This window comes from Mauremys reevesii, linkage group 15, assembly GCF_016161935.1.
Source record: "Mauremys reevesii isolate NIE-2019 linkage group 15, ASM1616193v1, whole genome shotgun sequence".
Lineage (NCBI taxonomy): Eukaryota > Metazoa > Chordata > Testudines > Geoemydidae > Mauremys > Mauremys reevesii.
Genome location: NC_052637.1, coordinates 1,440,579 through 1,552,989, shown reverse-complemented (window position 1 = coordinate 1,552,989; position 112,411 = coordinate 1,440,579). Strand labels below are relative to the sequence as shown.

General features: G+C 48.7%; 8 protein-coding genes across 18 annotated transcripts; 3 read left to right on the top strand and 5 right to left on the bottom strand.

Moving 5' to 3' along the window:
• Positions 1-6,476: 6,476 nt before the first annotated feature.
• Positions 6,477-28,272, bottom strand: LOC120382898 (butyrophilin subfamily 1 member A1-like). Of its 5 annotated transcripts, none has more exons than XM_039500363.1 (9): positions 28,185-28,272; positions 26,122-26,587; positions 22,739-22,849; positions 20,012-20,359; positions 17,247-17,528; positions 13,465-13,569; positions 12,392-12,412; positions 9,879-9,905; positions 6,477-7,092 (listed from the first exon to the last, which is right to left on the bottom strand). In XM_039500363.1, the coding sequence occupies exons 3-9, from the start codon at positions 22,836-22,838 to the stop codon at positions 6,572-6,574; spliced, it is 1,404 nt and encodes a 467-aa protein (XP_039356297.1). In that variant the 5' UTR covers positions 22,839-22,849; positions 26,122-26,587; positions 28,185-28,272; the 3' UTR covers positions 6,477-6,571. The 5 variants fall into 5 exon arrangements, with proteins under 5 accessions (XP_039356297.1, XP_039356296.1, XP_039356299.1 ...); XM_039500362.1 differs by lacking the exon at positions 28,185-28,272 and adding an exon at positions 26,823-26,934; XM_039500365.1 differs by lacking the exons at positions 22,739-22,849; positions 28,185-28,272 and adding an exon at positions 26,823-26,934.
• Positions 28,273-31,294: 3,022 nt separating this feature from the next.
• On the bottom strand, positions 31,295-39,008 carry LOC120382917 (butyrophilin subfamily 1 member A1-like). 2 transcript variants are annotated; one of them, XR_005588269.1, is made up of 5 exons: positions 38,709-39,008; positions 36,085-36,150; positions 35,270-35,373; positions 31,952-32,578; positions 31,296-31,710 (listed from the first exon to the last, which is right to left on the bottom strand). XR_005588269.1 is itself a non-coding variant. In XM_039500399.1 (4 exons), exons 3-4 carry the CDS (start codon positions 35,343-35,345, stop codon positions 32,061-32,063), a joined length of 594 nt encoding a protein of 197 aa, XP_039356333.1. In that variant the 5' UTR covers positions 35,346-35,373; positions 36,085-36,150; positions 38,709-39,008; the 3' UTR covers positions 31,295-32,060. The 2 variants fall into 2 exon arrangements, 1 of the variants encoding a protein (XP_039356333.1); XM_039500399.1 differs by having other exon boundaries at positions 31,295-32,578.
• Positions 39,009-43,821: 4,813 nt separating this feature from the next.
• On the bottom strand, positions 43,822-64,673 carry LOC120382891 (zinc finger protein RFP-like). Its single transcript, XM_039500351.1, has 8 exons — positions 64,626-64,673; positions 61,198-61,798; positions 55,289-55,384; positions 53,714-53,944; positions 52,426-52,448; positions 50,676-50,791; positions 48,356-48,388; positions 43,822-44,402 (listed from the first exon to the last, which is right to left on the bottom strand). The coding sequence occupies exons 2-8, from the start codon at positions 61,615-61,617 to the stop codon at positions 43,888-43,890; spliced, it is 1,434 nt and encodes a 477-aa protein (XP_039356285.1). The 5' UTR covers positions 61,618-61,798; positions 64,626-64,673; the 3' UTR covers positions 43,822-43,887.
• A 1,779-nt stretch (positions 64,674-66,452) lies between these two features.
• On the bottom strand, positions 66,453-67,195 carry LOC120382920 (histone H1-like). The gene has a single exon (XM_039500404.1). It carries the CDS (start codon positions 67,047-67,049, stop codon positions 66,513-66,515), a length of 537 nt encoding a protein of 178 aa, XP_039356338.1. The 5' UTR covers positions 67,050-67,195; the 3' UTR covers positions 66,453-66,512.
• Positions 67,196-73,915: 6,720 nt separating this feature from the next.
• Positions 73,916-74,497, top strand: LOC120383478 (histone H1-like). The gene has a single exon (XM_039501636.1). It carries the CDS (start codon positions 73,916-73,918, stop codon positions 74,495-74,497), a length of 582 nt encoding a protein of 193 aa, XP_039357570.1.
• Positions 74,498-76,189: 1,692 nt separating this feature from the next.
• On the bottom strand, positions 76,190-76,713 carry LOC120382926 (histone H2B 7-like). The gene has a single exon (XM_039500411.1). The coding sequence runs from the start codon at positions 76,692-76,694 to the stop codon at positions 76,329-76,331; it is 366 nt and encodes a 121-aa protein (XP_039356345.1). The 5' UTR covers positions 76,695-76,713; the 3' UTR covers positions 76,190-76,328.
• On the top strand, positions 76,663-90,371 carry LOC120382915 (thaicobrin-like). 5 transcript variants are annotated; one of them, XM_039500396.1, is made up of 5 exons: positions 76,685-76,995; positions 77,411-77,467; positions 79,067-79,117; positions 88,455-88,557; positions 89,560-90,371. In XM_039500396.1, the coding sequence occupies exons 3-5, from the start codon at positions 79,088-79,090 to the stop codon at positions 90,063-90,065; spliced, it is 639 nt and encodes a 212-aa protein (XP_039356330.1). In that variant the 5' UTR covers positions 76,685-76,995; positions 77,411-77,467; positions 79,067-79,087; the 3' UTR covers positions 90,066-90,371. The 5 variants fall into 5 exon arrangements, with proteins under 5 accessions (XP_039356331.1, XP_039356330.1, XP_039356329.1 ...); XM_039500395.1 differs by having other exon boundaries at positions 76,686-76,995; positions 77,391-77,467; positions 89,560-90,370; XM_039500394.1 differs by having other exon boundaries at positions 76,686-76,995; positions 77,387-77,467; positions 89,560-90,370.
• Positions 90,372-96,463: 6,092 nt separating this feature from the next.
• On the top strand, positions 96,464-111,318 carry LOC120382888 (zinc finger protein RFP-like). 2 transcript variants are annotated; one of them, XM_039500344.1, is made up of 7 exons: positions 96,475-96,929; positions 99,475-99,570; positions 101,241-101,471; positions 105,251-105,273; positions 107,055-107,176; positions 110,120-110,152; positions 110,764-111,318. In XM_039500344.1, the coding sequence occupies exons 1-7, from the start codon at positions 96,510-96,512 to the stop codon at positions 111,291-111,293; spliced, it is 1,455 nt and encodes a 484-aa protein (XP_039356278.1). In that variant the 5' UTR covers positions 96,475-96,509; the 3' UTR covers positions 111,294-111,318. The 2 variants fall into 2 exon arrangements, with proteins under 2 accessions (XP_039356279.1, XP_039356278.1); XM_039500345.1 differs by lacking the exon at positions 110,120-110,152 and having other exon boundaries at positions 96,464-96,929.
• The last annotated feature ends 1,093 nt before the right edge of the window (positions 111,319-112,411 follow it).

The following is a 112,411-nucleotide window of genomic DNA, read 5'->3' as shown; positions in this document are numbered from 1 at the left end:
ATCTCCAAGTTTTCCTGAAGTATTTCCTACTATCCAGTATAGTGAGTATTAGAAAGGCGGATTAGTCTTATAATTAATTTCTGCATTTGCAATTGTGTGTTGCTGGAGAAATATCTTTATTTCTGTTTGCTGTTACTTTGATGATTCTGAGAAAGGAGCGGGGGGGAAGCCTCTCCAGGTTTATAAGCTAAACCCTGTATATTTTTCATCCTGGTGATATAGCGATAGTGTACTTTCTTTCTTTCAATAAAATCCTTTTCTTTTTTAGAACCTGATTGATTTCTTTCCTTGTTTGGATTTTCAGGGGAAGGGGAGGGGGGAAAAGTGAATCCCTCTTTGTTTGATTCAAGGAGTTTGAATCAAGGTCTCTCCCCCAAGGACTAGGGTGGGGGGAATGGATTATTTCCCTTTGTGTTAAGATCCAAGGAAGTTGGGATCTGTGTGCCCCAGGGAAAGTTTGGGGGAACAGGGAGTGTGCTAGACACTGGAATTTCTAGCTGGTGGTAGTGTACCAGATCTAAACTAGGATTTAAGTTTAGAGGAGCCCATGCAGGTCCCCATCTTGTGGATGCTAAAGTTCAAAGTGGGGAATAAACCTATGACAGCTACCATCCTCCAGAAATACTGGAAAAAGAGAAGCTCCTAAAGCTAAACAATTTTAAATCAGCAGCTTTACACCCAAGAGTTTTAAAAGAGCTGGCTGAGGCACTCACTGGACTGTTAATGTTGATTTTCAATAAGTCTTGGAGCAGTGAGGAGGTTCCAGAAGACTAGATGACAGCTAATATTGTGCCAGTTTTTAAAAAGGGTAAATGACCTGGGTAATTATAGGCCTGTTGAGCTCCTGTCAGTTCTGATTGGCTGCTGCTGTTGCCATTCCAGGCTGTAAGCCAATGAAGGGCAGTGCTCTGCATGTCAGCCATTCCCCAGCACACCCAGCCTGTCCCATAGTTGTCCTGGTGCCCAGGCTGCTGGCTGGTCACAGCCCCCCCGGGGTTATTGTAGGGTTGGCGCTGAGATCCACAGACAGTGTTGCCAGGGGTGCCGAACAGGGAGGGCAGGGGGCTGCGGGCCCATCATTTTTAAAAGTAGGGCTATTACCTTCTGCTTTTTACCAGCCATAAGGTTGAGCAATGGGGAGGTACAGCGGGCAGAGAGCGAGCAGAGAACAGGGCCCCTGGGGGAAGAGATGGCGAGGGGGCAGGACCTCAGGGCAAGGGGTGGTGTGAGGGCAGGGTCTTGAGGGAAGAGGTGGCACCAAATTGGGACCTCGGGGGGGAATGGGTTGTGTGGGGGTGGGAACGTGTGGGGAGGGGGTGGGGGCATGGTTTGGGTCCCAGTGCCCTACCCCCCCCCCACACACACACTTTTAGGGACCTTTCATTGCTCCTGGGTGTTGCCTTTGGGAAAGGACCTGGGTTTCCCCCTCCTCTCAGTTTCAGAGCCTGCTACAGTGTCTCACACACGGTCCCCTCCTCCTCTTCGTGCCTGTAAACCGAGTCACTTGGCTATTTTGTTACCTTCCCGTTTGGGCTGAAGCTTCCCTGGGGAAAGGTTGCTCTGCTTGGAGAGCAGGGACGTTGGCAGCCGCTCCCCCCTCAGAACTGGGAGATACAGGCCCAGCAGACACTGCCCCCAGTGGACAGTCAATGGACGTTTAAGCCATTTCACTCAGGTGGAACATACAGCGGCCTCTTGACCTCATTTTACAGGGTTCTTTGCAGCCATGGCCCCTTCTGGAAAGTGGCACAGACTTAGTTTGTTTAGAATTACTCCCACCTGCTGCAGAAAGTGGGTGTTGCCCTACCTGGAGCTGACCTTGTTGCTGGCCTGGCATGACCCTATTAAGTTTATAACCTGTGAAGGCTCTAGTGCAAATTGTAACCCTACCTGTCCAAGGAGTGACCCTAAATTCACAGGCAAAGATTGAATTCTTCTGGAGTTAACAATGTAAATCTAACCTAACAAAGAGCCCTGCGTAAGTTCAAAAGCTCATCTCTCTCCCCAACAGAAGGTGGCCCAATAAAAGATATTACCTCCCCCAGCTTGTCTCTCTAATGTAAATATCGGTTATTTCCAGGCAATTATGCAGGAGAATGCTGCCATTTTCTAAAACAGAATGATTCCTGCATGGGTAAGGAGAAAAAAAAAACCCACAGACAATACAAAGTCTGGAAATTAGCCTGTGAGCCTCAGAAACCACACGCTTGGCTGATTGCCCCGGTTTGGTGAAGAATGATAAATAGAGAATCTTGGATCAATTTTTAAGAGTATTTTTCTAGCTTCTTTCTTTGCAAAGAGTGCCCGGAAAATGAAAGCTGTGGCCTCCCAGTACAGCTTGATAAGAGAGCATTAACCAGGAAGAAATATTGTCCAGCAAAGGCAGACTGATCACTTTTAAAGTTCCACGGAGCCAATTTACGGAGGGTGGTGGCTGTGACTGCACAACAGTGGGCAAAAAATCTTGATAACCAGTCAGAGTGGGGAAGAAATCTGGGTATGGCTGATCTGGTCTGGGTTTTCTCACAGGGGGTGGGATCTGATGCATCTCGTTCCCTTCAATTGAGTCATATCTGGTCTCCTCTCAGTGCCAGCCAGAGCTTGACCTGGACGACCGTAGGCTGCTCGAACCTCTACTGGTCACGATAAAGTTCTACCAGCATTCACCAGATCTCTGTGCAGACTGGCTGCCTTATTGTAACTCCCTGGTCTCCGCTGCTTCCCTCAGCTAACACTTGTTATCTTCCATGGCTTGGCCTTTTCCGGTACTAAGGTGGCTCATGAGAGTCTAAGGGGTGACCATCTAGACGCAAACGAGGAAGTTGAACTGTGGAGGGAGAAGAACACTGACTGGAGACAGTTGCCTGGATGCAGCTAGTCATATGGGCTGCTCTTGGAGCAGGATGCAGCCTTTGACCCAGTTGCCATGCTGTAACATACACTAGATACATTGCTGAAAATTAGCTTCCTCTGTCGCTGGAGGTTGTTGGCTGAAGGTTTTCTTTAAGGGAAGGATCTCACTGCTGCATTTCATCCTAGCTCATGTACGGCTTGTGATTTGTAGTCATCACTCAGCCACATTTATCCTTCTGCTGCTGCTCCCCATACCTTGGGCCCATCTTCTGGGCTCTGGCTCTTGATTCTCCAAAAAGCCCCCCATGGACACAGCCCTGCACCCACATGGAGCCTCTGGCAGGCTTGGGGGTCTCAAACCCTTTATTAAAGGTTGCTTTCCACACGGTGATCAGTGCTGTCAACTCCCACTGACTATGTATTTCCCCACCCAAAGCTTAAAAATAGTTTAAGCGTTTTTAAACACTGTGGTAACTTAAGTATTTTTATCAATAGAGCTGCTTTCAGTAAAGCTACTGGGGAAAAAATGCTACTGAGACAAACAATTTTAATTTAATATACCCTCATCCTTACCCGTGCTTGCACCAATTTAACCAAATCTGTGTTTTATACTTAGTTAAAGCAAGGCAAAAAAATGTGTCGGCCTTAATAAGTGTCTAAACTAATCTAGTTAAACTGGCTGACCTCCCTTGTGTGAACACTCTTATTTTGGATTAAGAGTGCCTTAATGGTATTTTGTTTTAGTCAGCAAGGGTGAGATTCACAAAGGTTCTTAAGTACTGAAACCCCCATATAGGCAACTAAGTCTCAGTTTTAGGCTCCCATGTAATCCACAGCATTCCAGCTGAACCCTTTATGCACCTACACTCAATTGGTGCCTAAATTGTTACCGCTGGGCTCCCATTCTCCTGCCTCAATCTAGGTGTCTGGACACATCTCTCCCGCTTAAGAACCAGTGCGATCCCCAGACTGGAGGAAGACAGGTATTCACTTGCCTAGCTTGCATGCAAAGCCTGACCCACTAGCTATGCTCAGAGGTCACCTCCAGATCAGGTCCCATTCAAAATCTGGCTGGATGGGGAGGAGAAAATTGAGGTGCCTGCCTTAAAACATCCAGCTAAATGCTTTAACCACTGAGCTAAAAGGTGACGTCAATTTTCCCCTCTCCTCGAGGGGGAAGCAAGGGTATGAACTGTAGTCTCATGACAGTTCTCTAACCCCTAGGCTATGGGAGTATTCTGATGTGGCTCCTCTTTCTCTCTCTCCATGGTGGATAAATGCTTAAATAGACAGTGGTCCAGAGCAAGAGCAAATTACTCCACAACCTGGTGATTAGGGCTTCCCCCCCGGAGGTAGGAAAGGCCTTAGGAGCTGGGAAGCCCTAAGCCAGCAACCTGGCATCCTGTCCCCCTGCTCCATTGACTTGAGTGATTTATAAACAGCAGAATAGCTTCAACAGGAGAGAGTCCTGCATTAGGCAATCCCCTAGCTCAGCAGTTAGAACATGCAGCTGAGAGCCCTTGGTACCCATGTGGGAGAAGGGGGACTAGAACCGGGGTTGCCTCCATCCCAAGTGAGCGCACTAGCGCCTGGGATAAAAGTTATACTGTGGGCACCTCCTTTTCCATGTGGAGCGAGGCAGGCACCTAGCTCAAACTCACAAGAAACAATTTAGGTGCCTGTAGCACAGTGCACACTCACCCCTGCGGCACCTCCTGCTGGTCATCCTCAGGAATTAGCTCTTTGACCCAGGAGCGCCCTCTGCAGGCCAGTGATCCACTTGCTGTTTGCCCCTGTGTCCCTCCCAGGACCTTGGCGCACTTATCCCAGGGCTCTGCCTCCTGCAGTACTCCCCAGTCTTACTGGGTTTCCCCACCCCAGGGAAACCCCCACCCCCTATCCCCACATCACCTCAGTCATGGCTACTGCCAGTCTCTGTTTAGCCCCCACACCCTGGGGCGGACTGCAGTGTATCAGCCAGTCATCACAGGCAACAAGGGGTTTGGACTGGCTGCCTTTACCCACCCTCCAGTTGCCCCTCTGCAAACCCAATACCTAGGAGGCCTAGAACTAAGCCCTGCAGCCTGGGGAATTGCTGGCTTAGGGCTTCCCAGCTCCTAAGGCCCTTTCCCAGCCCTGCCTCCCTCTAGGTCCCCTGAGTGAGTTCCCCAGCAGCCAGGCCTGTCTCCCTCTCCAGCCAGAGAGAGACTCCTCCCACGGGCTTCCCTGGCCTTCTTATAAGGCCCTGTTGCTTAGTTTGGGGCATGGCTCCAGCTGCAGCCACTTCCCCCAATCAGCCAGGGTTTTATCATGCCCAGCCCCAGCCCTCTGCAGGGCTTTTCCAACCCCTCCAGGGCTGGAGCGGGTGCTCACCCTGCTACAGTGCCTAAACCATGTGACTGCAGGAGAGGGGTTCCCACTCACGGATCACTAGCGGAGCACCAAAACTCTGTGAGAAGGGTGAGGGTTTGGCCACCCCCGCCCCCCTCCTTGTTGGAACTTCCCACTGGCTGGCTAGGGTGGCTTCTGTGGATCCCGTTCTAAAACCCCTCTCTCTTGGGTCACGGAGAGGTTCTGGTGATTTTCTAACAGCTAGGCCATTGCAATACCCAATGTCATAATTAGGGCCCTACCAAATTCACTGTCCATTCTGATCAATTTTACGGCCACAGGATTTGAAAATTAGTCAATTTCACATTTTCAGGTATTTACAGCTGACATTTCACAGTGTTGTAAACCCACATTCTTTTGTATAGGACAGACCTGCTTAATCACTCTTACCTAGGGTAGGCTGCCTGGTCTTAAACATTGGTCTTAACCATAACATGATACAGATGGCATTCATAACTTCATATATAATGTTAACACAGGCATTTGACAATGATATTGATGACCAATGTGCTATCAGTTTTCAAATGATACCTTACAAGGAACTTTTGGACAAAAGTCATTACAACAGGGTGTGAATACAGGGGTGCTTAAGGGTCACAAGCGCGCACTGACATGACCACAACCTGAGCAAAGCTTTTTTTCCTGGCGAAATCATAAGTCCCAGAGTACAGAAGCAAATGCATCACTTTGTAATGCTGACAGACCCATCCGATTCACATGCAGGCTTTCCCTAGAGGCATTTTGATCAGTGAGGGCTCAAATCCCTTGATGCTACCTGTTCCCTCCCCCCAAAAAAAATCACAGGAATAAACAACTCATGAAAACGAGAGAATCACCAAGCAGACAGGGACGCTCTATTTATCAAAAATTGTTGTTTACTGTAAATATGAGGCCATCATGTAACGCGGAAGGGATTATTTAATAATGAGAAAAGAAAATATGACCAAAATTTGTGCAAAGCATTTTTAAGGCCCCCGTTTTCATGAACTAAAGCAGCAAGCTGATGAAGGGGGTCACAGTCACTTTCAATAGGATTTACCAGTTTCACTGTCACCCTCCTTTTTCTCTTTCCTTTTCACTTCTCTTCACTTTCATTTCCCCCTTCCCTGGGTTCCCATCTGTCAGTCGCTGGGCCTGGCTACAGTCCTCCTGGATCATACAGAACAGAGTCAAATACACTGAACAATCACTGGGACAAGGAGCTTGGCGTCTTCATCTTGATGACATCCTGCTTGCTATGGTGTTTACAGACCAGAGACCCCCACGGAGCCTCCGAGCTCATAAACACGAGGGATTCTGAGTTCAGTCGGATATTTCCCCCCATGCCTCAGTGACGCAGGCTGAGCTGGGATCCCCCCCTGACCCAGAGCCAGGGGTGGATTCTCTCTCCAGTGAAAGAGGCCGGCGGGAAAGTGAAGATCGGGGCCTGGTTATCAGCATCAAAAAATGCCAGCTGCCCCCGTTCATAGTCCAGACAAACCCGGATCCTGCTGGGGCTGCGCCTCAGGGTCAGGGGAATCTTTGGGGAGGTGAGAACCTGGTGCTGACCCCCATACAGCCTCACAGCCCAGATCCCCACCTCAGGGTTTAGGTTAGACATGAACTCTCCCTTCCTGCTCACAGACGCTCTGGCCACCCCCACGGCCCAGTACTTCCCATCCCCTGCCTCCACCTCCCAGTAATGGCTACCCGAGGTGAATCCCTCACAGCCCAGCACACAGCACTCATAATCAAATCTCTCAGGGTTGTCAGGCACATCCTGCTGGATGTCTCCCTGCCTCACACTTTTCCGATCCTCAGAAACGATGAGTCGGGGATGAGCCGTGCCCGGATCCAGAGTCACATTCACTGGGGGAAGAGAGACATTCAGAGCATTAGGGGCAGAGCTCAGCCCTGGTGTCAGGTTTGATCATGTGGGTGACAGAATCTTCCCCATCTGGGGAGCGAATCAGGGAATCTCCTTCCTCCAGGATTTACCCATCAGCTCTGAGACCTTAGCAAAGTGCAGAGGACATTCACTTCCCTGAGAGAGATGGGTGAGTGGCAGAGTGAAAGGATCAATGGAGCCAGACCTGAGGCTCAGAAACTTTCATATCTTTTCTCCCTGCAGAGGTCCTGAGGACCCTCTTATGTAGGGAATCTGTGTTCACTTCTTTCCAGCGCTCATTGACGTGAATGACTCTGCAGTAACCCCTGTCTTTCTTGGATCTCACTGCATCCCAGCCACCCCTTTGCTGGAACGTATTACTGTGTGGCTCCACCTAAACTTGCTTGCTTGAAAAATGCCACGTCTCAAGTGCTTCGGTCTTAGACAGCAACAGAACTCATGGGACCAGGATTTGTGATGTCCCAGATTTCACTGCTCAGGAGCAGGCATAAATTCCATAGTCTAAGGATCATCACAGAGATATGATGGCTCAGACCTTATCCCTTTGGTAGGGAGGATGTGAGGAAGGTTCAAAAGAGTACCTGAAAGGAATGATGAGAAGAAAAAATGTGTGGGTGCATGCACACATGGGGGTGGGAAATGAACATAATATAAGAACAGCCATACGGGGGTCATATCAAAAGGTCCAACACCAGGTGCCCCAAAAGGAATGAACAGAACAGGGAATCATCAAGTGATCCATTCCCTGTCGCTCATTTCCAGCTTCTGGCAAACAGAGGCTACGGCCACCATCCCTGCCCATCCTGGCTAACAGCCACTGATAGACTTATCCTCCATGAATTTATCTAGTTCTTTATCAACCCTGTTATAGTCTCGGCCTTCACAACATCCTCTGGCAAAGAGTTCTGCAGGTTGGCTGTGCATTGTGGGAAGAAATACTTCCTTTTGTTTGTTTTAAACCTGCTGCCTGTTCATTTCATTGGGTGACCTCTAGTTCTTGGGTTAGGAGGAGTAAATAACACTTCCTGATTTACTTTCTCCACACCAGTCATGATTTTATAGACTTATATCACATCCCACCCTTAGTCGCCTCTTTTCCAGGCTGAAAAGTCCCAGTCTTATTAATCTCTCCTCATATGGAAGCTGTTTCATAGCCTTAATCATTTTTGTTGCCCTTTTCTGAACCTTTTCCAAATTCCAGTATATCCTTTTTGAGATGGAGCGACCAGATCTGCACGCAGTATTTGACATGTGAGCGTACCATGGATTTATATAGAGGTGATATGCTATTTTCAGTTTTATCATCTATCCCTTTCTTAATGATTCCCAACATTTTGTTTGCTTTTTTGACTGTTGCTGTTTATTGAGTGGATGTTTGCAGAGAACTATCCACAATGACCCCAAGATCCCTTTGAGTAGGAACAGCTAATTTAGACCCCATCATTTTTTTATATATGTCTCCCTCTATCTCCCCAGAACCTCTTTCCTCTGTTTCTAACCTATCAAGTTTAGTATTCCAACAGGGGAAGATATCTGGGAACTAGCCCATTGTTCAGTGCAACTCCCCCGCCACAGACCACGGCTTCGTTCCAAATGAGCCCTCTCTCAGGCAGGGAGGAAGGAAGAGTCTGGAAAAGCCATGAATAGCTGCAACAACAGAACCAACCTTGGTCCTGTAGTATTGCCTGGGGAGAGACGCACTCCACTGGCTACACAGATAGATTGGGGAGGACTCAGAGATAGCACTGAAGCTGGTAGTAGAGCCCTGCCCAGGACTATTTTTTTAATCCCATCCCTCCCCGGGATACCCACTCCCACCTGCTCCCGCATTGTTATCCCCCTCCCACTCCAAAAAACCTTAGATCCTGCAAGTCCCTCAAGAGAAACAGATTCCCCTGTGCTACTAAAAAAAAAACCCCCAAAACACCAGTCAGTTAGTATATTATATACACTGGACCCTCACTAGAAAGCAGGATTTGGGATCCTTGCGTGGTACCGTGTTAACGCGGGGACCGCGTTAAAATAAATTGCAACTAAAGTAATGAAATTTGAGATCCATGGCTGCAACCACGTTATATGAGAATTCGTGCTATATAGACACATGTTCTAGCGAGGGTCCTGTGTGTGTGTGTGTGTGTGTGTGTGTGTGTGTGTGTGTGTGTAAAAATGGACTTCAGACAATTTTTACCACTAAAAGAATAAAACAAATCTTGTTCAAACCATGTAAAAAACATTTGAACTCTGGCTATAATAGACATCAATCTCTTTCTATGCCTTGTTTAAAATTTAAGTATTAAAATCTTTATCTGGAGAAAAAAAAAAGAAAAGAAAAGAAAAACTTGCTTTCCATTTCTGAAATTCTGTTGAGGAGAAACTGGTGAGAGATTTAGCATTTTCCCGCACATTATCACAGGCTGAGGTTTTTTTGCCCATCCAACCCTGCCCGCAACAAAGACCATTTTACCCACTCCTGTAATTATGGCAGCGGGTCCGGCGGGATCCCGGTCCTGCTGCAGGGCTGTAACTGGTGGTGCGCATGCAAGAACGCAGCAGAAAGAAGAGCAGTTGTGATGTCTAGATATACTGTGTTCTGATTGGACTCAGCTACAAAACCTGTCTGTCCTCATGGGGTCCTGTGAAATATAGTGTGTCCTGTCCTGCTCCATTCACACATACAAGGAAAAGGAGCAACATTTTCTCCTGAATGATGGGATTTGAACGATGGTAACATATTCACTTTACTTACCTGGGTGTGTGAGGACTCTTCTCCATCCTGAAACCAACCACATAATCAGAGATGAGAAACTGACTGAACAGATACTATACCAATAGGATTAAATATTGCAGAAAATGACACACTGGAAGGAAAATGAGTGCTCCTGAACATTTACCGTAATATAAATAGTAGAGCTGGTTTTAAAATGGAATTTCCATCCTACGGGAAGTTCCAACTTGTTGGCCCCAACTCAGGACAAAAACAAAGTTGAAATATTGGAATATCAAAACTTTTTTGCAGAACAGACCATCCTGACATTCCTGAACCAAAACAAAGCATTTTCACCTGAGATGAAACATTTTGTGTCGGGTGGGTTTGATATTGATCTATGGCTGATTGGGCTACTGCAGTGGCTCATGGGAGTTGTAGTTCAGGTGCCTCACGTCCCCAGGATCAGCTAGAGGAAAGACCACAGTGCATCAGGGCAGATGTAGCGCATGGGGGAGAATGTGGACATTAGGCTCCTGAACTAAAAATCCCACAGAGTACTGCAGTGGCACAGCTTAATGTAGACCCAGACCCAACCCAAAACAAAATGGTTCATTTTGATTTTCCAGTGGGAAAATCTAGAAGTTTTGGCAGGATCAACAGCACCCTATAGGAAATGTCAGTTTTCTTGAACCCATAATTTTCCACATTTAAGCAGACTGGTTTCATTATCAGAATTCCCATAAACTATATAAATAATTATTATAAATTACACCTCTACCCCGATATAACACTAATTGGGATATAACACGGTAAAGCAGTGCTGCAGGGGGGGCAGGGCTGCGCACTCCAGTGGATCAAACCAAGTTCGATTAACGCGGTTTCACCTATAATGCGGTAAGATTTTTTGGCTCCCGAGGACAGCGTTATATCGAGGTAGAGGTGTATTTGCTGACTGATGCACTAAAATTGCATTAGAAATAGCTTGAAGACAGTCTAGTTAGTCAATGGAAGTAGCATTAGATCCTTAATTGTTGTTTTAAAAGATTTACAGCAGTACTGAAAAATAAAATTACTAATGTTCCTATCTGAATAAATTTCTCATGCATTATTTCTTTGGGGTTGGGATTTTCAAATGCACCTAAGCCAGGGGCGGGCAAAATTTTTGGCCTAGGGTCGCATCCAGTTTCCAAAATTGTATGGAGGGCCGGTTAGGGGCGGCTGTGCCTCCCCAAACAGCCAGGCGTGGCCTTGCCCCTACCCCCCCCCATCCAACCCCCTGCTTCTTGCCCCCTGACAGCACCCCCAGGACTCCTGCCCCATCCAACCCCCCCATTCCCTGTCCCCTGACAGCTCCCAGACCCCCTGCCACCCCATCCAAACCCCCCGCCCCTTCCTGACTGCCCCCCTGGAACCCCTGCCCCATCTAACCACCCCTTCTTCCTGTCCCCAGACTGCCCCTGGAACCCCTGCCCCTGACTGCCCTCCGTCACCCCATCCAGCCCCCGATCCTTCCTGACTGCGCCCCCGGGACCTCTTCCCCCATTCAAACCCCCTGTTCCCCACCCTCTGACCGCCCCGACTCCTATCCACACCCCCGCCCCCTGACCACCACCCTGAACTCTCCTGCCCTCTATCCAAACCCCCCTGCTCCCTGCCCCCTTACCGCACTGCCTGGAGCACCAGTGGCTGGCAGCACTACAGCCGCGCCACCCGGCTGGAGCCAGCCCACACCGTGCAGCACAGACGGAGTCAGGCTGCGGCTCTGGAGCTGCGCTGCCCCAGGAGCTCACAGCCTCACCGCCCAGAGCACTGTGCCAGCAGTGGGGTGAGCTGAGGCTGCGGGGGGAGGGGCCGGGGGCTAGCTTCCCGCACCAGGAGCTCCAGGGCCAGGCAGGAGGGTCCCGCGGGCCGCATCTGGCCTGCGGGCCGTAAATGCCCATTTCTGACCTAAGTGAATTAGGAGCAGAAACCCCATTGAAAATCGTGGGAACTTGTATTCCTTATTCATAGATTTTAGGGCCAGAAAAAAACCAACATGATCAGCTAGTCTGACCTGCATTACACAGGCCAGATAATTTCACCTAGTTATTCCTGTGTCAAGCCCATAGAATCCATATGAGCTAAAACACATCTTTTAGAGAGATACCCAGTCTGGATTTAAATACTTAAGCACATGTGAAAAACCCACTATTGAGCCACAGAAACAACCATGTGTCTTCATGTCCTTACTACAAAGTTGAAGGGGTTCAGCTGTTCCTTCTTTCTTACATGTTTGATCTGATACCTTTATTACATGACATTGTCAGTACTCACATTGAGGCTAACGTGTCACTTTTATCCAAAGACGACATGAATTTTTAAAGTTACTTCTGGTGTGAATTTTCTCATGCTTCATATTATCCCACATTAAACAAAACAACAGCAGCAAAAATCCTAAATAACCCCCCCTCCCCCGCCCACACACACACACAAAGCCAACAAACAAAGACCATTATACGGAGCCACATTTGCACAAAAGATATTAATTGGTGGAGAGGGAGAATGTGACTTACTAAGTTCTGCTACAAGTTTCTCTGAAAAGGAAACCAAAAGAGATATACATTATTGATCCTTGTGAATTACTTTTCCTTCTCTACAGTTAAAGGAGTGTGTTTTTCATTGGCAAAACGTATCCATGCCTCTCCACACTGTTAAAGCCACACACAGGAACGAGGAATTCCCTTAAAACACTGTATGAACAGAGTTTGGGATTGTAAGGGAATTCCATGTTCCTCCTCGGCCCCTAACACCATCACATATATCCACCAAGAAGAAACACACTTTCATATGCCCCCTCTCCAGAGCCCAATGGCTCAGCCTGGGCTGCCAGCAGCAGGTGGGAAATGAGGTCTTGCTTTGGGAGGGATGCACACAGGAGCAGCTCAAGGGCAGGGGAGAAGCATTAGCACGTCTCTGCTTTCTCCATCAAATGAGCCTCCTCCGGTTTCCAGCAGGAAACTTCCTCTCTGATGAGCCCACAGGCAGTAGGTCAGTGGAGAAGGAAGGAGTGTTCGTACTTCTCCTGGCTTCTCCCTCTGCAACCTAATCATCCCCTGGACCTTCCTTCTCCTCTTAGCCCCTTGCTTGAGCCCCATGTAGGGGATCCCAGGGAGAAAAGACCACCTACCTCATGAGTCTTTGGATAATTCCCCACTGGATTGAATAGGCTTCTCAGGGATCTCTCCCCCGGCCTAAACCAGCTCTTGAACCCCAGATGAAGCAGTAGAGGTTCCTCAGCCTCCCGACAACAGTCTCATCAGGGATGAAAAGACCCTAACGAGTGTCCTGGGGCTTCAGGGATTTAAAATGGAAACTGAGCTCCCTCTTAACTATGGGAGTGAATGCTATCCATGGTACTCACATGCCTCTCCCCATTTCCCCAGGATCTCACCACACCCAAATGTAAGGTACAAATATGTCCAGTTTACAGATGGGGGAAGCTGTGCTTCATATAACATGAAGCCTGGCACCTGAATTACTGCCCCAAGGAGGCTGTGGTGAAATGAGAATTGAATCCAAGCCCTCTAAGATCACTCAATGTTGTCTTCTTTCCCATTACCCTGTATTTCATTGGATAATGCTTTACCTTTAATTTTACAGAGATAGAGGCTCAGGCCAATGGAAACAAACAAAACCACCAGGCTTACGCACAGAAAGACCATCCACAGGGAGACTTTGGGGAAAAAAGAATCTGAAAGATAGAAAGCCAGGAATTTCCTTACTTGGGAAGCCAAGGCAAAAGTCACTTGATTTAATTACATCCACAGCAGAGTCTGTGTGAGAGGAGCTTGCATATATGTCTCTGGCTGATTGCACAGAAAATCAGAAACTGGTTTTCAAAATGGTTCCAATCAACAGAGATCTAAGAGAGGTAAATGTCTGAGTAAATGGGCCTGGCTTGATCCACTGCTGTGTATTGAGTGATATTATTCAATGTTCAGGAGCATTAAAATATTATATATATATATATATATATACACACATATACATACACACACAAATATATATATCGACCAGTCATTAAGAAAACATATTTGCAAGGCCAGTATTACTGCCACGGCTTGAATGAATCACCAGTCATCTGCACATTTGGAGATGAAGTATATTATTCATTAATTGCTGTTTAATAATTTTAGTTGTCATGCGGCCAACGTGGGGGTAAAGAATGAATAGCAGTGAAGAGGTTTTTTAACTTTTCAAATCATCCCATAGCCAAATTAATCCCCGCCCAGAAATCTTGGTCACACAATATATAAACATTCCCTTTATAAATGATTTAAACAAGGCAAATCTCCTGAGTTTCTAACTTTAAAAAAATAACATTTGTGTTCGTATGATGGGATTTTCAAAGGGGCCTAACTGATTTAGCCATCCAGCTGCCATTGAAAAGCAACAATAAATGACCTTTTAATAAGACTCTTGAGTATCCCAGCCTTTAAACAGGAACCAATTTCTCTGAAGCGGTTTGCTTCATGGTTTTTTCCCCCTCTCTTAATTCTGCTAAAGAGGATCCCTGTTCCAGTGAATCTGCCCCTTAAAATATCCTTGTTAGGCTTTAACATTAACACCTCCATGTTTAGAGGTAGTATTCTAGCATGATGCCTACAAAAGAGGAGACTAAGGGGGGGACATGATAGAGGTATATAAAATCATGAGTGGTGTTGAGAAAGTGGATAAGGAAAAGTTATTTACTTATTCCCATAATACAAAACTAGGGGTCACCAAATGAAATTAATAGGCAGCAGGATTAAAACAAATAAAAGGAAGTTCTTCTTCATGCAGCGCACAGTCAACTTGTGGAACTCCTTACCTGAGGAGGTTGTGAAGGCTAGGACTATAACAGGGTTTAAAAGAGAACTGGATAAATTCACGGTGGTTAAGTCCATAAATGGCTATTAGCCAGGATGGGTAAGGAATGGTGTCCCCAGCCTCTGTTTCTCAGAAGGTGGAGATGGATGGCAGGAGAGAGATCACTTGATCATTGACTGTTAGGTTCACTCCCTCTGGGGCACCTGGCATTGGCCACTGTCAGTAGACAGATACTGGGCTAGATGGACCTTTGGTCTGACCCGGTACGGCCGTTCTTATGTTCTTAAAAACCTTGACAATGTTAGGACAGTGGAACGTGAGAGAGACTGGGGATCTGCCTGGGGCAAACTAAACCCTTTTTTGTTTGGTGAATGACACTTTGCAACTTTCACAGAACCTTTACTTTTTGTACTGTAACCTCCATATGGGTTGAGATACCCCAGGTGGTTTTCAACCTGTGGCCCGCAGAGCCCTGGGGGTCCGCAGACTAAGTCTAAGATTTCCAAAGGGGTCCACACCTCCATTAGAAAATTTTTCGGGGCCCACAAATAAGAAAAGTTTGAAACCTCCTGTTCTGGACACTAGCTGAGGGACACCAATGACTTGAGATAGCCCTCAAGCATCATGAGCTCCGATTGCCTTTCAATCAAGGGGGTGATTATCCCTTGAACAATGGATCGGCTGCAAAGAGGAGCCTGGCCGAAGGGAAAGTGGTTTTCCAGGGGCTAGATCTGAAGTTCTGCAGCTGCTCACACGATGAGGGGAAACATTATTTTAGAACAGGATCTGCTCTAACCACAGCCTCTCTCTTTCACTCTTGCAACAGCTGAATATCGCCAAACAGCAGCAAGGCTGCAGGAAGCAGTGGGCAGATGGGACCTATCTGCCTCACACAGGCCTAGAACTCACAGATAGGGGTGAGCAGAGACTTCGGCAACGGAATATAGGCCTTTTGTTGTTTTTCCTAAAGATCGGTAACTCTTTTATCCTTTGAGAGTAAAAGCCACTGTGGTTAAACTTCTGTGCAAAACCTGTGTTCCTTGCTTCCCTTGCCACATGGTTCCTAATGGGTGGTTAGACTATAAACCAGAGTGCCCGCAGCGAGGTGGAACTCTAGGGGAAGGCGTGAAAGTGACTGAAGAGGCCTCAGTTGGTTTGGAGGCCTCAGGTTCTGAGATTGTTGAGTCCCAAGGATGGGTGTCAGGCAAAATGGCTACACCTAGGGATGTGACTTGAATCCCAGCTAGAACGAGTACCTGGACTCTACCCGGACCCAGATGGCTTGGAAGCACGTGGGATCCAAAGTTGGGGTCCATTTATAACTGACTGGTGACTCTGCCCCAGTGAGGTCTGTAACAGAGCGAGCTAATGACAGTACTGCTGAAAAATGGCAAAAGTAACTTTAGAGACATTTTCAAAATGTTAAAGTTATTTCCATTTCCCAGAGTTGAAAATGCAACTTTTTCTGTTATAGCTCCCAAATTTTTCACAAAATATTTTTTCTGAAAATTCCAGTTTTCTTTCACCACCTCTTTTTCTCCAACTTTTTGCCACTGGGTACAATAAAATGTCCAAGGATTTCCCCCCCTCCCAGTTTTCTTTTTTCCATGCTAGCTTTTCAAAACATCTCAACTTTTGGAAAAAATTACAGAGTGGGAAAGTTATAGGACAATTTTCCCTTGTGCCACTCTAACTTCCCTTCCAGCTACATACTTTTAGGATACATATTAGTGAACATTTAAGTGTTCAGCGTTGCTGTTTGTTTAGTTTATTAATGTAGTTTTATTTGGTATAGAGACTCAATATTCACTTTGTGTTTACATTACATAGGTGCCTAGAGACGCCATTGTGCTAGTCACTGTAAACACAGTAAAAGACAGCCCACAAAAAGTTCAGTCCAAACAAGTAAAACAGACAGGGTGGGGAAAAGGGAGGCTGATTATCCCTAATTTACAGATGGGGATTAAAATACAGAAGAATTACAGGGTTTAACCAAGACATTACTAACAAAAATGGAATTTGAACCCAGATTGTTTAAATCAGTGGTTCTCAACCAGGGGTATGTGTACCCCTGGGAGTACGCAGAGGTTTTCCAGGGGGTACATCAACTCATCTGGATAGTTGCCTAGTTTTACAATGGGCTACATGAAAAGCACTAGTGAACTCAGTACAAACTAAAATTTCAGACAGACAATGACTTGTTTATACTGCTCATTGTCCTTACACTTCAGTGTGTAGTACACAATTTGTATTCCAATCAATTTGTTTCATAATTATACGGTAAAAATGAGAAAGGAAGCTATTTTTCAATATTAGTGGCTGTGACAGTTTAGTATTTTTATATCTGATTTTGTAAGCAAGTTGTTTTTAAGTGAGGTGAAACTTGGGGTACACAAGACAAATCAGCATCCTGGAAGGGGTGCAATAGCTTTGAAAGGCTGAGAGCCACTGGTTTATGTCTTAGGTTAGTTTTTTAGCCACCTACCTAACCTACCCTTTTTAGTTAACCAGTTGTGTATGTACATTGATGGTTAGCACGTGGCTTTGATTACAACTGACCTGCTACATAAATTGTTGATTCTCTCTCTTGGTTGAGGAATGTGTTCCGGATACAACACGACAAGTTCTGGTTTGAACGTTCTGTGATCAGGAAAGCTGTTTGCGTTTCAAACAGGCCGTTATCCCTTTGGGATGTTGTTTCAGAGACTGAAGGCAAACGTCGCCCGCCCAGATCTCGCCACAGCACTTCAGGCTTTGGGTACCACCCGGCCGATTGGCACACCACTCGGATCCCTCCATCCTGGTAACTCTCAACAGAGAGGTGGGGATCAGAGCCCAAACCTGGAGGAGAATGGGATACATCTCTTATTTCAGCATGCTAATTTAGATACATATTCCGCCTAAAAGATACAATTTTAAGTCATCAGTGGATTCCCAGTGATCACAGTAAATCATGTAAACATATTAAAAAGAAAAACTGATTGGGACTTACTACCTTCATTATAGTGTAATGGATTGCCATTAGGGTCCTAAAAGATACAGTGAGAGTAAACTCAGCCCCCTTTGTCCTGTCATCAGAGTACAGCTAAAGCTGCAGGGACTGAGGTCTTCTGGGAGTTAAACAGTCATTGCCAGCTCTGTCACTTGTGTCTTTTTCTGGGGAGAAGCAGTGGTAAGAGGGGCTGATACAAGGCAAAGATACCTGGCGGAGGCACCTGTGGTGGTGAATTGCCTGCCTGATCTCTGACAATTCCTGCTTCTGATTACAAACCAGGAGGTTTTTTTGCAAATAGATGAGTTACACTGAGAACAGACTCGACTTGGTGTCACCGATTTCTGCTCCATCCCAGCAACCATCCTGAAAATCTGATCTCACTTGGCAAAAGGCAACAATCGTCTCGACTAAGCTCTACCCACAAAATTATGTGTTTCATTATTACATGAGTGAAAGAGGGACGTTCTTGAACAGGGAGTTTTGGAAAAGAGTAAGAGAAAAAGTTTTATTTTGTTTTTCCCAATCCATCTTCCAGTGTGAAGTCCGCTTGTTGCCTGATCTCTAGGCCGATCCTTGATCCTGTATGGCTTGACATGCGTGTGCTTTCGAGACCATCCTTTTCTTTGTGGTTTACAGCTGAGAACAGAGAGCTCTTGACCTTTCGGTCCTTCGATGCATCTTTTTGTAGGGAAAGTGTTTTTAAGGGGCAAAACCCAGTTCAGGAATTTTCTTCCAGATGCCTGACTGGACCAGAACATGCATTCAGAGAATGGAGCAAGGCATAGTTTCCTCCTCAGAGGTTGTTTTGTGAGTGTGTGTGTTTAGTGAGGGGTGAACACTTGTGCAAGATCTTCATGTTGGTGTTGCTCAATGGTCAGTGTATGTTATGCATCCCCCTCTGTGTGTGAGCCAGAGAAGAGGTGAGTCTCTTACATAGCTGTAGCATTCACTCCTCCTGCTTTACTGTACACGTACCAGTACTGAGGATGATTGCAAGACATCACTGATTCCTGTGGCACTAGCTTGCTTTTGACATTCACCTGTATAACTTCCCGCCCCCCTCCCCCTCCACACACACACACCGAATGACGATGTGGCTGTCTCTCTTTCTCACTTTCTGATAGTGGTTGGAACTTGGACAGTGGACTGACTGGCTGAGTGAAGGAAAGGCTGACATGGGGCTGGTTGATCCGGGAGAAAGATTAGGAATTACAGGCAAGAGTTGTGCCTGTATCTTAAGTCAGAGATGCGGGTCCCGCCTTTCCAATAGGACACATAGTCCCTGGTAGTTTCTTTTTTGGTCGAGCTCTCAACCCTGACCAGGACTACAGCAGAGCTCTCGGCCTTGGCCAGCTGGAGCTCCAAGCCGGGAGCCCTTCTACCATTCTGCCTCTTCTGTCCACTGCCCCGCCCCATTCCATCCCTTCCCCCATAGCCCCGCCCCCATTCCACCCCACTCTGCCTTCCCCCCCACACCCCCCAAGGCCCTATCCCCACTTGCTCCTTCCCACACACCCCCCATCTCCGTTGCAGCTCCAAGACTGGAAAAGCTCTGTGCTCCTGGTGTGACCAGCCCCAGGGCCATGGCAGGGGGAGATTTTTCCAGGGGCCCCAAATTGTCCGGGGCTGCTGGGCACAGGTCCCATGGACCCGTGCAATAATCTGCCACTGCCTCCCCGGCCCCGTGCCACGAGGTTTGGGGAGGCTTAGCATCACCCAGCTTCCATTACGCGCTGCCCATGGTTGTAACACACACACACACACACACACACACACTCTCTCTCTCTCTCTCTCTCTCTCTCTCTCTCTCTCTCTCTCATGAAGAGAGAGACAGAGGCTAAAAACTCCCAGCTGTTAGCACAGCTCAAAGCACCAGGGCTGTTGCTGTTAGGAAAAAAGTCTGGGAGTTAAGGGGGAATTCTTGGTACTGACTGGAGCGGTTTGAAAAATGATTTTTCTCCCTACAACATATTTTGACAAAATGGATGATTTTTAATGGATTTTTTTGTTTGCGTTTTGAAAGTTTTACTGAACTTTTTACCCAGCCAGCCATTTACATTTTTTTTTTTTTTTGGTTTTTCAGTTTGAGAGATTTCACTGACAAAATGTCTTTGTAAATCGGCATTCCCCACAGAAATATCCATTGTGACAAAAATAGTCATTTTCCCTGGGTTGGGGTGTATGGGGAGAATCATGGGAAATTTTTGACCAGCCTTAGTACTGATATACAAATAATAAAAATGCACCCAAAACAAACTGCCATCTCAGAAGGCAATACCAAATAAGCTACTGACATGTTTGGGAAGACACCACCAACACAACCACTGACCTGCTACCTTCAGTTCCAGCAGGGCTCCTCCATAAAAGGTACTTGATCGAATGAAGCATCTGTACAATCCTTCATCAGAGGGTCTGATATTGTGTATTTTCAAGTCGACACTCCCAGTGGAGAGGCCGTCTTTCAAAAACTCTGTCCTTCCCCGATATTCTAGGGTCTGAGACTCATTCTGATCCTTGCCCTCACGGTATAGATGCACAACTGACGAGAGATGAGGTCGTAACCATTTCACCTCCATGTTTTGAGCGTTCATCCTGGGGGACAGGTGACAGGGTAAAACAAATTCCTCACCCACGATAGCAGTGACCGAATGATCAGGGACCACCACTGCGAACTGGGCTGTGAAATGTATCAGAACACAAAGGAAATAAACTCAGAAAGAATACAACAATCTAACAATCATTTCCAAAATAAGACATTCAGTAGTTTATATTACACGTTTTATATTACGCGCACACACACACACACACACAGAAACTACATTAAAATAACATAATTAAGGTTGTCTGCAGTGTTGTCATAACCATGATGGTCGCAGGATATTAGACAAATAAGGCGGGGGAGGCGATAGCTTTTATTGGACCAACTTCCATTGGTGAGAGAGAGAGAGAAGCTTTCGAGCTACACAGACTTGAAGAAGAGTTCTATGTAGCTTGAAACCTTGTCTCTCTAAGTTGCTCCAATAAATAATAATAATAATAATAATAATAAAAAAAAGTAATATATTACCTCACCCACCTTTTCTCTCTGTATTATTAAGGTTGCAAAGTATAGCAATCAAAAGCAATCAGCCAAACTGAAACTGCATTTTTCACCCTTCTCTCATATTGATACAGTTTTAAATTAGAGATTTCCCATACTATTTGATCCATAGGACTGCTGCCTCATTCCTTGCCTGCTCAGGTGACGTCAGAAGAGAGGAAGAGAATAAAATAATGGGTAGGTCTTAGGACCCAGGGAAGACAGAAAGAAGGTCAGGATGTTACTTCTTTAATTACTGATCTCTTTATATGTCTTCTTTCCCCTCGTTTGGACTACCCCATAGTGCAGAATGATCTGTGCATCAGATAGGACCAGGCCCGGTAAATTGGGCAAAGTGACTGGAGGAAATGTCAAGGATTGTATCAGTTCTCTTCAGTAAAGGCATGTCTACACTTATCGGGGATTGCCGCTCCAGCACCAGGGATCAGTTTAGTGGGTCTAGTGAAGACCTGTTAAATTGACCACAGATCGCTCTCCTGTCGACTCTGGTACTTTACCAGAACGAGAAGCGTAAGGTAAGTCAACGGGAGAGTATCTCACGTCGACTGAGCTCGGTGTAGACACTGCAGTAAGTCGACCTAAGGTACGTCAACTCCAGCTACGTTATTCACATTGTTGGAGCTGCGTAACTAAGATCGATTTAACCCCATAATGTAGACAAGGCCTAAGACTGTGACTCAGGTTCCAGACTTCATTCCCTTTAGGTGCTCACATTGGATGTTTGTAGACTCTCAGGGTACATCCAGACTACACGCCGTATCGGCGGGTAGCCATCGATTTCTCGGGGATCAATCTATTGCGTCTCATCTAGATGCGCTATATCGATCCCCAAACGCGCTCCCCATTGACTCCGGAACTCCACCAGAGCGAGCGGCAGTAGCGGAGTTGACGGGGGAGCTGCGGACGTCGATTCTGTGCTGTGAGGACCCAGGGTAAATCAATCTAAGATACTTCAACTTCAGCTACGCTATTCACGTAGCTGAAGTTGCGTATCTTAGATCAATCTGCCCACCCCCCGTGTAGACCAGCCCTCAGTTCTGCCTTCTCAAGCTTACTCTATATATGGAGTACCTCTGCAGACCACGTGGAAACTCCAGCTCGGGCAGACTGGGGCATCCTGTTTGCTTTGCTGTGCTCCTCAGAGGGAACCCCTCACTCCAGAGCTCTGTGTTCTGCTCCAGTAACCAATATATTTGTGAATGTAATTCAAGGAGTTGTTTTGTTTGGGGGTTGGGGTTTTTTTGTTTTTAAATGAGAACGTTTGGGACCATGCTCCCTTGCAGACCGCCTCTATCCTCGGGTGATACCAGAGAGTTTTACAAAGGCTACATAAAAACCACTAGCCGAGTCAGTACGAACTAAAATTTCATACAATGACTTTTTTATACAGCTCTATTTACTATACTCTGAAATAGAAGTACAGTATTTCTATTCCAATTGATTTATTTTATAATTATATGGTAAAATATGAGAAAAATCAGTAATTTTTCAGTAATCGTGTTGCTATGACACTTCTGTATTTTTATGTCTGATTTTGTAAGCAACTAGTTTTAAAATGAGGTGAAACTTGGGGGTACTCAAGACAAAGCAGACTCCTGAGGGGGGTACAATAATCTGGAAAGGTTGAAAGTCACTGCATTATAGCACTCACAGCCATCCTTGGCCAATAAAAAGGACAACTCTCTTGACCCTCTGGTCATGTTGATAGGCCTGTCTAATCTCCATGCATTTTGAGATGGGAGCAAATGGAAGAGAATATGAATGGGTTAAAGATGGCATGAAAGATGGCGTTCTTAGTCCTGACAGGAAATCAGGAGAGTATTAATTATTATTATTTATTGATCCAGTTTGATGTTTGCTTTAGTTTGTGTTTAGTTGTGTATCTGCAATTAAAGAATGGAACAGGCACATTTTACAAATCACAGTGACTAAGTAACCACTGTATGGAATTCCTACCTGATTCCAGCTTCTGGATGTGACAAATAATGGGGAAAATGATCAAACCCATCTGAGTGGAGCTGGTTCTGGAGCTGCAGCCGAATGAGGAAATTTTCATCTTTGCCGTAGCTTGAGTTGTGCAACCGGAGTTGGGGGTGGGGGGAGATAAAACAAAAAGACAACATCTAGGACCCAATCCAAATGAGAAGACTTCCAATTGACTTCAATAGTCTTTGGGTCAAGGCCCTAGTGGCCATAGCAATCAAAGCAACCCAGATTCTCATGGCTGAGGGGTAGAAGATTACAAGTAGGATGTAGCAAAGAATCCTGTGGCACCTTATAGACTAACAGACGTTTTGCAGCATGAGCTTTCGTGGGTGAATACCCACTTCTTCGGATGCAAGTAGGATGTGTTATTGTAGATGTGCGGACTCACCCCTGTGGCGCCTCCTGCTGGTGACTTCCGGGAATTAGCTCATCCCAGCTCTGGAGCGCTCTCTGCAGGCTGGTGATCTGCCTGTCCTCTGCCCCCCCCCCATGTCCCTCCCTGGACCCGGTGCCCTTTTACCTGGGGTGCTACCTCCTGGTAGTAACCCTTCAGTCTTAGGGTCTCCCCTCCCCAGGGAACCCCCACCTGCTATTCCCACTTTGCCTAAGTATAAGGCTACTGCCAGTCATTGTCTAGCCCCACGCCCTGGGGCAGAGTGCAGTATCAGCCACTCATCACTGGCAAGGAGGGTTTGGACCTGCTGCCTTGGCCTACCCCTGGGCTGCCCTCTGCAACCCCCAGTACCTGTTAGCCCTTTGCTAGGCCGCAGCCTGGGGCTTTCCAGGCTGGAGCTCCCCAGCCTTTCCCCAGCCCTGCTTCACTCAGGTACTTTGTCTCTAGCTCCCTGCAGCCAGGCCCTTCTCCCTCTACAGCCAAAGAGAGACTGTCTGGGCTCCTGGCTCACTGCCTCTTATAGGGGCCAGCTGGGCCTGACTGGGGCATGGCCACGGCTGAGCCTGCTTTCCCCAATCTGCCCAGGCTTCTTGCCCCAGCCACAGTCCTCTCCTGGGCTGTTTTAAGCCCTTCAGGGCAGGAGCAGGGGCCCACCCTGCTACAGTTATATACAGTTAAGTAAATTAAATTTGATATTATGGAGTGACAACACCCATATTAAAGCTGAAACTGACTTTCTGCTATCAATCCACTGCTGTCACCTACACTTCCATCAATGCATGCTCACAAAAAGATTAGCTTAAAAAAAAAAAAGTAGGCTAGATCTGGAGACAAATATGTTAATGAAATCTAGGCCAAGAATTTCCCCTGTTTTAAACACCAGATTTGCTATATTTGTAGGGTGACCATATTTCTCAGGTGACCATATTTCTCAAAGGGAAAATGGAACACTCCCAGTCACTCACCAGGGTCCACCCCATCGCCCTACGTGAGGCTGCTGCTGGTTGCTGGAACCTTGCCTTCCCCCACACGTGCTGGAATGCTGTCTCCCCCCAACCCTGTCTCCCCCACTGTGTGGGGCTGGCCTCTCTGCTTGCCCCCCTGCACGTTCCTCCACACCACACCCCACTTTTGAAAAAAAAAAAAAAAGTCAGGATGGCCGTCATGGGGCTCAAAAAAGGGACTGTCCCAGACAAAGCAGGATGTATGGTCACCCATACATTTGTATTTGACGATGACAGGATTTTTTTCTTTTCTTTATGCCATGGCTCAGAGCTGTCCAAAGCACAGGCGCTGCCTTCTAATTTTCCCTGGGGGTGCTCAAAGCCCGCTCAGTGACAGGCCCTGCCCCCACACCACCCCTTTCCCCAAAGCCCCACCCCGCCTCTCCCCCTCCTCTTTCCACCCCCTTCCCTGAGCAAGCCTGCTCCCCTCTCCTCCCTCCCAGTGCCTCCTGCATGCCTCTGAACAGCTGTTCCAAGGCAGGCAGGAGGTGCTGGGAAGGAGGGGGAGGAGTTGATCAGCAGGGGCCGACAGCGGGGAAGAACGGAGGGGAGATTAGCACCCACCAGCAGTCAAGCACCCATCAATTTTTTTCCATGGGTGCTCCAGCCCCGGAGCACCCAGGGAGTCGGCACCTATGGTCACCTTAATTTTGTAATGCTGTCCCACAAATCTGCAGTGGATGAACTGCAACCTCTCCATTTGTCACAACCATCTTTCTCCCCATATCCTGTATATGTCCCCCCCCCCCCCCCAAGATGGTCCAGGGCCCACAAAGAAAATTGGGGGGGGGGAGAAAAACTGAAAACAAAATCATTTGTTTCAATCATATTTGATTAAAAATGGAAACATCCATAAAATATTTCGAATGAAACAAAAATAATTTACAAATACAATTTCACAACTATCATTCAATTTTTTTTTAACTGGCTTTACTCCTATGGATTTGCTCATGAACTCTCCCCTCCAATGGCTTTTCACACAGGAGATCCTCTGTCACACAACATACACATTTGCCTCTTTTTTAAATTATATATCATGACATCCCTATTCAGAAACAACATATGATTGACTTTAGGCACATTCTTAATTCCCACTGTTTTCAGAAGGAGAAAAGGAGGCAATTTTCTGTTTTGACTGATTATGGAAATAAACTACGTTTTTCCCCTTGAAGCATCAGATTGAAAAGAATTCAGCCCTGCAGCCAGGTTTAGAAACCTGTAATGACAACAGGCAGAAGACTAGACTGATGACTGTTGGATTTTGCTGCAGTAAGTTTCTTCCTGTATTACAAACACAGGAAGCGATTTTGTTACAAATCTCCCTCTGATGTGACTGAGAACAGGATTGGGCCTAGCGTTCTTGTATAAAACAAGTATCAGAGGGGTAGCCGGGTTAGTCTGGATCTGTAAAAAGCAACAGCATCTGACGAAGTGGGTATTCACCCACAAAGGCTTATGCTCCAATACATTTGTTAGTCTATAAGGTGCCACAGGACTCTCTGTTGCTTTGTATAAAACACAATCACAAAAGAAATAAATGACTAGTCAAACCTGCTGTACAAATCTTGAGCTAGGAAAATAATCTGAACTGTATCTTCAAAATGATTTACATTCAAAATACATGTAATGTTAGTGTTTGCATGAAGAGTAAAACCAATGACCCATGATTCTTTAATCTTCATGTTAACAATCTGTTCACACAATAAGCAGCGTATTTGAGGGGGTTATAAAGCAGCGGTTTTCAATCTTGTTTTCATTTTCACTGTGGACCCCTTTGGAAATCTTAGATGTAGTCAGCACACACCCCCGAGTGGTCCACAGATCACAGGTTGAAAACCACTGTTCTGTGGCAGTGCCAACCTTTTGTGAACCCCTTAGATATAGTCTGCAGGCTGCCAGGGATCCATGAACCAGAGAAAACCACTGTTATAGTCATTCTGAAGTTGTTAACTTACTTGATTTCTCCTTCCCAGAAGTTTCACAGGCTTCAGGGCGTGATCAGCTCTCATTCCGCTTGTGCTAGCTTGTAAGTGACTACTTCTGTAACTATCAAGCTGAACAGCTAACTCTGGCTCTAAAAGGAGTTTTATAAAGAGTTACAGCTAACTCTGGCTATAGGAGAGTTTTCCCATCGCTTTTCGGTGCACTTTGGAAAAGAACCATGTTTCCGTCCCCGACTGATAAATGTGCCCTCTCTCTCGCGGCATCTGCCAAGCTGGAAACGAAAGCAACGCAGTGCTGTATCTGGAACTGCAATCATTTCACACACACACACCCCCGCCACGTGGGAGAAGTTCGAGTCTAGTCTTAAAGAAACAGCCACAGTCCTGCTGCGGAGCCGGAAGGGCCGCTACCAGCAGACTGAAGCATTCAGATGATCTGAATCCAGTGATGATTTTGAAGCGGCTCTTCTTGCCTTTCCTGGGGGGGTTAGAAAATTGACTAGCAGAAAAACTAAACCAAACAAAACTTTGTTAACGGGGAGTTAAGGTCATGGGCGGCACGTGACATCTTTTGGGGAGGCGCGGGGGGGGCCGGACTGGGCCCAGCCCCCACTTGGCCTCCTCCCCGCAAAGCCCAGCCCACGCTCCGCCCTCGGCCCCGCTCTGTCGTCCCCCCCCCCCGAGCACCCACCGCCCGCTCGCTGGCTGCTCACCGCTTGTGGGGGCCCGGGTGGGAGGTGACAGCTCCTCCGGGGCGAGATCCAGCTCCTCCCGCTGCTGGGAAGAGCGAGCTCCCCTGGCCGGGAGGGGGGAAATAAAAAAAGCCCCTCTGCCCCCCCCAGTGGTGAGTTGGAGCCGGTTCCCAAGAACCGGTTGCTAAAATTAGACCTCCATGGAGAACCGGTTGTTAAAGGGCCAGGGGGTGGGCAAAGAACTCCGGTCCGCGGGCCGGACCATCCTGTTGCTCCCAGGATTCCCAGCTGGGGAGGCTGAAGCTCCCCCGGCCCTTCCCCCGCTTCCCCCCAGCTGCAGCGTGGCCAGCCGCCGGCACCAGCTGGGCAGCTCAGCTGAGCTCCGGAGTCATCCTGCTGCTTTGAGCTGCCGGCAAGGTAAGCGGGGAGGGGGCTGCAAGCTCTAGGGCTGCCGGGGGGGCAAGTGGGGCAATTTGCCCCAGGCCCTGCAGGGGCCCCCAACCCCACAAGTATGTCTCCTCCTGCCCCGGCCCCTCCCCTGCTCCCCCCCATTAAATCAGAACTTTTTATAGGGAACCGGTTGTTAAGATTTTGGCAGCTCATCACTGTCCCCCCCCCCACCATTTTTGCAAACTCTGGTGTCTCAGTCCCACTGGGGTAACTGCTGCCCTCTGTGCCGGGTTTGCTTCTGTCACCCCCTGCCAACGCCCCCCACCCTTGGGCTTAACTCCGCCTCCTCCCCCCCAGCCCTGATTTTGCCCTTTAGCCCCTCTCCTAATGCTGCCTCCAGGTGCCTGACCCCCCCCAGGCCAGTAAATTTCCACCCCCTGCTCAGACCCTGGCCACCCCCCTGCTCCGATTCGCCCCCTTTTCCCCTTTTTAACCCCTGTAAATAGCAGTCAGCAGAATCCTACGGCTAATAAGGGCAGGGTGAAGGGCAGTGGCTTCAGCAAATGTACTGAACATGCTCAGTTAACCATATGTAGCACATTCCTACACGGAGCAATTCACTACACTACACTTGCTGCGGTGGGCACAAAAAGAGCCCCTCATAAAGCAGCCAAATTTGTATTCCTGTGCACACCCCTGCTACCCGGTCTGGTGGAGGTGGGCTAGCTACTCTGACGGGAGGGATTCACACATCAGCGTAGGTAGTGTTTATACCAAAGTGCTCCAGCAGGGCACCTGCAGCGGTACAGCTGCACCTCTGTGGCATTTTAAATGTAGACAAGCCCAGAGGCTGGTTATTGAATTAACAACAGAAGAAATGAACTGCAACAAGTTAACACAAACAGCCCAGAGTATGAAAATGATTATTCCAAACCCCAAGCAGATAATTCTGTAAAAATATGGACAGAAAATCAGGACTGATTCACAACTGACCTGTTAGTTTAACATGGTGCGTGATTGGGAATGGCTAATATTCCCCAGGGATAATTCTCCTAGTTTTGGGGCCACGGTTTGCACTTCATTGCGTGGATCTGCAAATGTTCTTCTCAGGGAGACACCGATCTTTATATTTGCACCAACATGTCATTACATTTTCCGTGATGATCCCACATTGAAAAATACAGTAACTCCTCGCTTAATGTTGTAGGTCTGTTCCTGAAAAATGCTACTTCAAGCAAAATGATGTTAAGCAAATCCAATTTCCCCATAAGAATTAATGTAAATGTGGGGGGTGGGGTTGTTAGGTTCCAGGGAAATTTTTTTTGCCACAAAAAAGATATATATATATGCACACACGTATATATACAGTATAAGTTTTAAACAAACAATTGAATACTTTACACAGCAATGGTGATTGTGCAGCTTAGTTGAGGTGGTGGAGTCAGAGGGTGGGATATTTCCCAGGTAGTGCCTTGCTGCTAAATGACAAACTAGCACTCGGCTGCGCCCTCAAGGATTAACACATTGTTGTTAATGTAGCCTCACACCCTACAAAGCATCACGAATGGAGGAAGGGGAGACAGCATGTCAGAGAGAGACAGAGACACACACCGTGTGTGTTTGTGAGAGAGATGCACATTGCCCCTTTAAGAACACTGACCCCACTCTAAGTACATTGCCTTTTTAAGTAGATCAGTAAGTTGAGACAGCAGCTGCTGCCAGCAAGCTCCCTCAGTCCTGAGTCCTGTCCTGCACCCCCCGCCCACCCTGCTCTGTGGAAATGGGGTAAAGGAGTGGGTGACAAGAGCAGGGGAGAGAGAAACCCTGACATCAGCTCCCCTTTTCCCCCCACCTCTGCACAGCAAGCAGGAGGTTCCTGGGAGCAGCTCCAAGGCAGAGGGCAGGAACAGCACATGGCAGTGGGGGGAGGGACAGCTGAACTGTCTGGCAATTGATCGCCTGCTGGGCAGCTGCCGCACAGGGAACTTAGGGGAGCAGGGAGCTGATGGGGGGCTACTGGTCCACCCTGGTTCCAAGCCCCCACCAGCTCACTCCAATGGGCTGCTCTTCCTGCAAGCAAAAGCAGCAAAGAATCCTGTGGCACCTTATAGACTAACAGACGTTTTGCAGCATGAGCTTTCGTGGGTGAATACCCACTTCGTCGGATGCAAGTAGTGGAAATTTCCAGGGGCAGGTATATATATGCAAGCAAGAAGCAAGCTAGAGATAACGAGGTTAGTTCAATCAGGAATACAATCAGGAATACAAGCTATCAGGAACAGTATCCCTGATGATGCCACAGCACAACTGGTTGCTGAGCTCTGTGCCTTTATCCTCACACACAACTATTTCAAATTTAATGACAATATATATCTCCAGATCAGTGGCACCGCTATGGGCACCCGCATGGCCCCACAATATGCCAATATTTTTATGGCCGACCTGGAACAACGCTTCCTCAGCTCCCGTCCACTCACTCCCCTTCTCTACCTACACTACATTGATGACATCTTCATCATCTGGACCCATGGGAAGGAGACTCTGGAAAAATTCCACGATTTCAACAGCTTCCACCCCACCATCAACCTCAGCCTGGACCAATCTACACGGGAGGTCCACTTTCTAGACACCACGGTGCAAATAAGTGATGGTCACATTAACACCACCCTATACCGAAAACCTACCAACCGCTATGCCTACCTTCATGCCTCCAGCTTCCATCCCGGACACACCACGCGATCCATTGTCTACAGCCAAGCACTGAGGTACAACCGCATCTGCTCTAACCCCTCAGACAGAGACCAACACCTACAAAATCTCCACCAAACAGTCTCAAAACTACAGTACCTGCACAAGGAAATAAGGAAACAGATCAACAGAGCCAGACATGTACCCAGAAGCCGCCTACTGCAAGACAAACCCAAGAAAGAAACCAACAGGACTCCACTGGCCATCACGTACAGTCCCCAGCTAAAACCCCTCCAAAGCATCATCGGGGATCTACAACCCATCCTGGACATGATCCCCACACACACAGGCAGGCCTTGGGTGGCAGGCCAGTCCTGCCAGACAACCTGCCAACAACCTGAAGCATATTCTCTCACCAGTAACTGCACACACATACTAAGTCTCTCTCTCAGGAAACCAAATCATGCAAAAAACCTGCCAACTCTGCCCCCACATATCACACCACACCCACCATCACAGGACCTAACCATATCAGCACACCCATCATTCACCCATTCACACCACACCCACCAAATGTAATATATGCCATCATATGCCAGCAATGCCCCCTGCCTATGTACATCGCATCTCTCTAAGAGTCTCTAAAAAAAAGGAAAAATCACAAAAAAGATAATATAATAATGGCTATATAAAAAAAAAAAAAAACCCTCAACACAACACTCCTGGCCACACCACACACTAGCAGATCAAAAAAATGGCAGAAAAAAAAAAAAAAACCAGACTTCAAAAGAAAAGCTGCTGAAAGATCAGAGTCAAATTCAAACACCATCAAATCAGGATCAGACAAAGAAGGAACAGTGAATGACTTCTGCCAACTACAGAACCAGTTTCTCTCCTTTTCTTTTTTCACTACTGCTAGAACAGGGCCTTATCCTCCCTGATTGAACTAACCTCGTTATCTCTAGCTTGCTTCTTGCTTGCATATATATACCTGCCCCTGGAAATTTCCACTACTTGCATCCGACGAAGTGGGTATTCACCCACGAAAGCTCATGCTGCAAAACGTCTGTTAGTCTATAAGGTGCCACAGGATTCTTTGCTGCTTTTACAGATCAAGACTAACACGGCTACTCCTCTGATACTTCCTGCAAGCAGTGGACAAAGTAGGCGGCTGCCAAACACCGTTATAAGGGAGCATTGTGCAACTTTAAATGAGCATGTTCTCTAACTGATCAGCAACGTAACAACATTAACTGGGACTATGTTAAGTGAGGAGTTACTATAGATTTGTATGTCACGGGGTGGTGTTGGGAAAGGATTCTGAAAGAATAATGTGAAAAATAGGAACAAATATTTATTGCAAAATCAAGGCTCTTCCTACCAGATACTGAGTAACAGGGAAAAGTCAATTACACAAAGAAATGCAATAAATATTTTGAAAAAACAATTCCCAGACAAACAATTCCCCCCTGGAAAAGCTTGTGATGTGATGGATGCCGGGCATATTTTATTCAGATCTTTCATATCTCGCCAATGTTTCATGTGTGTGTTTTCCCTTTATATCGCACCATGGCACGGCAGAGAAAAGATCGGTGTCTGACCTATCTCAGCACCGCAGTTTTCCGCTCTCTCTGCCAAGGGCTAACAGCAGGGCACCAGGGAGTAGGCAGTTGGCACACATCATTTATTTAAGGACAAAAACCTTACAGAGAAAAAAGATCAATAAAACAATAACAAGTGGAAAGGCAGACTCTGCTTCCCAGAGGTCCCCCATCAGTCCTATGGAGACCCTGGCAGGTTCTAGTCCTTCCACTCCTTCACAGGGTTTGACCTATCGATTAAAAGTTCATGTCAGTTTGTTGGCTCAAAATGAGAGAGTCTGTTTAAACTCACCCTTTAGACCCCAAAATTTGTTCCCAAGCTCCTGAAGCAGGTAAAATCAACTGGTGCCCCTGTCCCCAGGAGGCAAAGCCTTAAAGGCTGGGAATCTGTGTAATCAACCATAGGAATTTGCATTGATCTTCCCAGATTTCCCAGAAAATCCACCCAATGAGCCGGGAACATACAATTACCTGTAATACACATATTGATACATAGGCCTGTCAATATACTATGGGCCCATGTCATCCAGCCCATCTGAATATAGTAGTCTCTGAAGTTTCTTGGGATCACAGCCATGCATCACCCTCTGGGGGACAGTTTTATGTGGGACAAAAATACACAAAAGTAAGGGAAAACTCTCTCCCCGTTGAAAGAGACCGGCGGGAAAGCGAAGAGCAGCTCCTCGTTGCTGAGGTCATAAAATGACACTTGCCCCAGTTCATAGTCCAGATAGATGCCGATCTCATTGTTGTTATTTTTGAGGGGCACATAGGTGTTGGAAGGTCTGGTGAGCGCCACGCAGAGGTGATGATATTTCTGCAAACCCAAGACTCCCGTGTTGTGTCGAAAGACAATATGTCCCTTCCTCCTCACAGACTCTCTGGCCACACCCACAGTCCAGAACATCCCATCCACCTCCACCTCCCAGTAGTGTCTCCCCGAGGTGAATCCCTCACAGCCCAGCACACAGGGATCAGTGTCAAATCTCTCCGGACGGTCAGGCATCTTCTGACTTGGTTTTCCCCATCTGGCACCTTTCAGGTCCTCAGAGAGGATGAGTTCAGGACCTGCCATGTCCGGATCCAGAGGCACGTTCACTGTATGACAGAGAGAGAATCAGAGCATTAGGGGCTGAGCTCAGCACTGGGGGGAAGTTTGGACAGAATATTCAAGAGGTTAGACATTAGTACAAAATAATCATCTACGACTGGGTGCCCACAATGTCTCCCACAACAAATTCTTTTTCTAGGTGAAAGGTAAGTCTGAAAGTCCACCTCAAACCCTTGGTTGTTAAAAGCCTACCAGGGATGCTGGAGTTATCAATGACCAGTGTGAAAAAACTAGGACATTCGGAGGTGAGGATACGAGCAAGGTACAAGGACATTTTATGCGTGTGTTTTAAAAGCAAGAAACATTGAAAAGATAGGACATTATAAGTGATAGTCATTCAAATAACCTGCACTCTGCCCCTCTAGGTACCCACTCTTCCATCTTTCCCTTCGTCTATCGAGGGTAGCTGGAACAATTTGTACAGTGTGGGTGCTGAGAGCCATTGAACCAAACTGTAAACCCTGTATATGATGGAAACCACTTCAAGCCAGCACCCCTAGTTCCAGCACCTCTGCTTCCATCACTCCTGGTTCTGTAAAATGTGTCCTTTTAGGATCAAGGATACAAGTTCTTAGTCTATAGCCATGGACAGGGTAGAACTGAACACTGCACTGAGAGTGGAGTTAAGAAAATGGGAACAATAAACCATCATGTTAAAAGTTCCTTTCATGCATACACAATTCTGAATGTCAACACACATTATAAATATGCTGCCTTGGCACCCACCAGTTTTGTACACTTGTGATCTAGACGTAGGAGGTGAGTTTACATAGACACACTAGCTCCGTGCACGAGGACCCTGGTGCAACTCTTGGGGCCTAGGATTTTTGTTAACAAGGTGGGATAATTGATGCTCATGTACTGTGACGAATCAGAAATGGACAAACCAGCTCGTCTCCTGTGCACTCCACATGGTCCTAAAGAAGGATTCATGTGACCAGGACTGGCTCTGGCTTTTTTGCCGCCCCAAGCAAAAAAAAAAACAACTTGCGGGGCGGCTGGAGCAGCGAAGCTAAAAAAAACCCTGCGGGGTGGCCAGAGCCAGTGTGCAAACTTTCGGCTAGCGGGACTCCCTGCGCTGCAGATGTGCTCTGGGCAATGGAGTGCGCGCCCCGGCTAGCAGAGGGGAGGAGGAGGGAGCGGGGGGGAGAGAGAGAAGGGGGGCGGCCAGGGCTTCCTTCAGCCAGGGTGCTCACCACTCGGCCCCTCCCGCTGCGCCGCCTGCCGGGAGGGCTCCACACCGCTCCAGTCGGCGGAGAGGGAAGGACGCAGAGCCCTTGCTGCAGACCTGGTACCAGCTGGGGCAGATGGAGTGCGCAGCCTACTCCCAGCAGGGCACTCCCCTCCACCACGCTGCTGCCCCCTACAGGGCGGCCAGAGTGGTGAACAACAACAACAACAAAAAGAATAAAAAAGAGCGGCCGTGCCACCCTAGGATCGGATAGACGCCGCCCCTTAGAATCTGCCGCCCCAAGCATGAGCTTGCTTGGCTGGTGCCTGGAAACGGCCCTGAATGTGACCCAACCATTTTAGATTTTAGCATCCCCATCCTTAGAGGTTTTTAAGAACAGGTCAGAGGATGCCTGTCAAGAATGGTCTAACTATTCTCAGTCCTGCTTCAGCGAGGGCAGGTGATGGACTAGATGACATCTTAATGTCCTTTCCAGCCCCACATTTTTATGAGTCTATAAGCAATTCTTTGTGGTAACTGATGAGTAGAGCTGGACAGGAAATGAAAATTTTACCCTGTAAAGCTTTTGTTGGAGGTTGGGGTGGGGGAGTTTATATCTATGCATAAAACTGACAGTTGCCAAAAACCTGAAAACATCTTGGGGTTCGATTTTCCAATAATAAAATAAAACAAAACCAATGAAAGCGATGTTTGGGTATGTCAATTTCCATTTAGTTGAAAAGACATTTTCTCACCTTCCCTCCGCCCCCAAAAACCAAAATCACTGATAATTGTTAACCAACTGAAATTCTGAAAAGAAACTTAAAGTTACAAGACACCCAAATATTTCCTAGTGTGGATGGATAAAGTTATTGCAGAGTCTTTCAGACAGTGGGGGCAGAGTTAAGTTTGTCATCAGTGACCTTACCTGAGAAATTCCTTGCTTTCACATGCTGGGTATTTTTGCAATGTAATTCTTAAAATGTCCTGCCTGAATGCCTGCAGTGTTGTAGCAGTGTCAGTCCCAGGATATTAGAGAGACAAGGTGGGTGAGGGATTATCTTTTACCTGCAGAAGAGCTCTGTGTAGCTTGAAAGCATGTCTGTCCCACCAACAGAAGTTGGTCCAATAAAAAATATCACCTCCCCCACTTGTCTCTGCCTTAATGTATTTATTTAAACAATATTGTATCTTTGTGTTTCTTGGCTCCTTCATCCTGAATTTCCTAGTTGCTAATGAGTGCTGGTTTTTTAAATCCCAATGTTCCTGCAAAGTGCTGATTTGTCTGTTGGGGTGGGGGGAGGAGCTGATCAGCGGGGCCCACCAGTGGGTGCTGAGCACCCACTATTTTTTTCCATGGGGCTTGGGTGCTCCAGCCCCAGAGCACCCACGGAGTCAGCACCTATGGGCCCGACACCCCATTGGGAAGCTCAGCAGAAGCTCCAGTGGCTGGGGAAAGTGAATTGCACGCTGATGAAATTTCGGAGCGGGGGTTTGTGTGTCTTACCTTTGAATTGCTTCAGAGTTTGGGGGTGGAGGGAGAACTCCGGCGTCCTCTGCCTCGGTTCAGGAGAAAGAGCCATCGCAGCCCGTACCTTCCCCTCCTCACGCCTAGAGCAGTTAAAACACCAACCACACATTTATTACTCTTCACCTGATTGCTCAGTTCAAGTGGCAGCAAAACATCAAGGGGCCCGTTTGTGCCTGGACCTGGCATGGGTCTGCAAGTGCTTTCGAGGTTGGGGGAGTGATGGCGAAAGACCCACAATGGGAGCAGTATGGAGCAGTGGAAAGAGCACGGGACTGGGAACCAGGACACCCGGCTTTAGCTCCCTGTGTTCTGCAGCACACATGCTGGGTGACTAAAAGGCAGGTGACTTCCCCTCCCACCTTCTGTCTGGCTTGCCTGGAGCGTACATTCTCCAGGGCAGGGACTGTCTCTTTGTGCGTATGCGGTGGGGTCCTGATCTCAGCTGGGGGTACAGGTACCATGGTAATATAAATGCTAGAGACTCTTTTCGCTGCCATTCCCACACAGGGACTAGGCAAAATGTCCAGCCCTGGTCCCTTCTGACAGCTGCTTATTCCCTGTCTTATAGCTTTTCAGCCCTTTGGGTGACTATTTTAAAACTTTTCTCTGCAACCATGAGAGCTAGAAATTGCCTTAAAAAAAAAGAGAAGTGGCTGAGACTTTAATGTAATCACATGACTCCAGGAAATGGAGCTTTAAGGAAACAAACAAAAAAAAACCACCATAAAATATCACCACCCAGACGTGTAACCTTGGAGATGTGTCTTTCAGCCCAAGCCCAAGCCCCTTACCTGCATTGTGAAGTATGAGGGGAAGTGAGAAGGAGCCACGGACCTGCTCAATATGTCTCTGGCATCCTATAAGTGAGAGGGAGAGAAAAGGGAGTTCAGCTCCACATGACACATACTAGGGACTCCTCCTGCTCCAGAAGCAGCTCATTTTTTTGGTCACTACTCCTTATTTATGAACTTTAGGAAGTCAAATCACCCAGGGAACAGAAACAAAACCATGTGATTTTGGAATCCAATCACAAGGCACCAGCAGCAAATAATGAACATTGTATATGCATAGTAGTAGCCTGTGTCTGAGCAATCCGTACCCCACCTGCAAACTAAAGGCCCAGGTGCATGCTCAAACCTGAGTTTCAGAGTCACTTACAAATTTGTGCCTGCAACTAGAGGTGCAGGAATTGACAAGCTGAGCTGGGACCTTGGTCAAAATGTGTCTCACAGAGATAAATGCATAGGCACCACGCCCTCCTCCAGGAAGCTGGCTCCGGTCACTTGGAACTGCACTGAGATCTGGTGTGATACATGGATCCAGGCAGAGACACCCGTGCCTGCTGATAGTGTGTGTGCGGGGGGTGGGCAGAGTGAGGGCACCGAGCTTCAGCAGTGTTACTGAGCATGCTCAGTCCATGTGCGCACGATCAGTACAATCCAAGCCGCAAATCTGGGATGGGGCTTTTGACTCCACATTCCCCCACCCTCTATGCCTTGCCTCTGGATCCGGAGGCTAAAATGAATTCACACAACCCTTTAGTCAAAGACCTAGCAGACAACTAATCTAGAAAACAAAGATTAAACAAGATCCAAATAACTGGAAGTTAAAAGCTGGACAAATTCAGATCAGAAACACGGTGTTAGTTTTTAAACATGAGGGTAATTAGTCATGGGAACAATTTACCAAGAGTGGCGGTGGATTCTCCGCCACTGGCAATTTTAAAATCAAGACGGGATTTTTTTTTTCTTCTGAAAATTATGCTCTAGCTCAGGGGTAGGCAACCTATGGCACGTGTGCCGAAGGCGGCACACGAGCTGATTTTCAGCGGCACTCACACTGCCCTGGCCACTGGTCCGGGGGGCTCTGCATTTTAATTTAATTTTACATGAAGCTTCTTAAACATTTTAAAAACCTTATTTACTTTACATACAACAATAGTTTAGTTATATATTATAGACTTATAGAAAGAGACCTTCTGAAAATGTTAAAATGTATGACTGGCACGCGAAACCTTAAATTAGAGTGAATAAATGAAGACTCGGCACAGCACTTCTGAAAGGTTGCCAACCCCTGCTCCAGCTCAACCAGGAATTATTTCAGGGAAGTTCTATGGCCTCTTTACCAGAGGTCAGACTTGCTGATCACAAGAATCTGGGGGTAGCCGTGTTCGTCTGTATCCACAAAAACAACCAGGAGTCCGGTGGCACCTTAAAGACGAACAGATTTATTTGGGCATAAGCTTTCGTGGGTAAAAATAGGGTTACATTTCTAGATGTTGAATAATTCAACCTGCTCTATGTTAATGATGGCTCAAAAATAGCAGAGATGTTGGGTTCCTTCCCCAGCAAAGAAACAGAAGCAGTTGGAGCAGTGAGCATGGAAGTAAAAATACCTCTGGATAAAGAACGGCCAAAAGGCTATATGGGAAATATGAGGATATAAAAAACAACCAAGGCAGATAGCAGGAGCCCAAAAGGCATCGTTCCTATCGTAGTCAAGAGGAGACTGGCTATTGACTGCAAAAGAGACAAGATCGGTTTGAAGGGAACTGAACAACAAACACTGCATAATGCAGAGTGTTTCTAAATTCTGGGCTGCTAGGGAGACATCCGGAGCTGGTTGTTTTTTAATCAGTGAAAGAGTGATCCTAGCAATTACCATCCCATTGTTGGTGGCACCAGGCATGACCCAGTGTTGACAGAGGGGTGGAAAATGACAGTGCCAATGAAGGCTCCCTGTATTAGGCCTCTGCTTGGCCGAACCGCGTCCATGTTTAGACTTTAATTAACTCCACAGGCTAGATGGAAAGAATGGAATGTGTAGCAACTAGTTATCAGTACCAGGAGGCAATTATACAGCCTGCTTGCACCTGGCTAAAGGGAGTGAAACAGAATGACCGGTCAAGAAAAGTTACTAACGAGATAATATGTTTTTTGCCAAGTATGATCTAACCTGTTTAGAGTAATTGCTGCTTCATAATGTATTTGCTGTATGGGAACTGAAAAGGAGGGAGAAGAGGGGGGGGAGGGGGGAGCTGGGCATTGGGGGTAATAGACATGCTTAGCTAAGATCATGTATAAAGACAGAGAGCTGCTTGTCTGGGGTGTGCCTGATCTGAGGTGTGTTCCTCCAAGCATCCTGCGCTTTGAGATCTCAAATAAACCTTTTTTTGCTTCTCCACCCTGGTGTGTCTAATTGGAGCAAGGCACTCCGGGCAACGAATCACTGTTGCTGTAGCCTCAGGCCTCTTTGTGCCGGCAACACCATCATTCTAGCTCTGATAAGATAAACGATGCAGCAGATATTTAGAGACGTGTTTTAAAATGTCTTGCAGCTGATCCCCCATTTCGTTACTTGATTTGCTACTGGTGGTTTTTATTCTAATATGTTTCACTCACTAGCCATTTCCTACCTTGCACTGCTCAGCGGCTGTCTCTGTGGAAGCTGTAACATGGTTTCTTGGTGTGCCGTGCAGATCGCAGAGGTGAGTCTTTGGCCCCTCTTCAGACAACAACGCAAATTCCTCCTGGTGTTTCCCACACACCCACTCTGCTTCTGGATCTTTGGCCCGTTGCAGAATGAATGGTCTGCCCAGTTCTACAACACTCCCCTGGGTTTCTCTGCACAGAGGAGAGATGTATCTAGGTGATTCTTCCAAGTACTGGCTAATGCAGGTGCAGCAAATGTTCTCTCTCCAGCCACGACCACTGGACCTTATAAGCAAGTCACAAGGATTGTGCAAGCAGCCTCCTATTGGAGAGTTTTGGCTGGATTCTCAGAAGCCACTGCTCCTACTGTGTAAAAGAGAGAAGATCAGCGGCAATCTCCTCATCACAGACATGACCTGAGTCTTACCCAGCAACCGGCTGTTTCTTTCCCTGGAAGCGTTTTCTGTGTGTTGTTTTGGTGTTTGCTTCTGGGTTTTCTTTAGGTTGCAACATGTAATTTTGTCCGCAGGCCAGAGCCTGGGAGGCTCGGCAGAGAAACGAATGAAAAGTGGATCTGAAGAGCCAAATCTTCCTTTGCTGTAACTCAGTGGTTCTCAAGCGTATCTCTGGAGGGACACAGGGATCTTCAAGGGGGCACATCAACTCATCTAGAGATCTGCCTAGTTTTACAACAGGCTGCATAAAAAGCACCAGCGAAGTCAGTACAGACTAACATTTCAGACAGACACTGACGTGTTTATACGGCTCTACAGACTATACGCTGAAATGGAAGCATAATATTTACATTCCAATTGCTTTATTTTATAATTCTATGGTAAAGATGAGAAAGGCAGCAATTGTTCAGTATTAGTGGCTGTGACATTTTTGTATTTTTATGTCTGATTTTGTAAGCAAGTCGTTTTTCAGTGAGGTGAAACTTGGGGTACAAACAAGACAAATCAGACGCCTAAAATGGGCACAGTCATCTGGAAAGGTTGAGAGCCGCTGCTGTAACTCCTCTGAAATTAACGAAGATCCACTAGGGACAGAGGCAATGCATGGAGGGGGAAATGGAGGGTCACATGCCCCCCCCCTACAGATTTGCTGCTTGGCTTGTACTGAGCATGCTCAGTAACACTGCTGAAGCCAACTGCCCTCACACTGTCCCTCCCCCACCCCCCGACTATTGGCAGGCACAGGTTGTCTCGGATTTATTAATCTTAACCCAAGGGTATGTCTACACTGCAGCTGGAGGTTTCATTTCCAGCTCGCGCAGACATACCCCCGCTAGCTCTGATTAAGCTCGCAGGCTAAAAATAGCAATGGTAGCCCAGGTGGCAGGATAGGAAGCCAGCCACGGTACTTACCCAGGGTTTCAGGTGGGGTTGTACTTGAGACGAGAGCCCATCCTGCTGCCCACACGTCTGTTTCTAGGACACTAGCTCAGTCAGCGCCAGCGTGGGTACTCCTCTATGCAGAGACAAGCCCAGGGGATAGAGTGAGGGCAGCTGGCTTCAGCAGTGTTACTGAGTATGCTCAGTCTGTGTGGACATGCTCAGTACAAGGCAAGCAAATCGGGGGAGGGGGGGCTCCTGACCCTGCATGCCCCCCAACGCATCGCCTCTGCCTGTATGAGCTGGAAATTACACCTCCAGCTCCAGTGTAGACACATCCTAGAGCGGCACAGACATTTGTCACTGATTCCTTCCCCCCCACCACCACACACACCCCACCTCCCAAAGAAAACAAAATATCTTTTTGATGAAACAGAAAAATTTGGATTCCATTGATATTTGTTTGGGGAGGGGGCTGAGAGGGGGAGAGATATTTAAAAATTGAAAACCCAAAATGCTTCTATTTTTCTGACCATTGAAAATGAAGGCCTGCTCTGTGTGGGTTTTCTACTGACCTGACTACATTGCTTAGGGGTGCGATTTGTCTTATTGGGGTTGCTACAGCAAGACAACCCCTAGCGTGGATGTTGTTGTACCAGCAGAAAGGTGCCTTATATGAGGGCTAGTCTTCATGCACAGCGCTACCAATGCAGCTGCTCAGCTGTAGCGCTTTAGTAACAGTGCTCCTGTCGGCGTAGTTAATCCATCTCCGCGAGAGGCGGCAGGTGTGTCGACCAGAGACGCTCTCCCAATGACATAGTGGTGTCTACATGGGGGGATAGGTCAGTATAAATACGTCGCTCGGGGTGTGGATTTTTCACACCCCTGATTGACATAGTTATTCTGATATAGTTCTGTGGTATAGATCTGGCCTTCATATAGATTATTCCTCTTCCAGTATGGGAATAAGTTGTGCTGGTATAATGTGAATGCTAACTTTCTCTGGTGTAGACTAACTTGTAGATGACTCCCTGCTACCCTCTACTCCCAGGGACCAATAGAAATGGAGAGAGGTTCTTTTAAAAATTCCCCTTCCCTGCTGTTCTCTGAGGTGCGGGCGCTGTTAGCTAAAGGGATTTTTCCTTGGGGAGAAGAATATTTTTCAAAATTATTATTATTTATTATTTTTATATTGGATAAAGTGCTGCTTGGATTTCTAGCCCTGCGGTTGATTCATGTACCTGGGTCTTTCCACAACCTGTATCAGGAATGTGATCTTATAGTGGAATGTCTTTTTCACTTTCCTGTTCCTAGGAACAGGCTGAGCTTTTAACAAATTGGTGTTTCCCTCCCTGTTACCATCCAAAGGCTGTAGAGATTCACTCATCTGGGGGCTGTAAACTAATGGGTCAAATCCTGCTCTTGTTTACACCTGTGTAAATCCAGAGTGACTCCTGATTCCAGTGGAGTTACTCCAGTGTTTTGTCAATGTAAATGAGATCAGAAGGTGGCCCAAATCTTCCCTTCTGCCAGGAAAGGTGTGTGTGTGTGGGGGGGGAGAATTGGCAATGGCTGGGCAGTCCAGAGGGAGATTGGGCCATTGTTCAATGAAATATTATTTAAATTCCCACTCCGTCGCACCCTCACTTCAGCCTGCTGGGACTTTCCCCTCTCCCCAGCTCTGGTCAGACTGGAATTGTTGGAGTGGCTTAGGGGAGTTGGGCGCCTGCCTCCCATGGCTTAGCCTCCTTAAAGGCCTTGGGAAATTCCAGTCTTAATCATCCCATCCTCCCCATTCCTGCCAGCCTCTCAGCAGCGTCCCTCTCCCCGACTCCAGACAGCACCCCACCCCAAGCCAGCTGCCTCACTTGAATTCCAGCCAGCCACCTTCCTTCCAGGCCTTTTGCCCCCATGTCAGTCAGCCAGGAGTCCCAGGCAGCCAGGCCCTTCACCCCTATGTTGGCCTGGTACCCCAACAGCTGGATCCCGCACCCCATCTTCTGTCCAGCCCCGCCCCTTCCCCAGCTGGGCCCATCACCCCCACTCTTTGGCCAGCAACTGGGAACCATGGGGCAAGGGGAAGGTGGTGAGGGGAAGGAGGGAGGGGTGACATCTGATGAGGCACCTGGCTGCGACCGGGGGAAGCGAACTGGGATCGGATGTACCATGGGGTGTGGGCATGGTGGTGAGGGGTCTGTGTGAAGAAGGGACTTGGGTGGGGGAGTGGAGTTTGGGAATGGGGAAGAAGCAAGGACCCAAAGGAGAAAGTGGAGCTGGAAATGGGAAAGGGGGAAAGCTGAGCACTTGTATTCGTAGGGCCTTGTGAAACTTATCTGGCTGCAGGACCCACGGGGTGGATTCTCTGGCCTGTGTAATGCAGAAAGCTGATGAGACAACACGATCTAATGGTTCCTTCAGCCTCTAAAATCTACTAATCTATGTTGTGAACAAGGCAGGGCACAAAACTGCTCTCAAAACTTTTTTCCCCTCTGTGGCAGATTTGGGTTTTCTTCTAAAGAAAATTGTTGACAAGAAGGGTCTGCTCGCCTCGGAAGTTGCTTACTGGGAAACCAACCCCCTGAATACGTTCAGTTGAAGTTGAAAATGTTCAGTGGAAAACCAAACGTTGAGGGGCTTTTCAGCTGCTGAAACTTTTTTGGTTTTGGATGAAAAGTCAAACTTTTGCTCAGAACCCCCCTGCCACATATTCCACCCACTAATCCTTGCCGAGTTTGCTGTGTTCCCCATTGGGGTTCGAGTCACAGTCCCCTCTGGTGAACCATATTTATGTTGCTTCCCCACAAATGCTCAATAATATAGATGGGGGCGGGGAAGCACAATAGAAAATAAGGGTATTTAAAAATATGGATTTTTATTCTTACTTAGGTAAATACAAATCCTAAAATAAACCCGAGTTGGCTTTGAACGCTGAACATTTGCATGAGCAGCAAGGACAACAGAGAAAGCTGCTGGTTGATCTCACTTAACGTGGGACAATCCTTTGGCAATTTCCACCTTCTGAAGCCAAGAAAGGCTCCCATCCTGTGACTCCCCCGTCTACGTGGGTGGAGCCCTGGGCCCGCAGAGACCCTCACTTAAATCGCTGCTGATGTAGCATAGGGATAGCTGCTTAGAAGGGCACCTAATGTTCAATGAGGGGCATATTTTCAAAAGCACTGAAGTGACTTCAAAGCCAGACTCCTGTCGACTTTCATTGAGTCGTGGGTTCTCAAGAGTCACTCATCTCCTTTGAAAATGGGATTTAGGCACTTCTGAAAATTTTACCCCAAGTCTATGAATCCTCTGAATGATTCTCAATGTCTCTTGTGTAGCTATCATTACCTATTACATATATTAGGATAACCCCAGCTGAATTCAGGGCCCCGTTGTGCCGGGCGCTGCACAGACACAGCGAGAGACAATCCCCGCTCCAAAGAGTTTATATTCTCCTTCATCTCTTTTCCTCCTATACATTTTCCTCTCATATTTCCTTCTGTAAACATCCTCTCCAGTTACTCTTTGTTTCCCCCACCTCTAATCCCTCTCCTCTTCGAAAAGATCCTCTCCCGCTCATCCGAGGAGGGATCCTGCAGTAGGGGCAGCGTATAGGGGGTCATGAACTGTCTGTGCCATGAATTGTCTGCAGGTGTTAGAGAAACTGGGCTCTCTCTGGGCTCCAGCAGGAGGTGGCGTCGGCAGTCAGACACTGCTGGGAAGCGAGTGTTAGAAGCTGGGTCGGACAGACTAGAATTCCACCAGGAGATTCTACGGAGCAGATGCCAGATCCAGGCCCCGGGTGTGGGGGAAGAGGACTACGTGATCTCGCAGCTCAGTGACACATTTTGACCTGGGAGTTTTTGTCTGCCACCCAGCAGAACGGGAAGATTCTCCCAGCAAAAGCGACTGCCAGGAAAGTGAAGATCTCAGTGTTGTTCTCAGCGTTGAAAAATGCCACCTGCCCCCTTCTGTAGTCCAGGGCGACCCTGATCTTCCTGGGTCTCCTATCCGGTGGCAGGCTTGTCCAAGGAGAAGTGAGAGCCACATACTGAATTGGGTTCAGCTGCCCCACAGCCCAGATCCCCTCCTCTGGCTCCAGGCTGACCCCTCCCTTTCTCCTCACAGACTCTCTGGCCACCCCCACGGCCCAACTGCTCCCGTCCACCTCCACTTCCCAGCAATGTCTCCCCGAGCTGAACCCCTCACAGCCCAGCACACAGGGAACGGGATCAAATCTTCTGAAGTTGTCGGGCACGTCCTGCCGTGCAGGTCCCCATCTCACGCTTTTCCCATCCTCGGAGAGGATGAGATGAGGATGAGCCGTGTCTGGATCCAGGGTCACGTTTGCTGGGGTGGAGGGAAAAGGGAGGAGAGAATCAGAGTGTTAGGGGCACTCCCTTAAATCCCTTTGAAAATTCCTGCCTTTAATGGCTAAAGAAAACCCTTCAGTGGCACAAGATGGGGTAACTGGCAGGTCACCAACTTTGTTGCTGATTTAGGCTCAGCTAGCAGGTGGTGGGAGGGGCTGGAGTGTCTATTCCTGAATCCGTAGCAAGGTCCTGCCACTCAAGCTACATTTTATTAAGGCATCTAAACTGCTCCCCTTCTTCTCTTTGCTGTTTTATCAGCTTCATTTCAACAAGTTCCCCTTAACACTACCCATTGGATGCTACTGGCCATAAGTGCCGACCTACTGGCGCCGGTGGGTGCTCGACCCTCCTCTGTCCCCGGCCCCGCCCCCATTCCAACTCCTTCCCCAGAGTCCCTGCCCCAACTCCGCCCCCTCCCTGTCCCTAATCCGACTCCTTCCCCAAATCCCTGCCCCGGCCCTGCCTGTTCCCCACCTCCTCCCTTGAGCACGCCACATTCCCGCTCCTCCCCCATCCCTCCCGGAACTTGCTACAGCTGTTTGGCGGCGGCAAGCGCTGGCAGGTAGGCGGAGGAGCAGGGACGCAGCATGCTCAGGGGAGGAGGTGGAGGTGAGGCAGGAGGCTCCAGCCCCGGAGCACCCATGGAGTCCGCGCCTGTGCTACTGGCAGAGGAGCCCAAGTTGTATCATTGTGACATCATTTGCTGACTCATTTCAACCAATGGGATTGCAAAGGAACTGTAGGGAGTGAATCATGACTGGCTGAAATACTTCTGATGTCACAATGCTGTACCAAATAGGCACGGAGTGGAAATCAGGATTTTCTGGAGTCTGGGTTTTTTGACTGTCATCAAACTCAATAGGGTTCTTCCCATCGATGCCTGGAAGATTCCCTGAAATTTTAGAATTGATTGGACATGGTCTTCAAAATTTATCAAATTACAGACAGAGAAATGCCATTGAGTGCAAGGCCTCACCTCTCTCACTAAAAAATGTTCATAAGAACATAAGAATGTCCATACTGGGTCAGACCAATGGTCCATCTAGCCCAATATCCTGTCTTCTGGCAGTGGCCAATGCTACATGCTTCAGAGGGAATGAACAGAACAGAAAAATGATTGAGTGATCAATCCCCTGTTGTCCAGTCCCAGCTTCTGGCAGTCAAAGGCTTATGGACACCCAGGGCATATGGTTTGCATTCCTGACCACCTTGGCTAACAGCCATTGATGGACCTGTCCTCCAGGAATTTATCTAATTCTTTTTGAACCCAGTTTTACTTTTGGCCTTCACAACATCCCCTGGCAATGAGTCCCACAGGTTGACTGTGCATTGTCTGAAGAAGTACTTCCTTTTGCTTGTTTTAAACCTGATGGTTATTAATTTCATCGGGTGACCCCTAGTTCTTCTCTTATGTGAAGGGGTAAATAACACTTCATTATTCATTTTTCCCCACACCAGTCATGATTTTGTAGACCTCCATCGTATCCCCCCTCATATGAGTAGTCTCTTTTCTAAACTGGACAGTCCCAGCCTTTTTAATGTCTCCTCGTATGGCAGCTGTTCCATACCCCTGATCATTTTTGTTGCTCTTTTCTGAACCTTTTCCAATTTCGATATCTCTCTTTTGAGATGGGGCAATCAGAACTACATGCAGTATTCAAGGTGTGGGCATACCATGGATTTATATACTGCCTCATGATATTTCCTATCTTGTTATTTATCCCTTTCTTAATGATTCCCAACATTCTGTTCGCATTTTTGACTGTTGCCGCACATTGAGCAGATATTTCCGGAGAACTAGCCACAATGACTCCAAGATCTCTCTCTTGAGTGGTAACAGCTAATACAGACGCCATCATTTTGTATGTATAGTTGGGATTATGTTTTCCAATGTGCATCACGTTGCATTTATCAACATTAAAGTTCATCTGCCATTTTGTTGCCCAATCACCCAGTTTTGTGAGATCCCTTTATAACTCTCTGCAGTCAGCTTTGGACTTGACTATCTTGAGTAGTTTTGTATCATCTGAAAAAAGTTTGTCACCTCACAGTTTGCCCCTTTTTTCCAGATAATTTATGACTAAGTTGTACAGAACCGGTCCCAGTACAGACCCCTGGGGGACTCCACTATTTACCTCTCTCCATTGTGAAAACTGACCATTTATTCCTACTCTTTGTTTCCTATCTTTTAACCAGTTACTGATCCATGAGATGTACAAGAGATATAAATCCTGATGTCTTAAGCATAAGCCAACCACTAACTGATGGAGTGAGGGCAGGGGCGGCTCTAGCTTTTTTGCCGCCCCAAGCATGGCAGGCCGGCTGCCTTCCCCACGGAAGGCTGCCTGACTGCTGCCCTTGCAGGGACTGGCAGCCCCCCTCCCCATGGCTTGCTGCCCCAGGCACGCGCTTGGAGCACTGGTGCCTAGAGCCGCCACTGGGTGAGGGGTCAGGAAGTAATTTCCCCTGTGGGCATCTTATTCCAAAATTCTACCATGGAGGAGGGTTGGTAGCCTTCCTCGGTAGCCACTGCCAGCTGCTTCAATCAGAGACTGGATACAGGACCAGATGGACCACTGGTCCAATTGGATACTGGACTAGAGAGTCCATTTATCTGATCAGTTAAGAGAATTCATGAGTTCCTGGAGGAACTCCATGGGGCTTTCTTGCTTAGAGCAGAATGGCGTTTGAGAAACGGTGTGATTCTCTGACTGTATTGACTAGCTCTTTAGGATCTTATAGCACTTCTTAAATGCCCGACACTAGAGTCCCCCTTTCAGGTGGAATTTCAAACTCCCCCTTCTCCTAAATCCCCACCCATTGATTTAGAGAGAGGAGAATGAAATGGGGTTGGTTTGGGGAAAAGTTTTAAATCGAGAAGGAGGATTAGGATTAATTCTGAATTTCCTGGGTTTATAATATTTGGTTTGGGGATCATTGCAACATCCTTGTAATGTTGGGGTTTTTTTACCCCAAATTAACCCCATCTTAAAGGGATTTTTTTTTTGCCTGGGTATAATACAGTACTCAATTATACCATCAGTGCCCGAAATTTAACTTTGTCCAAATGCTTTCCAGATAGAATCACTAGTGGGAGAAAAAGTGAAACACTTTAAATGTAGCTGCTGTCAACATTATGAAGATATTTCTGTTGTTAACGAACATAACGGCAGAGTCATTTCATATAAAAAAGGGCAGACATAAATGCAACCTAGTGTCCCGCAGCGTTCCCACCGCCAGAGCCTTTCCTGGCCTTCCCGCTGCTGGAGCCTTTCACCACCGCATGCAACTACACATACCCCAACCACCGCTGCTAGTGTGGACAAGGCATGAGGGGTGTGTACAGCACCTAGCACAATGGGGCCCTTGTTCTTGGGTGGGGCCTCTATGGGCTACCGTAATATTACTAATAAAAGGGAATCTGTGTCCATCTCCCATTTCTCATCGAGTGGGAGAAAGATGATCAGTAAACAGATCCAGACACAGGCACCGACTTTGTGATTTGCCGGGAGGTGTTCAACCCCTGCTTTGCCCCAAGCCCCGCCCTGACTCCATCCCTTCCCCCAAGCCTCCACCCCACATCTTCTCCCCCACACTCCACCTCTGCCCTGCCTCTTCCCACCCTGTTCCTTCCCCTCCCCCGAGTGCACCCCACCCCCTGCTCCTCTCCCAGCACCTCTTGCACACCACTAACAGCAGATCTGAGGTGGGAGGGAGGCTCTGGGGGGGAGGGAGAGGGGCCAATCACGGGGTTGCTGAGAACCCACTATTTTGTTTCCATGGGTGCTCAAACCCCAGAGCACCGACAGAGTCAGCGCCTATGGATCTATACATGTATACAAGTTCATCATTATAGGAAAGTTCCCCTCATCAGTTTGCCCTGAGTCAGCTCAAGTGAAACGAGATTCCCCATTAGCTCCAGAAATTTACCTTTGTCCAGCTTTGGTTCAGATGACAGAGTCTCTATAAGGGAGAGGAAAAAAAAGTGGAAGAGGTGAAATCTCGGTTGTTCTGACTGGGGAGAGATGCCTACTGTGGATTAGTCAGTTCTCTGGAGCAGGGACCAAAATTGGCAGTCGGGCCTCCTGCATAACACAGGTCAGAGAATTTCACCCAGTGACGCTGCATGAAGTCAATAATTTCTGGCTACAATCTTTTGGAAAGAGACACCCAGTCTTGATTTTAAAACTTCCAAGCGACGGAGAATCCACAATGTCCATAGGTAGGTGGCCTCAGTGGCCAATTATTATCACTGTTAAAAATGCGTGCGTTATTTCCAGGCTGATTTGGTCCAGCTTCAGTTTGCATCCGTTGAATCTCATCCTGCCTTTGCTAGATGAACGAGCCCTCTGCTATCAGAAATCTTTGCCCCGTGCATATGGGCGGTGGTTGAACCCCCCTTCAGGGAGGCTAGCCCCCGGCCCTGCCCCTTCCTCCTGAGGCCTCCCCCTGTGGCCAGAGCCCTGAGCCCCCCTCCCCGCCCCCCACGGCCAGAAATGCTGGTGGCCTGACCAGCCCCTGGCTGCCGGCTGGAGCAGAGCTTCAGGGGAGAGGGGGAGCATGGGCAGCACCACAGCTTAGCCTCCCCTGGCCTGCGATACCCGCTGCTCATGGCTGAGCAGGTAGGCAGAGAGCAAGTGAGTCTGTCCTAACGAAGGGCACGATTCTGTCCTCAGAGTCACTGGGGTAATTATCATTGATCTCTGTGGGTGCAGGCTGTGAGAATCAGTGTTCGCCATTGTTTGGCTTGGTCACACTGACAAGAGGACAAAGTGGAAAAAGCCCTTATAGCCATGGCAGCAGGCCCAGGGCTTTGGAAACTGGACCCAGAGTGAGTTTGCTTTGCTTTGCAGAGCTCCCCCACGGATACAGAAACTTCTTCCTGGTCTCGAGACACAGGGATCCACCCTCCTTGGGAAGTGGCTTGTTTTATCTGAGCTTTTACCAGGCGGATCTCAACAGATAGGGCCTGCTACACACTGAGCACACAGAAATAGTATCTCTGCTCAGAGTCAGACATATTCTCCCTGTAGCAGCGACTAGCAGCACACAGCACACTCCTCCCCCTTTCTCCCACCTCCTCCTCCCCCCCCCCCGCCCCCCAAGGCGGGTCAAAAATTTTCTGGCCAAAGCTACTTTTCAATGGAAACACTGGATTTTCGACTAAATGGAAATTTTTCACAAAAAGTGGCAACTTTCCACAGAAATGTTCAATTTATTTGTTGACAGTCTGAACACCTGAAAACTGAAAAGATTTTGGCCAAAAATGCTGCCCTGGTGCCTCATTGGAATTGTAATTTGGTTTGCTCATGTTCTCGTTCTCCTTTATGGGACAGGCTCTTGAACTGGACTACATCACCCAGGATGCACCACAGTCAGGGACTCCATGATGCCTAGCATACCTTCCTCAGGAGGAGAAAGTGGTGGATCAAGGGAAATGTAGTCCAATCAGGGAGCCCAGGCCATAGAGGAGAATGGGAGCCTGTGGCACCTAAACTACAGCTCCCATGAAACATTGCAGCAATATTTCCAAATTTAAATATTTAGTTATTTGACTGAAATATTTTTTGTTTTATATTTTAGGGTGTGAAAAATCTTTTTTTTTCCAGGGAAAATGTTACTGCAAACATTTTTGGTTTTGTTGAAAATTTCCGTGGACGGGTAGAAAAAAAAGACAACTACTATATCTGGCCCTGCTCTGCTCCCTAGCTGCCTATGCTGGGATGGATCCAAGCATTATTGGCAACAGATAATTGCTTTGCAAGGGGAACTCATCCAGATAAGCTGGGGTACATGGGGCTAACAGACTCCACAATCGAATTAATTTTGGTATCTGTACAGTGTTTTGCAAGCCACTAGCTACTTGGGCTTCAATTTTCAAAGTGGTGTAGGGGAACTGGGTGCCCGTCGCCCATTGGGACTGGGTACCTAACTCCTAAAGGAAAAAAAATCATTGGAAAATTTGTCTTAAGCATCACCTCCTCCCCTTTGCCCCGGTGAGATGAGAAAGTTATTGTCCCTTTGTAAATATGGCAGGAAAGATAAGTGACCCAAACTGATGGCCATGGTTCTCATGGGTTTCTATAAGGCAGACCATGCATAACCTGTAAGCTAGTGACAAAACTCTGAGCTCTCTGGAGACATCTTTTCATTACATGTGTGTACAACATCTACAGCAATGGGGCTTTGATCCCTATACGAGTAAATCAATATTTTAATCATAGCCAAGAACAGCCCCAGAGTTTGTTACCTTTAAATTTACTCAGAGCATGCTCCAGAAATGCGTGCTTCTGAGAGAATTCCTTGACTCTCCTTTTCAGTTCCAGAGGAAGGGATGGTGGACTCTGAATCTTCCCCATCTCGTATCTAGGGAGAAAAATGGCCTGTTAGTCATGGTCAACTGATTTCAACAACAATAAAAATGTAGTGGGGGAGGAAGAATTATCAGACTTTTTTTGATTTAAAAAATCCCTTTTTTTTTTAATCCAAAATTTCAAAGAAATTCTTTAAAAAAAAAACAAAAAAAACCCCATCACCCAGCTCTACTTTTTTCTCAGTTCTAATGGAAGGTGATAAACTGACAGGCTGTACAGACTTAGGTTGAGATCCATAACTGATGTTAATTGGCGTTGTTCCGTTAACTCCATTGAAGTAATGCTCATTTTTACCAGCTGGGGATTGACTTTGATTTGCACCAGCTGGGGATCTGCTCCCATTGACTGCAATGGAGTCACGGTCAACATACCCCAGTAGCGGAGGGTCTGGCTGAAATGACTTGAATGGAGCTACGGCTAATTATACAAGCTGGGAATCTGGCTCCGATGACACTAATGGAGTTTTGCTGATTTACACTAGTGGGGAACCTGGCCTTTCAGTTCCCTAATGAGCCAAAGAACTGGCTCAGTGACATTCCCCGACCCACCACCCCATAGGGTCACGTGTGCCCGAGTGATAGCGAGGTACATCTGCCAAAGCCATTCCAGCTCCATTCAGTCACTGGCCCCTTTGCTGAAATTGCTGACAATGGGGGCACGAAGGGCTTTTGTAAGGGGGGGGGGTTGTAACTGCCCATCTTGGAAGGAGGTGGAGTGAGGAGTCATGAATTTATGTGGATAAATACGACACCCTTGTCTCGTGGCACATTTTAAGTTCACTGGGACATGCACCAAATCGACAGACACAACCCTGAGCATGCAGATTGTGCTTAATAGAAAGGATAAACCGGGCACTGAACAGTCCTCAGATGGAAATGACTTCACACCATTACTGACCTAGGTGGAGTTTTGCCATCATTGACTCAGCTGTTACTCTGGTGATGGGCGGCCGACAACACCCCTAGGTAGATATTGGTAGGTAGCTAGTGACTAGGCAGCTAATTGTTTGCTAGCTAGGTAGCCTGTGCTACCTTAACTGGTAAAGGCAAGTAGGTGAATGGCCCATATTCCATCTCTGATCTCCTGAGGCATCCGGACTGTCAGAGGAGTTGATAATTCATAGTGTATCTGCAGCTGAACCTGCATTCTGGACTCTGGGGAAACATAAGCCGGCTTAGAATTCTGGGGTTGGAGGGAGATTAGGAGCTGCAGGGAGCTTTGTCCTTCCCAGCATCCTGAAGTGTGAGGGGGACCATAGGCGCCAACTTCCAGAGCACCCACGGAGAAAAACTGTTGGGTGCTCGGCACCCACCGGCAGCTCCCCGCTCCGCCCCACTCTGCTCTAGCTCACCTCTGCTCCGCCTCTGCCTCCTTCGTGAGCACGCCGCGTGCCCGCTTTTCCCCCCTAGCTCCCAGCGCTTGCACCGCAAAACAACTGTTTCGTGTGGCAGGGAGGGAGGAGGAATGCGGCGGGTCCAATAGGGGCAGGGATTTTGGGGGGAAGGGGTTGGAATGGGTGCAGGGCCGGGGTGGGGAAAGGGTGGAGATAGGGCGGGGGGGCATGAGCACCCACCGGCACCGGGGAAAGTTGGCACCTAAGAGGGGGAGTGAGAAGGAGCCACGTACCTGCTCAAGGTGCTTCTGATGTCCTAGAGAGGAGAGAGAGAAAGAAAAGGGAGTTCAGTCCCACACAACATATACTGGAGATCCCTCTTGCTCTGAGTTATCTAACTTGCTTATTTGAAAATCCCTCTGGGTGCCTAAATACCTTTGAAAATCTAGTCCCATGGCACACAGGATTCTGAGCCTCATTGAAAATCTATGGGATTTAGGGTCCAAAATGCCTGAGGGACTTGTGAAAATGGGACTTTGGCTCCCAAGTCACTTAGGTCCAGATCCTCAAAGGACTTTCGGCACCTAACTCCCACTGAAATGAAGGGGAGTTTAGAAGCCTAAATACTTTTGAGGATCCATCCCTTAGGTCCCTTTTAAAATTTTTACTCCCGGGTCCCTTAGCTGGGACGAAGTGGAAGCCTCATAAATCTGTATATGTATAAACCCGTACAGCTACTGGAGGGGAAAAAACACATGTTGGTGTGAGTTACATACGGCATCACAACAGGTTAGCCCCCAGTTGCGGGCAAATCTGCCAATGAGAACTCTTGACAAATGTGTCCCTCATGACACCAACTCATTCCAACCAACAGAAGTGCAGCATGCAAATTAGTTGGAGAGGAAGGGAGATGATTGTCTGAGTTCCCTCTGATGTCACAATGGGTCAGGTAAGCCTGACCTGAGCTATTGACTTGGGCCTGTCTGCAGCTGAACAATCACAGATATAGCAGCTCTCTTTATAACAGCCCATATATTTCAACATATTCCTCCCCGACCCCCCGTCTCCTTTTCTCAAGAGCAAATCAGTCTGTTTTTTTTTTTAACCTTTCCTCACAGGTCAGGTTTGATAAACCTTTTATCACTTTTGTTGCTCTCCAACGTCTCACAGTCCAAAACTGAAGGCCACTTGACTGATTCTCAGATTGTCCATTACTTGCGACCTTTAAATCAAGATTGGACGTCTTTCTAAAAAATACACTCTAAGTCAACCAAGAGTGGTGAGCCACATACAGGAATCTCTGGGTGAAATTCTCTGGCCCGTAATGAAGGAGATCAGACAAGCTGATCCAAATGATCCCTCCTGGGCATAAAATCTACGGAATTTATGGGAAAACTCATGTGCTTAAGTGCTTTGTTAGATCAGAGAACCAGTGTGATGAGCACCTTGTACTATCAGGACCTCAATGAATAAAATAATGTATGTTTCTGTAATGCGGTGTATTGTGAACTGGGACGTCGATAGCAAAGAGCCAGGGACATGTCTACTAGGCGCTCTGGGGTACCTCTCACACAGTTTCACCTGCAGGAATTCACTTGCTGGCTGCCTGCACTTCCCTTCCATCTCACTGATCAGGGTCCCGAGACGAGATATCTCCTGGGTGAGCCTGGCGGTAAATTCATCCTGCCTCTTCAATATCTCCTTGTCCAGCACTTCCAGCTGGGCCAATAGGAGCAATTCTTTCTCCTCTAGAAACATATGGAGTTTCTCAAATTCCAACAGAATCTTCTTCCTCTCGCTCTCCGTCTGTTGCTGCGATGAGCAGACACAAGCAGGGAAAGGGTGGAGAGAAACATGTGACGGCCCATACAGAGTAACATTTCCAAAGGAGTCTGTGGCGCTTTGAGGGGTTCTCCCAGACCAACAAGGGGAGAAACACTCTCCTGCATTCTCCACTTTGGCCACCTTAGAACCATGACAGACTTTACTTTATAGACATATGTAAGCAGAGTCTGAATGAGCTCTCCCCTGACATCTAGTGGTGAGCTGTGGAAAAAGATTTCAGGAGCTGGTCTCATTTGCATGGGCACATCCACCCTGTCTAGGTGCTCAGCATGATGGGATTGCTTGCCCAAATGGTCACATTTGGCTGGTGTGGGTTCCACAGTCTCCTTGTTATTGGGGCAGGAGTAATAAAGGGTTGTTATCCTTGCTGTGTAAACCGAGGGCAGCAGAACTGTACTTGGCATGTCCCGATTGAGGAACTCACCCTCAACTAAATAGCACTCGCTAGGCAGGGGGACAAGGGTTCCTAAGGCCAGTGAGTGGAGAGGGACAAATATTTATATGTGGTTCTTGTGTAAGGGTCCTGGACACCATTTGGCTGTGCCTCCTTCCCTCCAGTATGTAATAACAGAGGTAATTTAGACTCATTTGAGAGTGTTGTTACATGCTGAAATCACAGATATCTCAGTCTAAGTATTAGCCCTGCTTTGGCACAGTGTCTATGATGCAAGAGATTGTCCAGTGTGCACCAGCAGTGAGGCTTCATCACTAAGAAAAAGTACCTGAGCAGCAGAGCAAGTAAGGTGCCTCTTTCCCCTCACCCAGCACGGGAGATGAACTCTGCAGATGTACCTCTGAATTCTGGGTCTGCACTGTCCACAGACGGCTACTGTGAGTGGGGTGCAGAGAAGGGATCGATAAAGGGATTCTTGGGTTACTAGACTTAAGAACCTGAGGGAACCTGCCCAACTTACTTGGTGGTGGGTCTCTTGCTCATAGTTTAGGTTTATAAACCCTGTTTGTGGTGTTTCCCAAAATTAATGCCGCATTATTTCCCTCCTTTTATTAAAAGTTTTTGCTACACTCAGACTCTGTGCTTGCAAGAGGGGAAGTATTGCCTCTTAGAGGTGCCCAGAGGGTGATGTGTAATTGTCCCAGGTCACTGGGTGGGGGCTCGAGCCAGTTTTGTGTTGTATTGTTGAAAAGGAACCCCTAGATACTGAACCCAGCCCTTGTTGCTGCCAACTCTGACTGGCAGAAGGGTTACACATGAATAAGTGATTATCTATTATAGATCATCACACATTACTCTGTATGACTCCAATGGTATTCAGAGCCATCACATAGGTTCATTTGCTAATGAATAAGTACCAGCAGCTCCTCGCTTGTTATTTCCCCCTTCAGTTTCAGTGCAGCAATGCCGTCCATCTCCTTCTTCAACATCTCCAAACGACTCCTAATTTGTCCCTAGAGAAAAGAAAAGTTACTTGCACTTGAGGGTATTTTCCCCAAGTTATTTATAGGTTGACAATTATTAACTCAGTTATAAAACACTCACAGGCTCTGTCCTTCAAAATGTAAACACACATCATAAATTATATATGACTAAAGATAATCTGCTTCGTCTAGCAAAGTCCATACGTCACCCTGGATAGAAGAAGACGTCACATCTGTCAGCCATGAGCTCAATAGCAAAATAACAAATATTATATACATGCATTAGACAGACAGGAAGTTCAGTCAAACTGCATGCTCTGATCAAGTTAAATAGACCAGAATATTAGGCTCTAGAGACATTATTGTAAATATAGGATGGGGTATTAAAATCCCCAGTTTAGAATAAATCTAAATATCGCACTTGATCCTGTATGTACCCAAAACTTAATGACATTTCGCAAGAAAAGAATTTGAAAATGAATTTTTACGAACATCTACATGATCGCCAGTCAGAACGCCTCCTCCTCCCTGCCAGTTTAAGATAATAAAAACAGCAACAAAAAAGATTGATCAAAATTTAAAATTATGGGGGAGATTCTGAGCAGTATCTCTTAGCGATATAGCACAGAACTTATGACCCAGGGAGGGGTGGCACTATGATGGGAATACAGAGCTAAGCAAGGGATGCCTGCAAGATCAGGTCTTAGGGTGTAAAATCAGCCGTTGTCTCTTGTCTGGGCAGAACTAGCAACATTAAGAACGATACACATATTTAAGATTCTTTTCCTAGCTCTTCTTTAGCAGGTCACAGCCTTATCTGTCGCTGCTGCAAAGTAAACAAACTGCCAGGCGAAAGACTTTGCTAAGGTGAAATAGTTTTGAACAAAAACTTTTTCTCCCCTGAGGAAAAAACCCAACATTCTTGCGCAAAGCAGCTGCTTTCCATGAACCCCTTAATTCAGTCGAAAACTCATTTTTTCATCAAAACAAACAACAATAAAGTTTCCACAGAAAAGCATTAACCAGGCCAAGCATTTGGAAGTTACCTGCACCAGATGCTCCGAGTGGGGCCAGATCATTGCAGCGGCACAAACGACTCTTAACCAGCCCTTATAAGGGAATCCTGAGCTGGTGTCAAACTCCCCTCCCTCAGCATATAAGGTGTTTAGGGAGCAGGGCCTAGCACAGTGGTCCCCAAACTTTTCAGGGTCACATCCTCTTACCTCTGTTCGCACCCCACCACCAGGGCAGCTGGGGCCAGGGTAGGGTGACCAGGTGTCCACTTTCCGACTGGAACACCCGGTTGAAAGGGATCCTGGCAGCTCCAGTCAGCACAGCTGACTAGGCCATGGACTGTGCGTTGACTGCAGTGGGGCTGGCAGGCTTCCTGCTAGCCTCCGTGCCACATGGCTCCCAGGAAGCAGCCGGCATGTTCCCTCTCTGGTTCCTATGAGTAGGGGCAGCCAGGGGGCTCCGCACACTGTCCCGGCCCCAAGCACCGCTCCTACAGCTCCCATTGGCTGGGAACCACAGCCAATGGGAGCTGAGGGGGCAGTGCCTGCGGAGGAGGCAGTGCGCAGAGCTGCTTGGCCACGTCTCAGCATAGGAGCTGGAGCGGGGACATGCCGCTGCTTCCAGGAGCTGGTTGAGGTAAGTGCTGCCTGAAGCCTGCACCCTTGAGCCTCTCCCGGGTCACAACCCCCTGCCCCAGCCCTGATCCACCTCCTGCCTTCCGAACCCCTCGATCCCAGCCTGGAGCACCCTCCCACACCCCAAACCTCTCATCCTCAGCCCCACCCCCGAGCCCACACCCCCAGCCAGAGCCCTCACACATCCCCAACCCCAGCCCCCACCCCAACACAGAGCCCCCTCCTGCACTCTGAACCCCTCAGCCCCAGTCCGGAGCCCCCTCTGAACCCCTCATCCCTGGCACCACATCGGAGCTGCACCCCAGCTGCAGCCCTCAACCCCCTGCACCCCAACACCCTGCCTCAGCCTGGAGCTCCCTCCCACATGCTGAACTCTCATTTCTGGCCCCATCGTGGAGCTTGCAACCCCAGCCGGAGCCCTCACCCCCTCTTGCATCCCAGGCCCCTGAGCCAGCCCCGTGAAAATGAGCGAGTGAGGGAGGGTGGGAAGAGTGAGTGACAGAGGGAGGGGGGAAATGGGGCGTGACATTGCCGGGGCCTCAGAGGAGGGGCGGGGCAAGGGTGTGAGAGTTGGCAACCCTAGGCCAGAGCAGAGCCATGGCTCCTGGGGGGGTGGGGGAAGGGAACACAGACAGGGGTAAGGGGGCCGAGGCTAGGGATGCCGCGGAGGCGGGTCTGGGGCCAGACTGGGAATGGAGCCCCAGTTGGGGGGCCAAGGCTGGGAGTGGAGCTGGGCATGGGGCTGGGAGCCAAGGCCATGGCTGGCAGTGAAGCCGGAGCAGAGTTGGTGGCGGAGCAGGGCTGAGTGTTGCTACCTCCCTGCCCCCTGCCGGGCCTCCCCGAATGTTCCTCCCCTAGGGGTTGCACCCCACAGTTTGGGGACCAGTGGCCTAGCAGACTGCACCAACAATAGCGAAGACCCATTTTACCTATCCCCAGTCTCAAGGAAGTGGGAAGTTGACGCTAGGTGCCCCTTTCGGGCAGCTGTGTCCCTCCACCCTTCTCTCCAGCCCCCGATACACATGCACGCACCATCCCCAGCCTTCTAGAGAAAGGAATAAGGGAGCAACGTGGGGGTGGAAGCCCAGTCTGGGACGATAAGGATTCTGGGGAGAGACGGAGGGAGCCCGCTCAGCTCACTGTCACGGTACGTCTCCTGGGTGCTGCTGACAGACGTGGTGCTGCATTGCTCCACAGCAGCAGCTCCTCCCTCACAGTCCTGACACCACCGACACAGGAAAGCGCCCTTCTCCCCGTTTTACGGAGCGGCTAAGGGACTTGCTCAAGGTCACGCAGGAGGTCTGTGGCAGGACAGGACATGCACTCCAAGCAGTGGCGGATTTAGAGTTAGTGGATCCCTGTGCGCAGCTTCATTTTTGCTGCCCCCCCCCCCCAGGATCCAGCCAAGAAAAAGAACATTTTCTCTTATCTCCTCCCTGTTTTTCATTCTTTTTTTCCCCGTCATCCTCCTCCTATATTATAAGTAATAGGAACGAAATGAAAATAAAATGAGGTACCTTGACTGGGACAGGGGGTTGGAGTGCAGGAGGGGTGTGGGGGTCAGGCTCTGGGAGGAAGTTTGGGTGCTGGGTCCATCTCTGGGCTGGGGCAGGGGGTTGGGGTACAGAGGGGCAGGGGCGGCTCCAGGCACCAGCACGCCAAGCGTGTGCTTGGGGCGGCAAGCCACTGGGGGCGCTCTGCCAGTCGCCGCAAGGCCGGCAGGCAGGCTGCCTTCAGCGGCTTGCCTGCGGAGGGTCCGCTGGTCCCGCGGCTTCGGCGGACCTCCTGCAGGCAAGCCACCGAAGGCAGCCTGCCTGCCGTGCTTGGGGCGGCAAAATGCCTAGAGCCACCCCTGCAGAGGGGGGTGAGGGGTGCTGGGAGGAAGTTTGGGTGCAGGGTGCGGGCACTGGGCTGGGACAGAGGGTTGGGATGTGGGAGGTGTCAGGGGTGCGGCACTTACCTTGGGCGGCGCAGCTCCCAAAGCGACCGGCACACCCCTTTGGCAGTGGCTCCTGAGTGGGGGGTAGGGCGGGGGGGTGGTCTCTGTGTGCCGCTCCTGCAGCTCCCATTGGCTGCAGTTCCCGGCCAATGAGAGCTGCAGAATCGGCACCCGGGGCAGGGGCATCGCATGGACACACCCTCCCCCAGAGGTGGCAGACACATGCCGGCCGCTTCTGGGAGCGGCGCAGTGCGGAGGGAGGGAGGCAGCGTGGGCAGGGAGCCACCTTAGCCCTGCTGCTGGCATGTCTCTGTGCGCCCCTTGGGGAGGGGAGCAGCGGGTCTCCGTGCGCTGCCTGGGGTGGGGGCTGTGTGTGGAGCCGCCTCCCCCCTGCCAGGGGCGCGTGGAGACCTGCCAGCAGCCGTCGGCTTCTGGGAGCGGCGTGGGGCCACCAGCCACGGAATGCAGGCAGCCTGCCTGAGCCCTGCTGCGCCACCGGCCGGGACTCGGGGGCAGGCTGGCAGATGAGATTGACTCTGCATTTTGGGCGCCCCCGTCACTGGGGGCCCCGTGCCACCTCACGGTTGGTTTCATGGCAAATCTGCCTCTGGCTCCAAGCCCCGGTTCGTATCAGGGGGCGACCCTTGGGACTCGCTGCTGGAGGACTTCGGGGAAGTGCTGGCTCAGGGAGCTGCCCATATGGAAGCCTACGTTTTGGTCACGGGTATTTTTAGTAAAAGTCATGGACAGGTCACGGTCCGGGGGCATTGTGGATGCTGGGGGAGGTGGCCTGGGACCCCCTCTGGTGCTGGAGACCACGGTGCGCGGCCTGGGACCCCTGCGGTGGTGTGGGGGCGGAGCGGGGGAAGGTTGGTGGGGCTGGCAGGGGCTCCCTGCCTGGCTCTACATCCCTGCAGCTCCTAGGCAGTGGAGAGACCGGGGGCTCCCGCGTGCTGCTCCCGCCACAAGTGCCAGCTGCCGCAGCTCCCATTGGCCAGGAACTGCAGCCAATGGGGGCTGCAGGGGAGGGGCCTGTGGGCACCAGCAGCGTGTGGCATGGAGCCATCCCCCCTTCTCCCCCCACTGCCTAGGAGCTGCAGGGCCATGCCAGTGGGAGCCGGGGAGCCCCCCACCCCGAGGTAAGCGCCTCCCGCACTCCCAACCCTCTGCCCCTAGCCCTGAGCCCCCTCCCACACACCGAAACAGCTACTGCTGACCCCTGCCCCAGTCCCCTCCCACACCCCCAAACAGCTACTGCTGGCCCCTGCCCCAGCCCTGAGCCCCCTCCCACACCCCCAAACAACTGCTGCTGGTCCTTGCCTCAGCCCTGAGCCCCCTCCCACACACTGAAACAGCTACTGCTGACCCCTGCCCCAGCCCTGAGCCAGCACCAGTCGCTGCAAAAGTCACAGAATTCTGTGACCTCCGTCACAGACTCGCAGCCTCACCCATACGTCGCCCAGGCAGGGCTGCCGGACCATAGAGGGGCCCCGAGGGGGAATAGGAAAAAGTTGTGGTTACTCCTCTATAACTTTCAAATTCAGGCCAACACGGGGCTCCGGCACGTGGAAGGAGACTGCCAGCCCTGCAGACGTTGGGACGCCATTACAGGAGCTGAGGGATGCCCTCGTCATTAAAGCCCTGATGTGGAATCCAGTGGGATCCTCTAACCCAGCGGCTCCCAACCTTTCCAGACCACTGTCCCTCTTCCAGGAGGCTGATTTGTCTGGCCTACCCCCAAGTTTCCCCTCACTTCAAAACGACTTGCTCACAAACTCAGACATAAAAATACAGAAGTGTCACAGCCGCTAGTACAGAACAATTGCTGACTGTCTCATTTTTACCATTGAATTATAAAATAAATCAACTGGCATATAAATATTGTGCTTCCATTTCAGTGTATAGTCTGTAGAGCAGTATAAACACGTCAGTGTCTGTCTGAAATTTTAGTTTGTACTGACTTCACTAGTGCTTTTTATGTAGCCTGTTGTAAAACTAGGCTGATCTCTAGAGGAGTTGATGTACCCCCTAGAAGATCTCTGCATATCCCCCAGGGGGACACGTACCCCCGGTGGAGAACCACTGCTCTAAAATACACCAGGGGTCTCTGTCTGGCCCAGAACCCCGAGGGCACAACGCTGTTTAAAGTTGGCACTGCTCCCTCCCTCCCCGGTCTGTGCCTGACGCACAGAACAGCTCACACAATGAAGGGTAGTAATATCAGACAGTTGTGCTGGACAAGGATTCCTTCCTACCTTGTACTCCTGGGCGGCCTCCTCTGCAGGAACCACCGTGTGAGCCCTGTGCTCCTTGGATCTGTCGCACACCACGCAGATGGGGGACTGATCCTCTTGACAGAAGAGTTTCAGAGCCTCCTGGTGTTTCTCGCACGCTCTCCCGGCTCCGGCATCTTTTGTCGATTGCGAATGTAGCTGCTTGGCTATTTCGACCACGTTGGCCAGCTGCCAGTTCGGCCTGAGGTTCCTCTGGGGAAAGGTTGCTCTGCACTGAGGGCAGGAGACGTCTTTATCAGATCCCTCCCAGCACTGGGTGATGCAGGCTCGGCAGAAATTGTGCCCACAGTCTATAGTCACCGGATCATTAAAATACTCCAAGCAGATGGAACAAGAAGCTTCATCCTGGAGGCTTGGCCTTGCCTTTGCAGCAGCAGCCATGGCTCATCCCAGGCAGGAGAGCAGTTTAATTTCACTTCCCTGTTTCCTGAAATGTGCTGACCCTTGGACGAGAAAGGGGAGTTTCCCTTCCTGTAAACAGGCTTTAGGTGGAGTTGAGTCATGGTTTGGAACCACAGCTTCCTGGTGACAGCTCCACAGTGTGTCTTGCTCAGGGCCATCCCTACCCATATGCAAAGTAAAAAGCTGTGTAGGGCACCCAATTTCCTGGTGCCTGTGCTGCTCCAGCCCCTGCTCTGCCTCTTCCCCGTGGTCCCTGCCCCTGCTCTGCCCCAGCCCCGCCCTCACTCCCTTGAGTACCACAGCAGGGCCGGTCCTGCACTCATGGGCGGCAGGAAGTGCAGTGACCGGCCCCAGCTGTGCTGCTGGTGAGTGCTGAGGGGTGGTTCCCCCTACCCTCCCAAGCCAGCCCTGCCCCCCCACAGAGGCCTGGGGCTAGTGTCCCCCCTCCCTGCAGAGGCCTGGGACCCCACACCCTCCCCCGTGGGGGGCTGCATAGGGCCCCAGAATAGCTAGGGACGGCCCTGGTCTCGCTCATGCAACAGAAATTGGTCCAATCAAAGATATTACCTCGCCCAACTTGTTTCTGCCGGGGGACTGCAAGATAAAGGACCAAAGCGGTGTAAGTCTGTCTGGGGGCAGAGCACAGCTGGTATCACAGCCAAGACAACAGGACTGAGGAAGGGACTGACTAGCAGTGATTTTCAAACTTTTTGTATTGGTTCACACAGCAAGCCTCTAAGTGTGATGCCCCCATATCAATTAAAAATAATATGGGGGCTAGGGTGACCAGACAGCAATTGTGAAAATTCAGGACAGGGGGTGGGGGGCAATAGGAGCCTATGTAAGAAAAAGACCCAGAAATCAGGACTGTCCCTGTAAAATCGGGACATCTGGTCACCCTAGCGAGGGCGGGGGTGGGGAGAGAGCTTCGTGAACCAAATGACCATTCACACACAAACCGACGTGAACATTTTCAGTACGAAACAAAACAAACTGAAACGAGTTTTGTCCAAACCCTGAAAGAAATTTCAACTGGAACCAAAAATTCAAGCTTGTCCAACACACAGTTTTTATACTGATTTAAATAGCAAAATGAGTATAAAAAACCCTGTCCTTAGACCAGCCTTTCATTCAAAAGCTTTTGGTGGGTTGGTTGGTTTTTTTTCCAAAAATGCTTACAAGCCGGCCCTATAACGGTGTGTCTACACAGGGATAAAAAAACCCACGGGTCCCCCAGGTCAACTAAGTCCCGATCACAAGGCTCATGCTCCGGGGATGCAAAATTGCTGGGTAGATGTTGGGCTCGGCCACCACCAGCCCAAACCCAAATGTCTACACAGCAATTTTTAGCCCCGCAGCCTGAGCCAGCTGACTGCAGTCAGCTGCAGCTATGCTATGCCAGAGGTCTTTTAATCTGTGTAGCCGTACCCTGAAAGACCGACCAGAGAGGCCTTTATTGGAGAGCTTACGCACCTCATTTACACGGAGTTGTGCAGGCCCCACTACAGACAAACAGATACACACCCAAAGCCATGCGCTTTGGATTCCCTAGATGCCATACGCAAAATTCTGGAAATGAAGTGGACTGGGAAGGGGGGAGAATTTAGGATGTCTGATTTTTGGCCTTATGTAAATTTCTTTCACTTAAAATTCATCTTCACCTTCATCTTCTGTGCAAAACAGAATGGTTGATGAAGGTGGGAGGCTGGTGGTAAGTGTTAGTGGTATTTGGGCAGGGTGTGATTAATGAATAAGCTACTAGAGGCTGCAAAAAAAACCTAGCCCTCGTGGTTGGGGAGGAAACCTCAAAAATGTGGTCACCTCAGCAGTGATGTCTGCCTGAGTTTGTAGAGAGCCTGAGACAATAGCTCTGGGGAGGAAAGAGCTGCCCTGAATTTAACCAATGGAGCAATGTCTGCCCAAGTTTTCCGAGAACCTGAGAGAGTAGCTCTGAGTGAAGGGAACCACCTTATGCAACTCAATGAGGTGCTAATGTCCTGCCCCTGTCCTCGGGGAGGGGGGGCCAGCTACCAATCCCACCTCAGCAGGGGATTCTGTCTGTGGCAAGAAGGGAATAGCACAGCCTCCCCCTGCCACCAAGCAAAGACATCTCAGCTGCATATGTATGTATGTGTGTGTGTGGATGTGGTGCAGTGCCCCCATACTGCCTTTCTGCAGGGGAGAGGTGCTCCCTGCTGCTCCCCAAGGGAGAGAGCTCAGTGCTGCTGCTCCTGACAGATAACAAATCTTGCTCCAGCCTAGCACTTTGCATCAGTAAAGCCCAAGTTCTTTACAAAGCCAGGCCATAGCATTATACTCATTGTACAGGTGGGGAAACTGAGGCACGGGGCAGGGACATGGTTTGCCTAAAAAGAAAAGGGGGCTTTCCTGCCACTTCCCATGGCACAGGGCTGCAAAGGGAACCATGCAAAGGTGTGGCTAGTGGCCCTGGAATTGCCCTACATTCAGGGGACTTTGACTGAGCCATGGTGTGTAATGCAGCACCACCATTCCCCCAAAGTTTCCCCCCACAGCAAGAGACAGATTCTCAGGAATAGGACCTATAAATGCCAAAAAATTATAGGCTTAGTTTATATAAACAGTTGCTATACTTTACAAATTTGTAATTAGTAAGTATTACAATAACATTCTTCAATTAGAGTCTATTGAACAAATTTTTTTTAAAAAGGTAGTAGGGGGTGGGGGTGATCCTTAAAAGTGTGTTTGGAATCTAATTATTTCAAATGGCTAACTAGGGCACTTTGCTTAGAGATAGTATATTTAGTATCAACCTTAGTACCTTTAAATAGAGATATGCTTAGATAGCTCCCCATACAGTAATCAGCACACCATAGTCAGGGTCTTTCTTAAAATTCATGGGCAAGCACTTATGGTACTAAGCCAGGCATAGGCTCCAACAAGCCACCTATAAATTTATAACACTCATAACCTTTGAAAATAAACCCGGGTCTAGAAAAGCCAGTTACCTATAGTCCCTCAGACAGATAAATAATGGAGCTTTTCTATGCTACATTACCAACAAACAACCCGGGCCGGGCCGGGCCGGGCCGCAAACACGGTCCCGGCCCGAGCTCCTTTTATAGTCCATGAGGAGGACCTGAAGGAAGACTGAGACCTCTTACCCTGCGGCCCCCAGGTAACACCGCCCCCTGGCGTGTGCCAGCGGCGAACAGCCACTCCTCGCCACGCGGATATGGAAATAAACCGAAGCGTTCCGCCCATTCGCCTTTTCATTGGTTTGTTTGGGAAACCAATCAAACGACGCTGACTTTTGAAGGAAAATATGGACTTGTTTCATTGGGGGGGATAGAAAGGTGACTTTGCTCCCACTATTGCTCACAGGGACCGCGGCTGTATGGTTTGACTGTGCCTAGCATAGTTGGGCTTCCTTCCTGATCGGGGTTTCAGTTTGATGTGTCAATACAGTGAAATATTTGCTAAAATAATCCCTTAATTTTATCTCTATCCATTACAAAGCACATATGCTATGCCCAAATGGGGGGGGGGAGGAGATGCTTTTTTTAACATGTCGCTCATGAATAAGGAAACCAGAACCCAAGGAAGGACCCAAAAAAGTGTAAGTGTGTGTAGGACGGGGTGTCTTTTCTTTTGTTCCCTTCTTAATACTGTACAGGGGAAGTGCTGTGGCCCAGCAAAGAATCTCTGCTTCATTCCTACATTGCTCTCCTAGGTGGTAGCAAGAACACAGCGCCTTGTTCATAAATCCATGAATGTTCCTAAAGGAGCCAAACTGTATCCTGCTACTGTAGGGAGAACAAAGCAGATCGCTCGAACATCTGCCGGTGGGAAGGTGTCTCGCTTAGTGGATCAGATCACAAATTACTGTCTTCTAATAAGACCACGAGATAAGTTTCTTCATTGTTGTTGTTTTTACAGGATCAGGACAGCGGAGCTCTGTAAACGAAGGTCGCTCTTGAAATCCCGAGCGACTTTTCTGAGCAGGCGCCGATAGCTAGAAAAGCTGTTTAGGGAGCAGCCGCAATAGCAAACCTCCCGCAGCGCCACAAGTGCTAACTCGATACCGATTAATCTTTTTCATCCCCCCCTTGCAGCAAGATCACTCTTCCGAAGAGTGTCAGGTGCCGGCTGCTGATTCTGTGGCATCTCCCCACAAGTAGATTTCCGAGCAATCTGCCTTGTTCTCACCACAACCAGACAGAGAATGTCTCGCCATCTCTACATCACAAAAAACAAAAAAACCCACAAACAAATAACCACAACGGGAAATACGGTACAACGTTGAGCTCATGTATAGCCGCAAGGGCGGCTGCTAATTGGATGAAAAGACGAATAATTGGTAGAGCGTTTGTGGGGGAGGAGCGGGCTGGTCAGGGGAAGGAGGCCTGCACGTTCATTGGCCAATACGTTACCGCTTTGCCGGACCTGATAGGAAACAGGCACCAGCGAACGCCCGGGCTCTAGTTCTCCGCTAGAATCGTTGTCGAAGAGACAAACGTGGATATAAATTTAATAAAAATGTATTGAGGTTTCAATTACTAAGGCGTAAAACGATCACTTTAAAGTCTTTGTTTACGTGAAGATTTGTTTCACTGAACTTTTTTTTAAGGGGAGAACAATTTTATTATTTTAAAAATCAACTTTGAATATTTTCCAACAGAAATTTTTCGTTTTGTTACATTGCCCTATGCAATCTTGTTAGTAAAATGCAGAGTAAAAGTCCAAATCAAAAGATTTCTCTCCAAGAAGCATCTTTGTTGGTAAAAGCTCGGCCATGGTCTCCCGGCGAAACACCAGCTCCTTTAGTGAATATCGAGGGTGGCTCTTAAAAGAGCCTTTGAGTTAATGTTTATTAGTTGACGAGGAATGTGTTTTTAATGCCTCTTGACGGCAACTTTGCCGCGGGGAGCAGCTCTCCCCTTGGGTCTGGCCGGGTTTTTGCGAGCCTTGGGTTTTTTAACGGCTGGCTTGGTTTCCCTGCCGGGCCCCTTTGCTTTCCTAGCTGCTGCGAGGTTAATTTTTTTCGGAGACCTCCTGGCCGCTATCTGGGTTTTGGGTCTCTTGACGGCCGTTTTTTTCTTCGTTCCTTTCAAGGCGCCCCCTTTCTTCTGGTGCTTGTTGACCCTGAAGGATCCCGAGACGCCGCTGCCCGTCACCCGCTGCAGCAGCCCTTTGTTAACGAGAGAGCTGAGCGTCGCCTTCAGGCGACCGTTGTTCTTCTGCACGTCGTACCCCTCGGCCAAGAGCGCCTTCTTGATGGCTGCCAGAGAGGCGCCCTTGCGGACTGTAGAGACGCAAACAGCCCGCAGAATGAGGTCGGGGAGAGACGGCCTCCCTCGCTTCTTGGGTAGAAAAGCAGCTAGAGCCACTTCTGAGGGAGAAGCCTGGGAGGCGGAGCTTAAATTTCGCATTTCTCCCCAGCGTATTCACAGCCACAAGAACCGCCGCCGCTTGGCTGCAACGACGGCTGCTGCCGCCACCGCCACCGCCACCAATCTGCAAAGCGATAAGCTCCCACGAAGCTTCCAGGAGTCTCCGGTCCAAACTGATCGTTCGGCCCCCTTCCCGGGTTTTTTATAGAGCAGAACCCGACGCAACCGACTCAACCGGGTCGCCGCGCGCACAGCCTCCCTCGATGGCGGACGCAACAGAATCAATCAGCCTCTCCTTGACTCCCAGCGTCTCACAAATCTGTGTTTCTGAAACTCCACTGATCTCTCATTTTAAAAGTCCCACTGGCGTTTTGCTCAATTAACGTAGGCGTCCCCAAGCTAGGACTGTTCGGTGTTTTTATTCGCTGCATTTTTTTGATCTACTGAATGAGCTCCCCGCGCCAGAAATCGACAAAACCCTCGATTTATCCATCTGCCTGTCCCCCAAAAGTAAACAAAATTTGGGTTTAAACTTAAATTACAATTTCAATTCTGTACCTGCCCTCAAGATATCGAGGGAACAGCATTAAGGCGGAGTGAGGTATCCCACACAAAGAAATTAAATGATTTCCTTCTTTGTTTTTTTGTGCAGTGCCCTTCCAAAGACAAACAAGAAACACACCTAGGGTTCCGCATATTCGCCTATGAGGATTTCTCTAATTTCCAAGGGAAATAAATATCTCTCGTTTTCTGTCATAGTAAAACATTACAATGTACTTTAAACGTACTGCTATTTTAATTTATATAGGGATGCATCCTACTCTCATTCATCTGGCTGAAATTAATGTCAAAACATCCATTAACTTCAGTAGAAAGAGCAAAAGCTGCAGAAAACTATAGGATACACGTGCAGAAATAAATGTGACAGGGAGGAAGAATAATTATTTTTATGTGTTTGGAAAACAATTATATTGTTTTAAGGTATAGGTTTTTAGTAAAAGGGGAAGCTAATTATGATATCATACCTTAGGTTTTACAACAGAGGCATTTTATTTTATTTCCGTTTTATTAAAACCTTTATATGTGTGAAGAATTTAGATCCCGATTGTTTTATGCGTCTGGTTTAATGGTATTAGCCTATAATCTGCAAAAGTGTCTAGAGGTTATGGGTGCCTCAAATGTCGAGTCCTCAGCACGAGCCTATTGGGGAGGGAAAGTAGTGGTTTGATTGAAATTGATAATTCAGGTTCTACATTTGCTGTCTCACATTACAGGACCAAGGTGTCATCCAGCATAACCATATAGTTGAAAAGGAATAATTTTAAAACGGACAGGAATGATTTAACACAATTAATACCCTACAGGACTCGAAATTATTGAGGAAAATACTTTAGGATTGGATAGTTATATAAATAACAAGATCATTTTACACTTAGCATTACAGGGAGAGGGAAGAGGACAAACCCACTCACGCTTCAGGCCGAGATCCATGCAGCCTCGACTTCTCTGTAGCTGACTTCCCAGAGCTTGCTGTATATGGACAGGCACGATAAATTCTGTGGCAATGCGCTCAGACAGATCATTTGCGGTAGAATTCAAGATGCTCAGGACCTTAGAGTACCTACTTCAGCATCTCTTACAGTTATGCGGAATAAAACGCTTTCCTATTCTTTTCCCTCACCCTTCTTTGCGTCATCACCAACCAGCATCTGTCTATATTTCTTCATTGTACAAACATCCCCCCCGCCTCTATTATTTTCCCTACAAAAAAACCGAAACGTAGGAGCGCGGAGTTCCCATTTATTAAGTAGTATGTACTGGCAGACCTGAAGGGAGACTGAGACCGCCTACCACCCAACCTTTCACTAGTACAGGTCTCACCCTTCACTTCTGTATCTACCCATCACGCCTCGCTCTCTTGATATGTAATTAAGGATCCAAACATTTCTCTTTTTCATTAGCTCCTCCGGGAAACCGAGCAAAAAGAGAACCAATGTTTCCTCGCCTCTAAAGTATCTGTCATGGAATTAAAGTGCCATAGTGCAAAACCTTCTCTTATCCTTATTCTAGGGAATATCCTGAGAAAATGGTGGAATTTTAACAATAATTTGAAGAAAAATCACAATTTTTGTTTATTGGCTTCCTTAGTCAGGGAGCAGATTCGAGATTTTTGTATATTTTCTCTGCCAGCTCTTTATTGTTTTAGTTTATCTGATCACCAAACTCTGATTAATTTTAACAGCTCCACCAGGCGAACATAACACGTAGGTTGTTAGTGCTGAGGACCAGAGAGAGGCGGGGATAGAACCAGGTTGATTCGGTTGCGTCAGACACTGGTATAACTACCCCTCTAGCTGCAGCTGTCTGACCCGGCTTTCAGTCTGCTGCAGCATGAGGTGCAGGAAGCGACGAGCTTGATTTTTCAGTCTGCGTCGCAGCAAGTAGAGAACAACTATCAAAAACAGAAAACGCGGAGCCTCTTTTATCTACCCAGATGAACACAGATCAGCCAGCTGCCCCTTCCCAGGCGCCAGCCAACAAGAGAACGAAGCGGAAGAAGAAGAAGGCGGTGCTGATAACTAGAAAAGACCGCGAAGGTTTTGCCCACTTCATTCTCCAGACCGTGGATTTCTCCCAGCACTCCGGGGAGGTCTCCCTGGGCGTCACCAGGAAAGAGCTGGCGGCGGTGGGGATCGATGTTAAGAAGAATAAAGCCCGCATTAAAGCGGGGCTCAGAAAGCTGGTCGACACGAATGTCTTGCTTAAGGTCCCAGGTTCCTACCAGCTCATTGCAGAAGCGAAGCTACCCCCACAGCTGGTGAAGAAGGACAAATCGCCAAAGAAGCAGGGGGCTGAGAAAATCAAGGGGGGGGGGGGGGAAGCAGCGAAGAAAAAAGCCACGAGGAAAGCAGATCTTGTGGATCAGGAAGAGGGAACTGGAGAAACTGTCACTTCTGTATCCTTTATGCAGTGGGAAATATCTCTGGAGGGGAAGTCTTGAAAGGCATAATTCTACTGATTCATTCTACCGAAAAAATAAATAAATCCAAAGGCTCTTTTAAGAGCCACCCCAAAAACTTTCTCTAAAAGAGCGTTAGCACAAATGTACCTTTAAAAAAATAACTTTTTTTCCTGTGTTTGTATGGGACCAAATCCTAGGAGTTAGAGAAAGTGAAAACTATATAAACGTGGGTCAGTCGCCTTCTTTACCAAATAAAAAAAACAAACCAACAAAATAAGGTCAACCCCCCTTTAAGTCAGTTACTTCAATGGCAGGATCTAACTAATCTTGAAAGCTCCCTGCCTTGTCCTACTGTTGTTGGTTTTCCTGACCTGCCTACCATAAAATGCATTCATCAGTGGTAGCGCTGCCGGTTGCTTTCTAGTCTAGGAATACATACAACACACACAGCCCTCCCTAATCTCTAAAAAAGCCGCGTTACAAAATACGGCACCAGAGAGCAAAGTCATTCGCTCTTTTGATGAACTCTGGGGGATGGTTCTGAAAAGAACCGTTGGGGTTTTGTTTCTCGCTCCGGGCCTGGGCCGTCACTCCAGAAGGAAGGCGCCCTTAAAAATATCGTCTAAAAAATTTGCTTTCTGCGCGTTGCCACCGTCCCCCTGATTTTGCCCGGGCTCCTGCTGAGCCTCTTGGGAAGTGCAGCAGCCGCTTTGATTTCCCCGCGGGGGTCACGTGGCCCTGGGGCAGCTGTTCCTGTCTTCGCCCAGCTCTGGCGCCTCCGGGCCGCGGCTGTTTCCCTCTTTTCCGCTTCGGCGGCGCCGCCTTCCCGCTGGAGCCTGAAAGAGCCTCAGGCGCCGCTGCCGCTGACCCGACGCAGAGCCCCTTGGCTCAGGAGAGAACGGAGCAGAGTCTTAATGCGGCCCCTCGCTCTCCAGCATCTTCTTGATGGCGGCGAGAGAGGCGCCTCTGCCGGCGGCGGGGACAGCAGCAGCCCGGAGAACGACCTGGCTGAGAGTCGATTTCCTCCTTCTCTTGCGCCGGGGATTCTCAAAACCCGCGGGGAGAGGAAGCGAACCGGACATGTCCCTGCGACCCAATCCCAGCTGCTGGCACCGAGACCCGCACGTGGCGCCGCCGCCCTGACACTGAGCCCAGCGGCCGCCGCTCGAGGCCAGATAGAGAGCAGAGCCCGACGCAACCGAATCAACCGCCTGCTTTATTCCCGCCTCAGCGCCTCGCCCCAGCCTGTGTTTCTTCCGCCCCACTCAAGTTGCCCGCAAAAAAGCGCCAGCCCCGATTTGCACCATCATTTCGCCCTCTCCGCTCCAGGACACGGAGCTGGTTCCCCCACTGGCGTTGTCCGAGGTATTCATGAGTTGCTCTCTGGGATAGGTCACAAAACTGGGCTGTGTAACTGCATGACAAACGTGTCTGACATTTGACATTAAGCAGTACATTCACCTGCCAAAAAATTACAAAAAGCCCTACAGCAGTGAGATCCTTTATCACTGTGCTCTTAATTCTCCTGTAACTCTGCATCTTTTTGTCCTTGTAGACTTTTAAAGAAAGAGTTTCAAAGTCACAAATAACAATTAGGCCTAACTGGAAAGTCTAATTCTAATGAAGACTCCCAACTCTGATTGAGTTTAACTGCCATGTATACCTTTGAAAATCTCCCATTTATGTATTTGAACATTTCTCATTTAAGGAACAAATTTTCAGAAATATGCAAATGAACATATCCCATATAGGTAGACACCCCGTGGAGCTGTATACTTCTTAGCTGGCCACATACTGAGACAAATTCTTATTTTGTTGTATGCACACACTATGGAATTATATGCATTGTAAATGGGTGGAATATGCATTACTTGTAATCAGTGCTCCCTTTGGAGTGTTTTCTATCATGACGATCATATAGATCAATGAAGGAAATAGAATGTGGGTAAAATTTAAAGGAAATCCCCACAGCTAACAATAGCTGGCTAGAAGGAAGGAAGAGTGGGACTAATGCATTATCAGAGATTTCTTCTTATCTGTATCAAGGAGAATTTGCAGTGCCTGTTCCTATAAAGGTGACAGGAAGTCAAAAACAGACACAGCTTTAGTTCTTGATACTAGGTTCAGTGTTAGTTACTACTGTTACTAAGTGGTGCTTTCTCATACAAAAAACAACCTCAGTGTTGGGCAAGACCCCCACAAGAGCTTGTTCAGCTCTTCCATCTTTGTAGACAGCAAACTATGGATGGTGCAGAACAGTTTGGTTCGTCTCACTGTTCCTAGGACTCATTCTCAGATACTTCAGCACCCCAACTAAATTATCTAAAGACAATATTTCTACTACATCTCATGTAGCAGCTTATGTAGCCTACCCACAGGGAATTGTAGCCCCACCCAACTGAACAAGACTTCACCTAGGCAACTTCCTTTCCTCACAAGCAGCCCTGCACACACTATCAACATGGCACTTTTCTTCTCTCAACAGAGTAGCGTGGTTGAGCGACTTTTCTTATAACCGGAGAGCTGAGCAGTTCCTCCATCCTGATTGGCTAGTAGGAGTCTCGCTCCCCTGAGCCAATGAGAATGAGGATCCTAAATGAACCAGTGAGACAGCCCCTTTTCTCTCTCTCTCTTTTTCTCTCCTAAAACTATCATGCTCTACTATCAACACAAATGGTCATACTGGGTCAGACCAAAGGCCCATCTAGTCCAATATCCTGTTTTCTGAAGTGGCCAATGCCAGATGCTTCAGAAGGAATGGACAGACCAAGGCAATTACCTAGTGATCTATCCCATCTTCCAGTCCCAGCAGCTGGCAGTCAGAGGTTTAGGGACACACAGAGCATGGAATTGGATCCCTGATGATCTTGACTGATAAATTCACTTGCCCTATTTAAAAACAATTCCTCCCCACTCCACAAAATTATCTATTGAATTCCTTTATAGGTTGATTTTTCATTCATTCCTGTTCCTCTTTCTGTCAGAGGCAAGGCTGCGAATTTTAACATTCCTTAAGAGAAAAATATCAGATACTGCTCCAGTCTGAGTGTAGAGCTGGAGATGTGTGGGAGGCTTTGGTGGTTTTATTTTCACTTTCTCTCTCCCCCTACCCCCCACCAGGACATTCATGCCTTAACACCAACATCAGGGAATGAAACACCCTCCCGATTTGGACAAGAAGTCTTCTGTGGAATGAAAGGAGGCCTCGTGTGCTCTTAGAAACTCACAGGGCCACCCAGAGGATTCCCGGGGCCTGGGGTCTTCGGTGGCAGGGGGCCCTTCCGTTCCCCCCGAAGTGCCCCGAAGACCCGCCGCCGAAGTGCAGCTCGGTCTTCGGCGGTAATTCGACGGAGGCGGGCCCCCAGCGCGGGTCCCTGAACGGAAGGGCCCCCCGCCGCCGAATTACCGCCGAAGACCGAGCTGAACTTCGGCGGCGGGTCCCGCTTCGGCGGTAATTCGCCAGTGGGGGGTCCTTCCGCCCCGGAGCGGAAGGACCCCCCGCCGGCGAAGACCGGGAGCGGAAGAAGCTCCTGGGCCCGGCCCCGCAAGACTTTTCTGGGCCCCCCGGAGCGAGTGAAGGACCCCGCTCCAGGGGCCCCGAAAAACTCTCGTGGGGGCCCCTGTGGGGCCCGGGGTCTGGGGCAAATTGCCCCTCTTGCCCCCCCCCCCTGGGCGGCCCTGGAAACTCAGGTTTTCGGTGCTGGACAGAAACACTTTGGAGGAGAGCCTAGAGCTGCGGAAGCAGGAGGTTGATTCGGTTGCGTCCGAGTCCAGGCTATAATTAGCCGCGGGCAGCAGCCCTGGCTTCCAGTCGGCGGCGAGAGCAGCTAGTGGGAGACAGGCTGAGCCGCAAGCGCCTGCAGCAACGAGCCAATAGGCTTCTAAGGAATAGGCAGCGGAGCAGCGCTGGTGGCCGCAGAAGCGGCGCCCCCTCTAGGCCGAGATGAATACAGCGCAAACGGCCCCTGAAGCTCCAGCCGCAGCTGAAGCTCCTGCCAGCCAAAGGAAAAAGAAGAGAAGGAAGAAGAAGCCGCTTCGAAGACAGCGGCCGGCTTTTGCCCAGCTCATCCTGTGGAGCGTGGATTTCTCCAAGAGCCGCAAGGGCTTCTCCCTGGTGGCCATCGAGAAGGAGCTGGCGGCGACGGGAGTCGACGTCCAGAGGAACAAAAGCCGCATCAAAGCGGCGCTAAAGAAGCTGGTCACCAACAACATCCTGTGCAAGGTGCCTGGAGTGACTGGGGCTCCCGGCTCCTACCAGCTCTGCAAAGAACCAGGGGTCGGCAAAACGCAGCTCGTTCTGCAGCTGCCCAAGACCAAGGAGGCCAAGAAGCCGGCGAAGCAGAAGAGACGGGCAGATAAAAAGCCGCCTGCCAACCACGAGGCTAAAAAGATCAAGAAGAAGAACAAAGGGACGGGGACAAAGGCCCCCGGGAAGATGAGGAACGTGGCCGAAGGCAAAGGAGCTGGCAAGACTTCTGCGGCCTCCTCTGCTCGCGGGGCAATGGCTCCCCAGCGGAAATCTTAACAGATCTATTGATTCACCGCAACGAAACAACGGCTCTTTTAAGAGCCACCCCAAACCATTTCCAGGAGAGCTTTAAGCACGAATGCCCTGATGTCTCCTTTTTTAGGACCAAACACTCCAGCCCTCGCTCTGGCAAATCTCCCTTTGATTTCACCTGAAAACAGCACGTGCGCTAGGGAAACCAGAAACCGGCTTTTTAGGTCTTCCCCTGCTCTTTAGAAAGAGGCGAGATATGGGGCCTGGTTTTACTATATTGTTAAATATGATGAGCCTCTCTCAGTGCCTGACGGGAACGAGTGTGAAAAATCAGCAGATACGGCGATCAAGTGACCAGAAAATATAGGAGTTTTGTGTATTGAACTATGAGCATTTTAAACCCCAATTATTCCCAACCTTATCTCAGAATGTGATGTAGCAGGTGGAGGAGACGTACAAGTAGTCTGGGAAAAACCTAAATCCCCACGTATTATGTGCATTCTGGCATTGCCCATAATGCAGTCATGGTAGGATGCCCGAAAGGTTTCCGTGACTACCCATGGTTGGGGAGGAGTTCAAGGAGACAGGACTGTCCTGTTTCTGCCTCAGCCGCACTCCCGAATGAAGCCAGGGCTGGCTGGGTGGAGGGCCAAGATTCCTGCGTTTTCAAGGGCAGATTGGAATATGTACGTGGGGGGAGCAGGGAAGTTAGGTAGGTGGCCCCGTCTTATAAAAACTCCAGTTGAAGACTTAGGAGGAATTTGACTTCCAAAGAGACTTTAACAACAGAAAGGACCCGGCTCCCCCATCAGATAAACGTCACACGCATGCTGCCGCCCCGACCTGATAAAACTGTTTTAGAACCACCAGGGATCTCGAGCAGGAGGAGCCGCTATCCGCTCTGTATATTTCTGAGCGAGGGTTGGTTTTCCCGCATCTGGAAGGGCAGTGAGTGGATCTTGCCCCACGGTTCCTGGTGTATTTCCGAGCTGTCTGCACCTGAAATGTAGATTTACAAGTAGGATGCTATTTAGTTAGCATCACTCCACGGCTATGCCCAGACTCCTGCGACAGCTCCGCAGAAGACAGTGACAGTGCCTGGTTTGCTGCCTGAAAGGGACAGTGACAGCAGGCACCATTTCAGACTGAAATTTTATCAGCGGATTTTGTTAACATGTTGCTGAGAAGTGGTAAAGAGAGAAACAGCCAGGTGGCTTCAGGTTATTTTGGGGAAGATAAAAAGCAGTTTTTTAGTTTATGCCTTATTCCTTCCCCATCCCCTTTCAATTCGGATTGTGGTGGTTTTGCTTCGTTACAGCTTTGGGGCTGCTGTTTTTCCAGTCTTTGGGAAATGAAGACTCCTTGGTATCCAAGTCCTTTGTGAATGAAAACGTTTCAACTGTTTGCAATATTCATAAATACAAGTTAAAGTTTCTTAAAAAAAGAAATTCTCCAGCTGCGTTTGATTCTCGTATTTCAATATAAAAGGCAAGGTTATTAAGGGATTAGGGTATCTGCTATGCAAAGAATTTATAGCACGTAAACCACCTGTTTATAAAACAAACCTAATTGCCACAATACTTGCATATGTGGGTATGTTAAAAATGAACCTTTTCACCCGTTTCCTTTCCCAATATTGCTTTTATCAATTCTGTATGGTCAGGAATGATGAACATTTAACTGATGAAATCTCGATCAGTAACTAATCCACGGCCACCCCTCTGATACCTGATTAGGCTAGTTTCCCTTACGACGAGCAGCTCTTTTATGAGATAAGTGGGTGGCCCTTAAAAGGGCCTTTGGGTCTTAATTCGGTGGATGGTTTCACCTTAACACAGCCACAGCACGCAGAGCTTTATTTAGAGCTGGTGTATTTGGTGACAGCTTTAGTGCCTTCGGACACGGCGTGCTTCGCCAACTCCCCAGGCAACAGCAGGCGCACCGCAGTCTGGATCTCTCTTGAGCTGATGGTCGATCTTTTGTTGTATAAAGCCAAGCGGGACGCCTCTGCGGCGATGCGCTCGAAAAGGTCGCTCACGAAGGAATTCATAATACTCATGGCCTTAGAAGAAATGCCCGTGTCCGGATGGACCTGCTTCAACACCTTGTAGACATAAATAGAGTAAGACTCTTTGCGGCTCCTTTTCCGCTTCTTATCGGCTTTCTTCGCACCCTCCGCAACCAGCTTCTTCCCACCTTTCTTCGGCACGCGCGCAGACATCCTCCCTCACTTCCCTGCTCTCAACCAACATAAAAAAACGCCAACGGTCTCGAAGTTCCTCTTTATATAGATTGGGTGCCGACCTGAATGAAGACTGAGAGGTCTTCGGTCCTCCCCTCCCCTAGAAGGCACTCCTTGTTCGTGCGTGCAGTCCGATAGCTTGAACAGGACCGCTCCCTTTATTCACCATCTGCTACTGAGAAGGCGGCATAAATGACAGCATCTAGTGTTGTACTAAACTTTCTTCTTATATTAGCCCCCTCTCAACAAAGCAGTTTGATCCTCTATGATTCCAACAAAGGTTTGTAAAAGTCAGAAAATATTTACTATTTAAATTTCTATTGGAGAACGTCTAGCATGTTGGAAGTTATCTTGTTTTCCCGTATTTTTAAAATCATTTTATTTTAACTCTTTACATGTAACTCATAGATGTAACAAGAACCAGTTCAGTGCAGTTCTGATCACTGGCCTTTTGACTCTTGGTACACAGTTCCATGTTGACAGAAAACAGACGTTTTGATCAGCACTTGCCATGTGTACAAAAGAGACGTGACTTCTTTTGCAGGGGTCAAAGAATGGATTTTTTAAAACTGTTGTTACTGCTATCCTTTATTAAATAATTAACTTGTTTGGGAGAAAATCATTTAATCTAATCTCTCTCTCTCTCTCTCTCTCTCTCTCTGTGTCTGAAGTTAGGTTTCTAAATCTATTCCTAGGTGTCTGAACAGATGTCCTGAGTCTAAAACTACTGTCCACCAGCAGCTACTCCTGAGGTAAATAGGTGCTGCTGATAACTTAGAACTTTTTTTGGCGGATGGGGAGCCTACAACATTTTGGAGTTTACTTATGTAGTTAAGGCTTTAACTCTAGGCACCCAGGTTTCAAAACCTTTGACCAGAGAGACCCCCTGTTGTTTTCTGGATACTGTACTTTTCCCCGCCTTCCCTTCTCATTTCCCCAGATTTTTGACTTGACATCAGACTTCACTGGAAGGAGTTTTAACCTAAACAATTAAAACCATTTAAATATGGCGTTCTTTTGTTTAAATCACTGAGAATATACCAACATATAGCTAGAGAAGATCAACCTCTCTATGAAGATGTAGGTTGGTTGCTCTGCCTGATAGCGATTCACTTGGCATGGATAGCACACAAAAGCTGTCTTCTTCATTCTTGCCCCTTCACTCCCTGGGTGCAAAATTCTCCCAAAAAAGAGATTCTGCTGCTGCTGGATGGATGGAGCAAATATAGGCACATGCCCGGGTGACTGAAAGGCTGTGTGCATATAGAGCAGTATACACAGAAGAAAAAGAGGTCTGTTGATAATATGGTAAGTTTCCAGCCAGGTCCAGCAGAGGAGCAGCAGACCTCCTGAGGTCCCTTCCAACCCTATGATTCTATGAATAATTTGTCTATGCTGGGGTCGGCTTTCAGCTCAACTAGTTTTCTATCAAGTCTCTCCAATATGAAAGTAGTGAATTAGTGGCTGATGGGAGATTGAGATTCCCAGCCAGCGACTCCTGCTAAGAGGGGGCTGGCCAGAGAGGTTGGGGGGGGTCCCACGAACTCTAACTTTCACCTCTCCACATCTATACAACCAGTCTCTCTCTGGGCTGCTCCATTTGAGATACCATAGAAGTGTTTCCATATGGACATTTTTCAGTTTCCAAATTTTGGTTTTCAGGCATTTGATTTTTCAACTTTTTTTTTTTTGGCCAAAACCCAATTTTCAATCACGAAATCCAGTTTTAACAGAAAATTTTCAATCTACTTTTAAGGGAATACCTCAACCACATTTTAAAAAAACATCACCATAAACATGGGCCAGGCAGGCAGTATGAAATCTTATAGTTAACTTGTGCTCCTCCACCAATCCTTTGCTGTATTCACTTGTCTCTAGATGTCTATTGAGATTGTAAATTTTGAGAAGCAGAGGCTGTCTTTTCCTGACGTGTTTGTACTAAGAGCTTAACACACTGGGGCTCTAGTTGGGCTGGTCAAAACAATTTCTCTCAAAACTTTTTTAAAATATTATTTTCAATATCAGAATTTGTCTAATTTAACTGAAAAAAATTCAATTTCCAATCAGGAAACTGAAACAAAAAAAATTAGACAAAAACATTTTTCAAAATTGTTGCCAAACTTTTGGTTTATTTGTTTTTTGTTTGTTTGTTTTTCAGCAGTTTTTGGCTGAGAATTTTTGGTTGCTGAAAAACAAAACAAAACAAAAAGAAAAATTTTGTGGAAGATGGGAGATAAAAAGCCAACATTTTCCATGGGAATTTGTAATGTGATTTAGCCCCTGGACATCAATGGGCTATTGCAATATACAGAATTATAATATACTAATTTTGTCTCTTTCACCTGTTCCAGCCACCTAACCCGGAGAAAGAAATGATTACAACTATGGGGCGATATAAAAGGGTAAGTTCCCATTTGGAACTTTTTCTTCCAATCCCCCTAAAAAAAAACCCAGACCCCTTTAATTACCTTCCAGCTAAAGCTGCTATGTTCATAACAAAATAAGACCCAGCACAAAAATACAAATTGAAACATTACAAACTAAGGAAATCGCAAGCTATGTCACGCAAACAGCCATTTCTCACACACACACACACACACACAACATTGAATAGAAACTATATTGAATAGAATCAGCACCCAAAATGCCTTAACTCTGACACTCTCATTCCAGTAGACATTGACATGCTGTTTTAAATACCAGCATTCAGAGAAATGTCCCCTGAGCCCTCTCTCTTCAAGGCTACCACTTCCTTTCTCCTCCAGGGCTGGAGTTGATACTAGAGCTACTTCTTCTACCAGCTGGGTAGCATATCTAAAATAACAAGGAGTCCAGTGGCATTTTAAAGACTAACAGATTTATTTGGGCATAAGCTTTGGTGGGTTAAAAACCCACTTCTTCAGATGCAACACATCTAAAATGTGTCACTTCTCCTCTGGACTATAGGGGGCTCTATATCCCCGCTCACAGGCACAGTCTCCTCCATTCTCCTTGGCTGTGTGCGGCTGGAGAGCTGGGCATGAGGTCAACACAGGGGACTGAATATAGTGGCTTCCCCTTCTTCCCTTTCCTGCTCTGTCTCTGCTCTGAGAGCAGCCCCAGCAGGGAAGCGGGGACGGAAGAGCAGCTTCTACAAAAGCTTCCACTGCAGGGAGCTGCACTTAAATTATGGAAATAGTGAGGTTTGAACCTGAGTCCTTCAACTCTAAAAGCACCAGTCGCTACCACTGGGTACTAAAGGAGTAGGCTTATTAATGGGTGTAGTACATGGACCAGTAACTAGAGGGAGATGAAGACTCACTGTCTTAATACGAGTCACAAAATCGTTGCACAATGGCAGAGAAGGCAGCTCCTTGGAATCCAAGACTAAGGGCTTGTCTACACCGGGACATAGCCTGGAACAACTATTCCATAGTAGCGCCTTGTGGAGATGCTCTAATTCTGTATTACAGCCTTGCCCACCCTTGCAGTGGTGCATAGGGGTATGTGTAGCTACACTCCACAGTGAAAGACTGGTTGCATCCACACTCACTGCTGTGTGTAACTATGCATTGTCCAAGTCAGCAGCCATCTCACCAGTGCCGCTGTATGTCTCTCTGTCATTGTGGTGGACCATGGTAATCTCTCACTCTCACAAAACCAGGGGGAATCTGGCTGTGCAGGGACAGGGCATGTGTAGGGGAATTCCCCAAGAGGCAACAAGACTCAGATGCCTTTATGGCTGAGCTCACTTGGGGACAGTTGAGAGTCTCTTGAGTTTCCCCTATATATAATTGCCTTATTGTAACTGAGAAATGGGCCCTTCCTAGTCCCTAAGCCCTGGTCTACACTGGGGGGATCGATCTAAGTTACACAACTTCAGCTATGTGAATATCGTAGCTGAAGTCACCACAGTGAGTTGACTGCTGCCGCTCCCCCGTTGACTCCGCTTGCGCCTTTCGAGGGGCTGGAGTACAGGAGTCGACGGGAGAGCGCTCGGGTGTCGATTTATCACATCTAGACTAGACACGATAAATCGATCCCTGCTGGATTGATCGCTGCCCGCCGATCTGGCGGGTAGTGAAGACGTACCCTTAGTGCCTAGACTCTATGGTTTATGTCTACACTGTGACAAAAACCCGCAACACCAAGTCTCAGAACCTGGGTTAATTGACACGCGCTTGAGCTGTGGGGCTAGAACTGCCGCCTAGATGTGTGGGACTAGGCTCTGAGACCCTCCTCTCTTGTGGAATCTCAGAGCTCAGACTCTGGCCCAAGCCCATATGTTTACAATGCAATTGTATAGCCCTGCAGTCAGGTCAGCTAACCCGGGCTGGCTGTGCTGCATGTCTTTTATGGCAGTGTAGACGTATGCTATGCCTGGGAAACTGGTCATTAAAAGGTTCTTGGAACACATTCTGCTTTGCTGTGTGGGACTCCTTTTGAGGTCAGTATATTAATGGAAGCAGAAGGTTGGTTTCCACATTTATTTTTAATCCACAGCAGATGCTTGAAAGACCCGTTCCAGGCTTTTTCCTTTTTTTTTCCCCACTGACCAATCCAATGTGTGATAGAAAGGCTAAGGTACATGAAGAATACAGGACAAATGCCAATGACCCATCATACCTTGTGGTTTCTGCTTAAGCAAGTAGGCAAAGGACCCAACAGCTGGTGTGGGGCATACACCGGAAATAATGAGAAGAACGTGAAACAAAAGTGAAGTGAGTGAGATACAACAGAATAAAGCCAATCACTGTGTGCATCTCATCCCAGGTTTATTTCATGGGGGAATTGTGTTTAAAATGTGTCATATTTGTTCTTTGTGTAAGTCACTTTCCCCTGCTTTTCTGTATTTGATAGAAATACCCCTGATTTTGCAGAACCTACTACCACTCACTTTATTGGATCTCAATCATTTCCAACAACGTTTCTGAGAGAGAGAGAAAAACAGAGTTCTAAACATGGGTATTTCCAAACACTTTGAAATGAAAATAACTTGTAATTTTCATTTTTATGCAATTCCCCACACCCCCAATTTTTCATCTCGTTCTAATCCCTGTGGGCTCCCTAAAACACAGGAAAAGACGCTCCAAATGAGAGAGATTAGACTTATCCTTTGACGTCTCTCAGAGGACAATTGGTCCCTTCCCTAAACTGGTAAAGGCTCCCAGAGAAAGTATGTGGCACTAGGGACAGGAAAAACTAGCTGGGCTAGAGAGATGCAATTGTTCCTTCCAGATGAGGTATTGTTGCACTGGGAACTGGATCCTAGAAGGAAACTAGATGCTAATATGTTGCATCATCTTATAAACTGAGCCTAAGGCTGCTGTCCCCAATCTGCCATCCCTGTTTATTTGGCCTGCCTACGCAATACAGCCTCAGTCTTTAACAGGGTTTTTTGTAGGTTTTTAATGAGAATCACAATGTTCTTGAGATGATTTTTTTCTAGGGTTGGTCAAATATTTCCATCAAAACCTCTTTTCACTGGAAGATTGGGTTTTTGATTAAAGTGTGTGTGTGTGTGTGTGTGTGTGTGTGTGTGTGTGCGAAATGGCTGTTTGCTTTCCTAACATTTATTTATTTTGGTCACCCAAAATCCTCACCCAAAATGTTTCCAGTTTGCAGCAATGCTGCTAGGCAAAAACCCGTGTGGTTTGGTGCATTTTTCAGCTGAAATGTTTTGCTGTCGGGTGAGTTTTCTGGTTTTCAGGGTGTGGGGTTTTTGGTTTTTTTTTGTTTTTTTTGCAAAAAGGCAACATTCTCCACTCAAAATGTAGGCAACCTCCCCCCTTTTTTGTGTGTGTCAAAAGTAACCCAAGTGCAGGGGGAAGGGGAACAGACAAATAAAAAGCCACATTTCTTGACCAACACTATTTTCTACCCTTCAGTGAATGATCCTTAGAATCATAGAATATCAGGGTTGGAAGGGACCTCAGGAGGTATCTAGTCCAACCCCCTGCTCAAAGCAGGACCAATCACCAACTAAATCATCCCAGCCAGGGCTTTGTCAAGCCTGACCTTAAAAACCTCTAAGGAAGGAGATTCCACAACCTCCCTAGATAACCCATTCCAGTGCTTCACCACCCTCCTAGTGAAAAAGTTTTTCCTAATATCCAACCTAGACGTCTCCCACTTAGCTGCCCCTTCACAATCACTATTCTCTGGCTATACAATAGACCAGGGGTTCTCAAACTTCATTGCACCGCGACGCCCTTCTGATAACAAAATTGCCTACGGGACTCCACGAGGGGGGCCAGAGCTTGAGCCCATCGGAGCCCTACCACTCCAGGTGTGTGTGTGTGGGGGGGGGGTGGCTGTAAAGATAAAGCATTTTCCCGTAGCCATATTGTTTGGCCTATAGCCAGTGATGAGCTGCCAAAATCTTAACAACCGATTCCCTATAAAAAGTTCTGATTTAAGGGGGGGGAGCGAGGGAGAGGCCGAGGGAGACATCCTTGTGGGGCCGGGGACCCCTGCAGGGCCTGGGCCAATTGCCCCACTTGCCTCCTCCCCTCTGGCCAGCCCTGGAGCTTACAGCAGCAGCCCCCCCCCACCCCACACACACCTTGCTGGGCCATTCAAAAAGCAGCAGCAGGACGACTCCAGAGCTCAGCTGAGCTGCCCAGCTGGTGCCGGCGGCTGGCCACGCTACAGCTGGGAGGAAGCGGGGGAAGGGCCGGGGGAGCCTCAGCCTCCCCAGCTGGGAATCCTGGGAGCAACAGGATGGTCCGGCCCGTGGACTGGAGTTCTTTGCCCATCCCCTGGCCCTTTAACAACCGGTTCTCCACAGAGGTCTAATTTTAGCAACCGGTTCTTGAGAACCTGTGGGAACCTGCTCCAGCTCACCACTGCCTATAGCCATATTGCAAGGCTGAAAGACTAAGGCCTTTGTCTGCAGCCAGATTAGAAGAGCAGCAGCCATTTGCTGAGAAGCAGGAAGTCACTCACATCCTCACATTTCATTTAAATTAGATTAAAATAATGTAATACCAGGCTGTTAAGAATGAGATACTGTCCTAATGGCACCCACTATCACCAGATAAAGAAACAGCTCTTAAGATGGTTAAAGAAAACTTAGTTTGATTTCATTCTGTCTGGCAAGAACAAAGAGGAGTCCTTGTGGCACCTTAGAGACTAACAAATGTATTTGAGCATAAGCTTTCGTGGGCTAGACCCACTTCAGAAGATGCATGAAGTGGAAAATACAGGAGCAGGTATAAATACATGAAAGGATGGGCGTTGCCTTACCAAGCGTGAGGTCAGTCTAATGAGATAAATCAATTAACAACAGGTTACCAAGGGAGGAAAAATAATTTTTGAAGTGGTAACGAGAGTGGCCTATTACAGACAGTTGACAAGAAGGTGTGAGTAACAATAGGGAGAAATTAGTATTGGGGAAATGAGGTTGAGGTTTTGTAATGACTCAACCACTCCCAGTCTTTATTCAGGCCTAATCTGATGGTATCCAATTTGCAAATTAATTCCAGTTCCGCAGCTTCACGTTGGAGTCTGTTCTTGAAGTTTTTTTGTTGAAGAATTGCCACTTTTAAGTCTGTTATTGAGTGACCAGGGAGACTGAAGTGTTCTCCTACTTGTTTTTGAATGTTATGATTCCTGTCAGATTTGTGTCCATTTATTCTTTTGCATAGAGACTGTCTGGTTTGGCCAATGTACATGGCAGAGGGGCATTGCTGGCACATGATGGCATATATCACATTGGTAGATGTGCAGGTGAATGAGCCCCTGATGGCATGGCTGATGTGGTTAGGTCCTATGATGGTGTCACTTGAATAGATATGTGGACAGAGTTGGCACCGGGGTTTGTTGCAGGGTTTGGTTCCTGAGTTGGTGTTTTTGTTGTGTGGTGTGTAGTTGCTGGTGAGTATTTGCTGCAGGTTGGGGGGCTGTCTGTAAGAGAAGACTGGCCTGTCTCCCAAGATCTGTGAGAGTGAGGGATCATCTTTAAGGATAGGTTGTAGATCCTTGATGATGCGCTGGAGAAGTTTTAGTTAGGGGCTGTAGGTAGGCCCACCAGATAGCAAGTGTGAAAAATTGGGACAGAGGGCAGGGGGTGGGGGAAATAGGAGCCTATATGAGAAAAAGTCCCAAATATTGGGACTGTCCCTATACAATTGGAACATCTGATCACCCTATTCTGTGAAGAGAAGATTGGAACTGAACTTCACAGCAGGAGCTCTGCCTTCTGTGAGTCCAGGAAAATACCCCAGCAGGACGCTGTTTCATCCAGCTGTCTAGATTGTGCATAGGCACGGGATTTGGGGTGCAGGGATTGCTGCAGCACCCCCAGGTTTTACGCGGGGCTCCACTCCTGGATCTCCATGCAGGGTCCCAGCTGCTGGCCCCACAGCCGGGCTCCACTCCTGGCCCTGCATGCGGGGTCCCAGTCCCGTGCCTGGGGCTCCACTTCTGGCCTTCAGGCGGGGTCCTGGCTGCTGCCCCTGCGCCCGAGGCTCTGGTCCCAGTCCCACACACTGGCTCCCAACCCCGGGCATGGGGTCCCACTGCCGGCCCCACGCCCTCCCTCAGCTGTGGCCCCATCCTTGGCCCCCTTAGCCCTTTCCGGGTCCCACCCTTCCAGAGACATGGCCCTGCTCTCAGCCCCAGCTCTGGGGATGGGGCACAGACAGGGGAAAGGGGGCTGGCTTTCAGCACCCCCACTTTAGATGTATTCCAGCACTGCCGGGATTGTGGATGAAACCTGGTGTTTACAAACCATGAGCACAAATTCTGCTGAGCCTGCATCACCCAGTGCTCAGAGGAACCAGGTAGTATCACCTCCCCCTCTGAGCGCAGAGAGATCTTTCGCCAGAGAAACTTCAACTCAAACGGGCGGGGAATGCTGTCAAACTGGACATATATTTTGTTTCACAATCCGGGAGAGGGCTGGGAGCAGAGCCGGTTTGTGAGGCTAGGTATATAAGCCGGTTGCAAACCAGTCTCCTTGAGAAGGCTATCGAGGAGTTTCGGAGAAGTAGCCGCAGACCCTGTGCTTGGAGGTAAGGGATCCGGTGGGCTGTGTGTTTGGTCAGCTTGTTACAGCTTTGCTCCTTTGACTCGGCTCTGATCAGAGCAGATGTTTGGTACGTTTGGTTTGTCTCTAACAGGGATTAAAATCCGTCTGCTCAGGATGGGTTTGTGAAGTCTTGGAATGCTGATTCCTGCTTTTTTAACAAGAGTTTATATTTGCATTTTCTGGGAAGAGGATCAAATACTAGAATTGCCTAGAAATTGGGGTGTTTGTTTTCTCCACAGAAAATTTTGACTTAAAGGAAAATGAAAACCTGATTTGTTTTCACACACACACAAAAAGGGAAAAAATATTCAGCCAAAAGGTGCCAACACTTGAAAAAGTTTTCCCCAAAACTGCCACACACAAAAATCAGCCTCAAACTGCCAAATTCTGATTGTTTTTCAGTTCAAAATGACGAAAAAATATATTTTTTCACGTAAATAATGGGAGGGAAAAAACTGCCTCAAAGAAGTGGCACATAAACAAAGACAGTGGAAGCTCTGGGTTGTTAGCAATCAAGTTTTGTATGTCTGTGTGGACCGTGCCCACTTCAGGTTGTGTTGTGTGAAGAGCTCAGTCTCACCATTCAAATGAAAGCTGGGGTGGTTTGTTTTTCTTCTACCGTGGCTGGTCTCAAGAAGTCCCTTCTTGTGCCACCTACCCTCCTATTGAGAGGATATGACTTTCCAGAGACTGCTAAACATCTGGCCATGGCTTGAAAAATGATACCAACCCTTAAGTGCAGTTAGGGCTAATGGAAATCTACAGAGAATATTTTGCTCTCCTAAGGGCACAGGGGTGGCTGGTGACCCGGCCGTTGGGAGAGCCTAGCCCCCGGCCCCTCCCATTGTGCATGAGGCTCCTCCTCTTCCACCACCCCTCCCTTTTGCTCCCCACCACTGCCCCTGGCTCCAGCGCCAGGCGGCCGGGGGCGAGGCTCCAGTCCTGGAGCGCCGGGCGGCAGCGTCCCCAGCCCCGGTGTTCCGGGAGGCCTGGCCCCAGCACCAGCTCCTCTGCGTCCCGGCAGGAGCCAGGCCAGCCAGCCTGGGTCAGGGCAGAGCGCTGAAAACAGCAGGAGGGAGCCTGGCCTGAGGCCGGAGCATGGGCAGGGGCCATGCTAGGCTGTTTGGGGAGGCACAGCCTCCCTCTTCCTACGATACCTGCCGCCCGTGGCAGGGCGTGTTCTCCTGAAATGCCGGGTTGTGAAATAGAGAGACGTGACGGGGAAGATAATATCTTTGATGGGAGCAACTTCTGTTGGTGAAAGAGACAAGCTTGCAAACTACACAGACCTCTTCTTCCGAAGTTGGTCCAGTCAGTCCCACCTTGTCTCTCTAATATCCTGAGACCAGCCCGGCTACAACAACACTGCAAAGAACAGGTGGTGGATTGTCTAGGGACTGCAAGGAATCATACATTTCGAGGGGGAAAGGCATGGTTAGACCTTCCGTATCATCTTCCCAGGGCTGAGGCCATAAGGGCCGACTTCCCCTCTTTCCCCTGGGTGCCCCCTCTGCTGCCGGGACCACCCCCATTCCACCCCTTCCATGAGGCCCTGCCCCACCCCTTCCCCACCCCCATTCCAACCCTTTTCCCAAAGTCCCCGCCCCAACTCTGCCCCCTCCCTGCCCCTATTCCAACTCCTTCCTCAAATCCCCGCTCTGGCCCCGCCTCCTCCCCTCAGCGTGCCACATTCCTGCTCCTCCCCCCTCTTTCCTGGAGCTTGCTACGCTGCGAAACAGCTGTTTGGCGGTGGCCAGGCGGGAAACGCTGGGAGGTAGGTGGTGGAGCCAGGGGCGCAGCGTGCTCAGGGTGGGTGGAGGAGGAGGGGCAAGGGGTGAGGGAAGCTTGGCTGCCGGTGGGTGCAGAGCACCCACTAATTTTTCCCCATGGCTGCTCCAGCCCTGGTGCACCCACCAAGTTGGCGCCTATGTCTAGGGCATGATCATAGGTGGTGGGTCTAATAGACCAGGAGAGACTAAGCCATGTCTGTGCTCCATCTCTTCCCCTTCCTGCTCCACCCCTTCCTCGAGGCCCCACCTCTGTCTGGTCAGTCTCTCCTCTCCTCCACCCCCTCTCTGGAGGTCCCGGTCGTGTCTCTCCTTTCCTCCACCTTCCCCCACAAGACCGCCCACCCGCTGCTCCCCTCCGCACCTCACCCATGCCTCCACAGGGGAGAAGCTGGAGGAGAGGAGGGACATGGCAAGTGGTGGGGTGGGGTGTGAGCGGTGCCCGGGTAGAGTGTGGGAAGGGCCGTGGGCAGAAGAGGTAGGACAGGGAGCTCGCCTCCCCCAGGGGAAGTTTCACCTGCTGCCCACGGGCCAGATTGCTCCCTGCAGCCCGTTTTCAAGGTTTTTGTCCAGTCTTGTGTCCACACTCCAAAGTGATGGAGCGCCCACTCCTGGCAGTTCTCTTGGGAGACAATTCCACAGCCTGATACTCTCTCGTCTCATGATCTGGATGTTGTCCAATATTCAGCCTGAACTTGACCACGCTCGGGTTCCTCCCTGTATCTTCCTCTGCAACCCCCTGTCTCACCCTTACTAATTCCTCTCCTGATGGCACCCCCAGTCACACTCAAGCTTATGCCAACCCCGCCACGCTTGCATGCCAAGGCAAAGATGAAGGATAAAGCCTTTGTCATCTGTTAGGATTGAACAATCAGATGAAGAGGCATTATTAATCTCTGGGTTTGGTTGGTTAGTTGGTTGGTTTGTTTTTATCTCTAGCGGTCAGAAGGGAAGTTTCAAGCAGAGATGACTCTTCTTCCTGATCCAAAACTCATCCGTGGGGCTTTCCCTCAGAGAAGTGAGCTTCTGGAGAAATGCAAAGGTAATGCATCCATCCTAACCCTGAGCCTAAAACACTCCACGGTGTGATGCTTTCTGACAGCCACTGGAGGTGCTGATGAGCTTCCTGGTGCACTCCTGCGACTGAGGAAGCTTTTGCGTGGGTGGTGGATAGCATAAACTGGGGAAGGCTGTGCCTCCTCAAACAGCCGTACATGGCCTGCCCATGCTCCTCCCTGAAGCTGGTGCACTGGGGCTGGGAGTGCGTGCATATGTGTGTGTGTGCGCGCGCTCTGGGCTCCAGCAGGTAAAAGGAGGCAGAAGAGGAGGGGTGGGGCCTTGGGTAGAGGGGAAGGGCCCCATGCTTTTAAATAGAGATGACTGGAAAATTTGAGACGACCCCCGCGCTGAAAAATGTGACCTTTCTTAAAAGCAAGCAAACAAACAACAACCTGGAAAGCAACAGTTTTGGTCTGGGGGAAGGTGGAAGGGAGAGTGAAAATGGAAGACGTTTTGGCCAGCAACGGAAAAATAATCAATTTGGGCTTTTTTTTTTTTGCATGGATGAGTGTTGTTTAGTTTTCCAGTGGAAAAAATAGCAATTTAGAAAAATAATCAAGGAAAGCGGAACCTTTTCCTTTCATCAAACCCCACAATTGCCAACGGAACAGTTTCAGTGGAAGGAACACTTTTGACCAGCCCATCCCTAAGGGACTACAGGAGCGGATGCCTTTTCCGCTGGTGGTTGAGGAGTCTCGTAAAGCAATTCCTGGAGGATGACAATTCCCAGGCACTCCCAGGTGGGATGCCGGTGGTGAGCACCCCAAATGCTGTGGCTGTTGAACCTAGATACATGAGGAACGCATGAAAATCTGGTTGCTAGCAATATTGGCCAGATGCCCACGGAACTGACTCAGCTCTAGATACCTGGACCACTGCCCAGGGATGGGCTACGGGAGAGAAGCCCAGCCTCTGTAGATCTTTCTGACCCCATGTGCTGTACACAGCCAGATCTAACGCTCTAATTCTCCCTCTCCCCCCGCAGCGGATGTGATTCTGGATCCTGATACCGCGAACCCTTGGCTCATCGTGTCTGCGGATGGGAAATCTGTGAGATCGGGAGAGAAACCACAACCCGACTTGCCTGAAAATCCCAACAGATTTGATCTTGCTCCCTGTGTACTGGGCTCCCAGGGGTTCACCTCAGGGCGACATTACTGGGAGGTGGAGTTTGGGGATCAGAGAGAGTGGGCTGTGGGGGTCGCCAGAGAGTCCGTGAAGAGGAAGGAATGGCTCACTCTTAGCCCCAAGGATGGGATCTGGTCTCAGGGGCGCTGGTGGCTTCGGAGGGAAGCATTCGGCTCCTCTGAGACCCCCCAACCCCATAGTGGGAGGCCTGGGAAGATCGGGGTTTGTCTGGATTATGAAGGGGGTTGGGTGGCATTTTATGAAGATGACCATACAACTATGATGTTGGCCTCCTTCAATGGGGAAAAAATTTTCCCCTTCTTCTACGTGGGCGGAGGTGTCCACCTCACACTGATCCCTTGAGGCACAGGGGGAAACATCCTACTGGGACTCCCCCATGAAATGTGCCCCTCTCTCTAGCCATTTCCTGCGAAGCCTCCCCGAGCCTCAGCGGCCTTGTCTACATGCAGGCTTTGCACCGGGGTCTGATTTAATTTGAACCCGGAGCAAACACTGGTCTGGATGATCTTAATTTGGTTTACGAGCGGCGTGGCTCAATTTTAAGCATTGCCAGAACACGTGGTTTTCTTGTGAGTGTCATGATATTTGGTGTTTTTTTTTTCTTGTGATGCCATCAGGATCTGAGCTCTTATTAAATCAATCCATTAAAATAATAATAAAGATGGTAATTATTAATTAATTAACAATTAATAATAGAAGCAGAATAAGAAGATTCATTCAATGCCTGGAAGAAGTTTCCCACCCTCTGAGTTGCAGAGGAAAGATTGAAAGTGTGACTCCTGAAGGCGCCAACAAATTAAAATATCCCACGTCTATTATTGTAAGCTCTTTGCAGCAAGGGGTCATTTTCTAGTCTGGGTCTGTACAGCACTTTGCACAACAGGGTCCTGATCCATGAATAGGTGCTACAACAATATATTTTTTTAAATCTCTTGATTTTTGAGGAGCCCTGACTCGTCATTTTTGAACACGGGGGGGTTGGCAAGTTGGCTTTAGCTTAAACTTGCTCCTAATTGACTTGAAAAGGATCATGTGTCTTGTTTTAAGAGGGTCCGCGCAGGCGTTTGAAGGGGTTTAATTACATGCGGCTTAAATCCCAGCTTTCGTTAAACAGGGGCAGCGTTGCATGGAGACAAGCCCTTTAGGAATGTCTACGCCCCATTGTGGATCCGGGCAGTGGTGAGTTGCAGCCGGTTCGCACCAGTTCGCGGGAACCGGTTGTTAAATTTAGAAACCCTTTTAGAACCGGTTGTAAAGGGCTTTTAAATTTAACAAAAGCTCCAGCAGCTCCCTGCCCTGCCCCCGACCCCAGCTCACCTGGCTCCAGCTCTGCCTCTGCCTCCTCCTCTGAAGGCTCCCCTCTGGGCTTTCCGCCAATCAGCTGTTAGCGCGGGAAGCCTGGGAGGGCCGAGAAGGAAGCAGCAGCTTCCTGCAGGTGAGCTGGGGTGGGGGGGGCACAAGGAGAGCTCTAGGCGCCGCGCGTCCCCGGCCCCGACTCCGGCCGGGCGGCGCGGCTCCCCGATTTCGGGCTGGCCAGCGGCTCTGGCCTGGTCCCCAACTCCAGCCCAGCACCCGCTGCTCCCAGCCCCGACTCTGGGTGGCGCGGCCCCCATCTCCAGGCAGCACGGTAAGGGGGGCAGGGAGCGGGTGTTGGATAGAGGGCAGGGGGTGGATTAGGGTCGGGACTGGGGGCGGTCAGAGGGCAGGGAACAGGGGAATTGAATGGGGGCAAGGGTCCTGAGCGGGCAGTCAGAAAGGACCAGGGGTTGGATGGGGCGGTGGGAGGCAGTCAGGGGCAGGGGTTCCACGGGCAGTCGGGACAGAGAGAAGGGGTGGTAGGATGGGGCAGGGGTCCCGGGGGGCCATCAGGAATAAGAGGAGGGGTTGGATGGGGCGGCAGGGGGCAGGTAGGGGACAGGGAAGCGGGGTGGATGGGGCAGGGGTCCTGGGGGGCAGGGCAGGAGTCCCGGGGGGGGCACAACCCCCTCGTGGGGTGAGGCGGAGGGAACCGGTTGTTAATATTTTGGCAGCTCATCACTGGATCCGGGTCAAGAGTCTCGGACTAGCAGGGCTTGCGCAAGGGCTCCGAAACGTGCAGAAGTTGCAGCTCAGGTCTGAAGCCTAGGGAGAGGGAGGGGCTTCAGAGCCCAAGCCGCAATTTCAAAGCTCCGTCCACACAGCACCGTTCAGAGCGCTAGCACCAGCCCTGAGAGCTTGAGTCTCTCACTCCCATGGGCTCCAAAATGCAGTACAGATCTACCCTTCGTTTCTAGCTTTGATGAGCCTGGAAGACTCCCTAGTTCACTCAGAACTTCGTCTTGTCTTCTTCCTAACCTCCTAGGCCCAGATTCTTAGCGGGACTTAGGCACTTAAATAGCTTTGCAGAAGTGAAACTCACTCCCTAATCTCTGTGGTCATGCTTCCGCAAAGCCTCTCCGAGCAGCACAGGGGAGCATCTGCCCAGCAATAAAAAACCCACGGCAGAGAGTCCAGAGCCCAGATCAGCTGATTCATGCTCGCGGGGCTCTGGCTGTAGAGATTAAAATATCGGTATAGACGTCCGCGCTCCAGCTTGAGGCCAGGCACTCAAACCCCACAAGGCGGGAGGGTCTCAGAGCTCAGACTCCATCCCGAGCCCGGAAATCTAGACAGCAATGAAACAGCCCCGTAGCCTGAGCCCCACAAGCCCGAGTTGGCTGGCACGGGCCAGCCACGGGTCTCTGGTTGCTGTGTAGACAGACGCATGGTCTCTTCTCTTTGCTCTGTGATAGAAAGGGAACGAGACATGAGGCATATGAGAATGATGCTCCAGGCCCATCCCCAGGCTGGTCCTTCCTCATCTCCATCCCTGTTTTATTCAAGTTATCAAGCCAATGGCCCGGGTGGGGATGACCCCACAATAACAGGAATAGGAAATAAATGTGAAGTGAGTCAATGGGAAACTCCAGTGAGATGCACAGAATAAAACAAAGCCCAGTGCCAGGCCTGTTAATGAGGGGATTTCTGTTCAGAGTGTGTCCTATTTGTCCTTCCTGCTTTTCTGTAACTAGCAGAAATATCCCTGATTTTGCAATAAACGTTTAGTCCCATTATTCACTTCGTTGCATCTCAATCCTTTCCCAGCTCCTTGCCTCCCAAACACAGGTTGGATATTTTTTAAGTTCAAGAAGATTGTCATTTAAAATGAGATGGCTTTAGAATATTTGCGGTGAAAAAAACAAGCAAACGGTCATTTCAGGTTAACCCTCAACAATTTCTTTTCTTTTTTCTTTTCTGGGTTGGCCACTGAACCAAAAATTGATTTTTTTGCCCAGCTCTATCCACAGCTCAAGGCAAATCCATTCCCTCATTTTTCTTCCTTTCCCCTACTATGAACAATGGGATGGCTCCTCTGCTTTTCCCCACCCCCTTTCCATTCCTGCAACACGCAGCCTGGGAATGGGGACCCCACTACAGCTGCTCCACCAGGTCTGAGAATCCACTTATGAATTATAGAATCATAGACTTTAAGGTCAGAAGGGACCATTATTGATCATCTAGTCTGACCTCCTGCACAGTGCAGGCCACAGAATCTCACCCACCCACTCTTGTATCAAACCTGTGTCTGAGCCATTGAAGCCCTCAAATCATGGTTTAAAGACTTCAAGGTGCAGAGAATCTTCCAGCAAGTGACCCGTGCCCCATGCTGCAGAGGAAGGCGAAACCCCCCCAGAGTCTCTGCCAATCTGCCCTGGAGGAAAATTCCTTCCCGGCCCAAATATGGCGATCAGAATATCTGAGAATCCACTGCTCATCTGGCTCAGGTGTTGAAGAACCCCAGGAGCTGCAAAGGGACTATAGGGGGTGAGGGCCAGATGTGGGGTCAGAACTGATGGAGAGAGCTGGGCAGTGGTGAGCTGCAGCCGGTTCGCACCGGATCACGCGAACCAGTTGTTAAATTTAGAAGCCCCCTTTAGAACCGGTTGTTCCTGGAGGGACAACTAGTTCCAAAAGGGCTTTTAAATTTAACTAAAGCTCTAGCTGCTCCCTACCATTCCCCCAGCCCCAACTCACCTCACTCCGCCTCCTCTGCTGAAGCTCCTCCGGCTTCTCCTTCCCCTCCCCAGCTTCCCGTGAATCAGCTGTTCGCGCGGGAAGCTGGGAGGGCTGAGAAGCAAGCAGCGCTTCCACCAGGTGAGCTGGGGCCGGGGGTGCCAGCGGGAGGAGGGCTCCAGGCGGCGCGCCGCTCGGCGAGGTTGTAGCGAGACTCTGGGGTCGGGCAGCTGGGCTCCTGCCCCCAGGGTCCAGCTGCGACCTCGGCCGGGCGGCACGGCTCCTGCCTGGGTCCGGCCCCCGGGTCCGGCCGGGCGGCGTGGTTCCTGGCCGGGCGGCGCGGTTCCTGCCCGGGTCCGGCCGGGCGGCGCGGTTCCTGGCCGGGCGGTGCGGTTCCTGCCCGGGACCGGCCAGACGGCACAGTTCCTGGCCGCGTGGCACGGTTCCTGGCCAGGTCCGGCCGGGGCAGCGTGGTGGGAGGAGAAGCCGGGGGGAAGCTTCCTGCAGGTGAGCTGGCGCAGGGTGGGGTGCGATGAGGACTCCAGGCGCCGCCCGGCCCTGCTCCAGCCACTGCCCGGCCCCAACTCCGGCCGCACGGAGTGGCTCCAACACTGGCCCCGACCCCGGCAGGGGTAAGAGGCCAGGGCCAGGGCCGGGACTGGGGCGGGGGAGGAGGGGTTGGATCGGGCAGAGGTTCTGGGGGGGCAGACAGGGGATGGGGAAGGGGGGGCTGGGTAGGCGCCGCGTGGGAGTTCCTGGGGTCTGTTGGGATGGTGGTGGATGGAGTCGGGGCAGTCAGGGGACAGGGAGCGGGGCAAGTTTGGCAGGCGGGGGGGTCCTGGGGAGGAGTTAGGGTTGGGGGTCTTGGGAAGGAGTGGTCAGGGGACAAGGAGCAGGGCAGGGGGGGTTATGGGTTTCTGAGGGGGGGCAGGACATGGGTGGGGGGTGTATTCACTGGGCGGTTCCCAACCGGGTCTTCGGTGGTGGGTCCTTCAGCCGCCGGAGCCATGCCGCCGAAGACCCAGTAGGGAACCGGTTCCTAAGATTTTGGCAGCTCATCACTGGAGCTGGGTGACAGCAGATCGGAGGACAGAATTCAGGTAGGTGCTGACGGGGGCAGACAAGGGGGAAGGACAGATGCGGGGGTTGGGCGACAGACAGATCTGGGAAGGGGAACAGGATTGATTTGGGTGTGGCGGGGGAGAGTTAATTGCTGGGCAGGGGATATTCAGATGGGGAGGCGGCTGCCTGCAGCAGAGACCAAAGGCACACATTTGGGAGCGGGGGCAACATTAATTGACACACATTGGAGGGAGTTAAAAAATCAGACAGACCAAAAAAAAATGCAATTTTTTTTTTTAAATCTCCTGGGTTCAGGACCAATCTCAACATTTTTTGCAGGTGTATGTGTGTGTGGGGGGTGATTTTGAGTCATGATTTTTCAACCTTTGTGGTTGGCAATATTATAATCTAGACAGACGCTCCTCAAGCCCCACAACAACACCAGCACTATTACTCCCAGGACATAAATATTTGCCTGTGAGGTTGCTTTGTGCTCCACACTAGGGCAGGGGGTCTTAGCCGGCCCGGGGATACGTGTCCCGCCGGGGGTTCACAGAGATCTTCCAGGGGCTCCATCAGCTCATCTAGATATTTGCCTAGTTTTACAACAGGCTGCATAAAAAGCACTAGCGAAGTCAGGACAAACTAAATTTCAGACAGACAGTGACTTGTTTAGACAGCTGTATAGACTATACGCTGAAAATATAAGTACAATATTTATATTCCAATGGATTTATTTTATCATGCTAGGGTAACAGTGAGAAAGCCCTTTTTCACGACTAGCGTGGCTGTGACACTTTTGTAGTGTTATGTCTGCTTGTGTAAGCAAGTTGGTTTTGAGTGCGGGGAAACGTGGGGGAAGGCAAGACAAATCAGACTCTAGTAGTCTGAAAAGGTTCATAGACTCATAGACTTTAAGGTCAGAAGGGACCATTATGATCATCTAGTCTGACCTCCTGCACAACGCAGGCCACAGAATCTCACTCATCCACTTCAATAACAAACCCTAACCTATGTCTGAGTTATTGAAGTCCTCAAATTGTGGTTTGAAGACCTCAAGTTGCAGAGAATCCTCCAGCAAGTGACCCCTGCCCCATGCTGCAGAGGAAGGCGAAAAACCGCCAGGGCCTCTGCCAATCTGCTGTGGAGGAAAATTCCTTCCCGACCCCAAATATGGTGATCAGTTAAACCCTGAGCATGTGGGCAAGACCCACCAGCCAGACACCCAGGAAAAAATTCTCTGTAGTAACTTAGATCCTACCTCATCACAGACCACTGGGCATACTTACCTGCTGATAATCAAAGATCAATTGCCAAAATTAGGCTATCACATCATACCATCCCCTCCATAAACTTATCAACCTTAGTCTTAAAGGTTGAGAGCCCCTGCCCTGGGGCCATGCCTGGGGTGTCACTGTGCTAGCATACCTCAAGGTGTGTGCAAACTGGAGTGAACTGGCAACCAATCAGTCCCAAAACATGCAGGCTGGCCAGAAGCTGGGAAACACAGAAACGTGTAGGCTCCTTTCTCTTGAGCAGGCCGGGTGGCTGCTGCTGCAACAACTGCCAAAACAACTTGCCACTTCAGGAAGGGGGCTGATTGCTGCTGAAAGCTCCACCCATCCCTGAGCTTCAGGAAGTAGATAAGTGCAGCTCAGCTCTGTGTGCATTTTTGCCCTGCTGCTGGGTACAATGGCTGCTGCAAATCCAGCCAAAACGCTCCAGGAGGAAGCTACTTGTTCCATCTGCCTGGATTATTTTAAAGACCCGGTGATGATTATAGACTGCGGGCACAATTTCTGCCGAGCCTGCATCACCCAGTGCTTGTGGGGATGGGAGACAAACCTCTCCTGCCCTTGCTGCAGGGGCAGCTTTCTCCAGAGAAACCTCAAGCCAAACAGGCAGCTGGCCAACGTGGCAGAGGTGGCCAAACAGCTCAGCCTGCGGCTGTTCAAAGAGCCCCGAGGGCACGGGGTGTGTGAGAAACACCTGGAGGCTCTGAAACTCTTCTGCGAGGAGGATCAAACTCCCATCTGCGTGGTGTGTGACAGATCCAAGGAGCACAGAACTCACACGGTGGTTCCCATAGAGGAGGCTGTCCAGGAGTACAAGGTAGGAACCACAGAATCGTGGGACTGGAAGGGACCTCGAGAGGTCATCTAGTCCAATCCCCTGCACTCATGGCAGGACTAGGTATTATCTAGATCAGGGTAGGCAACCTATGGCACGGCATGTGAGCTGATTTTCAGTGGCACTCACACTGCCCGGGTCCTGGCCACCGGTCTGGGGAGGCTCTGCATTTTAATTTAATTTTAAATGAAGCTTCTTAAACATTTTAAAAACCTTATTTACTTTACATACAACAATAGTTTAGTCATATATTATAGACTTATAGAAAGAGACCTTCTATAAACATTAAAAAGTGTTACTGGCACGTGAAACCTTAAATCAGAGTGAATAAATGAAGACTTGGCACACCACAGCTGAAAGGTTGCCGACACCTGATCTATATCATCCCTGGCAGGTGTTTGTCTAACCTGGTCTTAGAACTCTCCAATGACGGAGATTCCACAAATTCCCTAGATAATTTATTCCAGTGCTTAACTACCCTGACAGTTAGGAAGTTTTTCCTAATGTCCAACCTAAACCTCCCTTGCTGCAATTTAAGCCCTTTGCTTCTTATGCTGTCCTTTCAGAGGCTGAGAACACTTTTTCTCCCTCCTCCTTATAACAACCTTTTATGTACTTAAAAAACTGTTATCATGTCCCCTCTCTGTCTTCTTTTCTCCTAACTAAATAAACACAATTTTTTTCAATCTTCCCCCATAGGTCATGTTTTCTAGACTTTTAATAATTTTTGTTGCTCTTCTCTGGACTTTCTCCAATTTGTCTACATCCTTCCTGAAATGTGGCACCCAGAACTGGACTCAGTGCTCTGGCTGAGACCTAATCAGCAGCAGACATCACTGGTGAAACACTGCATTATTACAGAGATCTTGCATAGCAAACGCTATAGCTAAAGGGACTATACAAAGAATTTTGTCAAGTACGGTTTTACACACAATAAAGGATCTAAACCTCATTTTTTTTCAATAGGCAGGGGATTACTCTGCATGGGGTGGTGAAACAGGGGTGCAGTGCGGGGTGGAGTCTCTGCACTAGAAATATTGTGGGGGCTCTGTCCCTGCATAAATTCACACAAGCTGGGTCAGGGGATGAGAATGGGACCCAGAGGGGCTGGAACAGCCTTTCTGGCACCCTGAATTGGGAACCAGGTAGTGACTGATTCCTAGTTTGGAGCCAGCTACCTCCAACCAGCCTCAGTAGCTGCTGTCTCTCATATTTCTCTGTCTCCCCCTCTCCCTCCCTTACACCCATTCACAAGGAGCTTTCTCACCACTAGCCCCATTCTGCGTTTAGGTCTTATTGTGCCTGTTTTGTTTTATTTCCCTGAAAGCCCCATAACAGTGTTATGACGTCACCAGTAATAAAGAAGGGGAAACCTGAACGACTGAGAGGGGAGTTTGTTTTTAGTCACACGCTTTGGGCTGTTTTTTGTTAGCACCTGCTCAGCTTGACCCAGCCTGGTGCAGCGTTTAAGTGTGAAACTGGTGTTCAGGACACCTGGGTTCTTGTTCTAGCTCTGCCGGTGACCTTGGGCGAGTAACTTCCTCCGTCTGCCTTGGCTATTTAGACCAGTGATAGTAAAACGGCAGCTGGCAAGCCACAAGTGGCTCTTTAATGGGCCTTCCTGCAGCACATGATCTTAAAACACAGTGTGATTTAATTGTTAACCAATCAGGATGCTTTTTACTCTCTTATTAACCAAGTAAGTTATTAACTTGCACCAAATTATTAACTTATTTGCTGTGAGAATGATACACAAACTAAATCTTTCCCCTGTCCTACTGTTTAAATAGGAATAATGTTGTAGTAAATGAAACAATGAATTCACACGTCTGTGAGTCTTTTGGGTCATGTTGATCTCTAATTTGCCTCCTGAACCACTCAGGTCTGAGTATCACTGACTTAGGCCTGGTCTACACTCGTGCTGTAAGTCGATCTAAGTCGAACTAGTTAACTTATGTAACGTAACTTAAGTTGACGTACCTTAGGTCAACTTACAGCCGTGTCCACACTACACAATGTCAACGGGAGACATGCTCCCGGCAGTGTAACTTCTGCCACTCACTGAGATGGATTACAGAGTCGACGGGGGCGTGCTCGCCCATCAATTTAGCGCGTCTTCACGAGACCCGCTAAATCGATTGCAGCTATGTTGATTTAGCCCGTACTGTAGACAAGGCCTTAGACTATACAGTCTTTGGGGCAGGGACTGTCTTTCTCTGGGCATCTTGGGTACATTTCCAAGGGGAATCTGGAAAATGATTGATTGATTTATTACCCATCTAGATGGTTAGCCATTTGGGGCAGAGACAATCTGTTTGTACAATGAGCTCCTTATCGATGGCTATGACCACATCATAACTGATAGGCATTACCACCTGGTTTAAAACACATTAATGAACACACCATATTAATAAGCAACCGGGCTAAAAATAATCTGTTATCGTTGATGGAAAAGCCTCAGAAATATGTGGGTGTTTAAACAGAGCTCATAAAACATTTTTATTTTTGTTATCTCCTAACTTCATAGGTGCAAATTCAGAGCCACCTGGAGATTTTGAAGAAAGAAAGAGCTGAGATTCTAGAGTTTCAATCGAGTGGGGAAATGAAAAGCCAGGAACTTCTGGTAGGTGGCGTTATTGCTTACCAGCTCCAGGACATCACTGATACTTGGAGTAACGGAAGAGTAACACGCTCCCCTCTGAGAGAGATTAGTAGTTATTTACTCCGCTGTCTTTTGCAAATTCTGTTCTGGTTCAGAGATTCTATGCTTGTGATAGGTACTGCACACATATATGGGGCTGGGCCCCTAGGCATAGGCTGGAGCACCCATAGAGGAAAAAGCCAGAAACTCCTCCATTAGCTCCCCCCCACCCCACAGTGTTGCCTGCCCGCCGGCAGGCCCTGCAAATCAGTGCCTCTCCCTCGTGCCTCCCGCCCGCTGTGATCAGCTCTTTCACGGTATGCAGGAGCCTCGGGGGGGGAAGGGGGAGGAGCGAGGATGTGGCATGTTTGGGGGAGGGTGTTAAACCGGGCAAGAAGAGGTGGGGTGGGGGTGGAGCAGAGGTGGGAAGAGGCGGGGCGGGATGGAGCGGGGGCAGGAAGAGGTGGGGTGGGGCCTTGGGGAAGGGGTGGAGTGGGGGCAGGGCCTGGGGCAGAGCCGGCGGTCGAGCACCCTCCCGGCACTTTGAAAAGCCGGCACCTGTTCCTCTGGGTGCTAACACAATATTCATGGAGCCTAAGAAGGAAAATGGAGACTGCAGAAAAATGCATCATCCGAACAATGAGATTGATAATGCTGTTTTTCTGCCATGGCTGCTCTCCAAAGTCCCTCCTTCTGAGGCCAACCTCCTCCCCTTCTTGCTCTTCAAAGGGTCTGGTTTAAGGAGGCTGCTGACCAGAGGAGGCGCTTTTGCTGCTGCAGTAGCGATCAGAAAATTCTTTGTCAACAGGAAATGTCTGAAGTCGTATTGTTACGGGTTGCCATATTCAGTAAAAGCTGTGTTATCCGGCACTTTGTCAACCAGCAAGCTCTCTTAACCGCATTTCTGATATCTCCAAAGACAAATCTTCAGTCTAGTAACCGGGACTAGTATACTGCCCAGGAGCTTATGCAATTGCACATTCTGCACTGTGCTTTTATGCCAAAGAGGCAGAAGACAAGTCAGCCAGCTGATATCAGGGATTTAGTCAGAAGAGCAGCTTCCAGGGTGTGTCATAGGGTCAGTACAGATTCAGCCAAATCTCCTACACACCTTCTACATCTACAGTGATAATTGATGTTGATAATGCTGACCCTGAGGCACTGCAAGATCCTGAAGCGCCTTCTGAAGCATCACAGAAAGGTTAAATTATGTTCAGTATCGCTTTAGTGTTCAATGTATTTTTAGTGATCTGGGTGTAGGCCAGGCGCTGCCCATAGTGATATGTAGTGTCATAAGATAACATGCTGTATAGACAACTTGCCCTGTATACACCTAAGTGCTTCAAGAAACCAACCACTCTGCAGTGCAGTACTGTGACTGGACTGGTGAGTACCTGTCCACTATTTTATACTATATTCATTTTATTGTATCCTAATTCTTTGAACATTGGTATTCTATTGGTCAGTATAATTCTTTGTTAACCGGAGTTTTTGACCATCTGACACCCCCTGTTCCCCCAACACACCGGCTAACAAAGCCTTTGCTGTAATTGTCCTGCAGAGAGCTACAGAAGGGTCTATTATATGTCCCAACGACCCTCTGTGTGTCCCTGATCTGATCTTTTCCCTGTCTGTGCGCATGTTCACTGCAGAAAGAAGTGGAAGCCGAGAGGCAGAAGGTTGTGTCTGAATTTCAGCAGTTGCGCCTGTTTCTGGAGGACCAAGAGAAACGCCGGCTGGGCCGGCTGGGCGAGCTGGACAAGGAGATCGTGAAGATGAGGGATGAAAATGCCACCAAATACTCTAAGGCGCTCTCTTGCCTCGGCGATCTGGTCTGCGAGATGGAGGGGAAGTGCCAGCAGCCAGCGAGTCAGTTCTTGCAGGTGAGACCCCCCCAATCCCTGCACAGTCTGTGAGGGAGTCTCTTTTATTGGCCCAACTTCTGTTGGGGGAGAGAGAAGCCTTTTGCGCCACACACGGCGCTCTGCAATGACACTGCAAAAACCAGCTGTCTCATTCATTCCATTTCCCATGAGGCAAGTGCAGGATTGTGCCCTTTGCCACATGTCCCAGGGTTTGGGCCAGAATAACTCGAGAGTCGGGAACTCTCTCTGTTGTTCTTGGGAAGAACATTCCACAGCCTAGCACACCTCACTGTTAGGACGTTTTCCCTGACATTCACCCTCAACTTTTCCTTCCTTGGTTTCATTCTCTTGCAAGCTCTGCAACCACAGTGTGGTTCTTTGTCGCACGCACCCACTGGCTGGATCATGCAGTAGCTGGTACTTCAAATTTAGTGTAATCCAGGCTAAGATTCTGTGTGTGGGTGTGTCTGTCTGTCTCTGGCCTCTTCTAGTGGCCAGAAAACACACAGAGACTCATGAGCCTGCTATTGCTTCCAAACTAACGTACTGAATGAGCTAATCAAGGGGTGGAAATCATATTACAAAGTAAGTCTGAAAGGAGGAATATGCTGCATATTGAGTTACAGTAGAACCTCACAGTTATGAACACCAGAGTTATCAACTGTCCAGTCAACCACGCGCCTCATTTGGAACCGGAAGTACGCAATCAGGCAGCTGCAGAGACCAAAATAAATAAATAAATAAAGCAGCATTTTTCTTCTGCATAGTAAAGTTTCAAAGCTGTATTAAGTCAATGTTTGAAAGAACAGCCATAATGTTTTGTCCAGCGTTACGAACGTTTCAGAGTTAAGAACAACCTCCATTTCCGAGGTGTTTGTAGCCCTGAGGTTCTGCTGTAGAGTAGCACATTTGTAGATTGTTCTGTTTGTTTGTTTGATGGACTTTCACACTAAAAGGGAAGATGCTGGTAATAATAATAACGCCCCGTTCTGATACAGCGCTTTTCTCATCTGTAGAACTCAAAGCATTGCACAGGCAGGCTGTAACATATTGATCCTAATAACACCAAGTGGGAAGCTGGGGCCCAGAGACGCTAGTTGACATGCCCAATGTTACACAAGACGTTTATGGCAAATCACAGAATTATACTCCAGTCTCCCAGCTTCTAAGCCAGTGCTCTAGCCCCTGGACCATCCTGGGCACTATCCCTCTAAATAGTTTCTGCATCCTCCAAAGGTGTGCACGGTCTTCTCCATTTGTGCAGAACTGCGTGCAGATCTGGTTGCCCCATTTAAAAAAAAAAGATATTGGAACTGGAAAAAGTACAGAAAAAAGCAACAAAAATTATTAGGGGAATGGAAAAGCTTCCATATGAAGAGAGATTAAAGTATTTTTTCACACAACACACAGTCAACCTGTGGAACTCTTTGCTAGAGGATGTCGTGAAGGCCAAAACTATAACAGAGTTCAAAACGAACTAGATAAGTTCATGGAGGGATAGGTCCATCGATGGCTATTAGCCAGGATGGGCAGGATGCAAAACCATGTTCTGAGTGTCTCTAGCCTCTGGCTGCCAGAAGCTGGGAGTGGATGACAGGGGATGGATCACTTGATGATCACCTGTTCTGTTCATTCCCTCTGAAGCACCTGGCATTGGCCATAGTCGGAAGACAGGATACTGGGCTAGACAGACCACTGGTCTGACCCAGTGTGGCCGTTCTTATGTTTCGGAATCCTGCCAGAGCTGCAGTATGCATGTAGCCAGGTTTTCCTTGTTGCATACAGTTAGTACACACATTTATTTGGACCCCACTGTCCCTCAAATTGCATTTGTTGTATGAAAAGCAAAAGGCACTACGCTGCTAGATCCAGCCATCTATGCTCCCATCCCCGCAGATGACACAGGGCATTACCCCACTGCTCCCCGTGAATTCACCCTAAAGCGTTCCTCCCCTTTTTCTGCGATGCTACCCTTCGGTGTCTGCAGACAGCCCCTCTGTGGTCCATGCTTAGCCATGCTGGTGTCCACATTTTTAAAAGCATGTTGAAAACTTGGAGAAGGTGCAGAGAAGAGCCACACGAATAATGTGAGGACTGGAGACAGTGCCTTATAGGGAGAGCCTTGAAGAGCTCAATCTGTGTGGCTTATCAAAAAGAGGATTGAGAGGTGACTTGATTATGAATTACAAATACTGTCCCGGGGGGAAACACTAGGCTCTTCAATCTAGGAGAGAAAGGCACAACAAGAACCAAGGGCTGAAAGTTAAAGCCAGACAAATTCAAATTTAGAAATAAGATGCCCATTTTTTTTCAGTGAGGGTTATAAACGATGGAAGAAAGGGGAAGAGGTGGACTTCTCCACCTGTTGGTGTATTCAGGTCAAGACAGGATGCCTTTCTAGATGGGCTTTTGTCAAAGCCATGTTATCCGGCTCAACACAGCTGTACCTGGGTGAAATTCTCTGGCCTGTGTTACATGGGAGGTCAGCAGGAGCGGCGCCAGGTTTTCTGGTGGCCTAGGCAGAATTCGGGGGGCGGCATTTTGTGCGCTCCCCACGGGGCGCGCGGGAGCTTCCGGTTCCGCTCCCCTCGCGCTGCCGAAGAAGGACCCTCCACCGAAATGCTGCAGGTGACAGCGGCAATCATTGAGCTGCTTAATTGCCTGCCGCTGTTTTCCGTGGCACGTCGGCAGAAGGTCCTTCTTTGGCGGCGCGACGGGAGCAGAACCGGAAGCTCCCACACGCCCTGTGGGGAGCGCACAAAATGCCGCCCCCCGAATCCTGGCGCCCTAGGCGACCGCCTAGGGTTGCCTAATGGAAGCGCCAGCCCTGGAGGTCAGCCTAGGCCAGTTGTTCTCAACCAGGAGTCCGTGTCCCACTGAGGGTACGCAGAGGTCTCCCAGAGTGGACATCAACTCATCTAGATATTTGCCTAGTTTTACAACAGGCTACATAAAAAGCACTAGCAAAGTCAGTACAAACTACAATTTCAGACAGACAATGACTTGTTTATACTGCTCCACACAGTATACACTGAAATGCAAGCACAATCTTTCTATTCCAGTTGATTTATTTTCTAATTATATGGTGACAATGAGAAAGTCAGCCATTTTTCAGTAACAGTGGCTGTGACACTTCTGTATTTTTATGTCTGATTTTGTAAGTGAGTCATTTTTAAATGAGGTGAAACTTGGGCGTAGGCAAGACAAATCAGCCTCCTGATTGGTGGTGGGGAAAGGTTGAGTGCCACTGGGTTAGAGGAGCTAATGGTCCCTTCTGACTTAAAAACAATGAATCTCTGGAAGCTGTCATACTCTTTCCTCAGAGATCAGTCAATCCAGCCCCTCAGTCAATTTGTTGCCCTTCATACATCTTCCACTTGGTCTGCATCTCTTCGCTACTGTGGCCCCTGGAACGGGTTTCACTGTCCCATGTGCAGTTACACCAGGTTCTATTCCCGCCCTGTCCTGCTCCCTTTTACTAGGAGGAGGAAGAAAAATTGTTCTCTAACCTCTGAGGATAGGCCAAGAAGCAATGGGCTTAAATTGCAGCAAGGGCAGTTTAGGTTGGACATTAGGAAAAACTTCCTAACTGTCAGGATGGTTAAGCACTGGAATAAATTGCACAGGGAGGTTGTGGAATCTCCGTCATTGGAGATTTTTAAGAGCAGGTTAGACAAACATCTGTCAGGGATGGTCTAGATAATACTTAGTCCTGCCATGAGTGCCGGGGACTGGACTAGATGACCTCTCGAGGTCCCTTCTAGTCCTATGATTCTGTTCTTTCTCTCTCTTTCCAGGTCATCAGAAGCACCTTGAGCAGGTATATGGCCCCTTCTTGCTGCCAACTCACACTTCCCAGCCCACACTTCAACTGGTGTCGCCGATCTGATTCTGTCTGTGAATTTTAGAGGGCTTTGAGAATGTGCCCTTAAATTAAGACGCTCTCTGTATGTGTGTGTATTTAAACCCAGCCCTGCTGGGATTCTGTGCACAGCTCATATCACCGTGGTACGCCACTCTGCAGTACCCAAATGACAGGCTAATAATGTTTGACTTACTCAGTTTTGAGGACGGATCTCGATGCGGGATGCTGGATGAGGGTTAGTCCAGAGACAGAAATTTTATTTGGATGCTGTCCATAGTTTTTGTTTCTCCCAGCTCGGCAAACATAAGTAATAAAAGAGGAAACAGATCTTAAAATAGTTTTTGTGGGGTTCTGTCTTTCAGGAACCCCTCAACCAAATGACCCCAAATCTGCTCCCCAGTATCTATCCCTAGCTTTCTACTGACATACGCAATTGCAGGTCAAATTGAATATGCATATGGATTTGTAGCACTATGAATTATTTCCCCTTTAAACAGACAGCCCTATACAAACTTATTTATAAACATGGTGCCCTGTAATAACTTAGGCAGCAGACCATGAAGAGCTTGTAAACCCTACAGAAGAGAGAACCCTGAAGCTCAAACCCCAGTAATATATGTGAACTGTTGTTAAACCGCATAGGTGTCAACAATCTTTCTTCCCCCAAGCACATAAAGTTTCTGGACATTGAACTTTATAGTCTTGAATTCTTTTCAACTGAAAATTAATGGTGCTTGTGTTTGTTTGAGCTTCTGAAAATCCAGCCTTATTTACCCTCTTAATTTACCATGCAATACACCTCTACCCCGATACAACGCGACCCGATATAACACGAATTCAGATAGACCACGGTAAAGCAGCATTCCGGCGGGGGGGGGGTTTGTGCACTCCGGTGGATCAAAGCAAGTTCGATATAACGCGGTTTCACCTATAACACGGTAAGTTTTTTTTTGGCTCCCGAGGACAGCGTTATATCGAGGTAGAGGTGTATGTCTTCTAAAAGAAAAACCAAACATGACCAGGCCTTTCCGTACCAAAGAACATTCAATTTCAGACAATAACAGATGCCTTTGTTAATTTAACGTGCCCTTGTTAACGTAGTGTCTCTAGGCGACAGGAATGGTACAAAAAAGTAGATGCCAGTAATATTACAATTAAGGAATTCTGTGTATTTAAAATATGAAAGTGATTGGGGAAAGGCAGGCTATATATAAACGATTCTCTTATTCAGACACACTCTTCAAATAATCTAGAGGCAAAAAAATTGATTAGACATTTTCCAAAACCAACCTTAACTTTGACCCTTATTCAGAGCTGTCAGTAAATATCACTTCGTGTTTTGAGTTATACAAGCACTGTAGAAAGACAACAACAACCCTGAAATATTTTGATCCTCCCAGGAGAAAGTTAGGCCTTTTCTACACTGGGAAGTTAACGTGGGTTCTGGTCGGGTAAATTTAAAGCAGATTAGATATTCTCGATAACCTCCCTCTGTGAATTCTCTTATTCCAGAATAAGAGTGCCTCATTCTGAATTAGCTGAGCATCCACACAGGAAATTAATCTGGAATAGTTATTCTGGAATAATTCCTTGTGTTGACAAGTCCTAAGGGCTGCAATTGTGCTTGACCATTTGTATGCATATGAGCAAGGACCAAGTACTGATTGGGCTCCTCAAATTTTGTTCCATCTCGGTTACCGTTCGGATGAAGATGATGTAGGTTGTTTTCTCTCTAGATGTAAGACGGGGAAGGAGAAGTTTCAAAATCCAACAGCGGAGTTTCCTGACTGGAGAAGAAGAATCAAAGAACTCTCTCAAGAAACCGTATCGCTACAGGATGCTGTGAAGAAATTCAAAGGTAACAGACCCTCGTCCTGAGACTGATCGCTGGGGTTGAGAGCTTATCACTGATCTTGTCTGACGCTCACAGGTGACTCATGGCCTGCACTCCAGCCATGTAGGGCTGGCCTCTGGAGTCTAGGAGAAGCACGGGCAGCAGTCTCTTATTTTGGGGATGACCCTGGATCAGTTTGCAGCTGTGGAGGGATGCACTTCTCATGCTGCCTCTGAACGCACTGAAGTGCCAAAATCTCCCTCTCGCTTGGCCACCGACAGCTGAGCCAGCTCCACTGGCTAAATAGCTGGTAGGATCTCCAGCTGCAGGAAAAGGGAAACACAACAGACTGAGGGCAGGTTTATGCTTAAAAAGCTGCACTGCTGTAGCACTTCAGCGAAGATGCTATTACGCTGATCAGCACAGTTAATCCACCTCCCCAAGAGGTGGTAGCTGTATCGGCAGGAGAAGCTCTCACATCATAGGTGCCAAGTCCATGGATGCTCCAGGGGTGGAGCACTCAGAGGAAAAAAAATAGTGGGTGCTCAGCACCCACTGGCAGCCCTGTGGATCAGCTCCTCCCCCTCCCCGTGCCTCCTGCCTGCCGGCACCCCGGCTGATCAGCTTCTCCCCCTTCCAACCAGCATCTCCCGCCCGCCACGATCAGTTGTTCAGCGGCATGCAGGAGGCACTGGGGGCAGGCGAGGAGGACAAAGGGCGTGCTTGGGGGCGGAGCAGGGATGGGAAGAGACACGGCAGGGGTGGGGACTTGGGAGAAGGAGTGGAGTGGGAGCAGGGTCTGGAGCGGAGCATGTGTCGACCCCCCCCGGGAACACAGATGGCGCCTTTCTCCCATCAACATAACACTGTCTACACCTGGAGTTAGGTCGGTATAACTGTGTCGCTCAGGGATGTGGATTTTTCATACTCCTACTCCTCTGTAGTGTAGTTTTGTAGTGTGTAGTAGGTACCTGGTCTGAGGGTCAAGCTGGAGCGAGGCCTAGCCTAGCTAAAAACTAGGTGAAATTTTTTTTTTTTTTTTTTTTTTTTTTTCTTTTCTTTTTTCAATTTGAATTTGGATTTTGGATTGTCAAAACATTTCATGAATCGTTTCATTAGTTAAAAAAATCAAAAAAAAAAAAAAAAAAAAAAAAAAAAAAAACAAAAGAAAAAAAAAAAAAAAAAAATGTTTTTTTTTTTTTTTTTTTTTTTTTTTCGCTTGGATTTTCCTTTAATTTATTTTTTTTAAACTAAAAAAACCCAAAAGTTTGACCCATTTTTTTCCCCCTCCTGCTTTGCAAAGGTCTCATCCTAATCCCCAATAGTTAGACACTGGGATCAAACCTGCAGCAGAACATTTTACATTCCTCCCTTATACTATAGCTGTTGATGCGCTTATTATCCAGCAGTTTGGCCTAGTGGCTAGATCATTGGACTGCACTGCAGGAGACCAAGGGGTTTCTACCACTGGCTTACTGGGTGATTGTAGGCAAATCACTTTTCCTCTTTGTAAAATGGAGATAAAGTAATTTGTAAAGAGCTTTTGAGAGCCACTGATCAAAAGCACTAAGAGCTAGATATTAAATCTTGGCATAATTCAATTTGTTTTGTAATTTTGACAGATTTATGTCTCGTTTGAAGCATTTTTTTAGATTTTGATCGATTTTAAATGTTCACAGTTGTACGGTATTATGGGGTGAGGGCTCAGACAAAAATTATTTATTGACAGTAGATGTTGAGATTCAAAACGTTTAAAGCTTTTGTAATGGTTAAAACACAACCTGTTGACCTCACGTGTCAAAATATACAAAGAAAACACCCTTAAATCAAACTCTAAGCAGCTCTGGAGCAGCATTTTTCTCACATTGCCTTGCTGTACATTTTGATTTTTACTGATGGAAATATTTTTTCCGTTGGTTTGTGTGTGTGCGGTGAAATCAATATTTACCACCGTTTCCCGATAAAAATCTAATCCTTCCATGCTAGATGCTAATAATAACTAACAGATATTAATAGTAATTAACTATACACATATTATTAATATAATTATATAAATGTCCAGTCCTTTTCAGAAGTATACTAAATTTCTGGCTTCCGTGACCTTCTGTCAGTCGTTTCCACAGTCCGGTTACATATTGTGTTGGCTCCATTCACTGGTTCTTTCTTGCATGTCTCTACGTAAATGTGTGAGGAAAGGGGGGGTGGGAGGAATAGGGTGCACATGGAACCCCTGCCGTGTGGGAACGAAGGGGAACCCTAGTACTGGGGAGGGAGTATGAGAGTGCACACACAACCCCTAGTGGAAGGAGGGATTGAGGGACGCTGGTGTGGAGGAGAAGGGAGAACATAGCTCCTGGCATGGTGGGGTGAGATGAGGGTAGGAGGAATGCGAGGCACACCGAGCTGCTAGCATGGAGGGGAGAATGGGGGCTTCTGGTATGGGAAATGGGAGGGCACACAGAACTCCTGTCCGGGGGGGGGGAGAATGGGGGACTCAGGCATGTGGTGGAGGGGAGGAGACACACAGGGCCCCAGGGATGACATAGCTGGTGGGGAGGGTAGCAGGGAAATAGAGGGGCATAGGAGGGTGGCATATAGGGAGTTCATGGAAGGAGGGGCATGGAGGGTTGAAAGGAGCCGCTGGAGTGTGCGAGAGTGCGTCCTAGAGAAACTTTCATGTGCGTGATCCTCTAATATCGGCGCAGTCCCTAATGCAGAAGCACATCGAACAGTTTAACACGTTCTGAACCTAGCTTAGCTTGCGTCAGTAAATCACCGAGTTACACTATGTCTATATCAGAGAGGGTTAAAGGCTGAGATGGTTTCTATACACACACATCCACAGGCACAGATAGTTAAACCCGTTACAGTTACAAACGCTAGAAATGTTTCCATACTCTATGGCAGCAGGAAATCTCACCTCCCTCTCCCCCACCCCCTTTTTTTTTTCTTCTCTTCTTCTTCTAGAGTCTCTGCCATCTGAAACTGTGTTGAAATCAGGTAAATTTCAGGCGCCAGTTGACAAACTGAGTGGTTGTTGGTGTTTATCTTCCTGAATGGAGGAGAAAAGTTAATTTACGCGTGTGTCCGTGGATTCTGGAGTAAGGGAAGGCGCCTCTGAAATACAATAACACGAAAGCTGGTGGTCAATATACAGCAGGAGGTCTGGACCAAGCTGCAGGTGTCAGAGGATTGCCTTAAGGAGGGCTGCAGGATAAAGCTGCATGCTGGTGGGTCTCATCTAACCTGACGCAGACAGGAAAACATGCTTGGGGGATTCGCCCAGCAAGCTTTACACAGGAGGGACGGAGCGAAAGTGCTACAGTGGGTGTAGGGAGGATCTGTGGCCTAATCTAAGATGTTTCACGTGGCCCACTGTGGAAGAACATGTGAGAGGGTCCTGAATCCTTTTGCTCTGTATCTGTGCCAAGGGAATGCATCTTCCCTGCAATTTGCTGACGTCTCTGAGTTGCTCCCCATTCAGAGCTGGGTGAATCGTGGAGGAAGTAGGTTCCCAGATTCACTCTCCAGCTGAGGTAGATTCTGCCACTGACACGATCAAACTGGCCCCCAAGGCCCCTAATGCTCTGACTTTCTCTTTCCCACTGCAGCAAATGTGAGTTTTGATCCAGCCACGGCTCATCCCCGCTTCGTCGTGTCCAAGAGACGGAAAAGCGTGAGATGGGGAGACACGCGGCAGGATCTGCCCTACAGTCCTAAGAGATTTGATCCATCTCGCTGTGTGCTGGGCTGTGAGGGATTCACCTCGGGGAAACATTGCTGGATGGTGGAAGTGGGGGATGGGGGAAACTGGGCCGTGGGGGTGGCCAGAGAGTCTGTGAGGAGGAAGGGAGAGATCAGCTTGGACCCTGAGGGGGGCATCTGGGCCATGGGGCTCTGCAGAGGTCAGTACCGGGTTCTAACCTCCCCTGTGACTCTTCTGACCCTGAGCGGGAGCCCCACGAGGATTCTGGTTTGTCTGGAATATGAAGAGGGGTTGGTGACATTTATAGATGTTGATAGCATGGCCAGGATAGTTTCATTCCCATCAGCTTCTTTTACAGGGGAGAAAATCTTCCATTTTTTCCGGGTCGGGGATATGCAAACGCACCTCAGGCTACTCCCCTGCATCACAGGATAACACCGGGCCTTGGTGCTCTGTACTGACAGCGTCCTTGACAGAAGGAGATGACCGAGTTACATGGGCCAAACTCATTGGCCTTGTCCATGCTACAGGGATGTTTGCGACATAGCCAGCTCGCCCCGTAACTATGCTAGGATAATCCCATAGTGTAGATGCAGCCGATGCCAACAGAAGGGGCTTTGCCATCGGTGTAGGAACTCCCTCACCCCAAGCGAAGGTAACTACGTTGATGGAACCCTACTTCCGTTGCCATAGCTGCGTCCATCCTGGGGGTTAGGTTGGCATAGCTACAGCGTCCGGGTGTGTGTTTTTTCCCACAACCCTGCCCGAAGCAGTGTGTCAACCTAACTCTTTAAGTGTGGCCCAAGCCATTGTCTCAGGGATTGTCCGGCCTGTTTCCCCTCCAACCTCTGCGGGTTCTCGAGGATCGGCTGTCTGCCAGCTCAGAGTATGAGAGAGGGGAAACCTGGGGTGGGGGAGAGGGAAAGAAATGGGGTGTAGAGAGAGAAGCCCAAGAAAGAGGAAGTGGAGCTGGCGGAGGGAAATGTGTAGAGAAGGGAAATCCAGAGAAGAGAAGATGTGGACTGGAAGGGGGAAACTAGGGCGGATTTGAGAACAAAGAGAAGAGATGAAAGGGGCAGGGGTGTGGTTACACTGTGTGAATTACACTCACTTTATGATGAGTGGGAAGGTGAGGATCACATCCCTGTGCACTTGGTGGGATCCTTCCCCTGAGCAGAGTCCTTGAGGGTGCTTCTACACTACAGCAGCACAGCTACAGTAGGGTTGCCAACTTGGTAATATTTAAAAAGCGGGTGCTCCAGCTGGAGTGCCAGAACCTCCCCTGCCCCGCCTCTTCTCCCCCAAAGCCCAATCCCTGCCCTGCCTCTTCCTCTGAGGCCCCACCCCTGTCCACTCCTCTTCCCGCTGTCACTCACTGCTTTTCCCCTCTCAAACCTGGGTCAGGAGGGACTCACCTGCAGAACCAGGGCTGGGAGCTGCAGTCACCTGACACAGGTAGGAGGTGGCCCCAGCTGAGTAGGGGCTGGTACAGGTGATGAGCCAGCACTTCCCCACTTCCCCCGCCCTCAGTAACCGGACTTTGAGAGTCCAGT

Coding starts and splice junctions, on each gene's coding strand:
- LOC120382917 (XM_039500399.1), bottom strand. CDS start 35,345: ATGGCTCTTTCTCCTGAACCGAGGCAGAGGACGCCGGAGTTCTCCCTC. Junction 32,579..35,269: donor AACTCTGAAGCAATTCAAAG/GTAAGACACACA, acceptor TCTGTCATACAG/TGAACGTGCCTCTGGATCCG.
- LOC120382888 (XM_039500344.1), top strand. CDS start 96,510: ATGGCTGCTGCAAATCCAGCCAAAACGCTCCAGGAGGAAGCTACTTGT. Junction 96,930..99,474: donor AGGCTGTCCAGGAGTACAAG/GTAGGAACCACA, acceptor CTAACTTCATAG/GTGCAAATTCAGAGCCACCT. Junction 99,571..101,240: donor TGAAAAGCCAGGAACTTCTG/GTAGGTGGCGTT, acceptor TGTTCACTGCAG/AAAGAAGTGGAAGCCGAGAG.
- LOC120383478 (XM_039501636.1), top strand. CDS start 73,916: ATGAATACAGCGCAAACGGCCCCTGAAGCTCCAGCCGCAGCTGAAGCT.
- LOC120382898 (XM_039500363.1), bottom strand. CDS start 22,838: ATGAAAATTTCCTCATTCGGCTGCAGCTCCAGAACCAGCTCCACTCAG. Junction 9,906..12,391: donor GAAACTTGTAGCAGAACTTA/GTAAGTCACATT, acceptor GGTTGGTTTCAG/GATGGAGAAGAGTCCTCACA. Junction 7,093..9,878: donor AAGAGTCCTCACACACCCAG/GTAAGTAAAGTG, acceptor CTCTTCCCCCAG/TGAATGTGACTCTGGATCCG.
- LOC120382891 (XM_039500351.1), bottom strand. CDS start 61,617: ATGGCTGCTGCTGCAAAGGCAAGGCCAAGCCTCCAGGATGAAGCTTCT. Junction 52,449..53,713: donor CAGCAAGTGAATTCCTGCAG/GTGAAACTGTGT, acceptor TCTCCTCTCTAG/GACATCAGAAGCACCTTGAG. Junction 48,389..50,675: donor TGCTCTGAGTAAATTTAAAG/GTAACAAACTCT, acceptor TCTCCCTTATAG/AGACTCTGTCATCTGAACCA.
- LOC120382920 (XM_039500404.1), bottom strand. CDS start 67,049: ATGCGAAATTTAAGCTCCGCCTCCCAGGCTTCTCCCTCAGAAGTGGCT.
- LOC120382915 (XM_039500396.1), top strand. CDS start 79,088: ATGATTACAACTATGGGGCGATATAAAAGG. Junction 79,118..88,454: donor CTATGGGGCGATATAAAAGG/GTAAGTTCCCAT, acceptor TTTTATCTCTAG/CGGTCAGAAGGGAAGTTTCA. Junction 88,558..89,559: donor GCTTCTGGAGAAATGCAAAG/GTAATGCATCCA, acceptor CTCCCCCCGCAG/CGGATGTGATTCTGGATCCT.
- LOC120382926 (XM_039500411.1), bottom strand. CDS start 76,694: ATGTCTGCGCGCGTGCCGAAGAAAGGTGGGAAGAAGCTGGTTGCGGAG.